This window comes from Crotalus tigris, unplaced genomic scaffold, assembly GCF_016545835.1.
Source record: "Crotalus tigris isolate CLP2741 ecotype Arizona unplaced genomic scaffold, ASM1654583v1 scf7180000018941.1685476, whole genome shotgun sequence".
NCBI classification, from domain to species: domain Eukaryota; kingdom Metazoa; phylum Chordata; class Lepidosauria; order Squamata; family Viperidae; genus Crotalus; species Crotalus tigris.
Window position 1 is genome coordinate 1,237,899 of NW_024097285.1, and position 121,896 is coordinate 1,359,794.

The 121,896-nt window shown below is 41.5% G+C and overlaps 1 protein-coding gene across 4 annotated transcripts; it reads left to right on the top strand.

Annotated features, from left to right (window-relative positions):
- Nucleotides 1-13,246: 13,246 nt before the first annotated feature.
- PPM1B (protein phosphatase, Mg2+/Mn2+ dependent 1B) lies at nt 13,247-114,753 on the top strand. Of its 4 annotated transcripts, none has more exons than XM_039357738.1 (7): nt 13,247-13,374; nt 52,900-53,034; nt 63,025-63,892; nt 68,224-68,341; nt 99,787-99,898; nt 103,324-103,381; nt 108,675-109,680. In XM_039357738.1, exons 3-7 carry the CDS (start codon nt 63,047-63,049, stop codon nt 108,951-108,953), a joined length of 1,413 nt encoding a protein of 470 aa, XP_039213672.1. In that variant the 5' UTR covers nt 13,247-13,374; nt 52,900-53,034; nt 63,025-63,046; the 3' UTR covers nt 108,954-109,680. The 4 variants fall into 4 exon arrangements, with proteins under 4 accessions (XP_039213672.1, XP_039213670.1, XP_039213673.1 ...); XM_039357736.1 differs by lacking the exon at nt 13,247-13,374 and adding an exon at nt 13,427-13,784; XM_039357739.1 differs by lacking the exons at nt 13,247-13,374; nt 108,675-109,680 and adding exons at nt 13,430-13,784; nt 110,268-114,753.
- Nucleotides 114,754-121,896: the final 7,143 nt, after the last annotated feature.

Below are 121,896 nucleotides of genomic sequence, written 5' to 3' on the forward strand. Positions count from 1 at the left end.
AGGAGGGGAGAAGGAAATAGGAAGGTTGGAGGAGAAGAGGTGGGGAGGTGAAGGAAAGAGAAGAGGAGAGGAAGAAGAGGGAAGTAGGGAAGAGAAGAAAGGAAGAAAGAAGGTAGAGAAGAAGGAATGTGGATACAGTAAAAGGGGAAATGGGTGAGCAACACCAAAAGTCATGTGTATGTATTTACTTCATTTTATCAAAAGTATCTTATATATGAATGTAAAAAGAATGTATGTTAACATCTGATAAATATCATGGTATATGTATGGGGGAGAGTTTGGAAAAATAAAAAATTATTAAAAAAAATTCCGCTGCTTTAAGCGGGGTGTCCACTCTGTATCTTTTTGAATCCCAGAAAATTAATATCCCTTCTGGGACTAACCATCTAAAATTCACTCCTTTGTCAAGCAATGTCCTGGTTAAAAACTGGTAATCTCTTCAAGCCTTTCTTATCCTTCTGGAAATATATATATATTAACGGTTGATCTCTTTACTTTTCTCAAAATCTCATCTCGTGTAGATCTTTTAAGAAATCTAACATGAACTTTCCTGGGAACTCTGTTTCTTCTGGCATAGCTTGAATTAACTCTAAACACCTGGTCTAATTCTCCTTCCATTTGGGCTTTTCCCATTCCTAAAAGATCTGCAAGTAGCTCAGTTATCAAGTCTAAAAGATTCTCATCCTTATCTTCTATTATGTTTTGAAATCTTAAGAAGTATGATGCTCTTTCCATCTCTATCACCGCCAGAGTGTCTTCCAGTTCCACATTTGTTTGGGCCAATCTTTGATTCTTATCTTGTAGGCGTTCTAATTTCTGATCGACTCCCACTGATTTGTCTTTTATCTTTTGGATCCTTTATTGATTATCTGTAATTGCCTGTTGGAAGCTTTCAATTTTTTGGTTCATTTTATCAAGATCATTTTTCAAACCTTTAATTTTTAGTCCAGGATGCTGCCTGAACTGCAATTGCCTGTAGTATTGCCTGGGTGTCCTTTTGTTGGGCATCCATTTTTTCTTGCTGTAACACTGTGGTGATTGATTTTTGATAGACTGGACTCACAGAAGTCAAGGCAGGAGCAGAAGATCCTTTTCTCCCAAGTTTAATCAAGTTTGGAGTGCTCATCTTTAAGTTGATGTCTTATATTGTAATCCACCAGGTGGCCCAATGGCCAGCTGTAATCCAGGAAGCTCCTATTGCTAGGAGGGAAAACCACAAAAAAAGTTGAAGAGGAAAAAGTTGTTCCCAAAAAGAAAAAAGGCTAAAAAATGTCGAGAAGGAAAAAGCAAGAGAAAAAGGAACAAAAACAGTAATAGTAAAAAAAAGGGGGGGAAACTCTCCTACTAAAAAGGAACATTCAAGAAAAGGTTCAAAAAAAGAAAAAAAGGAAAGGAAAAAAGGGAATAGGAAAAAAGAAAAAACAAGGGAGGAAGATATCCAATTTATAATCCCCCAGGTTCTGTTCAAAAACATGGAAAAAGAAGGGGGGGGGGAGAAGAAGAAAGTTCCTTGGTATTCAGTTCTTCTTGGCAGGATGTTTATAATCCAAGAAGAGAGATGACTCAAAATATCATGTATCTAAAATGAATAGTCTGTGTTGTATAGCCAAGCCAGAGCAGAAAAAAGCTTCCTTTTTCTTTTTCAACAAGCTTCAGTGTCTTAGATAAGCAGGTCTGGGCATACAGCCAAGCTTCTAGTCTGGATAAGCACCAGACAGAGGAAAAAGAAAAAAGAAAAAGTTTTCAGTGTAACCACCAGGGGATACAATGTATCTGTTCCCAGCACTTAGGTAGAAAAAAAAGAGGTCCAGAGGGGGAAAAAAGTTTGTAGTGTTTTAAAAGTAACAAGTAAGATTGCAGTGGCTTTCCAACTTAAACTGAGAAAAAAGGTGTCCATAAAACAAGCAAACTTCCCAATTTTCTATCAAGTCTCAGACAGCTTTACTGTGTTGAAAGTTTGTTTTTTAAAATGCAAAGTAGCTTAAACCGCCGCTTGTATATGGGGGGGGGGGAGGAAAACTCCACCCCTCCCTAAAGGCTTTGCTCTCAGGCTACAAGCAGACTATTTAGCAAAAAATCCACCTTCACCAGGAAAGAAGAGAGTGTTGTCACCCAGTTCAGCTGCTTGCTGTCAATCTATGCTGCTTTCTCCGTCTCCGACGATCAACTGTTAATGGCAGATCGCATGAAAGCAGTCTGCCTTTCTTCTGCTGATTCCAGGGGCTGCTTTGGCTTCAGCAAGCCAGCTACCCCCGGCCTGTGGTCCTCAAAGTTTTGCCCTTCAGTGGCCACCTCTCCAGGGCAGCATTCGGTCCAAACGGGCCCACCAGCAGATGAAAATCGGACCCAGGGAGCGGAGAGTCTTTCCCCGGATCTAGCTTCAGCGACGTCACTGGAAATCTCCCCACTTCCAACTTTTTTCAATACAAAGGTAATAATACAAGACAACAACCTCAGGTGAATATTCAACATTTAAACTTTTTTAAAATGCTAAGTCAACACTCTAAAAAATAAATATTTGTGCTACATTATTTCCAAATTTTAATCTAATTTATAGTAAATTGTCAAATATAATAGCTATATACGTATGTATATGTATATGTGTGTGTATGCCCCCTAATCACCTTTGTTGCTCATCTCTGCACTCTTTCCAACATCTTTTTTATATTGTGGATGCAATATTCCTTAATAAGGCATTATAAAGCAGTACTAACACTTCACATGATCTTGATTCTATTCCTCTGTTATTGCAGGCTAGGATCACACTGGCTTTTTTGGTGGCTGCAGAATATTGATGGCTCATATTTAAGTGATTGTCCACTAAGGCAGAGGTTCCCCAACCTTTTGGGCACCAGGGACCAGTTAAGTGGAGAGAGGTTTTTCCGTGGATCAGAGGGGGCGGGTTTTGTATGCTGCCTGCATCCCGCAGATGGAGTTTTGTTTCTTTGTGCGGACCTTTGCTGGCATGCCGTGGCCCAGTACCGGTCCACAGACCGGGGGTTGGGGACCCCTGCACTAAGGCTTCAAGATTCTACTCACAGTTACTGCCATTGAACCAGAAACCACTATTTTATACCTGTACATGAGAGAGGGTTTTAGCACAGGATGTCATTTTCTGTAAAATGCAGCACTTCCTCACCATGGATAAAGAACACTAGTTGCTGTTTGTAGAGTATATTCTTTGCTTATGGGCTGTACTGTATTTTAACAAATTAAGTAATTAACATCCATAAAACAGTAGTTTTGTTGAAAGCAGAAACAAGATCTATTTATTTGTACAGAAATACAGTGCCCACATATACTAACACAAACTTAAGTCAGTATGGTTATAGTCACTAATCACATTTGTAAACTTTTGCTTTCATTCTTAATCTATCTCTTCCTGGTGGCCATGCCAAAGGAAAGAGAAATGCTGCAGCTTGTTTATATAACTAATTTGATGTTATGTTGAAATGGTATCAGCTGAGAGTAAGTCTAATTGAATTGAAAGGAACCTCATTTAGAACAGATATGTATAATCTGTGATGCAAATTTCCATTCTTTTGAGAAAATTTACAAGGACATTTTGGTGCAAAAAAGTTCAGTACCCTTTTTTTATGGAGGAATGATATAACAAAGATACTGCTTTATATTTAGAAAAGTAATAATAAACACATCAAAGTGATTGTAGATGAACCACATAAGGTGTTTTCATGTGATACTATGCATCTGAAAGATTTTTCTTTCTTTTTGATTCACTACTCGGTACATTTCTACAATCTGCCCATTGCACCTCAAAAAAAATTGAATTATGACTTCTTATTGGATCTAAAATAGATTGGACTACCACAGGGAGATGTTACGAAATGACATTTAGTAAAAGCTGTTCTCTGTTCCATTGCACAATACCCTGCGGTGTCCTTCATGCTAATTATTGATTAACTTCATTCAATGCAAAAAGCTTCTTTTTGAGCTTGGGATTGAGATGTCATAATCAAGGAAGATCATTGATTAATGAGACAGATGACACAAAACTTCTCCAATAGTATTTTTAGTTACATGGTAATGGCATAACAAATAGAAAAATAGAAGGTAACTTAAATGTGACAAAATCACATAAACAACTTTAATATTTTGTACAGTTACAGAACTCAATAAAATAACTAGACAAAATGTGCTGAACTCAGGAAGACACTTTAAGAGAAAAGTTGGGGATAAAATGACAAATATGCAGTATATTTTGCTATATTTCATGTGAGTAGGAAGTACAACAAAAACTAGTGAGACCAAAGCAAGAAAAGTAGAATATAAGTATTCAACAATGTAATATATTAGCAAATACAATAAAGATATCTCTCTGAACATGGCTAACCAGATATTTTTGGAGGTTTTAAAAATAGGTCCCAAAAGCAGGAAAGTTAGTGCACTCTCATTTATTCTATTGTTATTATTATCAAAACTGTTCAGAATCAAATATATACCAAACAGTCCACACTGGTCATTCTGAATCTAAAAAAGAGCAATTAAAAAGATAAGCTAATGAATTACAGTTTGTAGATATTTAGTTTAAGAAAAAGTTAATATCCAATCTTGGATATTTTTCATCTGCCAATTTTCTTTTTCCTTTTCTTTCAAATAATGAAAAAAATGGATGCTATTTGTAAATGGCATGCACTGAGATTTACCATCAACTGCTCTAAAACACAATAAAATTTGATCCTCAAATTTGTTTATTTTCTTATCATAATCTGTGTGCTACCTATGCATCAGATTCTGGGCACTTGCAAATATTTAACATTAAAACAATATGCAGCATAACTTCAAAATTAAAACTCATTTCCAGGGCATTGAAGGACTTTGCTTTAAATCAGATCATGTTCTTCTCTAGAGTAAAGCACTAGGCCAGTGATGGCGAACCTTTTAGAGACTGAGTGCCCAAACTGCAACCCAAAATCCACTTATGCATCGTCAGGTACTGGGTGGGTGTGGCCCATTGGGTGGGCGTGGCTGCGGTAGTAACAGCAGACTGGGTGGGACTAAAACGTTCAATCAATCAATTCCAACTTTGCAAGATCTTTTTTTTCTCTGCAAGAAGTTGAAATTGACTGATTGAACCTTTTTGTTTTTTGCACATGGTAGTGGAGACCTAAAGCGAAATTTTTTTATAAAACCCAGCTAAAGGCCTAGGACTGGGGCGATGGCGCGCGTGCCCACAGAGAGGGCTCTGAGTGGCACCTCTAGCACCCATGCCATAGGTTTGCCACTACACTAGGCAGTGTTTTTCAAACTTGGCAACTTTAAGATTTGTAGACTTCAATTCCAAAAATTCCCCATCCAGCACAGGTTGCTAAGTTTGAAATACACTGCATTAGGATAGCAGAACGTGGTAGTTTTGAACAGTCATAGCAGCTATGGTAGTGATTTGCTTGCAGTTTCACAGATGAACAGTAGGCTAATGACATGGTTACCGTGGAATACAAGCTAAGGTTTCAAGGAGCAGCTATAAGGTGGCACATTCAGATGCCCTTCAGACCTCCCCCCATTCTTTTCTATCTTGAGAAAGCAAGGAAGGAGGAAATTGGAAAAGATGGTAGCCCACTGACACATGATTGGGGGAACAGTCTATTTCTCCTTCCAGTCCATCATTTGCCTTATAGAAAGTCTGATCAGCATTTCAGAACACAGAGATCATCATAAAGATCAATAAAATCAAACACTTGCCAAGAGGAATGAATTCAGAGGCCAGGCAGAAAATAATGTGTATACCAGGAAACTACAGACCAATCAGCCTGATATAAATACCTGGAAAGATCCTGGAAAAATATTCAAGCAACAGATTGGCAAAAATCTAGAAGCATGCAAAGTTATAACCAGAAGCCAATATGGGTTTGTCAAAAACATATCATGCCAAACAAATCTTATTTTATTCTTTTACAAAGTGATTAAGTAAGTGGACCAGTGAAATACTGTGGACATAGTATACTTGGATTTCAGTATTTGACAAAGTAGACCACAACCCACTTCTGGGTAAGCTAGAAAAATATGGCTGACGAACGGCACTCAACGTGTAGTCCTTAATGGAACCACATCTGCATGGAGGATAGTAAGCAGTTTGATATCCCAAGGTTCTGTTTTAAGTCCAGTACTCTTCAATATCTTCATAAACTATTTAGGTGAGCGAATAGAAGAGGAACTCATTAAATTTGCAGATGACACCAAGCTTGCAGTAAGAGCCAACAACCCAGAAGATAAGCTCAAGATCCAGACGGCTATTGACAGATTTGAACACTGGGCCCTATCTAGCAAAATGAAATTAAATGTAGGGAAAAATAAGGTTTTATGCTTAAGCAAGAAAAATCAAATGTATGGGTACAGATTAGATGAAACTTGCTCAACAACAGTAACTGCAAGAGGAATCTTGGAGTCCTAGTAGACAATCCCTTAAATATGAGCCATCAGTATTCTGCAGCCACCAAAAAGCCAACGCAACCTAGGCTGCATTAATAGAGGGATAGAATCAAGATCATGTGAAATGTTAGTACCATGTTATAAAGCCTTGATAATACCACATTTGCAATACTGCATCCAGTTTTGGTTACCATAATAGAAAAAAGAAGCTGAGACTCTGGAAAGAGTCCAGAGAAAAACAAAAAGGTGATTAAGGGGTTAGACATATGAAGAATAGTTGCAGGAATTGGGTATGTCTAGTCTAGTGAAAAGAAGGACGAGGGGTGACATGATAGCAGTGTTCCAGTATTTGAGGGTTGTCACAAAGAAGAGAGGGTCAACCTATTTTTGAAAGCACCAGAAAGCAGGACAAGAAGCAATGGATTGAAATTAATCAAGAAAAGAAGCAAACTATAACTAAGGAGAAATTTCCTGACAGTGAGAACAATTAACCAGTAGAACAGATTGACGTCAAAGGTTGTGGGTCCTTCATTACTGGATTTAAAAAAAAAAAAAAAAAGATTGGACAGCCATTTGTCTGAAATCGAATAGGGTCTCCTGCTTGGGAAGGCAATTGGACTAGAATGGGGGTCCCCAACACCTGGGTCATGGCCTGGTTGAAACTGAAATGGCAGGAGAAATGGGCAAGCATGTACTCTTGAAACCCTACTCATACAAGTGGTGGGCAAGCACACATATATGCATGAAGGCACTTACACTCACATACGAAGCACCATTCACGCAAGTGGAGGGTGCTTGCACTCATCAGCGAAGGTCCACTTGGGTGAGCACTCACATGGAGTTTCATGCGTGAGGACAAGCACCCTCCACTCAAAAGACTTCCATTTCTACAAGCGGAGCTTCGCATGCGAGCACAAGTACCTGCTCTTGCTCAAGTGAAGCTTCATGCATGAACACAGGACCCCTCCACTCACACAAAGCTTCACTTGTGAGTGGAGGGTGTGGGCTCTGCTCACACAAATGGAGCTATGCGCATGTCCGTGCGCCTATCACTCACATGTCTCTCCCCGCTGGGCCACCAAGCTGAAAAGGTTGGGGACAGCTGGACTAGATTTGCAAAGTCCCTTCCAACTCTGTTTTTCTGTTCTGTTCTTTTAGATTTCTAAAGATGTAAATATTTAGATACTAGCTTTTAACAATTATGGATCTGATTTTTAACACTGGGTCACTATTTTTCACACTATGTTCCCTTTGCATATTTTCAGCATATTAATGACTTAGATTTTATTTGTTAATTCTCCACTGCTTTGGGATTTTTTGAGATTGGGGAACAGTAAACATTTCTTTGTTCACTTTGCCTGTAACATCCAGAGAAGTAATGTTCTTTTTTCAGTGCTTTGAACTGTTTTTATCTTTAATCTGTAAAACTGGGGAGACAGCAGGATAGTGAGGAAAGGCAGATCTAACTGTCAGTCTGACCCATACCATGATCTTGAAATTTTATTAGTTTATAGTATACGATACAAAGAAAATACAAAAGTAAATAGCGGGAAAGATGGGGAAGGGGAAAGGAAATAGAAAAGCGAGGGAAGGGAAGGGAAAAAAGAAAAAAAAAGGCACTGACTTCTGTCTTTCTTTGGTGCAGTAAAATAGAATATCAACATCAAGCCTCAAGTTTTTACATTTACAAAATAGCGTAAACATTTCAATAACAACAAATCTATCTAATTGGTAAAGCCCAAAATCAAAATTCATTTTTTCCCACCTCAGGTCCAAAGTCCAGAAGCAGTTTCCACGTAGCAATAATCAATACAGCCAATTCAGCCATCTCTGCTAGCTCCATCAGTTTTTGCAAACATTCCTCTGTTGTGGGAATCAATGTGGTCTTCCATTTCTGAGCGTAGAGCAATCTTGTTGCTGTCAACATATATAACATCAAGGTTCCGTATTTTTTTCCAAGTCTTTGTCCATTAGTGCCAAAAGAAAGGAAAGGTCTCTCTGGTTTTCTTTCTATATTCACTTTAAGAATTTTCTATATTAACATATGGATTCTACTCCAATATTTTCGCGCTTTATCACATGTCCACCATAAATGGTAAGAAGTCCCCTCTTTACCTTTACATTTGCAACATTCATTTGAAATGCCTTTATACGTTTTTTATAACATCTGGTGTTAAATACCAATGTTACGTCATCTTGTAAAAGTTTTCTTTTAAATTATAGTTTAATGTAAGTTTTAATTCTTTATTCCACACATTCTCCTATTGTTAAAGCATTACATTATACCCAAAATTCCTTGCTCACTGAATCATACAATATTTTACTTGTTCATTTTCCAGATTTATGTTCAAGAATATTTTATAAACTTTAGCAATAATACAAAGCTAAACCCATGATTCTAACCCTAACCCTAACCCATTCCAAATAACTTGTTCACTGACTGCATCTTTTCTTCAGAATGACCACACTACCCAGATGGAAATGTCATTTTCCCTTGCTCTGTATTTAAGCAGGAAGGGAAAGACATGTTTTACTGTTTAACACCGTTTATGCTTTATTGAGGTTTCAAACAAAATAGAAACAATTTTATCAATATATGTTATAAAGCAAATTATGCCAGCAGGTTGCTTCCTCTTCTTCCAGCTGGAGCATAAAGCCCAGGCTTGTCCAAAACAGTAGGGAGCAAGAGCAGCTCATGTAGCCCGTTAAGAAATGTAAGAAGCTGCTTATATACAGTCGTAGCATTCATCCATGTAACTCAGTACAGATGGTCCTGACTGGCAGTAGCTTTACAAATGATGAAGCAGGACTTTTCTCTGCCATACTGAAAGAAGCCAAAGCTTGAACCTGGGATCTCCGCATGCAAAGCAGGTGCACTTCAATACAGCTCTGACCATTATTCAGTGATGCTTATTATCAAGTAACTGTGCATTTCAATTTTACACGTTTAACTACCATAGGACACTGGTTCTCAACCTGTGGTCCATGGCCCCTAGGGGCCCTTGATGTTGTTACAAGGGGTCCGTGAAGACTTGAAAAAATATTATGATTTAAATCTTGAATTAAGTCTTGATAGCCTGTGGCCATGGTCCGTGGCCACAAAAAATATTTAAAGAGGGTCTGTGGTGAAGAAAAGGTTGAGAACCACTGAACTGGAGGTAAACATTACAAGCATTATAGTTATAAATGCTCACCCTGCATCTCATTCTGACCAATGAGATTTATATCCAGCTTAATGTGCAGAGGTTTGCAGCCTTGGAATCAGTGCTAACTTGCTATCTTCACAAATATAGCCTCAGTGAGATGGGTGGCATAGAATTTTAATAATAAAAATCAAATATAGAAATGTACCAAAAATGGATTCTAACTGTTTGCGTCAAATAGGAGGAGGCAACTAGCAGGAAGAGAATGAGCTACTTTCTCTTCCTGGAAAATGGAAAAAGAGAATCTTTAAACTTTTCCTCACTTTCTAGTAGACAAGGTTGTATCATAGTTGGCTTCACATTTTACAGGCATAGCTAGAAGTATTAGTACCCTTCACTTTTCCCCCAAGAATCCCAATTTGCTGTGAAATAAGTTGAATTGACACAGATAAATGGCACTCACATTCATTATTCTATAATCTATAGATTAGACACTTTCCTTTTGATATATGATTTAATCGTTTCAACTTATTTCATGGCAAATGGAGCTTCTTTAGAAAAAAATGGAGGCTACAACTGTACAATGCTTTTATTTTATGTTATACTGAGTGCCCTCTTACAGTATGTCAGGGGAATTCTCCTAGGTTTATTTATTTATTTATTTATGAGACTTATATACCGCTTTAAGTGCAAGCACTCTCTAAGCGGTGTACACCAGTAAGCAATGTATATATATATATATATATATATATATATATATATATATATATATATATATATATATATATATTTACATTGCCCCCAACAATCTGGGTCCTCATTTTACCTACCCCGGAATTACCTCGGAATTATTAGCATTACACCAACCAGAAGAGTCCTGTACCATTGGGATTGTCTTGCTTCGGACAAGAGCACTTCTATTACATCCAACACAAGCACAAGGTACCCTCATTAGTGGAGAGCAGGAATGCATGATGTTAGCCTCAATTCACCCCCAGTCTGAAGCTAATGCAACTTTGCTTTCTGGCTCTGCCTATAAGTAGTTGTATCTGTCCTACTGTCCAGTTCGTGTAATGTGCTTCACTTCCTTCTATAGCAGCGGTTCTCAACCTGTGGGTCACGACCCCATTTCATGGGGGTCGCCAAACAACGCAGTCCGTCATTTTTTTCCCCTTTTCCTTAGCTGGGCTACTCCCTTTTATTCTACTCTCTTGAATAGAGTCTAATTCTATTGGCTTTCAAAAGCCAATAGGAATTGTCCAGGTTGTCTCTGCCCTGCTGAGCCCGCCAAAAGCCCCAGTCTGCAAATGGTGCTGCAAGTTATCTGCAGCAAAGGCGAGCTGTCTGGAAGCTTCCACCCCTCCCTGCTGAGCAACTACTAAAAATGTAAGTAAAGAGGGCCAGGGGTGGGAGGTGGGAGGCCGGCGGGCGCAGGGAGGGTTGCTGGCACGCGTGGGGCCCGGCGGGTGCCTTACCTCCCTTGGACTGGGCCAGCTGGTGGCCCAGCTGGTGGTCGCCCTGCGCTGTTGCTGCCCCTTGCCAGCTATGCCTCGGCCAGCATGGGGGGCGGCACCACGCATGTGCGGCGCTCCCGGGCAGGGAAAGTCCTCGACTTACGACCGGTTGGTTAGTCCTCGACTTACGACTGGTTGGGGTCGCGCATTTAAAAGGTTGAGAACCACTGGTCTATAGCATAAATCTATTTGAGTTGGTTGCTCATGCCTTCAAAACGCAATTCTCTTCCATTACTCTCTTCTGGTAAAGTGGCTTAATTATGACTGGATTATTTTATTGTTTTACGACTGTTTTTAACTTTGTACACCGCCCTGAGTCCTTTGGGATTGGGCGGCATATAAATATTTGTAAATAAATAAATAAATAAATAAATACTGATCCATGTGCACTGCATAGTTACTGTGTCCTAGATACAGGCCTGTATGATTCTGCCCTGGTGCTCCATGTTACTTTCTTTTCATCCTCCCCCCCCCCCCAAACAATGACACAGTTGAGTCTGTCAATTGATTCTTGAGAAGATGCAGTCTTCTTTTTAGTTTCAAGGTAACCTGTACAGAATGAGTCTTTTTAGGAAATTAAGGAACACTTTTCTGTCATGCTCAAACAATGAAACAGCAACCAGCTTTGATGAACATTTTTAATAAATCATCGTCTCAAGATAATCAGTTCACTTATTCCTTAATGCTACTTTGCAATATTGCAGTTTACAATACTAGTTCCATTTCTTCAATTAGTAGTATAAGCTTTATTAGTGCTAGTCAACATTTACCGTAGAATGCAGAGTGAAGGACTTTGGAGATGAGGCACTGTTTGCTTGAAATAACAAAACTCTAGAAACTTCCACTGAAAGTACGTTTAAGTATGAATGTCCAACCATAGGCAGTTTAAACTAGCGATGATGCAGAGATATGAGGGTGCAGCAAGCAGAACTGTTCAGTCAGGACTCATAGCAGCTCAGTCCAAATTAAACATCTTGCCAACACTGCTGCTCAAGTGTACAATCTAGGAATTTATGGGCCAGAAGAAGCTTGATGCTGTGATATAGAATTGCCATCAACTAATACTAGAAAAGCCATTGTTGAGATTGCCTACAATACTTCCAGGTCTCAGTAGCTGCCGAATAATGAAATTATTTTAAAAATTGGAATATGGTAAATAGGAGCTATATTTGTATTGAACAAATTTAAGTCCATTAGAACCTACCAGTAGTACCTTGGATTGTTCTTTTGGGGCCTTTTGGAATTCAGTGTAACTTCTTTTCAAGGAAACATGAAGTGTTTTGAGCAATTTATTAAAAAAACTTTCGAAGATTTCCCAGAGCTGTTTAACTTCTTACTTTTTTATCTTCCACTTTTTTTTAATCTCCCCTTATCCTTCCTCGGGCAGATTGTGCACGTGTACCTTCCAACTGAGGCTAAAATTTCATGCATCTGGTAAAGTGGCTTAATTCAATCCATAGATGCTTGTTTCATGTTAAAGCTCCTAGGCACGCTTCCTGGAGTCTACTTCCCATTTGATTGAACGGGTTTGCTTTTTTTTTTTTAAATTAAGCGTACTCCACTGAAAAGCCCGGACACAAATATCTACCACCTTCAGGCCATTTTGTCATCCAAAGGTAAACGGAGACCGTCGGTGATTTCCTATTGGTTGACGATGATGTAATGCAGCAGAACATACGGGTCTCTCTCTCTCCCCCCCCCCCATTCCTGGTAAGTACTTGAGAGAAGGCCGCTCCAGTGTTTAGCCAATCAAAAAGAAGAGTCCATTATGGCCTTGAGGACTGGAATAGGGAGGGCAACTAGTTCGATTGCTTTTCAAACACCGCCTCATTCTCATTCCCTTCCACCCCGCCTCATTTGCAGCCCTACCCAATCAGGGTGCAATATTGACACTCGCCTCTTCGGCTATTTGAGAAACTCTGTTAAAGGACGCGGAAGCTAGGAAGATGGACATATTTCTTAGCCAATTGAATGACGGAAAAAATAAAGGCGGGCTAGGGGGGGAAATCAGTATATGTTTTGTAAGAAAAAGAAGTAGTAGGAAATGGGGCGGGGTGAATAAGTCAATTGGCACTTGTGTGGCACCAATGAAGCTTCATTCTACATAACCATGTAGCTTTCTAGAAGCACATAGATGGAGGCGGGAACCTGACTTATCGGCCAATTGATATGAAGCTGAAAAAGACTTGTACTCAACGGGCGTTGTTTTATAAATGGCAAGTAAATTAGCCAATCGGTATTTAGAATATGAGATTTGACAGGTGAAAGATCCAATGGAAATGTGGGCGGGGACCAGAGCGTTTGAGTGACCGTCATTGCGACCAGTAAAGGTAAATCTTTTTCTTTCTTTTTTTTTAAATACCTGTTCGGCTCTCACTCCCCCTCCCTCTCTCTGTCTCTCTCTGTCTCTCTCCAAGGCTCTGGTAAGGGAGGGGGCTCTTGTCCCCTCCTCCCACCCGGTGCATTCTGACGTTGCGCGGCAGGGAAGGAGGGAGGGCCTAGTAGCGGCCGCTGGGATACAGGCTTCCAACATGTCTGCGCTGCTGACTGCGCTTGGATTGCGAGGGCAGAGGCCGACGAACGGAGAGGCCACTGCGTGAGGAGGAGAAAGTAGAAGAAGGCGAAGGCGTTCTGTTAGAGCTGTAGCCTGACCCGACCCGAAGCCTAAGTGGGGGAGACGGAGGCTCCTTCCGCGGGCGGGCGCGGAGTTTCTAGTCAAGCCAAGAGGCTGCGGCGCCAGGTACAGGCCCGGGCCGGCTCTTTCGGAGGGAAGGATTGCGGGGCGGGGGCGAAGGCTGACGGGGAGAACGAGGCCTTGTCAGGCGGGAGACGTTGAGCGCGCAGCAAAAAACGACGCAGAGTGGGGGGAAGAGGACGGCCTCGGCCTCCGCTGGCGTTGCGGGCAGCAGCAACCGCGGGGGCTTCTGTGTAACGCGGAGAAAGCGCAATGGCTGAATTTGTATCTGCACTGTAAGGCCAGGGGTGGGGGAAAAGAGTTGGACGTGGTCCTCGGTCGGAACAGCAGGATGGAAGCGGGCGGGCTGTGGGGGTTCTGATCATAGGCCCCTCGTGGCCGATTGCGGCTGCTTTGCGGGGGCCTCCGTGTGGAAGGCGCAGTTTGGGATTGAAGGGAGCGTTTGATGGGGCCAAAAGCTGGGATGTGGGCTGGATGTGCGCGATCTCGCGGTTCCTTGCCTTGGATGGGAGGGAGAGGCCTGGGCGGACGGAGGACCTTTTTCTCCAATACATATTAAGGCTGCGTTATTTGGATGTCGACTACAGGGTGGAATTTTATAGTTAGTCCATTTTTAAAAAAAGGGTCTGGCCTCCCCGGTTTGCTGATTTTGATAGGATACGCAAACATCTGAAATGTAGATTCTCTGCAGAGGCGGTTCTGGGATTAATGCAGGTTGGAACTAATGTTGCCAAAAGAGAACTCTCTTCGTGCTAGCCCTGAAGGACATAGCCCCACGTTGCTTGTAGTTTTGGTGATGGACAGACTACTAGTGAAATCTATACCTTTTGACGGTTGGCTGGAATTCAGATCTTGACGGCTGCTTACGTATTTGCTGACTAATTTACTTTTATTGGTATACATTACAAAGTGATGTTAAACTTTACCTCAATAGAAAACATGCATAATGTAAACTATTTTTATAAATTTATTTGAAAATCTCTATTCCAATCTCATAAGTGATTCTCTGTAGTTTTTGTATTGCTTTCTGTGCCCTCATTTTAAGGGAGTACAAATGGAAGACAAATTTCTAATTTTGCATAATGATTGGAAAAACTAAGATGGTGACTAGAAAGTTGAAGAATAGATTGAAATTAACTTGCAATTGCTTTAGAAAACATCTTGATATTTCATGAGAAAATACTAATATAAATAAAGATGGAGTTGCAGATTTGAACTTATTTGTACCTTGTATTTGATTGTTCAGTGGATGTGTAATTAGTCAAAGAATTTAGCATTGTTAAAGGAAGATGCTATTTGTAGGCTGAATTATTAGATCAATAATAATTGAGAATTTTTATTCAAGTCATATATGGAATAATGAAATTTATGAGGTATGATTTTTAGCAGAATAAGACAATGATATACAGAAAACATAGGTGTTTGCAAAGATGACTATCTTACATAGCTATGTGCACTTGAGATGCTGTTATCCACATATATTAAATAGTGAAGTTAATCTGAGTACAATATAACTTGTTCAATGTGGATTTGCCACAAGACTGAGCTAAGTGCATGTAATTTGTGAAAAAAGTGGGATTAAAAGTATTAAGAATTTACAGAAATGGATCACCCTTGACATTCTGTTACCCTAGTTTCTTACAGCAGATAACTTAGCTGTATTTAAAAAGCATCACTATAGTGGAAACCAATCCCTTTCTATATCATTTATGTAGAACTTGTCTCCTGTATAGTGGTAGTGTTTTGCTTTTTTGATGAAGATCTAAACTTGAATATAGTAATAGGATGGTTTTTTTCTCTAACATAATTTCTTGAAACTTAAGTCCTTAAAAGTTAAGATTAGAATCTCTTGCCATCCATAAAATAAACATTGTGATTTATCACAGCTGATTAGACAGGAGTTTTTTTCTGCCTCCAGTAGGCGTTTTTTATTCTGTCACATTATGTTCTTTTCTGCAGCTCCTAAGATCGTGTTTTCTACTGGTTAAGAGTTGTGAAGACTGTACAGTAGGTCTCATTATAACACAGTGGAGGGAATGGAGACATTGCCTGGGGAAAATAATTAGTTGTGCATGCCACAACTAATCAACCCAATTGTAAGCTGCTCTGTCCATTTATTAAATATGAAATACACAGAGTGTTACACAATCATTTCTGCAATACCACTTTATAATGGCATCTGATTATTGTGGTAATATGAAGCCTATCTCAAATTAGGAATATTGCTACAACAGTAGCTACATAATGGTATAAAACCAAAGATGGGGAACAATGGCCCTTTTTATGATTTGTGGACTTCAACTCCCAGAATTCCTGAGCCAGCCATGCTGGTTCAGGAATTCTGGGAGTTGAAGTCCACAAGTCATAAAGAGGTCATCGTTCCCCACCTCTGCTATAAACTGTTGATGTGGAAATTCTGATACCTTCAAATAATCTATGTATAGCAAAATTTGGATAGGGAAGGAGGATTTTTTGTTACTCTGTACTACAAAAATGATTGGAAATGTTGAATACAAGATAGATTGATTTTTCATATGCTAAAGATAGCTTGGACAATGTTTCAATAAGCTTGGATGGTGCTATAGGCAATATGGCAATATATAAGAGTTAATATGGCCTTTTAATTAAAATGTTAAACCTATAGTATTCTGAAATCTCATCTCTAGCAGCTTAATGCGGGTTTGGTATACTTTTAAAATCAATACAATAGAACAATATTTGGTTTTCCTATGCATTTTATTGTTGTTGTATACTGCAGGAAGCAGGTTTTAAGTATACCAACTGTAATAGAAATAGCATTTAGGCTTATATATCGCCCCATAGTGCTTTATAGATTTACAAGGTAGCAACTATTTACAAGGTAGCAGCATTATTTGCATACTGCCCAGTTATAATTTTCTAATAACTAAAATTGAATAAGAGAAATGATAGCTCACTAAGCTTACCTATATTACCTTGCTGCCAGCTGTTGATTCCATCTTAGTTTTCTAATAGTACTACAGATTTCTAGCTTTAAATGGACAGAAAAGACAATTTTATAAGAAACAGACGTGTAAAAATATTCTAATATTTAATGGTAGTAGAGCATTGTTGAGTTGCTCAGGTGGTCTTAATCAGCAACTTACTAGTTACGTTTATGTGTATGCTGCCTTATTTTTTATCACATAAATTTCTATATTGTTTAAAATTTATCAGTGTACAATCACAAAAGTACTGTATTTCTTAATGGAGGACTTTGGCTATTTAAACTGGCAATAGTAATGAAATATTGCTAGAATTTATTAAAATAGCAATAGGGATAAATAAAGCAATCCTGTAAGTTCCTTGAAGCTTTAGAAAAGAAGGATTGCAATTCATGACTCAAAGGACTGGTCCTTACTATGAAATCCTGAACTACTGTTAGACCCTACGCTAAAGGTACTTAAGCAAATAAAGCGTTCATATTATACAAACTCACAAGAATGTCCAAAGCATGTCAGAAGCATGTTTTTCAGTGGCTGCTTTATAACAATAGAACTTCACTTCTCTGGAGTTCTGCCAAAAACCAAATAGTAGCTTGACCATTTAAAGCACATGAATTGTTTATGTTTAGAAGGAACTGAAATAGCCAAGAAGCCTGTTGTCTTGGCACCAGCTGAATTCTTCCTGAATATTCTCTTATTCCTTAGCTGTGGATTCTACCATATAGTCTCATTGCCTCTCCCCCACTTTTTTCTTTAGTATCCAGTGTTAAAGGTGAAGCTATTTTTAGTTCTTTTTCTAATAAATGTTATGCTTTATTTGAATATCCGAAAAAGGGTACTGCAAATTCTCCAGTGGACACAACTTATACTTTATTGACTTAAATCGTTGAAACTTAATGAAAGCAGTGACTGCATTGCATTCATACCTTATTTCTTTGACTTGCCAGTTGTTTTTAATTAGAAGTGAAATTGCAAAGTACCTTGATACCTAATGTTTCTTGCATTATTAATATGAAAATGTACAATCCAAGAGTACAATAAGGAGGTTCAGAGTCTAAGGAAAAGTTGCTATGTAATAAACATCAAATTTGGTTATGAGCAATGTACCTTTCACCATTAGTTTCACTAGATTTCAATAACTAAGACATGTCTGCAATTACTGGTGCATGAGAACATTTCAGGTTTTGAAATCAGTGTATTTGTGATCTGCTTATCTCATGTTCCAATTTTAAATTCTCTCTTCTGAAGAAACTGCACACAACTAGTTTTTCATGGAATTGAAGATTATGGTTCTATAACAAGTTTTATAATGAGCTGTTATAGAATAAATCAGTAGTAAGATCACTGTTAATATAGTGTATGCCAGAAATGACAATACAGTGAAAAAGTAGGATAGAAAAGTTTAGTTGGCGTGAAAGAAGAGTAAAAAAAGGAATATAATCTGATTTCCTTTCATTCAGGAAGAATCAGGCTACATACCAGATTTTTTTCTAAATCATAAATATTTAGATAGTAGAAAATATTTAGATAGCAGAAATGAATAGCTTTCACTAGATGTTTCATTTGCTACTCAGTTAAGGTTACCAAATCATTCAGTAATGGATACTGTTTTAAAGATTCTTGCTAACTCAGTACAGATGTTACTGCACATAATAGAGCTGCAGTATACTTGCAAATATATGGAAGTATGACTATAGGAATAACTAAATCTTTGTAAGCAGCTTTTAAAATATATGGATAATTTGCCAGCATCTGAGAGCTCAGAAATAATAGCATTTTAAAAAATTGTGTATCTTTTGTAGTTTTTGAGCCCAGCTGAAATGTACAATGGGAAGGAAGGCTCAAGGTAGAAATCTGCAGAAATTAAATTTCATTCTGTTCTTTGCAAAAGTAATCACTTTCCCTGAGTATTGGGCTCTCTTGAACCTGGAGTATTTGTTATAAGAGTTGTTGAGCATCCCAAGCATATTTAAACTCAGTTACTGACGATTGACCCATTACCTCCACTAGACATTGGTTCCAAGTTTCCACTATTTCTGTGAAGTAATAGTATGTAACACTATTTTTTAACTTACCTCCTGCCAGTTTGAGATTATGCCCCCATGTTCTTGATTTTTGTTAAATAGTGTAAAAACTGCCTTCTAGAACCTTATTGACACCCTATATATATATATATACACATACACACACACACACACACACACACATACACATACACACACACTTTTTTTATTCATAATACAATTAAAACAAAAATGGACAAACATGACATTCCAGAATGAATTTTCCTAACAGTTTGTTTCTCATGGTACAAAAACTTAATATATTTGAAGGTTTCAATCATGTCCCTCTTTCCCTTTTGAGTTCCAAGTTATAGATACTCAGTTCATCTAGGCTGATATGTTTTGTCCCTCAGGTGAGGTCTCCAGAACTGGACACTGTATTCTAAATGTGCATCTGTAATGCCTCCTTTAGGGATTAGGGCCTCCTTTTTCCTGCTGGTGATCCTCTAGTGATGCATCCCAGAATTTTGTTTGCCTTCACAGATGCCTGGTCACACACTGTTTCTCATTTTGCAATCATCTGCTATGAGCACACCTAAATCCTTTTCTTTGTTGTTCTGTCTAACACTGTACCTCCATTACTGTACTCTGCCAGAGGATTCTTTTTCCCCAGATGCATGATCTTACATATAAAAACACTGAACTGCAGTTTCCACATTTTTGATCAATTTTCTAGCAATGCCAAATCAACTCCATCACACATTTTTGTGTAATCGGTAGAAAGACAAACCTTACCTGTCCTTCTGTTATGTCACTTACAAGCACATTGAACAAAATAGGTTCTAGGACTAAGCTTTATGGCACATTGCTTATGACTGGTCTCTGTTCAGACAGTGAGTGCCCCACTAATAATCTCACTCTGGAGTCTATACCTGAGCCAACTTCCTATCCACTGGACCACCCAGTGGTTAAGCCCTAGCTTGTACAACTTTTTAATGAGCTCATTATGTGAAACTGTATCAAATGTTTTTCTAAAATCTAGATAGGCTATGCCTAGAGTACTACCTTCGTTCAAAACATTTGTGACATAGTAAAAAAAATCAGATTAGTTTGACATGATCTGCCTTCAGTAAAGCCATGCTGCTTTGGGTCCATCAAGTTGTGCGGTTTTAAATCTTAATCCTTTTTCCCAGGAGTGATTCCATTAACTTTATTATTACAGATGTTAAGTTCATTGGCCCATAGTTTCCAGCTTTTCTCCTTGCCCCTTGTCCTGGGCAACTTCACCTATTAGGAGAGACGGGTTAAACAGATCAATTAATGGTCCAGCAAGCCCACCTAGAAGTTCTCTCAAAACACTGGGATGAATACCATCTGGACCCGTCTGCTACCTCCACCTCTAAAAACCTTGCAAAAGAACCTGCACTGCTATGACTAATATGGCCCTCCATTTTGTTTTTGTTATTGGCATCTACTGTTGAAAAGACTGAGCAGGTACACCCAGGTCTCACTTAACCTAAGACTTGTTTAAATCTTTGATTTTAGTAATTACACGGTTTTTTCACCTTTTGTTGCTAATGTAACTAAAAAGGTTCCCCCCCCTTTTTAATAGATTTAGCTAGTTCCCCTTCTTTCTGCACTTTTTAATTGCACTAATAATTTGTTTGACTTCCCTCTGTAGCTTCTTATATACCACTCAATCAGCTACATTTCTGTTATTTTTATTTTTATATCTCTGCTGATTTTTTCTCCTTTACTATCCTATGTACATCTGCTGTGAACCAGAGTGGGTTTGTCTTTTGTTTTTACTAATGCGCCTCAGGTAGAGACTAGTTGCACCCAGAATGGCAGATTTTATCAGCGTACACTGAGCACTGACTCCTATCACTTTATGCCACCGTTTAAATTTATGTTTTAGAGAATCTTCCATTTTGGTAAAAGTTGTCCGCTTCATGTCTACAAAACTTTAGTTTTAGTGTATGCTATATTAGTTTTAATGTTAAACCAAAGGCCTTGGTGATCACTAGAACCTAATTTTTCTCACACCTCAGCTTCTGGTAACCAATCCCTATTTGTCAAAACTAGTTCTAGAATATGCCTCTTGTTGGGCATTTTACTAATTGTTTTAGAGAAGCACCTTTTAATGTCTCTAACATATTCCTGCTCCTGCTTTTAAGTGCATTTGAAAGATTCCACTTAACATCTGGCATGTTGGTTAAAATCTCTCCTTTCATTGCCATCAAGGTTCTCTCCTCAACCAGAATGCTATCATAATCCTTTGAATGTCCTGGGGGCCTGTATGTGACACCATTTCATGGTTTAATTATCTCAAGTTGTCTTGTGAGGGCTGCACATTATAATGTGATCTAAACTTTTTTGGCTAAATAAAATCATAACATAAATGTATTGTTTTTATCTCAGAGGAAAAAGAAAACTTCCCCCAAAGAAGAGTAAATAGAAAAGGGTTAGAAACACAGACAAAATCATGTGTATATGTAGTCCTCGATTTATCACCATTCATTTAATGACTTTTCAAAAGTACGCCTATTTGGAGAAAGTGAATCTGTCTCAAACAATGTCTGCTATAACTTAGGACAGAAATTTTGGCCCCAATCGTGACTGTAAGTTGAGGACTACCTATACATGTAATCCTTGATTTATGACTGTAATTGAGCTTATAGTCATAAGTTGTTACAGTTGTAAATCGAGCATCATGTGATTAGAGTTGAAGTTACAATCATTTTTAACAATGATTGTTAAGCGAACACTGCAGTTGTTAGTTGAATGCCACATTAAGCAAATCCATTTTCCTCAATGGAGGTTTTTTTGCTGGAAATTGTGGTCATATGACTCTGAGACACTAGAAACAGCAATAAAGGTGAGCTGTTGCCAAGCACCCAAAATGTGATCACATGATTGGAGGAGTGTGTGTAGCCATCATAACTCTGAAAACGGGTTGTAAATAGTTCTGGGGACATCCATCATAACTTTAAATGGCCATTAAGTAATAATTTGAGAACTAACTATAATGCTAAAGTTGTTAAATTCAAAATTGCCAATTTCAGCTGAAAACAATAGAGATGCCCTACTGTCCATCTGTGCAGGTGACCACTTAGTAATATGCATACATAACATGTGCAAATGTTTACCTTAAAAATATTTTTATATAGCACTCTAGTCATATGACTTGGCAATATACACACTGTTAAATATCTATGGTATAGTTCAATAATAATACAAATAGTTAAAATCAATAGTCATAGTTAAGCGATGCAATATATAAAAGCCCCTTTATTAGTATCTATATCCTAATTAGTTAAAAAACCTTGCAGGATAACTTTCTCTTAACCAGTTTCAGAAAAGGCAACTGTGTCTTGATAGTGAGGAATTACATGCATCTCCCCCCCCCCCCCGGTCTGTTCTAGTTGGAAAAGGCAATGACACCTTGATACTTTGGCAGATAGGACTTTAAAGACTAATGCTAACACTTTAAAATACAGCTGGAAGTATACTAGTAGCCTTCACAAGATCTGATCACAAATGTAATGTGCTTGTGACATCTATTGCTAATTAACGCACACAGTCTGCAGCAAAAACAGCAAGAAACATGGGAAGGAAGGAGAAATGCACTGAGGAAAAAAGGAAAATGGGAATAAAAGTGGATGAAAATAGATAAGGGAAAAAGTTAAATGAATTGGGAGGAAAGAGAGAAAATCCTTGTTTAAATATTACAAAGAGTTAAAATCATTTTGCAAACTGTCTCAAGCAGCTATATATTTTCAAAGGCACAGATCTAAAAGCAGAGAGAATTGCAATTTTTATTAACATTATATTTTCAGCAAATGATTCCACATAGATACACCAATATTTGCTAAGAGGACATACTCTTTTTATTGAGTAAATTAGGAGCACCTAATTTATCTAGATTAGAACGTTTTAATTGGCGTGTTTTTATTTTTTATTTCTGTATAGCGATACTTTTTTCCTCATGAAGTCTTATTTTACTCTGAATCCTTACATCTCTTGCCTTTGGTCTGTATTTCTGATGGATAAGCAAACATTATATAAATTCATTATTTTAAGTCCCTGTATTACATTTACAAGTCAATTTACAGTGATACTCCTTCTTAAAATTCTACCATAAAGAATGTGCTGTCTTAATTAAAAATTCCTGATTGTTTATCTTGGCACTATAGTGTCACATTTTGAATATCTGTTAGTGCCATTATCATGTTAGTGCCATTTTATCTTAAAACATTAGTTTCTGTAGACCTGATGCTCCCTTCATGTCCTAGTAGTGCAGTGGTTCTCAACCTTTTTAATGCCGCGACCCCAACCGGTCGTAAGTCGAGGACTACCCAACTGCTCGTAAGTCGAGGACTACCCAACCGCTCATAAGTCGACTTTCCCTGCCCGGGAGTGCTGCACATGCGTGATGCCGCCCCCTGCGCCGGCTGAGGCGTAGCTGGCAAGCGGCAGAGATGGCACAGGCCGACCACCGGCTGGGCCACCAGCTGGCCCAGCCCAAGGGAGGTAAAGCACCCGCCAGGCCCCATGCGCGCCAGCAACCCTCCCTGCGCCCGCCGGCCTCCCACTTCCCACCCCTGGCCTTCTTTTACTTACATTTTTAGTAGTTGCTCAGCAGGGAGGGGTGGAAACTTCCAGACAGCTCGCCTTCCCTGTAGACAACTTGCAGCACCGTTGCAGAATGGGACTTTTGGCGGGCTCAGCAGGGCAGAGATAGCCTGGACAATTCCTATTGGCTTTTGAAAGCCAATAGAATTAGACTCTATTCAAGAGAGTCTATTCTATTGGCTTTCAAAAGCCAATAGAATAAAAGGGAGTAGCACAGCTAAGGAAAAGGGGGAAAAAATGGCGGACTGCGTTGTTTGGCGACCCCCGTGAAATGCTCGTTCGACCCAAAATGGGGTCCCGACCCACAGGTTGAGAACCATTGTAGTAGTGTAACTGTTTGGAATTATCAACCTCAAGAGCTAATAAACTAGGAGCTGTTTTTATTATCATGATCAGTTGATGTATATTTGATCCTGGATGGAGTGGAGACAATGGAGTAGTGAGTTCATGAGAGAATAGAAGCTGCTTGTGGACTTTTTGTGAGTTAAATACAATAATAGATTGTTAACAGAGGTCTCTGAGGTTTAGCTTCATGGTTGGGACTGTCTGTTAACTTTTTTATAGTAGATAAATGGTAGGTCAAACTGGTTGATTGTTAATGGATTTCTACAATTGTGATATTTTTTAATGTTATATAACAATTTTGCAAATATAGATGCAGACATTTATAAATTGGTGACCTGTTTTGCAAGGGGAATGGGAATAATTCTTCTTGCTTAAATATATTTATCGGTGTTCAACCAGAGGGGACATTTTGTCTATAAGCTTGATATTTTGTTTTATACAATTGTTTGTTTCTCTGTTTGTATTGTAATTCTTTTTTTTATTCTGTATTTTAACTTTGGAAATAAATAAAAAAATATAGAACAAAGCTGGATTCTATATAATCCTATTGATAGCGCTTTTAATACATAGTGTTGTATTATAGCTGTACAAATGATACATGAAGCAGAAAGCTTCTTTAAAATTAAATTCAGTAAAAGTGTAAGAAAAGAGAAATGAAGACTTGTCAAGAATACAGCTATCTTAAAGCAAACATGCCTGGTTAATTTTCTGGAACTCAGTTCAATAAAATAGGGTATGATTACTGTGAAGTGAGAGGATTATTATTTTGGATAAATCATGTCCTTAAATAAAAGGTAAAAATCTCTCAGGGTAGAAATTAAATATTTACTCATAATGTTTTTATAGTTTGCTTCCCCCCTCCCTTTTTGGTAGGTGTATCTTTACATAATACTGGCATTTAACTCAGATTAAAAAACATCTCTGAGGGAAATGGGTGGTTTGGTAGATGGATGAATGGATGGATGGATTCTTTAAAATCCTTTTTGTTAAAAATAAAAATGTATTTTTATGTTAATTCCTCCGTAATATATTATGCATTAATTGTATCACTTTGGTTACTTCTTTACTTGTAAGTTTTACTGATCTTTCTTGAAAAAAAATACCCCTCAAGCCAAGCCCAAATCTTATGATACTGTAGATATTATTGTATCATTTTCTTTGGATTAGTATGGAAGTGATTTACTTTTTTGCACATATTTGTTTTTTTATCAGTCTAATTTGAGGAACTTTCTTGGGTTTGTTAAGAGCATATAAGTAAAATTTAATAAATGATAAATGGCATTCTCCAGCATGACGAGTGGAGAATCCACCAATGGGTTTTGCTTGTCTTCTGCCCCTAGACTAAGTCAGCCAATTTTTGCCACGCCTCCCTTCCTGGGCCCTCTTCTTCCCAGTCTCGCCTTAGTCTCTAGCCAAGAAGGACACATTTCCCTTGGCTCCAGGATCAGGTCGTAATTTTTCTTTTATTTCTTGCCTTTTTACAAAGGGGTTTTCAAACAAACGGCCGTTCGTTCGCCTTCCCAGCCAATCACGGAGCAGGCACAGGCTCACCCTAACCACAGCTAAACTTCAGCTGATTGTCGGAGAGGGGATTAGGAGCCGGTTGCCATTTTTGGCACCGTATGTTGTCTCTACGGTGCAGGGACGAATCTCCCCCCCCCAGCAGCTGATTAGCGGAGAGCAAACAGGGCTTCCGCGGCTTCTCCAAAGTCCAGCTGGTCGGCGGAGAACTGCAATTGCTCCACACGGCTTCCCCAAAGGCCAGCTGATCGGCAGAGTGTAATCAGTGGAGACTGAGAGAGTGGCCGGTTGCCATTTTGGCTCCACATGCCTCCAGAGCAGGGAGGAGGAAACTAAGCCTTCAAAATGAACTCTTTTCAAAGCAATTGGTAATGCTTTCAGGAACAACCTCCAATGCAATTATAAATCTCCCCTTCTCCAGGATTGAATAGGACCGGATTGGTTAAACAGTGGGAGGGGGAAGGCAGGAAAGCATGCAAAATGCCTTTTCTCATTGAAATAAGGAATTCCTCCTCCTTCCTAATCACCTACATCCCAGCCTATAGGCGATTTATCACCCCCTTTTAAAGGGAAAGAAGGAGAGTCAGGTCAATTTCTGGCTTCCAAAAGGTGATATACCCCTGTCAGCACAGGGACTGATATAGGAGAGCACAGCGGGTGCCTGTACCATTAACTGACACCCCCACAGGAATTATTTCCAATCACTAACAGATTGCTCTCTGGTCAGGACAGGCCCATTAACAAGCCTCTTAACAGAGATTTTTCTCAGTCTTGCGCAGAGATATCTCTTCTGCCAATGGCAGACACCAACGCTGCCCAGACAGCTCAGGACTCCTCCATCAGTCCCCCTGGACGCAAGAGGCCAAGATCCTCCAACCAGGAGGCAGTGGGCAAGATCAAGGCCAAAGCAATTTCTAGCAAAAGATCCTCCAAGGCAGCGGACAAGGAGGCCAAGCGTCACCACCAGGCTCTTGAGAAACAGTTCTTTAGAGCCCAAAAGAGGCAAAATACAGCAGGAGACGGCCTAGTCCCACCAGCTTACATGGAGGAGGAAATATTTGGCCCACTACAGCCTAGTCAGGAACCTCTGGAAACAGAGGCTGACAGAGAGCAGGCAAACAGATCACCTCTAAGCGAAGGGCCCAAAAGCCTGGGTGCACCAGACGCACACTCAGCAGCAGGGCCTAGTCTTTCAGACAATCAGGGAGCCGTGTCATTGGAACACTTACAATCCCTGATATCTCAGGCCGTTGCTCAGGCCATGGCCTCTTCAAGACATCATAGGTCCAGAGGTGGGTTTGTAGCTTCAAGAGGCCGTTCCTCTCTTTCACAGGAGGAGGCCTCAGCATACCAGGAATCAATTTCCCCTTCTCGTTCCTTAAAAAGTAGGAAGTCTCCCGTGGAGGACTATGAGCAAATGGATCAGGGGCTGTCGGAGGATGAGAATATATCCCCAGATCCTCCACCATTCATGGGCCTTTTCAACCCATCTTTATTCAAATTCTTGCTTCACAAGGCCAGTAGCACTGCAAAGATTAAGAGACTGAGGCTTCCCCAAGAGGGACCCTCAGCATGTCAGGACACAAACAGCAGGGTGTTTTTGCAGCCCACTTACACACAACAATTTATTCCCTGTCCTCCTCTCTTCTTTGACACAATTCAGAATAATTTGGGGGCACCGGGGGCCTTCCTTCCAATGGGGGAGACAGACAAGAAGCTGTTCAACATAGATACGGTCTTATTGGAGGTAATAGAGGTCCCATTAGTAGATGAACCTCTAGCAGCTCTTGTTTCACCATCTACAGTATCCAGGGATGCAGCGGAGGCCTTGAAGTTGGAAGATAAGAAGGCGGAACTCACCTTCTGCAGGACACACCAGGCCTCAGCATGGGCAATCAAAGCAGCCATTTCTAACTCTTTTATTGCTAGGACTTTGCTACTATGGCTGCGCCAACTCCAGGCGAGGATTCCCCCCCCCACAGGAGGAGAGAATCCACCATGACTTAAGGTTAATGGCGGCAATGGAATTCATGGCAGATTCATCGCACGCAGCAAATTACTCTGCCAGGGCAATAGTGTCCAACACCGCAGCACGCAAATTAATGTGGCTCAGACAGTGGCAAGCTGACATTAAGGCGAAGTGGCAGTTGGCGACTGCACCCTACAAGGGCGACCTACTCTTTGGCGAGGCCCTCAATCCTTACCTAATAGAAAACAAGGACAAACGCAAAGTCCTGGCCCACCTATCAAGGAGGACGGAGAGGAGAGTCTCCTCCTACCCTCGCAGAAAGCCTTTTCGGTCAAAAACAGGTCCAGAACCTACCACATTTTCCCATTCCTATCAGCCCAGATCAGACCAACAGGGCGACAGAGCCGGTAACAGGGACAGATTCAGACAACAATTCCAGTCAAAATGGCTCTTCCGAGGAGCAGGGGGGTCGCCCCTTTCGAAAATCCAAGTGATGGTGGGGAGGACTCCCCTATTGGTACACAACGTTCCTTTTCTTGCCCCATCAGTCTAGGTCAGACCGACAGAGAACCTGCAACTGAGAAGGTTCAGACAACAGTTCCAATCAAAGCGGCCCTTTCGGGGAGTGGGAGGTCGCCCCTACTGAAGATCCAAGTGATGGCGGGGAGGACGACTCCATTGGTGGCAGGCTAGCTCTCTTCGCTCACAAATGAATCCCCATGGTCACGTGATCAAAATTCAGATGTTTAGCAATTGACTAATATTTATGATGGTTGCACTGTCCTAGAGTTATGTGATCACCTTTTGCAAACCTTTAACTAGCAAAGCCAATGGGGAAGCTAGATTCACTTAACAAATATGTGTGAACGCTGCTAATATTGGATATTATTGCTTTGAGAAAATATGCAGAACTGTCTGGTATTTTTAGAGTTAATTTAGATGATGCTGGGAGGGGAGGAGAAAGATAAGGAATGCGTGGGATACAGAACGGAAGTGAATCTTTGCCCTTTGGGCTGATTGGAAAATGTGATTTATGACTACAGAATAGGGGAGGGAAATAGCCTGGAATGTTATGTGCAAGGAAGGGAAATTCAGATCTTGGCATCCATCCGTTCAGTGCTGATACTGTTATACAAAATAAAGACTTTTTAGGATAAACAATGCCTGGAAGTTCTTTGAAGTGTTTCATTAGTTGGAACCATGACATCATGCTAAGATCTAAATCCTTTTCAACCAACCTGGGGTCCTGAACTCCCTCAGCTGTCTCTAGGCTTGAGAGAAGCTGGCAAAAATTCAGGAGGAAAATCTATCATGGGAAAAGGGAATTTACTTGAAGACGATAACCCGGCAGCTGCTGATACCCCAGAAGGGGAAGCAACAGACAGCATGCTGTGGGAAGATGAATTTTGGCAGACAAATGGCTGGCAGGCAAATACAGATCGATGGAGAGCTACCAGATCACCTGCCACTGAAGATTTGGGTGAGTCACTGGAAAGATTTGAAAAGCTAGAGGTGAGAAGCAGAAATCAATTCTTGCAGAGAGGAGCCTGCAGCCCTTCCATTGCAGATCAGACAGCCTTCCAGACCCTGTCTTCCCCTGCCAGGGACTCCAGCCCTGAAGAGGGAGGGAATCCCAGTCTGAGGTCTCCGCAGCAATGGGGAGTTTGACATCCCCCGCAGGTAGATGATCAGCATCCTCTGAGCTAATAGAGGCCTTGCAACAGCTTGGGGTGGTACAGAAGCTAGGAGACCAGCAGCTAGTGGGAGGACGACCACAAGGAGATTTGTTACTGCCCCTGAACGTACAGCAATTGCTGAGGGGCCTACAGCTGCAGGGGACGTGGCCCCAGCCCCTGAACATGCAACCCCTGGGCATGCGGCAACTGGGGGTACAACAGCCACAGTGGGGGGCTCCACCTTTCAAAGCAACCTTTGATGGGGACCAGAAAAGCTGATCTTCCTCAATCAAGTGTGCTCTCATTTGAACCACTGGGCCTATCTCTACCCAGACCCAGGCATCATGGTCGATGTGATTGGGTCCAGCCTAGAGGGAGAAATATGCGAATGGCTGAACAAATTTATATAATGAGCAAGCCCCTGAATTGGAGGACCCCCGCCTCTTCCTTCTAGGCTGAGAGAAAGATTTGAGGACCCATCCATAGGCCTCAAAGCAGGAGAACAAATCTACAAAATAAAACAAGCTGGCAGGCCTGCCCTGGAGTACATGCGAGAGTTTCGCAAGATAGCAGGTCGAATATTGGGGTGGCCTGAGCAATCCCTAATTCATCTCTTCATTGAGGGATTAGAGGACCACCTCTCTCAGGCCTGCATCTATTGAGCAGTACCTGATCAGCTGCAAGAATGGTACCAGGCAGCAGTGAAGCTAGACATTCAGCTCGCCTGCTATAAGAAGCCTCCCCCACCTGAATCCCAGCAGCAGCCAGAGCAACCCAAACAGCCATCACCCCCACGGAAACCTCCAACTATTGTGATGGCTGAAAGACCTAGGCCACCTGCAGGCCCGTCAATTAAGTGTTTCCGATGTGGACAGAAGGGACATCAAGCAGCAAACTCTCCATTCCCCTACCTCCAGCAACAGAGCAGACCAGAACCAGCGGCGAGAAAGGAACCTGCCTAGCAGCTGACAAGAGAGAAATCCAACCGGATCACATAGGAACCTGTTGCCCAGGTCACATCCCCCGCACAGGAGGATGCCGGGACTCCAGGTGGACCCGCTCCCTCTCTACCCTCCTTTGACAGCGACGAAGGAGAAAACAACCCAATGGTGAGTTGACATGTCCCACCTTTTTCACTGCCCGCCAAACTTATAATCCCTAAGTTGGGGGCACAAATAGACTTAAACATGCTAATCGCTTCTGGATGCACCCGATGCATTATTAGCCTGCCATTTGCCATGAAAAAGGGCATATGGGCAAAACATATCTCCAAACTTGTGAGGTTTGAGCAAGCTGATGGCTCCCTGATGGGAGGGACTCTAGTCACACAATGAACTGTGTCCCTATGCCTAGAAATAGGTGAGCACTGGGAGTTTATTTGCTTCCTGATGGCCCCAAAAATGACTGAGGCTGTGATCCTAGAATTAGCCTGGTTGGACAAATGGAAGCCATTTATCTGCTGGGAGAAAGTAATGAAAACTGTGAGACTGCCTAGAGGGCCTGAGCCTCCCACTGCGGGACACTTTAGGCCACCCAATGAGTGAGCGCAGATGGCTGCCTCACCGCCACCAGGCAAACCACTCATCCCCAGTGAATACCAGGACTAGCGGAGGGATTTAGTGAAAAAGAATGTGATGCTCTACCCCCTCACAGACTTTATCGAACTGGTGACAGGAGCCAAACTCCCACGACCGAGAATGTATGCTATGTCCCCCCCTCGAAATGGAGGAGATGCAGTGATATGTGAACAAAAACCTAGCGATGGGGTTCATTGAATGGGCCAAATCTACCGTGGGAGCCCATGTGTTCAAAGAAAAAAAAGATGGATCTCTTCATCTCTGCGTAGAAGGGGTCTGAATGCAGTGAGTGTGGAAAACAATACCCCCTCCCTCTCTTAAAGGACTTATTAACCCATCTGGCTAAGGGGAGTGTCTTCACTAAATTAGGCCTGAGAGAGACATATTACCGGGTAAGAATAATGGAGGGAGATGAGTGGAAAACTGCCTTCAACTGTCCTATGGGGAGCTATCAATTCAAAGTCATGCCATTTGGACTACAGGGGGCCCCAGCCATATTCATGCAGTTGATTAATGAGGTCCTACATGATCACTTGTACAAAGGGGTTCTGGTGTATCTTGATGATATTCTGATATACAGCACGAATATGACTGATCACATAAAGCTGGTGAGAGAAGTGTTAAAGATATTATTGAATGCCAAGCTTTATGCTAAATGGTCAAAATGTGAATTTCACCAGACCTGATTAGATTATCTTGGCTACAGAATTTCCAACAAGGGTGTTGAAATGGATCTAGCCAAAGTGAGAACTAGAATTGAGTGGCAGCCCCCAAAGACTTGCAAACGGCTTCAGAGCTTTTTAGGTTTTGCCAACTTCTATCATCAATACATCCCCTCCTTTGCCGAGATTGCCCTACCCCTTGCAACTACTGAAAACAAGCAAAGGAAGAGGAAAACCGCGACCGGGCCAGCCACTTACATGGACTATGAGTTGTCAAACAGCTTTTGAGAATTTAAAGAGACTATTTGCTGCTGAACCGATCCTAAAGCACCCCTGTCCAGGGGAACCCTTTGTAATCCAAGCTGACGCCAGCGACATGGCACTTGGAGCTGTATTACTGCCAAAGAACAAAAGTGGAGTTCTACAACCCTGCGCCTACACCTCTAAAAAATTTACTGAAAGCGAGAGGAGATGGGTAATCTGGGAGAAGGAGGCTTTTGCAATTAGATGGGGTCTGTTAAACTGGCGACACTATCTAGAAGGGAGCAAGGTGCCATTTGAAGTATGGACAGATCATAAAAACCTAGAGGCACTGAAAACTCCCCGCAAATTGTCCCCAAAGCAAGTACAGTGGGCACAGTACTTTAACCGTTTCAACTTCACTCTAAAGTACATACCGGGAAGAAAAAATTTCCTAGCTGATGCGCTATCGAGATTGCCCCAGTACAAAAGTGAACACGAAGAGATTAATGAGGCAATTATCACAAACTGCCGCTAACTCACGTCTCGCAGGGTCCCTAATTCTGATGACCCTGGTGTAAAGAAAATAAAATGAGCTCCTCACTGGTCAATGGTTCAAAGATAATCAAACCTCCCTAACTCGCAGGGATGGTTTGGCTTACAATGGGGAAAAACTATCTGCCTGAAGCCCTCCGTCTTAATGCTCTCAAAGATAGCCATGATGTAAAAGAGGCTGGACACTTTGGATAGTTAAAAACTCTACACCTTACCCGCTGGCAATTTTGGTGGCCAGGGCTGAAACGAGATGTAGAAAATTATGCAAAAAGTTGTACTGTATGTGCCACAATGAAAAGAATCCCATGGAAAACCCCTGGGTTACTGCAGCCGGTGGCAGACCCTTCTCAACCATGGGAAGAAATAGCTATGGACTTTATAGTAGACCTACCTGAAAGTAGAGGAAATACTGTCATATGGACTGTGATAGACCTGTTCTCGAAGCCGGCTCATTTCATCGCCTGCAAAGGACTCCCATCTGCCCAGTGACTGACCAAATATCTACCAGCTGCATGGCGCCCCTAAACGAATAATTTCGGACGGGGATGCAGTTCACAGTGAGGTTTTGGAGGAGTTTTCTTAAATTAATTGGATTATCTCAAGACTTATCATCTGCTTTTCATCCGGCCACCAATGGGGCTTCAAAATCCGTTAACAAAATGGTGGAGCAATATCTCAGATGCTACGATTCCCACCAACAGACAAACTGGACTGACCTCCTCCCTTTCGCAGAGATGGTGTTCAATAATTCTGTTCATAGAAGTACCGTCTACACGCCTTTCAGAGTAGCTACAGGAAAAGAGTTCAGCCCAATACCTGAATATCCTCAGGTGCCCTTCGCCTCTCAGACACTTGATCAGTGGGTGAGGGGGTGGGAAGAAGTTTGGAAAAACATGAAAACTGCGTTATAAAAAAGTCTTCCAAGACCTATAAAAAGCAGGTTGATAAAAAGAGGGCTCACCAAAGAACACTCCAAGTTGGGGAAAAGGTTTATCGTCAACTAAATATTTTTGCCTCAATTTGCCCAGCAAGAAATTGGGACCAAAATTTTGGGGCCTTTCCCCATTGTAAGGATCATCAACCCCATCATAGTAGAATTGAAACTCCCTAGGCTTTTAGGGAGGATTCACCCTGTCTTCTATTGCAGCTTGTTAAAACCTTGTCGGGGCTCCACTTTAAGACTTCCCCCTAAAAAGGCACCCAGGCCCCTTGTAGCAGGTCAGACTCACTATTAAGTGAAACGTATTCTTATCTCTACAATTTTTAAAGGGAAATTGCAGTACCTAGTACAGTGGAAGGGGTACTCGCTGTCCGAAGCTGCTTGGGTGAAATCTAGTGATGTGAAGGCTGACTCATCAAAAAGTTTCATGAGAAAACCCCCAACAAACCAAGAGATAATCCATGACATACAGGATTTACTCTTTTTGTAAGGGGGGGGGCGGATGTCAACGCTGCTAATATTGGGTATTATTGCTTTGACAAAATATGCAGAACTGTCTGGTGTTTTTAGAATTAATTTAGATGATGCTGGGAGGGGAGGAGAAAGATAAGGAATGCGTGGGATACAGAACGGAAGTGAATCTTTGCCCTTCGGACTGATTGAAAAACGTGATTTATGACTGCAAAATAGGGGAGGGGAATAGCCTGGAATGTTATGTGCAAGGAAGGGAAATTCAGATCTTGGCATCCATCTATGCCGTGCTGACACTATGTTATACAAAATAAAGACTTTTTAGGATAAACAATGCCTGGAAGTTCTTTGAAATGTTTCATTAGTCAGAACCATGACAGTATGTTACTACTGTATATGCCGGCGTATAAGACGACTTCCGGAAGCGCTAAACTCGGCGCCAAAGACGGGGGTCGTCTTATACGCCGAGTTTTCTTATATGCCGGAAATACTGGTAGTTTCCGGCGTATTAGACGACGTTCTAGGAAGGCGACTCGGCAATAAAGACGGGGGTCGTCTTATACGCCGGGTCGCCTAATACGCCAGCATATACGGTAACTTAACAACTGCAGTCATTCACTTAACAACAGTGGTAAGAAAAGTAGTAAAATGGGGCAAAACTCAACAAATGTCTCATTTAGCAACAGAAATTTTGGGCTCAATTGTGGTCTTAAGTCATGGATTACTTGTACAGTATTTCGTAACACTGCCATGGGAAAAAGTCTGAGAATTATAGTAATAATTCCTTCCTATGTAATTTTTCTGCTATGGACTAGAAATAGATGATTAACATATTGGTTGAGGTGTACAAAAAAGCATGTACAGATTTAATTTAAACTTTTGAAATTGTTCTCCAGCTGGTCAGAGTTAAAAGTTTGCTAATAGTGTTTTTAGAGATTGTTTTCAAAAGAACGAATTAAAATATCTAAAGAAAGTATTATTAATATTAAAAGCATGCTTATATTAAATCTCTTGTCCTGTCATAAGAATGTCTAATCTGACCCATTGAGGATTGTCTGGATACCTTTTCCTGCAGGGTACTCTTGGATCTTTTTGGATCAAGGTTGCACCTAAACTGGATTAAGTGAAAAAGGACTTTAGGACTTAAATTACTATGAAATGAATGGTAACAGCCATTAACATTAATAGAACAATCAATGCTAGGCATGGGAAGGCAGATTAAGAGGGCTGAAGTGATATATACAAAATAACACAAGACATTCAGGGCAGAGCTTCCATTAACTTTGTTTTAAAATGTAATACTTGCATCTCAGCCAAGTGCGTAGAATCATAAATTTTAAGATTATCTTCTTAGAGGTAAACTTTCTATAATTTTATTAGGGATTTAAGTTTTTTCCTCTATGTGTGCATGCACACCCCCCCCAACAAATTAAGTGTGTTCTCATTTGCATGACTAAAATGTCAAGAACCAATTCTTTCATTCACCAACTCAAAAATTAGTCATATGAAAAGTTGTTAATCCAATACATATGCAGATAAGCTTTCCCAAAGTTCAAATAGAAAGTTTTTATTCATATACTTTTAATTTTAAATTATATTTGGCATCAGAATGCTTCTAAACTATCTGAGGTGTTATACAACTCAAGCATTGCTGATTATGGATTTCAGCTGATCTTGGATGTGTCACATGTTCTTCAATAAAGTTATGATGCTGGAGTTATTTCTCATAGAAAAATGGTTTTGCTTTTTAAAAAAATATTGCAAGAGTTCTATATTAGAATTATTATATTGGCTCAAAATTTGATGAATTAGAAATGTCAGCATCACTAAATTTCAGAATTCAGCTCAGCCTAGAAATGTTTATTGTATACATAGTAGAGTCCTTGATGTTCTCTGAGCTTGATTGTTTATTCACTACCCAACTAGGTAGCACCATCATTCTCGTCTATTGGAACATTGAAATAGCTCTCTGTTTACTCAGAGAGCTTTATCTTAAACAGCAGACACTTGTATCTTTGGGAAGTTCTGCATAACATCTTCATTCTAAATCCTTTTCCAGCATATTTCATTAGAGAGTTATGGCAAATGTTTAATACTAAGGCTAACTGAATATTCACTTTTCTTTTGTAGTTTAAATTGATATAAGAGTTCAGAATTCTGGTATAATTTACTGAAGTCTCTTTACATTTTTAAAATACGAAAATAAATTTGATGATGATTTAAGTCTGCTTTCACCTATTTTCTAACTAGTAGATATATGATCGAAGATGAGTTCAGTAACCATCTAGTTAAAAAGTTTTAAACAGAGAAAAATATATTGCTAAATGCAACAAGTGATTTTCCTATGTCGAAGTAAGGTTGGAGTTAGAAATGGACTTGCAGTTGGAAAACTAAATGTTACTGCTCCTGTCAATTCTGTATGCATTGATATTTAGCATTTTTTAAATTTAGGAGATAAGCATATTTGATATTTATGATCATAACTGTGCTGAATTGTAAGGGATTTCATAGGAGTTTTTCTCTCCAACCCTGACTTCCTATATTGTGAGCTAGATATAGCCCATAAAGCTCTTTTTTTCTTTCACCAATTACTAAAATGAAATCCATTCCAAGTGATAGAGGATCTGTCAGTGTAATATCAATAAATAATTCAGAGCATTTTTAACATTCTGATTTAAATGCACATGAAATTGGCAAATAAACAATATTAAAAACTAAACACATTTCTTACAACTATATAAGATAGACCTTAGGTACTAGCAACCAAAATGCAACAAAATGCCACACTGAATTTATGAAGAAGTGCTTTAAATTCTAAACAGATCTTTTGAGTTCAAAATTCCCCAGTCAAAAAAGATAGGCAGTGAGTCAAGTACTTTTCTGTTAAGATTACACAAACTATATCCAGTATATTTTTTTTTCAGATCTGTAGAATGTTGTTTGAGAATGATAATGTCCCTTATAATAAACTTGGAAATCCAAGAACATCAATGCAAGGAGTAATTTTAATGGTTAGCATCCTCTGTTATTATATTAATGATAGCATTTGTACCATTAAGATAGTAGCATTAAATCTTAATGTGAAAGACTTGAATTCTGGTCCTGTTTTCTCTTTGCAAATTCTATAGAAGTTGGTCCATTGAGGCAGGAATTAAATGTATTGAAATGCACATACATTTAGTATTTAGTATTGAACATGTATTTCATATTTTACTTTGTATAAATAATTAAGGAGATTATAATTTTAAAAGAAACTAAACACAACATCCTAGCTCCAGCCCTAATCAAAGTAATCAAAGCAGTTTCAGTACTATAACCTGGGCAAAATTCCAGTTGAAGTGAGTCCAGACAATCAATTCACCTAGAAAGGCAGATGTGTATATACTCACTCTGATACTTTCTCATAATTACACGTTCTTTACCCTTTCAATCCTCAAAGATCTGCTTCTCAGTCATTTTAAACATGATTACCAATAGGAAACTATTAAGCCTCTAGGTCAGTGGTTCTCAACCTTCCAATGCCGCGACCCCAACCATGTGGTCGTAAGTCGAAGACTACCTGTATTTCCCTGCAGGCGGGGCAGGAGGAGGTGCGCATGCTCCGCCTCCTGCAGCTTCACGTGGGCCGTCGCCCAGCAACCGCCTTGGCCTGGGAGCGCCGCACGTGCGTGGTGCTGCCCCCTGCGCCAGCTGAGGCGTAGCTGGCAAGCAGCAGCAACAGCGCAGGCTGACCACTGGCTGGGCCACCAACTGGCCCAGCCCAAGGGAGGTAAGCCACCTGCCGGGCCCCACGCATGCCAGCAACCCTCCCTGCGCCTGCCGCTGTCCCGCTAGCCTTACCTTGGCCACCGCATGTTCGATGTGGCGGCAGGCAGGCCCAGGTGCTCCTGGGTGGCCATGGCATGCGGCAGCGAGGGCACAGGCTGACCACCAGCTGGGCCACCAGCTGGCTCAGCCCAAGGGAGGTAAGCCACCCACTGGGCCCCATGTGTGCCAGCAACCCTCCCTGCGCCTGCAGCTGCCCCGCTAGCCTTACCTTGGCCATCACACTTTCAGTGCAGCGGCGGCAGGCAGGCCCAGGCGCTCCTGGGCGGCCATGGCATGTGGCAGCGAGGGCGCAGGGCAATCATCGGCTGGGCCAGCAGCTGGCCCAGCCCAAGGGAGGTAAGGCACCCGCCAGGCCCCACGTGCGCCAGCAACCCTCCCTGCACCCGCTGGCTTCCCACCCCTGGCCCTCTTTTGCTTACTTTTAGTAGTTGCTCAGCAGGGAGGGAAGCTTTCCAGAAAGTTTGCCTTGCAGCACTGTTTGCAGACTGGGGCTTTTGGCGGGCTCAGCAGGGCAGAGACAGCCTGGACAGTTCTTATTGGCTTTTGAAAGCCAATAGAATTAGACTAGATCAGGGGTAGGCAACCCAAAACACTCAAAGAGCCACTTGGACCGTTTCCCACCAAAAACAAAACACCGGGAGCCGCAAAACCCTTTTGATATCTAAAATGAAGATAACACTGCATATATCCTTTTTTACCTTTATTATAGGTTGTGTGTGTGTGTGTATACACACACACATTAAAAATAAAAGTAAAAATATGACTCTTGGGAATATCCATACTATTAAAACAATGATCATAAGAGAATGCTTTAAGAGAATAAAATTACATACACACACAGGTAAAAAAAGGATATATGCAGTGTTATCTTCATTTTAGATATCAAAAGGGTCTCTCTCTCTCTCTGTCTCTCCCTCCCTATCTGCCCTTGGTCTGCCACTCCTCTCTCTCTCTCTCTCTCTCTCTCTCTCTCTCTCTCTCTCTCTCTCTCTCTCCCCCCCCCCCTCCTATCTGCTGCTCATCTGGCAAGCTTCAAGCTGTTGTCCAACAAGATCAGGGGTAGGCAACCTTGTCTCTTTTATGACTCATGGACTTCAACTCCCAGAATTCCTGAGTCAGCCTAGCTGGGCTAGCTAGCTCTCTCCTGCCCTTCCTGCTTCCTGCAGAGATGCAGCAAAGGGAGGAGCTCCACCCAGGAAGCTTTTCAGCTCCTCGGAGAACACTGTGAGTGCACTCTCTTTTACACACACACACACACACACGCACAAACAAAAACACAAAGAGAGAGAGAGCAGGGAAGCGCAATTGCCTCTCTCTGTCTCTGTCTCTCTCTGCAAAGGCAGAGGAGGCTCGGAGCCACAGGGGAAGGCTCAAAGAGCCGCAGGTTGCCGACCTGTGGACTAGATTCAAGAGAGTCTATTCTATTGGCTTTTGAAAGCCAATAGATTCTATTGGCTTTCGAACACCAATAGAATAGAGTCTCTTGAATAGAGTCTATTCTATTGGCTTTCAAAAGCCAATAGAATAAGAGGGAGTAGCACAGCTAAAGAAAAGGGAAAAAATGGCGGACAGCCTTGTTTGGCGACCCCCGTGAAATGGTCGTTCGACCCCAAACGGGGTCGCGACCCATAGGTTGAGAACCGCTGCTCTAGGTGATCCATGAAACATTTGCTGGAATATATGTAACAACATCCTAAATGTACCCTGATCATCAGGCTTCCAAAGTGGAAGGGAATAAAAGCCTTATGGCGAATGCCTTTAAGACAGCAATGGATTATCTGTCTTTCTTGTATATGTATATTGTATATACAGTATTCAACCTGAAAATAAGGAGAAATTTTCTGATAGTGAGAACAATTATATGTCTACTCAACTTAACCATTCATTTAGTAACCATTCAAAGTTACAATGGCACTGGAAAAAGTGACTTATGATGATTTTTACCCTTAATATTATTGCAACATCCCCATGGTCATGTGATTAAAATTCAGATGCTTGGCAGCTGGCATATATTTGTGACGATTGCAGTGTCTCACGGTCATATTATCCCCATTTGAGATCTTCTGATAAGTAAATTCAGTGGGGAAGCCAGATTCATTTAACAGCCATGTTATTAACTTAAATGCAGTAATTCACTTAATAAATGAGGCAAGGAAGGTCGTAAAATGTGGCACATCTCATTTAACAACTGTCTTGCTTAGTAACAGAAATTTTTGGCTCAATTGTCATAAGTCAAGACCACCTGTACTCAATAGAACACCTTGCCTCCCAGAGTTGTAGGTGCTTCATTGTTGCAGCTTTTCAAGAAAAGAGTGGGCAACCATTTGTCCATCCTGGCATTGGACTAGGAGACCTCCAAGGTCTCTTCCAGCTCTATGAGTCTATGTTCACTATAAGGTTTCCTGGAAAATAAACCTGTGAATCAGCATATATTTCAGCATTATGAAAGAAGTTAGGAAAGTAAAGAAATCTATCCTCCCCTCAAAAAACCAAGGAAGGTTGTTTATGTGTTCATGTGGATGTAAAAGACACCTGGGAGAACCATTGAAGTAGGAGTCATGCTGAACGTTTTGGGAAATGTAACAGTCGCAAAGCTTTGCTAAGTGATCTTTGATTTTGCACTGTTTTTGTGTTGTATTTTGGGGAGAATATAAGTGTGTGTGTGTGTGTGTGTGTGTGTGTGTGTGTGTGAGGATCAGAAATGAAGGCATCTCACCATGAGATCTTTAATATTTAGTATGAACAGCAGTACACAGTATTTATCTCATTTGCTTCTATGTACTGAAAGGCAACTGTAATAATTAACAAAAGCACACTGAAGTAGAATTAGAAAGGACTAGTTTGCCAGAAAGGCTGTCTTCTGTTCTTTTACTCCCAACCCCCTTTGCAACTAAAAGTCCAGAATAGAAACTTGAGGGAGAAGAGCTACCCTGTATTTTATTGCACATTTAACTTGGCCAGTGCCGTAAGGCATTACTCTGGCTAGCTTCTGTTACTAGGGTTACCTAGGATCTGGATTCTAGTAGCTCTTAGAAAGTATAAAAAGGGAGTTGTTTAATCTGGAAGCATCACTAAGCAGAGACCTTAGAAAAAAATTAAGCTTTTCTGGTGAGTGAATTGCAGATCGGAATACCAATCCTTAGTTTGCCCTTCCCTTCTTAAAGAGGAGAATGGATTGAGATCTCTGTTCCATTCAGGCATTTTAAACAATGAATAAATTAGAATGTTGATATGATAAGGTAGAAAGACCTTAGCCTCCAGATTTGGATAATGGAATAGAGAATGGCACACCTTTCTCTTTAACCATTATGTGTCTTTGCACATTTGCATAAATTACAATTTTTGTTGTGTATTATTTCATTTATTGCTCAAATTGTAATGAGCCAGATCTAAATATTAAAATGGCTGACTCCATCTTGTCATTACTAAACAACTGTACTAGTGCAGCACCATAATTGTGATTCTAAACACTATGTAGCAGTTGTATTCATGGGAACTCTGATCTTTAATTCTTTTAATCTAGAATGAAATAGATTCTATCCAGATATTGTTACATACTTTATAAATAACTTGCTCAGTAGTTCCATGTAGATATTAAACAGGGAGAGCAAGAGGCATCTCATGATCTCAATCTCTCTCAACCATCTCTATTTCTGCTCTACCTGAGCTCAATAACAAGTATAATGAAGTTTATACTATGACTGTCTCAAAGGTGCTTTCAAAAGGCAACTGGACTTTCCTTGAACTGAACTGAAGAAGCTTCTTGGATGAGAAGTGAAGTGTCTTCAAAGAAAAAACAAAGTCCAGTTGCTTTTTGAAAAGCACCTGTGGGATAACCATGACCTGGATGACTGAGAATCTCCACAGACTATACTATGACTGTTCTGAAACCAGACTGAAATGGATCAGATGATCTACTTCTCCCAAGATCCTAAAATTTTGCAATCCAATCATCTCAAAACATTTCCCTAAAGAGGACAAAAAGAGGGGGTGCTGTGTGATGTTCACACAGTTAATTGACTGGTCCATAAGTCCAGGACTAATCTGTAGATTGGGGAAATGCTGTGCAAAAAGCTTTAAAGCATTTTGACAAATATCCTATGACATTCTGCACTCTAAATAAATAAATTGGATAGCAACACTATTTAGTGGATACATTACTAGTTTATTATTTTTACATTTAATTTCTAATTAAATTAAATTTTAATTTATTCAGTTATTGGGTAGAGTATCATAAAAATGGAATGTTTATTTAAAAGTATACTCATTTGAGTGAGAAATGCTTTTTACTCCATCCTGTTTATGGTACCAAAGGCCTCGGAGGATGGAGAGTGATCCTAGATCTCAAAGCCCTAAATTTGTTCTTAGTGTATCACAAATTCAAGATGCAAACTCTGCATTCCATTCTAGGCAGCATTCGACCGGGGGATTTTCTCACATCCATAGATCTGACAGAAGCTTACCTGCACATCCCCATACATCCGGGTCACAGACAGTTCCTCGGATTCAGATATTCCAACCATCACTATCAGTACAAGACCTTGCCGTTCGGCCTATCATCTGCTCCAAGGGTTTTCACCAAAATCCTGGCGGTCCTCGCCACCCACCTCAGGTTGGTACCAGTCCGCGTTCAGTGCTACTTGGACGATATCCTAATCCAGTCATCCTCGGCACTGAATGCCCGATCTGACGTGGCACTGACGATCAGGATGCTCCAGGATCATGGCTTTATGATCAACTTTCAAAAGAGCCATTTGTTCTCCAGCACTGGAGATGGAGAATCCACCAATGGTTTGAGACTCTATTCCTGCCCAATCAGATCAGTCAGCCAAAGTTGCCACGCTCATCCTGGACCACGAGATCCCAGTCTTGACCGATCTCGCCCACTGGACAGACATTGCAAGTTTGGCTCTAGGCAAGTACAATCTCCATGGGTGGATTCCTTCTGTAGCAGAGTTAGACAAATTAATTTTCTCATATTAGATCAACTTACCAAATTCTAAATTGCTAGAGATAGCACAGTTTCCTTTCCATTATTGAGAAGACATCAAGTCTTCGTTCAGGAAGGGTCTTCTTCCTCCCTCCCTCACCCCTTCCACATCTCCCCTCTCTTCATCCAAAACGGGGATTAAGTCCCGAACTTCAAGCAGTCTGGACTAACGGCTGTTAGTCCAGCCAGTTGCCGAACACGTTCGGGGAGCGGAGCATGCGGCTGCAGCTCTGCTGAAGAATTCAGTCACAGGAAAAGTTTTTAAACTTAGTGGCCGCTTTGTGGGCCGCTCCGGACCCACAAAGCGATTCTGGAAGGGTGGTAATCACAGGCGAGGGGTGTGCGCGCAGAGCTTCGTGGAGCAGCCACGGATCAGCTGACGGGCGGCCGCGGGGAAGCCAGAGACCGGGGCTTCCCCGCTCTTTCCCTTAAGTCACTAGCTTCTAAGGGCTCTGAGAGAACACTGCTCTCCACGTGGGCCGCCATCTTAGAGCCGCGTGACGCACACACCTTTGTCCAATGCACGTGGCCTGAATAAGCCCAAAGAGCGCAGGCTCGAACAAGAGAGCCACTGAGCATGCGCGGCCGCCATTTTGTGCATGCGTGGACCATTCTTTCATCGCGTGGCCTACATAGCTCGTCCAATTTTCACCGCGCGGCCTATGTAGACCGACAGGCCTGGCAAGGGAGCCGCACTCCAACCACCCCGGAGGAACAGGACTCTTGGAGTAAGGCCCCAGCAGGTGGCACTGGCCGGCAACATTAGCGGAATTAAAAGTTAAGCAGGTTCGGGCCTGTAATTCCACCGGGGGGAGGCGGCTCCACCTACAGCTAAAATTATAGGGACCAGGCATTGATGATAGATTGATGCCTATCTTCAGAGAAGACCTTAGGCCGCCCTAGCTTCTTTCAATAGCGAGTAGATTGATGACATAGCAACTCTCTGGTACCCCATTTTCAGGCCCTGGTGTCTCCTGAAACCTATCAACACCTTTAAATTGGCTCCATCCGGATTCCAGGCACCCCCTGTAGTGTGCCTGTCCTTATCTGCTTAACAACTGCGTGGATTCCAGGCGCCCCCAGTCGTGTGTCTGTCCTTATCCACAGCTTACTAAGCCGGATTCCAGGCACCCCCAGTAGTGTGTCTGTCCTTATCCATGCACAGCCATTGTGGGATTCAGGCGGCCCCCCAGCAGTGTGCCTATCCTTTACACGTGGAGGCTGTACCTGGGTTCCAGGCATCCCCTGTAGTACGTCTGTCCTTACCCATTGTATTTTCTCCAGATACCAGGGGCCCCCTTCCGTGTCCCGGTACTATCGGAGAATGGAGGAAGCTATCCTTCCCTCGACAGGAGCCTTGCCATCCACATCAGGTTTACCTGGTCTGGAAGGCATTGATAAGACGGCGGCCACTAAGGCCAGGTCTACCAAGAAAACTTCCAGGAAGATAGACAAACAGGCCAGCAGGAGACACCAGGCTCTAGAAAAGGAGTTTGCCAGAGCACAGAAGAGGGCTAGATTGGAAAGAACTCATGCTGGAAGCATAGCTTCCGACTTACCTTTGGGGGCTCCATCTTCTCCCCTGGGAATCTGGTCAACGGGGGAATCTTCAGTCCCCGGCACGGAGCAGGACAGGTGAGTTCTCTTCTCTTTCCCAATCCTCTTCTCCACGGGTGTCTCGTGGCTCCCGAGGCCACATTCACACCCACAGCAGCAGGGCTATGCCCTAGCGAGACAGTCTCCTTACCCTTGGAGGACTGCTTAGCCATGCTGATCGCACAAGCAGTAGATCGGGCCCTTAAGGCTAGAACTCAGGTTCGCAAGCCGGGAACAACCACGTCTTGTCCTGCTCAACAGCAGGGGACAGAGGCCCATCAATATCCCTCTTCTCCATCGGGATCATATGTTTTTGAAGATTCTTATCTCAACCAGGCCACTATAGAACAAAGGTCTAAATGTCCGAGGAGGAGGACATCCCACCTGAAGTCCCTTCATTCAGCGGGCTCTTTAATCCCTCCTTTTTTGTCATCCTACTACGCAAGGCGACATCAACTGCTCATCTCGGATCGGGAACTTCAACAGAACCGGTTCCTACTCTTCCTGATGCAGAGGTGGACCCAAACTTCGTTGAACCGGTAGCGGCCCAGCACCGCATCCCATGTCCTTCGTTATTCCTGAACGTGGTTCGGAAACAGTGGTCCTCCCCGGCTTCCCTTCCTCTCCCAGGTAACTCCAACAAGCAGCTGTATAATGTAGCCAAAGAGCTGGAGGAGACATTGGAGGTACCGACAGTGGATGAGCCCTTGGGGCCTCTAGTATAGTCCACCGCCATATCTGGGGATTTTTCTGAGACCCTCAAGGCCGAGGACCGCATATGCGAGTCCACATACCGCAGAACACACCAAACAACCACATGGGCAATCAGGGCCGCAATATCCGCCTCCTCTTTAGCAGAGCCACACTCTGTTGGCTTTGACAGTTACAAAACCGGGTCCCAGCGGAGGACTTCCGCACACACCAGGACCTCAGCAAGATGGTGGCGGCCATGGAGTACGCGGCAGACGCAACACTCCAGGCTGCCAGATTTTCAGCAAGAGCCATAGCTTCCAGCATCACCGGCCAGCGCATGCTTTGGTTGAAACACTGGCAAGCCGATGCAAAATTCAAATGGAAGTTGGCAGCCGCCCCATACCAGGGAGTCAAGCTATTTGGGGATGCGCTAAACCCTTATCTAACAGAAAACAAGGACAAGCGCAGGGTCCTCAAGCACCTCCTTAAGAGACCGGACAGATGTCCCGGTCACTATTCAGGGAAACAGCCCTTTCCCACAGGAGCTATGTTTGGCTACTCCCAGCCATCACAACCCTTCCAGGCCAGACAAGATAGGCAGGAGAGGCAGGCAGATAGGCAAAACCTCAGGCCCAGACAACAAGCGCAGGGCAAGCAGCCCTCTCGTGGGAGCAGCTGGCCATTCCGCTGGTCCAAATGACTCCTCATCAGCACTTCCCATAGGGGGCAGACTTTCCCTGTTTGCCCACCAGTGGGAAGCCACCACCACAGACGCATGGGTAATCAACACCATCCGCCACGGCCTATCTCTAGAATTCCTCCAAACCCCCAAATCGGTTCCTTTCCTGTCTCTACCCCCAGAACCAAACAAGGAAGAGACTCATGAACGAAGCTGTTCAACATCTACTAAGTATACGGGCCATAGAACTGGTACCGCTGGACCAGAGAAGCCAGGGATTTTACTCCATTCTCTTCGTCATCCCCAAGACATCGGGGGATGGAGAGCCATTTTAGATCTCAAAGGCCTGAATTTCCATCTGGCATATCGCAAATTCAAAATGCAAACGCTCCGCTCCATCTTGGGAAGCGTAAGAAAAGGGGATCTCTTGACATCTACCGACCTCACTGAGGCGTATCTTCATATTCCTATCCCCCTGATCCACTGCCGGTTCCTACGGTTCGCATACAGGGGACGCCACTTCCAATACAGGGCGCTCCCATTTGATCTGTCATCGGCTCCCAGGGTGTTCACCAAAATCAGCAGACTGCTAGTAGACCTGTTCGCATCACCATCTTGCTGAGGTCCTGGCAGCTCACTTAAGGACGATACCAGTCAGAGTCCAATGTTATCTGGACGACATATTAATCCAGTCGTCCACCCGGTCCGCCCTGAAGGACCTAGAACGGGTGGTAAATCTGCTCCAGGATCACGGGTTCTCGTTGAACTTCCCCAGGAGCCACTTGGTACCCACAACAAGACTGTTGCACCTCGGGGCCATCATAGACACAGTGGAGTGCTGGGTTTACCTATTCCAAGAACTCCGGGACAGCATAAGGGAGTCAGTGCTCCAATTATGCCGGTGCCAGTCAGTAACGTGGCCAGTCTTTCCCAATTGCTGGGCAAGATGATCTCGACCATAGCAACTGTCCCATGGTCCAGACTCTACTCCTGAGAGCTGCAATGGTTCATGCTTCCCTTCCAGAGGCAAAACCTCAGTGCTTCCCAACAAAGGGTAAGACTGCCACAACGGGTACGACGTTCCCTCGCGTGGTGGCTGTCTCCAGCCATACTCAGAGGCTCAGACTTTAGAAAGCCAGAGAGGTTAGTCCTCATGACTGACGCAAGTCTGTTCGGTTGGGGAGCACACCTCCGGTCCCAGTGGACGCAGGACCGTTAGTCCACATCGGACCTTCGACACAACGTAAACTAGCTCGAACTACGAGCCATCCACCTAGCCCTACAACACTTCCACGACTCGTTAGCACAGAGGCACATACTAGTCCTCATGGACAATGTGTCCGCCAAGGCCCACATAAATTGTCAAGGGGGCACTCGATCCCGCTCCCTATGGGCTGAGTCCCTCCTGCTGGGATCCTGGGCGGAACAAAACCTGGCCTCACTCAAGGCAGATCATATATCAGGGGAAGCGAACACTCAGGACGACTTACTGAGCAGGACAACAGTCGATCACTCGGAATGGCGTCTCCATCCGAGGGTCTTCAAAGAAATCTGTCATCGCTTCAGCAGACCGCTAGTAGACCTGTTCGCATCACCGCCCAGCTGACTCGCTTCTTTTCCTGGTTCCCATCCGCGGGAGAAGAACAGGCAGATGTGCTCCGGAGTGCATGGCCACAGGGTCTGCTCTACACCTTTCCCCCTTTGCCTCTTCTCCTGGTGGTAATACGCAAACTCCTTCAGGAGCGAGTTGAGATACACCTGGTGGCCCCGTTGGTTCGCCGACCTGAGGAGCCTCTCCACCACAGATCCTTGGCAGATTCCTCCAGACCGGGTCTCACTCAGTCAGTGGGTGATTCTCCATCCGGAACACCAATGGCTAAAATTAGCCGTCTGGCACTTGAGTGCTCGATTTTAACAAGGGAGCTTTATTCACAGGGGGTCATCAGGGTAATTCAGGCTTCTTGCCGCCCTTCCACGAATTGCATATACGAGGTCACTTGGAAAAACTTTCAATCCTGGTGTTTCGGCCGGAACCTGTCCATCAGGGAACTAACGGTCCCCAACATCTTGGATTACTTGTTAGACGGTTAGACGGTCTGGAGAGGGGCTTGGCCCCAAACACACTACGTAGACAGATCGCCGCCTTTCCACGGTTCTCTCTTGTAACTCGGGGAGTCACTGAGCCATCATCCTTTACTCCGTTCCTTTCTTAAAGGGGCCGCAAATATCATGCTCCCCACCATACACAGGTACCCTTCGTGGGACCTACCACGGGTCCTACGGGCGCTTACCAAGGCACTGTTTGAGCCTCTAAAAGAATGTGACATCCGCCACCTGTCCCATAAGGTAGCGTTTTTGGTGGCAATCACGTCGGCATGACATATTTCTGAATTAGCGGCACTCTCGATACGGGATGACCTGTGTTTCTTCCACAGGGACCGAGTAGTCCTGCGACTAGACCCGACTTTCATCCCAAAAGTCAATTCCTTATTTCACAAGTCACAGGAGATAGTGCCACCGGACTTCTGTCCGAACCCAGCGCACGACCTGGAGCGTCAGTGGCATACATTGGATGTCCGTAGGGCTCTTAGGTACTATATATCACAAACAGCGGAATTCCTCAGTTCGGAAGCGCTTTTTGTATCCTTCCACTCCTCTTCCAAGAGTCGGAAGGTTTCTTCCACCATTGGTAGGTGGATCAGAGCATGCATCGCTGGGGCGTATCAGGCGGAGGCATTGCCGATTCCCAGACGGGTCACAGCACACTCCACATGGAGTGCAGCCACCTCCGCGGCATGGGCCACTCAAGCTTCCATCGAGGAAGTTTGCAGAGAGGCCACATGGGCCTCGCCATCACCCTTCATCTGCCACTATAAAATCGATAAATTTTCCTCTGCAGAGGCCTCCTTCAGTGGGAGGGTTTTTCAGTAGGTGGTACACCAAAGTAACACACGGGACCAGTCTACTTCCCACCCTCAGGGACAGTAGGCTTTGGTATGTCCCATTGGTGGATTCTCCATCTCCAGTGCTGGAGAAGGGGCGTTTTCTTACCTTAACGCCTTTTCTCAGCACAGAGATGGAGAATCCACTTCCACCCTCGTAGGTCATATAGGCCTAGGATTAGTTAATTGGTGAGCCACAACGTCTTGCTGTCAGTCAATTGGCTTCGCTTGCGTCAAGACTGGGATCTCGTGGTCCAGGACGAGCGTGGCAATTTTGGCTGACTGATCTGATTGGGCAGGAATACAGTCTCAAACCATTGGTGGATTCCCCATCTCCGTGCTGAGAAAAGGCGTTCAGGTAAGACAATGCCCCATCTCAACAAACCGTTTGCTCCACTTGGGCGCAATAATAGATACCAACTGGTGCAAGGTTTTCCTGTCTCAGGAGCATCAGGTCAGCATATGCACCATGATCACCATGGTGCGCAAGGAAAAACCTGTACTTCTGCTATCACAGCTGCTAGGGAAAGTGATCTCATGTATTGCCATAGTGCCTTGGACCAGGCTTCACACGAGACAACTACAGTGGTTCCTATTCCCCTACCAGAAACGAGGGGTAGCCTTCTTTCCACAGAGGGTGCGAGTCCCAGCACAGACACTCATGTCCCTTATCTGGTGGATATCCCCGGCGTTGTCCAAGGGGTCCCTGTTCCGAGAACCGACTCGAGTAACCTTAACCACAGATGCCAGTCTGTTTGGATGGGAGGCACATTTACATCTTCAATTCGCCCAGGGACGGTGGTCTCAACAGGATCTCAAGAAAAGCATAAATTGGTTAGAACTCAGAGCCATACACCTGGCACTTCACCATTTCCACAGGAAGGTGGCAGGCCGCCACGTGCTGGTTCTGACGGACAACGTGGCGGCAAAGGCCCATGTCAACAGACAGGGTGGCACTCGATCTCGGACCTTAATGTCCGAAGCCCAGCGTCTGAGGTCATGGGCAGAACAGAATCTGTTTTCACTAAAAGCAGAACACATATCAGGGGTGGAGAACCGCCAGGCAGATTTCCTGAGTCGATCTACGATAGATCATTTGGAGTGGCGTCTTTTCCGAGAGATTATTCACCGTTTTGGTCCACCCAGCGTCGACCTGTTTGCATCCCGGTGAATGCCCACCTTCCCCGCTTTCTATCCCGGTACCCATCTCAGGGTTCGGAGGGAGCAGACGCCCTCCGCAGTCCATGGCCGGCAGGCCTCCTATATTTATTCCCGCCTCTTCCTTTGATTCTGGCCGTCATCCGGAAGCTGTTACAAGAACGAGTGGAGCTAATCTTTGTGGTCCCGTATTGGCTGAGGCGTCCATGGTTCACAGATCTTGTGAACCTCGCCGTAGTTCCCCCTTGGCATATACCTCCAGAGAGAATAATTCTAACGCAAGGGGCCATACGGCACCCGTATCTGCAGTGGCTTCAACTAGCTGTCTGGCATCTGAACGCCAGTTCCTGATGCGCAGATCTTACTCTTCAAGAGTGTTATCTATGATCCAAGCTTCTAGACCGCCGGCGACAAACCGGATTTATGATGCCACTTGGAAGAACTTCGTTGACTGGTGTACCCGTAAGGGTTTGTCTTATTTCTTCCATCACTATTCCAGTGATTCTTGAATACCTCATGGATGGAGTGGATAAGGGTTTAGCACCCAACACCCTCCGTAGGCAGGTGGCTGCTCTTTCTACGGTGCTTACCTGTGCCAACTCCATTCCATTGTCCCATCATCCCAGGAGTTCCCAACACCAGACCTCCGGTAGTACACAGGTATCCATCTTGGGAACTACCTCGAGTTCTACAGGCACTCACAAGATCTCCCTTTGAACCTATCAGGTCTTGTCCTCTTCGTATTTTGTCACATAAACTGGCCTTCCTAGTGGCCATTATGTCGGCGAGACGCGTATCAGAGCTGGCTACTCTTTCAGTCAGGGAAGACCTATGTACATTCCATCAGGATAGAGTGATGCTTAGGTTAGATTCCTCGTTCATTCCCAAGGTGAATTCACTGTTTTACTGCACTCAGGAAATTGTACTATTGAACTTTTGTCCCAATCCTTCTCACACACTAGAGAAGCAGTGGCATTCCCTAGACGTACGCAGGGCACTGCGTCAGTATAATAACAGAACAGCTCCTTTTCGCAAATCGGAGGCATTATTTGTATCTTTCCACGCAGTTTCCAAGGGACAGAAGGTTTCATCCTCCACTATAGCCAGGTGGATTAAGGCCTGTATCGCTCAGTCTTACCAGGCTTACTCTTTGCCTGTCCCTAGTCACCTGACAGCACATTCTACTCAAAGCGCTTCCACTTCAGCGGCGTGGCAAACTCAGGCATCCATTGAGGACATTTGTAAGATTTGGCTATGTGGTCATCCCCTTCACCATTCATTCGCCACTACAAGCTCGATAAGTTTGCTTTCGCAGAGGCTGCCTTTGGCCGTCGGGTTTTACAACAAGTGGTCCATTTCCGTCCAACACTTAACCAACCTGCTTCCCACCCGTGGGATCATAGGGGCTTTGGTATGTCCCATTCGTGGATTCTACATTCCTCTACATGCTGGAGAAGGGGTGTTGTCTTACCTGAACACCTTTTCTCAGCATGAGGAATGTAGAATCCACTCCCTCCCTGACTATTATTTGTAGTTAGGTTAGTGTCAGCAATTCGGGAGCCATCACGTCTCACAATCATTAGCTTCACCCTTTTTGAAACTGGGGCATGCTCAGACCCTGCGGGGGCGTGGCAAATTTGATTGTTTGGTCTGAAGACTGAAACAACCCATTCGTGGATTCTACATTCCTCATGCTGAGAAAAGGTGTTCAGGTAAGATAACGCCCCTTTTGTGCTATTTCAGATTGCAGGACATAGAATAGATTTAAGTTATAGAATGGCAGATCCTGATGAAATCTTAGGGTGAAAAAGACTTTCTAACTGTGAAAAGAGTTTGACAATGGACACAATTACCCAGAAACACGTTGGACTCCTGTTCACTGAATGTATTTGTGTGAGGCTAAACAGCCATTTATCATGGATGATTTACTTTGGATTCCTTCAGTCAGCCGGGAGTTAGATGTAATAGCTAAAATGATCTTTCCAACAGACTGATTCTGATAATTTTTTTTAGACAAACTGGAATTTCTGTTTTGTTATATATTGTGTCAAAAAAAGGCTTCATACTGTGCTAAATATGTTTACTATTTTTGTAATTTTAAATTTATCTTAAATTTTATAGACAGAATAGGGGGAAAAGCAGGAAAAGAAATGTATGCATTATTCTCTAGATAACGGCATTGTTTTGATTTATAATGCATTTTGCAAAAAATGCAGAAACTTACAGAAATTTATATTGAATGTATATTTGCAGATCATCAGTTTATGAAAATATTGTGAAACTGTTTTTTTTAGATTAGAAAGCACCATATTTTTTAGTATCAAGAATTGTACTTTGCCTTCAAGTAGTATCTTGGGGCCCCTATAAAAAACTGACAGGAATTTAAATTAAATCTTTAAATTAAAATAAATGAAACCAAATTTGAGTTAGATTAATTAGATATAGGCAGTACAATGAGAGAGAGAGAGAGAGAGAGAGAGAAAATAATTAATAGTCTTTCCTTGTTGAATATATTAATGTTTATCTTTTACCACATACATATTAAAGGGTCTATCCCCTGTTCTCAGTAAAATCCGTAGATCTCTTACTTTCTTCCGTTCAGCATCATACGGAATTAATTTCTGTCAGCCCCAGTTTTTTCAGAGTGCTGATAAATCCTCAATTACCTATTCAGAGGCCAGGAGGTTGGAATAAGAGGGAAGGGTTATTTATGTGGAAAATGAAATCAAAGGAAAGAGGAAATCTTTTTTTTCTTAATAGCAAATTGTTGAGGGTGTGTATGAAGTCTTAGTCATGCTACAGAAATTAACTGGCAAATTATTAGCATTAAGTCTAGAGTAAAAAGGAGCTGCAATGCATAGCAGTGTCAGTAAGCAAAAAAGGGAGGAACAATCTGTAATCTCAGAAAGCAGCAGTAGTACATGGGAAAATGTTTTGCACAGCTTACTGATCTTATTTTCCTATTCCCTGTCACTTTAGTAGTATATCTTCATATAGCCAAAATTTATCAGCAACCTATAGAGATTAGAGTATATCTGTGTTGTTTAAATTAGGATGAATACTACATGGCAGCAAAAAAGTACCAAAACTTTTATTTATCATCTAGATTTTTGCAGCTCAGTACTGTAACCTAATGGTTTATTCACCTCTGTTTTATTTTACACAGGTTGTATAAGTTAGCATTTCCGTTATGAAATTACCACATCTCTTCCAAGCCTTCCTATATCTGCTTTGAAATGGTTGGAGGAAAATAGAGGGACTTTTTTCTTTCAGATATAATATTTATTCTGATTAATACAATATCTAATTATAGAAAATTTTCCCTGTTTGAATTCAGTAATGTTGCCACAGTGAAGCATCCATTTGGGTTATTTATTATTTGCAAATCTTCTAAAGCTTCTGTCCTGAATATTTTAAGGCTAGAAATATATTTTGACTTAGATTGATCCTTTAGTTCATTGAATTTTTTTAAGGGTATTTTAGCCTATCATAGAAGTGAACTGTACCATGAGTAGTCTATTTTTACAGTGACAGGGGCCTACCTGTTCAAATGTATTTGAAAGTTTTGGTGTAATGTTAATAATGACTTATAAAGAAATCTTAACATTGTATGTGTCTGAAACTATAAGGATAGCAAAATGAAATATTTCATACATTCCTAAACTGCAAATTATTTCTGCGGTATTATTTTCTAATTAATATTATCTCTTTTCCTAGGAAATTCCAAGTTACAGCAAGTATTGCATTCTGCATGATTTGAAGGCTTTCAAGTTTAATCTGTTCTATGCCTATTGGCTGAAGGAATGTAAACCATAAGTTTTTAGAACTGAACAAAAATTGGCAGAAGTACAGGTAAATATTTCTTGATAGTTAATTAAATGTAATAGAGTACATAACTGATCTCTATCTAACTCAGTGGTTCTCAACCTGTGGGTCGGGACCCCATTTGGGGTCGAACGACCATTTCACGGGGGTCGCCAAACAAGGCTGTCCGCCATTTTCCCCCCCTTTTCTTTGGCCACGCCCCTGGCACCCAGTGATGTATAAGTCGTTGGGGGTCACCACAACATGGGGAACTGTATTATGGGGTCGTGGCATTAGAAAGGTTGAGAACCACTGATCTAACTGTTGGAACTTAATGTATTAATAGACTATGTTTGGAACAGGCATACGCCGAAGATGTTCTGTTTTCTTACTCTCTGCAATATTTATTATGAATTTTCAGTTTCAGCATCATTTTTATTGAAGTCCATTAGCTTTATATTTACAAAAATATAGATAGTCCTCAATTTACAACTACAATTGGGAGTAGAATTGTTGCTAAGCAAGGCAGTTAAGTGAATCATGCCCAATTTTATGACCTTTTCACCATGGTGGTTAATCAAATCAATGAAGTTAAATGAATCATAGGTTGTTAAGCAAATCCAGCTTCTCTCATTGACTTCGCTTGTCTGAAGCTGGCTGAGAAGATTGCAAATAGCAATCGCCTAACCTTGGGACACTGCAGCTGTTGTAAATACATGCTGTTTGCCAATTACCCAAAATTTGATCATGTGACCATAGGGATGTGATGGTTTGACTGATTACAAATCATTGTTGTCAGTGCTGTTGTAACTTTGGTCACCAAATGAATGGCTACCTGAATAACAGCAGTTTGTAATGTCTGATAGTTAAACTATACTATCTTGTGCACCATATACATTAACCAAGTTTTAGATATTTTTTTTGTCAATCAGGAACAATACTTTCTCCAGTACAGGAGATGGAGAATCCATCAGTGGGTTTTCTCTGTCTACCTGCTCTTGAGACCAAGTAGCCAAACTTGACACGCCCCCTCTTGCTAGGAGATCCAGCCTTAACTTGGTCTCAGCTCTTGAAGACGTATCTGGTTTGGCTCTCAGCAGATAGCAAGTTAGAGAAAGAAATCCATTGGTGAATTCTCCCTATTTTATTGGCAAACTCTAAATTACTACCCTTCTAACAATTTCCCCACAAATACTGGGTGGGGTTGGAGTTTCCCTGCACCATTCCCAGTTCCCTTCCCCAGGGCCCGGGGGGGGGGAACTTCAGCAGGGGCTGCTTACAGCACATTTCTCCCAATTCTCCCCAGTTCTTGTCCCTTGTTTTTGGGGTGACTTGCAGGCTGCAGGTCCAGATTCAGATACTTGAATCCAGACTGTCTGAGCCTTCACGAGCAGCCTAGGGTAGTCGCGGGTGCCATTTTGGCTGCAGTTATTGGCAACAAACTCATTTAACCCTCTATTTGACCGGCCGGTCTGAGGAAGTCCCTCCAAGACAAAATTCAACGCAGCAGCTAGCGCTGCAGTCGCGACTCACCCGGTCTTTAGAAATTCAATCGTAAGGGCTGCGGAGGCGGTTCTCGAAGGAGAACAAACAGTGGCCGCCATTTTGAGACTGACGAGACCACTGGGGAGCCGCGAACAGCCTCCTTTGGGGTTGGCAGTAGTCGGATTCATTCCCAGATTCTGGTGGCTTGGGGGGGCTAGCTCTTGGGAGCAGCTGATCCCAGTTTCACACGGCCGTTTATAGCCATCGAGGCCCATTTATTGCAGTGGCCATTTTGAAGCCTCGTGCTTCTCTAAGCCCAACAAGGCCTATTCGCAGTACGAGCGGCCATTTTGAATTGCACGTGGAGGCCTGCTTAGACCAATGGGGCCTACTCAGTAGTCCAACAGATCTAGGCCACACAATAAGGGGGGGAACCCTCCTATCACACTCCTTCAATAGGGTAGCCGCCAATTGAGTTTTTTGATCTCTTCAGGCCTTTACACCCCCTTTAGGGGTTGTCTTACCTGGTTTTTTTTTCCATTATTGTGCACACTGCCTGGCCACCTAAGGCCTCTGGGCGGAGCCCAGAGAGTGGTTCCAAACGTGCCTTCGGTATCTGATTCAATTACCGTGACCAAAGCCCAGAGAGATTTTTTTGCTGGTCGGGTGGTCAGGGGAGCAGTCTTGTTACTTGTTCCAATCTCGCTTCTGCCAATTACTTGCCTGCTAGAGCTTCTCAGTTTTTCCTGGGATTGCTCAAGCAGGATGGAGGAATCGCCGTTGCCTCAACCCATGAGCACGGCCTCTCTATCCTCCAGTTACGGCTGCCATAAACCTTCTGACCAGAAGGCGGCAGGCAAGTCCAAAGCTAAGACCAAGCATACGCTCAAGAAGCCCTCCAAGTTGGCGGAAAAGCAAGCCAGCCGTAAGCACCAGGCCGTGGAGAAGGAGTTCTCCAGAGCACAGAGGCAGGCCGAATTAGATATGGATCAGTTGGCGGCCCTCGAGGTCGAACTTCCCTTAGGCCCATCAACATCCACTCAGGGCGTATGGTCCATCCCAAGGACACCGGCCACACTAGGTTCACCCCCTACATTGGCTCAACATTCAACAACAGTACCAGACCCAACCCCAGAGCCCACATTTATGCCCACGGCCGCTGGACTCAGGGAACCGGACATCGGAGATATCTTCTTCGACGGTCGCCTTGAGGCCTTGCTAGCCAAGGTCGTGGACCGGGCTTTAGTGCAATGTTTGGTCCATAGCCCCGATCAAGGGGCTTCCACATCAGCCATGCCGCCTTATGATCCTCCTACGGAGTTTCCCATACTCCAGGAGCCAACCTCCCCCGCACAGTCTTCCATGAGCGGTTACTCCTCCCCTCAAGATGAGGAACAACCAGAAAGTAATCTCTCAGAGAATGAGGAACTTCCCCCTGAGCCCTCCCCTTTGGAGGGTCTGTTCAATTCAAATCTTTTTCTCACAATTCTGCGCAAGGCCACATCCACAGCGAACATAGGGTCCGACCAGTTCCCTATTGGACACCAGCCCCAATCCTATATTCTTTGAGAAGGTAGCAACCGAACGTCTCATTTCGTGTTCTTCCATTTTTCTGAAAGGGAACAAGAAACAATGGGCTTCCTCTTCTTCATTTCCTTCAGTAAGTGGGACTGACAAAAGGATCTTTAGCATCTCCACAGACCTCACTGATGCTCTGGAGGTACCTAAGGTGGCTGAAGCCTGGACCCCCCTGGTATCCCAGATGGCAATTGCTGGGGATCTCTCGGAGGCGTTCAAAGCTGACGACAAAAGGTGGGAACAAACATTCCGGAAAACCCATCACTCAGCATGGGCAATCAAGACGGCCACGTGCGTGTCTTTTTTTTGTCCGGACCACTCTTTTATGGTTACGCCAAATCCAGGCCAGGATTCCCACTGAGGACATTAGGACCCACCAGGACCTAGCCAAGATTGTAGCGGCCACTGAGTACGCTGCGGATGCAACGCTTCAATCAGCCGTCTTTTCCTCCAGGTCCATAGCATCCAATATCATTGCCAGGAGGATGTTGTGGTTAAAACACTGGCAGGCTGACACCAAGATCAAACGGCGTCTAGTGGCTGCTCCTTATTTGGGCAACAACTTATTTGGGGAGGCTCTGGCTCCGTACCTTGTAGAAAACAAGGACAAGCGCAAGGTCATGGCTCATTTGAACAAGAAGTCCGACAAGCGCCCCACTCCTTACTTTCGTAGACAGTCCTTTCGTCAGACAATGGGCACAACCACCACTCAGCCCTCCCGACCATACACAATGAGAAGGACAGACCGTATGACCGCCTCTATGCCAGGTTTCCGGTCCAGGCAACAGAGTCAGGCCAAGCGGCCATTTCGAGGGGCAGGTCATCCCTACCGAAAGTCCAAGTGACTCCTTCTCTGATCTTCCCATCGGGGGAAGATTAGCCCACTTCTTCCACCAGTGGGAACTCACCTCCATGGACAACTGGGTTTTACAGACCATCCAGTCCGGGCTGACCCTGGAGTTTTGGTCCAGACCCCCAGACCGATTCACCGTCTGTTCCGTCTCCAGGGACCCACTCAAACAAGGACTCATGCAGGAAGCCATCCAACATCTTTTAGATATTCAGGCCATAGAACCGGTACCACCGGACCTCTGGAGATGGGGGTTCTACTCCATCCTCTGTGGTTCCCAAGACCTCGGGGGGGGGGGTGGAGAGCAATCCTGGACCTCAAACATCTCAATCATTACATCACTTACAAAAAGTTCAAGATGCAATCTCTCCAGTCCATTCTGGGAGGCATCAGACAGGGAGACTTCCTGGCCTCAATAGACCTCACGGAAGCATACCTCCACATCCCCATTCATCCAGCTCACCGGCGGTTCCTAAGGTTCTGTTACAAAGGCAGACATTTCTAGTACAAGGCACTCCCCTTCAGCCTTTCTTCAGCACCCAGGGTGTTCACCAAAATCCTGGCCGTGCTGGCCACCCAGTTGAGGAAGATTTCAATACGCGTCCAGTGCTACCTGGACGACATCCTGATTTAAGCGTCATCCTTCCAGGCAGCTCAGGCGGACGTGAAACACACCATTCAGGTCCTCCAACAACATGGCTTCTCAGTCAACTTTCAAAAAAGCCAGACAATTCCCTCATCCAGGCTTCTGCACCTGGGAGCCGTCATAGACACCTTCAACTGCATGGTCTATCTCCCCCAGGAGTGGGTGGCCAACATCAGGGAGCTGGCTCGCTGGGTATACAAGGAGCACACAGTTCCATTGGTCTTGCTATCCCAATTGTTAGGAAAGATGGTCTCCTGCATAGCCATAGCTGCCTGGGCCAGACTTCACTTGCAGGACCTCCAATGGTTCCTCCTACTATTTCAGCGGGTGAATGCCAGCGCATCCAACTGTCAGGTCAGGGTTCCGGTTCACATTCGTAGGGTGCTTCGCTGGTGGTTCTCGCAAGCAGTGACCAAAGGATCACCCTTCAAGGAACCAGACCGCATCACCATCATGACAGGCGCCAGTCTGTTTGGTTGGGGAGCCCATCTATAGTCTCAGTTTGTGCAGGGATGTTGGTCCCACGCGGACTTGAGACACAACATCAATTGGCTAGAGCTCAGGGCCATTCATCTAGCTCTTCGCCAATTCAGGCACTGGATCAGGGGTCGTCACGTCCTGGTCCTTACGGACAATGTGGCATCCAAGGCACACATCAACCGCCGGGGGCACCAGGTCTAGGTTCCTTATGTCCGAGGCACGACTCCTGTTCTCCTGGGCAGAGTCCAATCTGGCCTCCCTCAAGGCCGAACACATCTCGGGGGTCAACAACCAGCAAGCAGACTTCCTGAGTCGCTCCACCGTGAATCCCTCGGAGTGGGGGTTACATCCGGACCTATTCTCCGAAATCTCTCACAGGTTCGGCCACCTGATCCTCGACCCGTTTGCATCGTCGGCCAATGCCCAGCTCCCCAGGTTCTACTCCCGCTATTTCCTTCCGGGGGCGGAGGGGACGGACGCCTTGTGGACTCAGTGGCCACAAGGCCTTCTTTACGCCTTCCCTCCCCTACCACTCATACCGGCGACCATCCGCAAGCTTCTCCAGGAGCAGGCGGAAGTGATACTCGTGGCCCCGTACTGGCCACAGAGGCCGTTGTTTGCCGACCTGATAAACCTTTCTCAGTCTCCCCCATGGACGATTCCCCCTCATCGAGTGTCGCTACACCAGGGGACTCTCCAGCACCCAGACCCTCAGTGGTTACAATTGACAGTCTGGAGCTTGAGCGCAGTATAATGACCCAAGAATTATTTTCCCTGCGCGCCATTGCCGTGATTCAGGCTTCTCCTCGTCCAGCGACCAAGCACATCTATGATTCTACTTGGAAAAATTTTTGCCATTGGTGTCAAAGGTGACAACTTGATATTTCCAAATTGATCATCCCTCAGATAGTAGATTATCTGTTGGACGGGCTGGACAGGGGACTTGCCCCCACGACTATTCGCAGACAGGTGACGGCCCTGTCCACACTATTCACCTGTGCGGATTCTGTTCCCTTAGCTCACAATCCTAGGATTCATGCCTTTATCAAGGGTGCATGTAACACCAGGCCTCCTGTGGTACACAGGCACCCTTCCTGAGAATTGCCTCGTGTCCTTCGCGCTCTGACAAAACCACCATTTGAACCTTTTGCAACCATTCCGTTGCGGAACCTGTGTCTCAAGGTGGTGTTTTTGATTGCCATCACATCAGCCAGGCGTATCTCTGAGCTGGCTGCCCTGTCGGTTAGGAATGACCTCTGAATCTTTCACAGTGACAGGGTGGTCCTACATCTGGATCCCACCTTTGTTCCGAAGGTAAATTCGCTCTTCCACAGGGCACAGGAAGTTATCTTAACAAATTTTTGCCCAAATCCTTCCCATGACTTGGAGCGGCAGTGGCACACGCTGGACATCCGCAGGGCACTGCGGTATTATATCAAGCGCATGGAGCCATTTCGTCGGTCTGAAGCCCTATTTGTATCTTTCCGCTCAGCTTCTCTGGGTCAGAAAGTTTCCGCCGGCACTATGGGCAAGTGGATCCGGAATTGCATCGCGTAGGCGTACCAGTATTCTTCCCTGCCGGCTCCAAGTCATCTCATTGCCCATTCCACTCGCAGTGCTGCGACTTCTGCGGCATGGGCCACTCAGGCGTCCTTCAAGGAGATTTGCAGGGCCGTGACATGGTCCTCACCTTCCCCGTTTGTACGCCATTACAGAATTGACCGCTTTGCTTCGGCGGAAGCCTCCTTTGGTCGGAGGTACTCCAGCAAGTGGTCTCTGAAGACACTATTCCGGCCTTATCTGTTTCCCACCCATCGGGACAGTGAGGCTTTGGTATGTCCCATTGATGGATTGTCCATCTCCTGTACTGGAGAAGGGGCGTTGTCTTACCTGAACGCCTTTTCTCAGTACGGAGATGGAAAATCCACACCCACCCTTTAGGTCAGTTAGGCCTTATCCAAGGGTTTGAGAGCCAACACCTCGTCCACCTTCAGCCACTTCACCCTTGTTGAGACTGGATCTCCTAGCAAGAGGGTGCGTATCAAGTTTGGCTACTTGGTCTCAAGAGCAGGCAGACAGAGAAAACCCATTGGTGGATTCTCCATCTCCGTACTGAGAAAAGGCTTTCAGGTAAGACAACGCCCCATCTATTTCGTAACTCAGTATATGTAAGTAAACTGATGCTATGAGGAGGCTCATTTGGGATTGATCTTTGATTTCTAAACACCATTGATTCATAGAATATGGTAGATGCCATCTAGTTTATGAAAAAAAATGATGTTCACTATATCCTTCAGAGTTGTTTGATCTATAGATTCTTTTTAAATATGTTGGCTTTGGAGGAAAATATGTACTGTTTTCAGGAATTGTAGACAATATTTGAAAGAAGTACTGCATTTTGCAAAATGTATTGATGTGAAAAAGCAGTTCTCTTCAGAGCATTAAAGCAGCCAAAAGCATGTACATATTTCCTGAGGCACTTGGGGACAGCTTTTAAAGTAGCAGCATAGGCCTTATAAAAGTTGCAACAGTTTTCATTTTTGGAATACCGCTTTGTGATGCTAACATAATTTACAAAGCACCTGTTTCCAATGCTTTGAAGAGCCCTATAATTAAGTTGTTGCAACTTAATTTTTTTAAACTGTACTATAAATAGGAAATTGTCTCAATTTTATATCTAGATGTTTGTCTACTAAATACTATTTTAAATTACCATGAGTACTGTTTTAATCTTTATTCTTATGTATAGATTCACATGGTTGTGTTCTGTTCATAACTCAATTGAATGTTTTAATGCAGTCTGCCTGTTAAGATGACACTGATGACATAAAATTTGTCTATATAACCATTACTGACTATAGCTGGGAAATATGTACAGTGGGGCAAAAAAGTATTTAGTCAGCCATCAATTGTGCAAGTTCTCCCATTTAAAAAGATGAGAGAGATCTGTAATTGTCATCATAGGCAGACCTCAACTATGAGAATCAAAATGAGAAAACAAATCCAGACAATCACATTGTCTGATTTGGAAAGAATTTATTTGCAAATTATGGTGGAAAATAAGTATTTGGTCAATATCAAAAGTTCATCTCAATACTTTGTTATATATCCTTTGTTGGCAATGACAGAGATCAAACGTTTTCTGTAAGTCTTCACAAGGTTGGCACACACTGTTGCTGGTATGTTGGCCCATTCCTCCATGCAGATCTCCTCTAGAGCAGTGATGTTTTGGGGCTGTCGTTGGGCAACACGGACTTTCAATTCCCTCTAAAGGTTTTCTATGGGGTTGAGATCTGGAGACTGGCTAGGCTACTCCAGGACGTTGAAATGCTTCTTAGAAGCCACTCCTTCATTGCCCGGGTGGTGTGTTTGGGATCATTGTCATGCTGAAAGACCCAGTCACGTTTCATCTTCAGTGCCCTTGCTCATGGAAGGAGGTTTGCACTCAAAAATCTCACGATACATGGCCCCATTCAGTCTTTCCTGTACACGGATCAGTCGTCCTGGTCCCTTTGCAGAGAAACAGCCCCAAAGCATGATGTTACCACCCTCATGCTTCACAGTAGGTATGATGTTCTTTGGATGCAACTCAGCACTCTCTCTCCTCCAAACACGACGAGTTGTGTTTCTACCAAACAGTTCTACTTTGGTTTCATCTGACCATAGAACATTCTCCCAATCCTCTTCTGGATCATCCAAATGCTCTCTAGCAAACTTCAGATGGGCCTGGACATGTACTAGCTTAAGCAGGGGGACATGTCTGGCACTGCAGGATCTGAGTCCCTGGCGGCGTAGTGTGTTACTGATGGTTGCCTTTGTTACGTTGGTCCCAGCTCTCTGCAGGTCATTCACTAGGTCCCCCCATGTGGTTCTGGGATTTTTGCTCACTGTTCTTGTGATCATGTTGACCCCACGGGGTGAGATCTTGCGTGGAGCCCCAGATCGAGGGCGATTATCAGTGGTCTTGTATGTCTTCCATTTTTTAATTATTGCTCCCACAGTTGATTTCTTCACACCAAGCTGCTTGCCTATTGCAGATTCAGTCTTCCCAGCCTGGTGCAGGTCTACAATTTTGTTTCTGGTGTCCTTCAACAGCTCTTTGGTCTTCACCATAGTGGAGTTTGGAGTGTGACTGTTTGAGGTTGTGGACAGGTGTCTTTTATTCTGATAACAAGTTCAAACAGGTGCTATTAATACAGGTAATGAGTGGAGGACAGAGGAGCCTCTTAAAGAAGAAGTTACAGTTTCCAAATCAGACAATGTGATTGTCTGGATTTGTTTTCTCATTTTGTCTCTCATAGTTGAGGTCTGCCTATGATGACAATTACAGATCTCTCTCATCTTTTTAAGTGGGAGAACTTGCACAATTGGTGGCTGACTAAATACTTTTTTGCCCCACTGTACATATTTCCCAGCTATAGTCAGTAATGGTTATATAGACAAATTTTATGTCATCAGTGTCATCTGATGGTGGCTGACTAAATACTTTTTTGCCCCACTGTATATGTATCTGCTACTTCATACTTAAAGTAGGAGAACAAGTAAAAGAAATATGCATATTAAAATAGTTACTAATTTACAAATTTAGAGATATGATATGCAAATGTAAGATGGGATTTGTGATTTGTACATTTTTTTATTATTTCATAACAAAAAGATCATTACTACATATATCAAGGTTTGGGCTTATTTATTTTGTCCATTGGACATTCTAGTCAGCGAAAACAAACATTTTACATCCCTTTTGCAAATGTAAAACTAATGTTAATTAAGAAAGACTGGCCAAAAGGCATTTGTTTCTTTAAAGTGGAATGGGTAAGGACTGAATACAAGTCTTGATAGAGTGCATTCTATAAAAAGATTGTATTTCCAAAGTAGTCTGAAATAATTATCATAATTTGACTGTTTTGAATACAGACTTTGTATAGTGGACAAGTATCTTTTCCTTGTTTTGTGCTGTGTTATGATCTTCTACTTAGGATCACATTTTCTTTTGCAGATATCTTTGTAAATTAGGAAACATGGGTGCATTTTTGGATAAACCAAAAACTGAGAAACATAATGCTCACGGGGCAGGAAATGGCCTGCGTTATGGCCTCAGCAGTATGCAAGGCTGGAGAGTTGAAATGGAAGATGCTCACACAGCTGTTGTAGGAATTCCTCATGGTTTGGAGGACTGGTCTTTCTTTGCTGTTTATGATGGTCACGCAGGATCTCGTGTGGCAAATTACTGCTCAAACCACTTATTAGAACATATCACTAACAATGAAGACTTCAGGGGAACAGAACAGCCTGGCTGTGCTCTTGAACCTTCAGTAGAAAATGTTAAGAGTGGAATCAGAACTGGCTTCTTGAAAATTGATGAATATATGCGCAATTTTTCAGACCTCAGAAATGGCATGGACAGGAGTGGCTCAACAGCAGTGGGAGTTATGATTTCACCTGAGCACATTTATTTTATCAACTGTGGAGATTCACGTGCTGTTCTATATAGGAATGGACAGGTCTGTTTTTCAACACAAGATCACAAGCCTTGCAATCCAAGGGAGAAGGAGAGAATTCAGAATGCAGGCGGGAGTGTCATGATTCAGCGTGTTAATGGCTCATTAGCAGTGTCTCGTGCTCTGGGGGACTATGACTACAAATGCGTTGACGGCAAAGGTCCTACAGAACAACTTGTTTCTCCAGAACCAGAGGTTTATGAAATTGTAAGAGCTGAAGAGGATGAATTTATTGTCTTGGCTTGTGATGGAATCTGGGATGTAATGAGCAATGAGGAGCTCTGTGAATTTGTTAAATCTAGGCTTGAAGTATCAGATGATCTGGAAAAAGTGTGCAATTGGGTAGTGGATACCTGTTTACACAAGGTATGTAAACTTTTCAGACTAAAGATTATTTTAGATGTTCCTTTTACCATTAAAACTGAACAAAAATTAATTCTAAAAACAGCATAGATTTGGTATTGATGAGGCTACCATCGTATGATGCCGTCTTACTAATCATTTATCTGCTATTTGTTTGGGCTTGGCAATGTATTTTATACAACCCAAATTATAGCACTTTAAAATTTTTCACAACCTACTTTATATTTACTCTTAAAAATTAATATTTAAAACACTCCAAAGCTAGATTCTTTTCATGAAGTAAAGCAATATTGTTTCTTAAGGAAAAAAATGCGTTGCTTTTCAGTGTTTAAGCTCTTCTCCTCGCCACTCAAATACTCAAACCAGTATTATTACCATTGATTTTTTCCAGGGTTTGCATTTGATAATGAAATGTCACATTACTATTTAAAGTACATTTATAGCTGTTATTGTAAAGCTTTAAAATTTCCAGAATTAATGATACAGAAATTTATATATGTTCAAATTGCTCATTATTTGTAAACAAATAATATCCAGTCTTCAATTTTGTAAAAATGTTAGTTTAAGTAGAATGTAGTGCAGATGTTTTACATTTGATGTTTTTTAAAGCAGAACCTGATTTTCAAAATGTTAATAACTCAAATATTTCAAATATCTAAAATTATTTAAATGAATTTCAGTCTTTCATATATTACAAAATTAAGACTTGAAGAATCATAAAATGCATAAGGGCTCCTATAAATCAATCTAATCCATTCCCTGATAGTGAGAAAATCCACTAAATCATCCCAATAATTAGCTATTTAGCTTCTAGTTGAAAACTTCAATTGATGGGGAGTTTGTCACTACAGGTAATCCTCAATTTACAACCACAATTGGGAATTTCTGTTGCTAGACAATGAAGCCATTATAGCAATCACATGACCAAACCTGATTTTATGGTCATTTTTTATTGCAGTCATTAAACAAATGCAGCTTACCCAATTAATTTTGCTTGTTGGATAGAAACCAGCTGGGAGGGTCACAAACTGCTATCACATGACCCTAAGTCACTGCAGCTGTTGTAAATGCAATCCCCTTAACAAGCTCCTGATTTATGATCATATAACCTCATGGATAGGTCATGAGGCACTTTTTCCAAAGTATCATAATTCTCATTAAACAAGTTGTAAGTCAAGGATTACCTATCACACTGTTTTCTTTGCTTAACATTTATCACTGGGAAAGTGCTATATTCAGCTGGAACCCTTTTAATTTCAACTGGTTGATTCTTGTAAAGAATGTGCAAAGCTTACTGGTATTGGAGGAATCTGAAACAGTCTATATCGGGTAGGCAACCTTGGCTCTTTTATGATTCATGGACTTCAACTCCCAGAGCTGGCTCAGGAATTCTGGGAATTGAAGTTCATGAGTCATAAAAGAGGTTGCCTACCCCTGATCTATATGGATAGATGTTTATGATTGTAAACTGCCCAGAGTTACAAATACATTCCAAGTTTCCTTCCTCTTGCATGTGACAGATAGACAGATACTTTGTAGATCCCTGCCATATTTTCTTCCCTGCCTGCTCTCTTAATAATTCTTCATAGGGCTTGGTTTCAAGATCCCTTATTCTAGCAAGTATCCTGTGAATCCACTCCAGCTTTTCCATGTCTCTTTTAAAGTGTGTTACCTCTTCTCTTTTACTATGCCTATTCTTTAGAACAGTGGTTCTCAACCTTCCTAATGCCGCGACCCCCAACCATGTGGTCGTAAGTCGAGGACTACCTGTATTTCCCTGTGGGCGGGGGCAGGAGGAGGCGCGTATGCTCCGCCTCCTCTCCTGCGGCTGGAGCGCATGCCGGGAAGGCCGAGGGTGCACGCGGGCCGTCGCCCAGCAACCGCCTTGGCCTGGGAGCACCGTGCATGCGTGGTGCCGTCCCCTTCATCATGCGGAGGGCTCGGCTCAGACCGGTCGCCCACACAGCTGAGCCGGCCCGGGGCGGCGTCGGGGGCGCGTTTCAAGTGTCCGGATGTCGGTGGGGAACCAGTGGGGCCACTACACACCGCCCGGCTCCCGACAGCCAGCTGAGAGTCAGCCACAAGTGTGCCAGCTACCCTCCCAGCGCCCACCGCTGCCCCTCTAGCCTACCTTGGCCATTGCCCATTCGCTGCAGCAGCAGGCAGGCCCAGGTGCTCCTGGGCAGCCATGGCAAGCAGCAGCAGGCCGACCACTGGCCCAGGCACTCCTGGGTGGCCCTCTCACTCCTGGCCCTCTTTTACTTACATTTAGTAGTTGCTCAGCAGGGAGGGGTGGAAACTTCCAGAAAGCTTGCCTCAGCTGCAGACAACTTGCAGCAACGTTTGCCCACTGGCAGGCTCAGCAGGGCAGAGACAGCCTGGACAATTCCTATTGGCTTTTGAAAGCCAATAAAATTATACTCTATTCAAGAGAGTCTATTCTGTTGGCTTTCGAATGCCAATAGAATAGACTCTCTTGAATAGAGTCTATTCTATTGGCTTTCAAAAGCCAATAGAATAAGAAGGAGTAGCACAGCTCATGAAAAAGGAGGAAAAAAACAAAAACAAAAAAAATGCCGGACTGCGTTTCATAAGGATTCTATGAGGAAAAACACCAGGACTTTGGCGACCCCCGTGAAATGGTCATTCGACCCCAAATGGGGTCGCGACCCACAGGTTGAGAACCGCTGCTTTAGAACAACATTCCCCTCTGAATTCCACATAGTCCCATTTCCTGTTCTCTCCAGAGTCACTGAGCTAGGATAATGTCTGTATCTGCTATTCATGATGTAATTTAGTAATTGAGAATGTGTTTGCTATCCCAGTGTTGTTGTTTTTTTAAAAATTATTAACTGTTCTTAAACTAATATATGCTGTCCAGAATCACTGATGAGAATGTGGCCTTAAAAATTGAAATTATAAATAAATATAAATTAGTAAACAGGGCACAGTCCCAAGTGTAATCAGTCCATTGCAGAGGAGATGAAAACTCTTTTAGCACCTGATATCCACACACAGTACTTTCTGCATGCTGATATTCAGGTGGTGGTTGACTAGTTCTCTAAGAACCTTTCTATAAGACTGCTGCCAATCCGGATCTCTGCAGTCCTGTATTGATGTACTGTATCTGCAACTTCCTACCCAGATGTAAACCTTTCCAGTTCTCACTGCTGAACCTCACTCTGGAGTTTGGCAATGGCTCAGTCTTAACTAAGTATATATTAAATTATGGTTTTATCTTATGACGTATTAGCTAGTTGCCTTAGTGCAAATTTGTTAAGCATTCCTTTCATTCTCTCTAAATCAGGGGTTCCCAACCAGGGTGCGAGACGATATTCCAGGGGGTGCAAAAACTTGGGTTTTCAAAATTATAGTGTATATAGTGTATAATTCGTTGCTGTTATTTCAAACTTTTGTAAGGGGTGTGAGAATATATTAGAAGCGTTCTAGGGGTGTGGGGTATAGAAAAAGTTGGGAACTGCTGCTCTAAATCATTTATAAAGAGTAACACTGGACTGAGAATGGTGCGCTGTAACCCTACTTGAATTTTTGTTAAGGCTCAACTATGAGCATTATTTGGATATGATTGTGTAATCAGTTATAAATCCACAAGATTGCAATATCCTCTAGCTCATAGACCTCAACTCCCAGAATTCCTGAGCCAGCTTGGCTAGCTCAGGAATTCTGGGAGTTGAAGTCCACGAGTCATAAAAGAGCCAAGGTTGCCTACCCCTGCTCTAGCTCATGTGTCCTTCTTGTCCACAGTTGATAACATTTTGTTTAATTATAGTTATATAGATTATTACTTGCTCCTTGATTTCCTTTTGTAAAAAGATGCAGCTATTCAGACCAAAGTAGAAATGGTGCTTCATGATCATACTGATAACAATTTGAGTAGCTGAACATTGCTGCAAAATGATATAATTATATGAGATATTCTGAATTCATTTATGTGTGGGATAAATCTCCTAAGCACTAAGTTATTTGAGAAAAATTCAAAGTTGGGTGACCAAGTCTACCTACTCAGTTGGACTTTTGTTCAGCCTTGCAGGTCTAACTCTCTCGAGTTCCCTGTCTTCCAGAGAAGATTTTGAAGGCATACAGACAAGAAATGGAAATAGTTTGTCTTTATTTTTTTCATTAAAAACTGTTTAGTCAGTAGAACAGTTTAATGGGAGTTTACCTAATTAAATTTGGAAATTTAAAAATGAATCTGACAAACAGTTACAGAAAGTTTTAAAAATATTTTAACTGAATAAACATGTAGTCTAAGGTTGTGAAAAGGATAAGCATTCATATCAATTATGTAATGTTTTTTTCCTCTCCAAATATAGGGAAGTCGTGATAACATGAGTATTGTTCTAGTTTGCTTTTCAAATGCTCCTAAGGTCTCAGATGAGGCAATGAAAAGAGATGCAGATTTGGATAAGCATTTGGAATCACGAGTGGAAGGTAAGAAGTTGATTTTTGTATTAACTTTTTTTCCCTCTTAGATTATTTTCTTAGAATAGTTGAGGCAGCTTGAAACATAAATGGACGAGCATAGGAAGGGAACAGGAAACAGAATACCATGAAGGTGCACCTGGATCACATGACTCAGAGCAACCTAGAGTAGATGCTGATGCAGTAGTTTGTCTAAAAGCTTGCTGTTTGTTCAGCAGAACAAAATTTCTTATCTTGCAAAATTTTAAACTTATTTAAGTTATATTGCTAGTTCATTGCTGATGGGAATAGTTTCTTATATAATAGCAGAGAAAAATTATTTCTGAACAGCAGGAAATGTGAATAGTTAGCTGACAAATATAAGAAACTTTTGTTAAAACCTAATAATATCAGCTGCAGAATGTGATAAATTATAGAATTATTGTGTATCTACTAAACTTGAAGTCAACATTAGAAATGCCAGTTGTTTGGGGAGAATTTTCAGGTTAATAATGATGTTTTGTGAACCCAATAACTGCATGGAGACCATTTTGAAGTTTTTTGCCAATAGCCAGAAGTGGTTGGCCATTTGGTTCTGGAATTCTCTGTGTCCACACCCCTCCACCACTGCAGTTGGCCCATCCTTGGCAATTGATGGACCTGTTAAATTCAAGGAGCGTGGGGATTTTCCAGAAGCTCTGGATCAGAATTTGGTCAATTGTGGTCCAAGTTTGGAATGAGCATAAAATGAGGGCCTTGGAATTGGATTGTCCCTGTCTAGACTCTCTGCTTGTGAATCCCAGAGAGCACCGTGGCTTACCAAAGAGTTGTGGGAGATCAAACAACACAAGGGACGCTTAGAAACTTGTTGGCAAAAGATGAAGAGCAAGACCACAGGTGATAGCCTTTATTAGGACTCACCTTGTGGCAATAAGAGCAATGAAGTGAGTTTACTTCTCTGCTCTTACTGTGTCGGCAGATAATCAGTTGATGATTCTGTTTAGGATGACCAAATCTCTTCTGGGTAAGAAGGGACTGGGGTAGCCCATGTTTGGCTGCTTTGAAGAATGTTCTTGGCATCTGTCAAATAAAGATACTCAACTTTGCATAGAGTTAGCTATTGGCTGGGAAGTCCTATGGAAGTGGTGTTGGCATTTCTGAGCTCTACTATATGGGAAGAATCTGAGCTAGTTACTCCTAAGGAAATGGATAGTAGAATCATCCTGGTTGATTAAGGGCCCCTGGAAATAGTATGCAGTTGGGTTCATGTGATTAAAGCCTCATTGACAGAGTGGAGGCACCTTCCTTGAAGGAGGCAGTGGTCACACACTTCTTAAGAGGTCTTGGATTCAATTCTGTTAAGACAGCTTTTGCCCAATTCCCAGCCTATCCTTTTAGGGAAGGTTGTTAAAAAGATAGTGGATGCACAACTTTAGAGGCCACAAATTATCTGAAATAGCAGAACCTTTTCCAGCAAGGATCAGGCAAGGTTACGGCACTGAGACAGCATTGGTCATGCAAGTGGTTTGTCTCTGGAGGGCTTGGGAAGGCAGCAATGCATCCTCCTTGGCCCTCCTGGATCTCTCAGCAGCATTCAATATCACTGATCTTGGTATGTTTCTGGACTGTCTCTGGGAATTGAAAGGGGCTTGTTTTAGTTGACCGTAGAGACTGCCTTTAACAGGAGTGTCTTGAGCGTTGGATCAAAGAGGCCAGAGCTCACCGTCTGCTCAGGCACGGTGCCCTCATCCTCCGAAAGGGGCATGTTTGACATGTCCAGGTCTAATGAGTCCCCTTCTCCTATCTGAGAGGAAGTCTCAGAAATGTTAGTAGGGGGGGTCCTAATTCGTCCCTTATGGGGTGTGTGAAAGGCCCCTTGTCCCCTGGAAGCCATGAACTGGGAAAATGCATCCTGCATGAATGCCTGAAATTGTGCCGACCATATGTCCCCCTGTACTCTGTCACTGGACGCGGCTGCAGTGGGAGTATGGTCAGGTATAGATGCAGGTGAAGAGGGATTGGAGGAATCCAACTGTTCAGTTTCCCCAGGAGGAGACCAGGTTTTGAGAAGTTCCTGGGCAGTAGGTTCTGTCGTGGGTGCCACCAATGGGACAGGGGAAACCATGCTTGTCACATTGGAATTGGACCTCTGTGCCCTGGCAAATTGTCGTTCTAGAGCCAAATGTCTCCTCGAGGCCTCTCGCTCAGCTGTTTTAGATTGTCCCTTCTGAGTTAGATGCTTTGTTTTAGCCTTCTTCTTCCCCCCCACCTCAGGCTCAGAGGATCTGCGTTTTTGTTGTTGTTGTGGGGGGGACAATTGAGGGACCTGCATGGCTGAATACGAGACATTGTCTGCCATTGTGCCAGGTACCCCGAGTAGGCAATACCTGGAGTGGGGAAATAAGGTACGCAGATCAGTTGCAGATAATTGGGACTCAAAGTCCTCTTCTGCACAGACAAACAATGGCCGGACAGACAGGTTCCCTTGAACAGGAAGGATCCTGTAAGGCAGTGACTAAAGGTCACACTATGAACAGTTAGTTAGAATTTATTCCTCCTCACCTCCTTCACCAAGGTCGATGGATGGGTCCAGACCTGATGGAATCACAATTGTAGGTTTGGTAAGCTTTTTCCCCAATCTGTGGCTGTGAAAACAGACCACGATTAAAAATGAGGCAGTTCGTCTTTCTTTCCCTCTCTTTCCCCTTCTTTATTATAATGGATTGCAGGTAATATCAGTCAGCAATTTCTACAATTTTTGTCTCTTTGCAATCAAGGGAAAAGCTCCGGATGGTAGGCGCACCGAAAAAGATTTCGCGGTTAACCCAAACCAGTCAACAATGGCGATCGGGAGGAAGCCACGCCTCCCCAGCAACTGCTGGGAAGCCACGAGGCTCAAAATGGCGGATCTCAAACTGCCGAGCTGACTTGCTTAGCAGAGAAGCTCCTTACGCCAGCATCCCCTCCCTGGGTCCCCGCTAGGATTGTCCGTGAAGGGAGATCTGCGCCTTTAACTATCCTCCCTGTAGCGCCGGTAGGAAGAAAGGAGGGCCGATTAAGCTCTTTTAGGCTTCAGAGGCTTGCGCCTCTCCGCTGATGGGGCGAGCGGCGCCGCGGCTCTGTTGGCCGATCAGGCTGTAAAACCCCCGCCGATCAGCTGTTTAGCACTCCAGAGACCGGCGAGCGCTCGTGCATAAACGGCCCGAATCCCCTTGCTAGAAGCCCTAGCCCCTGGGGATACTCTCACCACTCCAACGATCCGTCCGGGAAGGGATCTGGTCCGAATCCCCTTGCTAGAAACCTTAGACCTTGGGGATACTCTCACCCCTCCGACGATCGTCCGGGAAGTGGCGATTTGGCATTGGCTCGGAGCCCCGAGCCAGAAACTAGGTTGATTCTCTGTTTGCCAATTTAGGAAATCCAGGGAAGGAGAGAATTTGTCTTTTTGGGTTGAATTTTTTAAGAGCTGGTTCTCGCACTGCTACTGGGCTTCGAGACTGAGTCAAAACTGGGGTCACGCCCAGAGGAAGGGTGTGGCCAAAGTTTTTACCCAGTCTGCCGGGCAGGAAGGCTGTCATAGAACCCATCCATTGGACTCTACAGCCATCCTGCTGAGAAAAGGCGTTCAGGTAAGACAACGCCCCTTTTGTGGTGCTTATCCTTCTGTGGCAGTTAAGTTAGTGTTAGTGGTGGTAGGAGATGGCAAGCCCAAGGCCCCCCATGTTGTGGAGTGCCTCCAAACTTAACTCTTTTTTTTTCATCCTTTTTAAAATCAACATGATACTGCTAGGAGAGGTTATCAGACACCATGGAGTATGGTATCACCGGTATGCTGCTGATATCCAGTTGCACATCTTCTGCTACCCCTGGCTGACTAAGTAGCATTGCCCAGAGTTGTCTCAGTTCCTGGAGATCATAAGTATTTCGGTGGAGAAGAACTGTCTTTGACTTAACCATAGCGTGACAGAATGGCTATGGGTTTTTGGTTCCCCCTTTATGTTCAAGAATCATCATCTATAGTTGCACTCTCACAGGTAGAGCTGATGTGCTGTTTGTGGGTATTGCTGGACTTGTTGCTCCTGCAACAAGGTGGAGGAGCAGCTGGCAGCTATGTTCCTCTTAGTTTCACTTTGACCCATTACTGAATTAGGACACCTTGCTCATGCCCTAGCCATTTCCTGGTTGGATTACTGTAATGCACTCTACATGGGCTGTCCTTGGAAGACCCATCCAGAATTTACAACTGATCCAGAATGCAGCGGTACATGAAGCTCTGGATATCCTATGGTTTGCCCATGTTGCACAATTTCCATTTTTTTCTGGGTGCCATTCATGGTGTTGATTACCTTTAAAGCCCTGAATGACCATGTTATTTATGGGGTTGCCTTTCTCTGAGGATATCTAACCACTCTATCAGGTATCATGAGGTGACTATATGCCAGGTCTCATCCCTTAGATGTTGCCATGTAGCAGGCCCTAGAAGTACAGCATGCTGCCTTAATTGCAGCCTTTGCCTTGGAATACCCTTTGCCCTGACATCAAGCAGAACCTCTTTGACTTCTGAAAGGACCTGAAGACCTGGCTTTTCCGACCAGTGTTGGGGAAATGTATGACTGGAAAGTTATTTTTGGATGTGACGGTTGTATTATTTTGTTGGGGCACTAGGTGTTTTACAACAGTATTATGCTTTCTATTATCATTTTAAACCCCCCTCCCAGGTTTATGATGCATAAGATGGACAGCTATATGCTTAAGGGAACGCATAGTGTCCTCATTTCTAATCCAGCATTTAGTGAGCATAACAAAGTTGGCCCTTTATCTTAATGTAATAGGATGAATTTGGGACCTAGTATACATATATACGATCCATATACGGTCTCTTTTGTGGATGCTTTTTATCAAGTGGAATCCATTCTATGACAGCCTGCACACTGATTGAAAACTTCTCTTCAGGCATAGGGGGAGGTTGTTCTTGATCCTCTCTTCTTCCGGTGGCATGCATTTTTCCACACTGGGCAAATACAATTCTTGTTATGTTAATATATATATAATTAAATATAGACATCTTCATCGCATTTTTCTGGTATTATACATATTATTGATAGTGTCAGTTTATAATATCTTTTCTAGCCAGAACATATCTCAGTTGCATTTGCACTTAAAATCCATTTGTTCAATCAATATCCTATTTTTCCTGCTTTTTAATTTTTTTTAATTTCCCATCAATGTTCAAAATATCTCTATCACTTATAATTTTCTCATAATAAATTATATTTGGGTAACCAAAAGATTCCCTTATTCAAACCCTTTTAGAATTTTCGTGTTTCCCATCTCATAGCAAAGTATAATATTCTAGTTACAAATCCTATTCTAATTAAAATAATACTTTTATTTCTATTAGTTATCTATTTTCTTAGCCATATTCAATCATCTATTTAATAGTATAATATCCCATCTAATAGGTCAAAACCTTGATTTTCTTCAATCTTACTCTAGCTTTCTTCCTTTGCCAAATAACTTTCTAAGTCAGTGCATTTGAATCATCAAGTAATTTGTCCCCCGTTTTTGTATATATTGTTTGGAATGAGGAAGAAAATTTGATTAAAGTATTTTTGGAAGAACGCTCAACCCATTTATATTCATTAAACAGCCTCCATTCTTCTCCTTCAGTTTTTCTTTTCATTTCTTGTTTGTCAGTATTCAGCATTTCAGCTTTATCATCCGTTCGATCAACTCTTCCTTAACCTCAAATGTGTTCTGAGATGTTGACAAGTAAGATGTCTTTTCCATTTCTGGTGTTATCACCGCATCTTCTAATTTTTCTTTTGTTTGTTAATTCCTTATTTAGGTCCTCCATATTTAGACCATTTCTTCTAATTTTCCTTCTGTTTTCTGGGTTACTAGTTCTTTCTTTGTAGTCATTGTCTGGATTTGTAAGTTTAGGTTGAAAAGTGTTCTTTTATCTCATTTGCATTTTTTTAAATCTCACCATGAAATAAAACAATTGTCTCTTGATTGATTTCAACATAGAAAGAATTTCTTTCTCAGAGTCATTAACATTTTCTTGTTGGTATATCAAGCTGGGGGCTTTGGAGACAAGTGTTAAAGATGTTTTTTTTACCATTTGAGGCTAAGTATGAAACACCCATTTTGTTTTGTATGTAGTCTTTATAGTCCAATAGGGTCTCAAACACAGATAAGCAGCCCAAGAGTTTTTTTTCCCTTTTTCCCAGCTGCAGTCTGCAAAAGTAAAAGTTTCCAGGAACAACAAAATATCTTATCTAAGTCCGGGCTTCAAGCCAAGTTTCCTTTAAGCATAGCAAATTGTAGTGCCGTGATTTGCCACTAGATGTCATTGACACCATCTTCTAGTTCAGGAATTTTCAACCAGTGGTATGGGTACCACCTGTGGTACATTGACACCTGGCAGATGATGCTCGAGCATCCTAGAAAAGTAGCGGGGGAGGGGAATGAGCTGAACCAGTGGCAGCACCACACAAGCCTGAGCGAGAGATGGCTGGAGCTGCAGGGCTGTCAGGGCTCAGCAGAACCGCCAGGATTGACACTTCTTTGGGACTGTCAGGGCTCAGTGAAAGCCCCAGGATCAGTGCCAGGCTCCAGCTGGAGCTCTGCGCTGATCCTGGTGCTTCTGCTGAGCTCTGAAGAAGCACCAATCAGCTGGAATGTTGCAGCATTTCCAGAGTCTTGTGATTTACATTCAGATGCTTGGCAAGTGATTCATATTTTTTGACGGTCACAGTGTCCCAGGGTCATGTGAAGTGAGCAAAACCTGCTGCAACCACCCAGCAGATGGGGGGAATAAAAACCAAACACCCCTTCATCCCAACCCCTGCTGCCAATCCTCAACTGAAATGCTCACAACAATGAAAACCTTGGATAGGAAGAAGAGCACCGCCGGGTGGGCAGGCAGGTGTCTTGCTCGGCTGTGGCTTGGGGGGCACTTTTTTCAGTGCCATTGTAACTTCGAACAGTCACTAAGCAAACTCTTATAAGTCAAGGACTGCCTCTACTTTATCACTTTTTTCCTTTTTTTTTTTGGTCATCAAGTTTTTGAAACCTTGCTAGATGACTGGTGGTACTCGGATATTGCCATATCCTAAAAGTGGTACAATGGGTGAAAAGGTTGAAAAGCCCTGTTCTAGCTTTCCAAATCCAAACCTATTTTACAGACTTTCAAATATCTTTTCTAAAAAAAAGTCTCAAAGGTACTTTTACTCCCCAAATTTCAAAGCTATATATCTGTATTAATTCCAAATTGATCTTGTAGTTTTCTCTATTTTCTCCCAAAGCAATTAATTCACCACTTTTCTTTTCCTGAGGGAGCGGGTCAAAACTTCCTTCTCTCATCAGGGAGGTTTCTTTTCTTTGGGCAGTAGTATTAAAGTCATAAAAAGAGGATAAAGTCTCACCCAGTTCCATCCACTTTGCTCAAAAATTGCTAGTTAGTGCTTATCTTCCATTTTCAACAGCTTCTGACTGGCCACATGAATGTAGCCAGTCTTTCCTCTGCCGGTTTAGAGGGTTTCCTCAGATCCAGCAGAAGAGGTGCCATCCCTCTGCAATCGATGAGGGTCTCCTCCTTTGTTGCCTCTCCAGGGCGACTTTTGACCCTTTTTAGGGTCCCCAGTGGGGCCAAATCGAACGTGGAAGACGGAGCCCCTCTGAACAGAATTTTCCAATTATTTCTAACATTTCCTGCTAGTTCTACACACAGAGCCATCTTCATGTTTTAATACAGAAACCTTCTTTCCTATATTTATTATAAACTTGCATTTTTCTCTATTAAACCCTTTGTTTTCTTCAGTTGCCTTTTTCACAAGCTTCATGTTAAACCGATGTGTTCCTTCTTGGCTTCATTTTCTTATGATTTTGCAAAATTCAATGTATTCCAGTTTATTAGTGAAACTTCCGGTATTCTTCATTGTCTGTCATTTTTTCATTAAATCAGTAGTTTCATCAGAGATTTTTGACTGTACCAAGTGTTTCTCTAGCATGACGAGTGGAGAATCCACCAATGGGTTTTCTTCGTCTTCTGCCCATAGACTAGTTGTCCAATTTTGCTCCGCCACTCCTCCTGGGACCTCCCTTCCCCAGTCTTGACTAGTCTTGAGCCCGATTAGACTGAATTCTTGACTCCTGAAATGAGTCGTCTTTAAGGTCGTATATTTCTGATATTTTGGTCAGTCCGGGGGGGGGGGGGCTGCAAAGAACAAACGCTGCTCGTTTGAGCTCTTTCTGCTGCCGGATCGCAGCTCAACCATGAGGCTGGCCAGAGCCCAGCCGATCGCCGGACAAACAAGGAACCGGATGCCATTTTCCGATCACCAGGTGTGACCCTGAACAAAGGGAGAGACAATCTCCTTTCCTGCCCCCAATCTAATCCTCCCACAGGGCTAGCCAGGATAGCCGAAGCAAATTCGGAATCCATTAGCACAGCTGATCAGCGGGCAATTTAAACCTCCCGCGGATCATACGGAAGCCAGAGCCGCTTGGGAACAATAGGATGTGCGCAAACTCAGCTGATCCACAGGCGCCCCTTTTAAATGTTTCTGGAATATCACAGCTCTCGAAAGCTCTTACCCTAAATCAACTAAAGACCTCGAAGGCTCCTGTTGTTTTCCATTGACTGAAGCCGGGGATTAGTTGATCGGCGGAGGGCTGTTAGACTCCGCAGCTCCCTCCCAGAGTTTCCCTGCAGCTCCGCGGCTTCTTTGTAGCTCACGCTGACCGTATTCGGCTGAATACAAGTACAGTTTTTTTGGGGGGGCAATCTCCAAAAAATCCAGCTGAGGGACGCACAAGAGAGATTGAGTTCGGCCAATTACAACCTCAACTCCACCCAAGCTCAGTCCTTCTTCCTATCCACATAGGAATAATAATAAATAAATAAAAATAAAAATAAAATAATATTAATAATAATAGTAATAATTGAAAAGAACAAGACATGCATCAGCTCACAATTACCCTGAACCAGACCGGAATTGAAAGTTATTCCAGTTAAGAATGGCAGATAGCAGCACAGTTCAACCAGCGCAGGAACCTGCCACCACCAGCCCTTCTGCTCGTAAAAGACAGAGATCATCCAAGCTGGAGGTGCCTGGAAAGATCAAGGCCAAGGCAATATCTGCCAAAAGGCCTTCTAAAGCAGCGGATAGGGAGGCTAAGCAACGTCACCAGGCTCTAGAGAAACAATTCTTCCGAGCCGAAAGGCAAAACTCCACTGAAGACGAATTAGAGCCACCCATTTACAGGGAGGAGGAAATTTTTGGCACAAGGAAGCCCAGCCAGGAACCTCTGGAAACAGAGGCCGATACAGAACAGGGGAACGGCTCTCCTCTAAGCTAGGGGCCTGGAGATTTGGGTTCAGAAGCAGGCACCTGTCGCTCAGATAATCATGGAGCAATGTCTTCAGAACACCTTCAATCCCTGATATGTCAGGCTGTCACACAGGCCATGGCCTCCTCAAGACACCATTGTTCCAGAACAAGGTCTGTGGCCTCTAGTGGCGGCTCCCACTTTTCTCAAGAAAAGGCCTCTGTGTACCAAGACTCTATTTCCTCCTCTAGGTCCTCCAGAGGCAGGAGGTCTCCTGCGGAGGATCATGAGCTGACAGATCAGAGATTGCCCGACGAAGAGGATGTATCTCCAGATCCTCCTCTGTTTGTAGGCCGGTTTAATCCGTCCTTATTCAAGACGCTGCTACATAAGGCCAGCGGCACTGCAGATATCGAGATGCCCCCGATTCCTTAGAAAGGGACCTTCACCAATCCCTCAACTAGTAAGGTCACAAACAACGAAGTGTTTTCACAGCCCACTTATACCCAACACTTTGTCCCCTGTCCACCTCTCTTCTTTGATTCTGTTCAGAACAACATGAGGGCACTGGGTTCCTTTCTCCCAACGGGGGGGAGGGAGACAAGAAAATGTTCAACATAGATCCGGCACTATCAGAGATAATAGAAGTGCCGGCAATAGATGAACCCATTGCAACCCTCTTTTCTCCACCCCTGATAGCTGGGGATGCAGCGGAGGTCCTGAAATTAGAAGACAAGAAGATGGACCTCATCTTCCGCAGGACACACCAGGCCTCGGCGTGGACAATCAAGGCAGGCATCACTACATCCTTTTTCGCCAGGACATCTCTTTGGCTGCGCCAACTCCAATCAAGTATTCCCCCACTGGAGGAGAAAACTCACCAGAATTTAAGAAGGTTAGTGGCGGCAGCGGAGCTCATGTCGGATTCCTCCTTACACTCAACCAATTTCTCTGCCAGAGCAATAGCGTACAATACTGGTGCACCAGATTGCTGAGGCTCAAGCATTGGAAAGCTGACATGAAGGCTAAGTGGCATTTAGTGGCGGCACCCTATAAGGGCGGCCGGCTCTTTGGCGAGGCGCTTGACCCTTATCTAATTGAAAATAAGGACAAACGCAAGATCCTGGCCCACCTGACAAAAAGGACAGACAGGAGAGCTCCCTCCTATTCCTGCAGACCGTCCTTCCGACCTGATGTAGGATAGGATCAGGGGGCCTTTTCCTGTCCCTATCAGCCCAGATCGGACCGCCAAGGTGAGAAAAACAATAACAGGGACAGGTTCAGACAACAGGTCCAAGCAAGGCGGCCCTTTTGAAGAGCCGGGAGGCGCCCCTACCGCAGATCCAAGTGACAGCCCAGGGCTCCCCCATTGGTGGCCGGCTAGCCCTTTTTGCTCACAAATGGCAAGCCACCGCCACGGACCTCTGGGTCCTAAATACCATCAGATTCGGCGTATGTCTAGAATTCCTCTCAACACCCCCGAACCGTTTCATTCCTTGCCCATCTCCAAAAGATCTGATCAAGAAGAACCTCACCAAGGAGGCCATCCAACACCTGGACATTCAGACTATAGAACCGGTAGAAAAAGATCAGTGGGGACAAGGATTCTGTTCCATCCTATTCATAGTCCCAAAGAGTTTGGGGGGGGAGAGAGCAATACTAGACCTAAAGAGTCTGAACAGATACTTGGAGTACAGAAAATTCAAAATGCAAACTCTTCACTTGATATTAGCAAGCATCAGGAAGAGGGACCTTCTGACATCTGTAGATCTGACGGAGGCCTACCTTCACATTCCCATACTTCTGGACCACCGGAGGTTTCTCAGATTCTACCACACGGGTCAACACTTCCAATACAGGGCCCTACCTTTTGGACTTTCTTCAGCTCCCAGGGTGTTCATAAAGGTATTGGCAACAATCGCCACGCACTTGAGAACAATCCCGCTGCGTATCCAATGCTGTCTGGACGACATTCTCATCCAATCCTCATCGGTCCAGACAGCACAGTCAGACCTGGCACTGACTCTGAAAACCCTTCAAGACCACGGGTTCTCAGTAAATTTTCAAAAGAGTCAGACCGTTCCCTCAAACTGTCATCTGATAGTGGTCATAGAGACGCAAAAATGCACGGTCCATCTCTCTCAGGACCGTCAATGCAGCATTCGAACCCTGGTCAGGCTCGTCTGAAGGAAGTGATCCTCAATGCTGGCTATACTCTCACAGTTACTAGGAAAGATGGTGTCATGCCTCGCAATCGTACCTTGGGCAAGGCTACACTCCAGAGAGTTCCAGTGGTTCCTAACTTCCGTTTCAAAGAGTGGGGATAGGCTCCTCAAACCAAGAGTGAAGGTGCCACCAAAGGTCCTGAGGTCGCTCCAGTGGTGGTCCTCCCCAGCTATGGGGAAGGGACACTTGTTCAGGGAAGCCAACCGAGTCACCCTTACAATGGATGCCAGCCTATTCGGCTGGGGAGCGCACCTGCAATCACAGCTAGCACAGGGTCAATGGTCAAAGAAAGACCTAAAGCACAACATAAACTGGCTAGAACTCAGAGCCATACACCTGGCCCTCCATCACTTCCGCAGCACAATGGCGCATCGACACGTGCTCATACTCACGGACAACGTGGCGGCCAAAGCGCATGTCAACCGACAAGGAGGCACGCGATCCAGGGCCCTCATGACCAAAGCACAAGCGCTGGGAACCTGGGCAGAAAACAACCTAGCCTCTATCAAGGCTGAGCACATCTCAGGAGAAGCCAATCGCCAGGCAGACTTCCTGAGCAGGACAACGATAGACCACTCAGAGTGGAGCCTGCATCCTGCTCTCTTCAGAAAGGCAGCAGAGAGATTTGGACATCCAGTGTTTGCCAGTCGAAAGAATACTCGCTTCCGAGATTCCTCTCTCGTTTTCCGACAACAAGAGCAGAGAGAGCGGATGCACTCTGAGGCCACTGGCCGAAAGGACTGCTGTATGCATTCCCACCTCTTCCTCTGATACAAGCAACCATCAAGAAGATATTGCAGGAACAAGCGGAGGTGATACTCATCGCACCGCACTGGCCAAGATGGCTGTGGTTTGCCGATCTTGTAAACCTATCTACATCTCCACCGTGGAGGATTCCATGTGACCAAATCTCCCTCAACCAGGGGTCCCTGCTACATCCAGACCCCCAGTGCCTCCAATTGACCGCCTGGCACTTGAGTGGAGTCTCCTAGAGAAAGACAACTTCTCACAAAGAGTCATTAAGACTCTCCAGGCCTCTAAAAGGCCTACAACTAACAGGATCTATGATTCCACTTGGAAAAATTATTGCAGTTGGTGCAACAGGCAACAACTAGAGCCATGCAACGTCTCTATCCCAGATATATTAGACTACCTAGTGAGAGGTCTGGATAGGGGGTTAGCACCCAACACAATTCGAAGACAGGTGGCCACCCTATCAACCATTCTTACCTACGACAACTCCGAAACTAGCCAGACAGTAGGCCATCTATGGTACACCAATATCCCTCCTGGGATCTACCTAAGGTCCTACAGGCCATCACCTTACCACCATTTGAGCCTGTCCGGACCTGTGACCTACAGTACCTGACCCTTTAGGTCGCCTTCTTAGTCGTTGTTACCTCAGCAAGACACATCTCAGAACTAGCAGCCCTGTCAGTGAGGGAGGACCTTTGTACCTTCTACATGGACAGGGTGGTGTTATGTTTGGACCCCTCTTTCGTTCCAAAGGTCAATTCCCTATTCCACAGAGCACAGGAGGTGGTGCTACCAAACTTTTGTCCCGAACCGTCCCATGAACTGGAGTGCAAGTGGCACACCTTAGATGTTCGCAGAGTTTTAAAGCATTACATCAAGTGAACGGCACCTTTTTATAAATTGGAAGCACTGTTTGTCTCCTTCCATTCTCACACAAGAGGTCGGAGGGTCACTGCATCCACAATCGGTAGATAGATTAGAAGTTGAGGCCAGTCAGGTCCTGTGAGGGGAGAGGATGGAGTCAACACAAGAAAACATAGCCAAACAGCTTTCGCCTCATCGAGACTGGGGAAGGGAGGTCCCAGGAGGAGAGGTGGAGCAAAATTGGATGACTAGTCTACGGGCAGAAGAAGAAGAAAACCCATTGGTGGATTCTCCATCGTCAAGCTGAGAAAAGGCGTTCAGGTAAGACCAACACCCCTTTTCCGGCAGTGCTATAGATGTAGCAGATTCAAGGATTAACTATTCGTTCATTTTGGTCCGTAAGGTTCATCTCTTCCAAATCTTGCAATAGAGCAAAGCAATTTGAGAGATTAATCTCAAAATCGCTGTTCTCCTCTAAAAGCCTAATACTCTTCTATTTTTGTTTTTTGTGATGTCTTTATCATTTTCATAGGTTCTTTTTCACAGTTTATCTTCACTTTAGCTCATACTATTCTCTTGGTCACTTCCAATGTTAAAACAATTGAATTGCACAGTACAGTTGCAGAATATAGTTTTATCACTTGACATGATACAGTCGATTTTGCTTGTGTACCCAGATGGACTCTTCCATGTCCATTTTCTGCTAGCTTTTTTCTTATAAAATTAGTTCATGATATAAAGTTATTGTCTTTCAGCAAAATCTACTAGTCTGTTGCCTCTATTATCTTATTCATCACTTCCATACGGGCCAGTCACTTTCTTCCTACCCTTGCATAAGTCACCGTTAGTGTTTGTATTGGGATTATTCTTTGTCTTGAAGGTGGGCCACATTGTCGTAAAACTCTTCGGCTCATCATTACTATAGCTTATTTTGGTGTGTAAACTTGGATGATTTGAAGCTTGTATTGTTTATTCAATTGGATGATGCATTGGGCTACTCTGTCTGATATATTTTCAAATTTTATTACAGGGTCTTTCAGTTTTTGGTTGATGAGAAAAACAACTCCGCCACATTGTCCATCTTTGGTACTTCTAGTTGTAGAGTAAATGCCCAGTCCTATCAAGTTCAGCTAAAATGTCATCTTTTTGTTGTGTTTCACATAATCCAGTGATATCCCAATGCATATTGTTGAGTTCAATCTGCAGCTCTTCTAGTCAAGCATCCATTTTCATTGTTTGAATGTTGACCATTTTCATTGTTTGAATGTTGACCATTCCTATGTCCAAAGTCCAGAGGCAGCTTGACTTAAGCTGGTGACTCTTAGCACCCTCTGCCTTTGGGCAAGTCTTCCCGCTGCCGTTGGTAGATGCCCGATGTCCTCCAGGGAGTGAGGGCTGTTTTTGAGGTCGTATTGGCACGTGGAAGAAATAGACCATAATCTGCCATACTAGACCAATGTGGGTTGGCATCTGTGATCAGTGTTAGTCTGGGGTATCCATTATGGCCTGTTCAATTTGAGAGACCCTTCTGGACATAAACATGTCTGACAACTTAGCCCTCAGTTTCATTTTCTCATCAATGCCCTGAACATAGAATATAAGTAGATAGCTATGTATGTATGTGTGTATGTATGTATGTATGTATGTATGTAATATATATGTGTATACACATACACACACAATTGCCATTCATTTTGGGAGATGTATTTTTAGAGATGACTTGTTTGTTTTCCTATCATATGTTTCAGCACAGGTAACAATTATTACCAGTTAGCTGGGAGAAATGTTTTTAATGACCTATGAGGGCAATTCAGAAGTAAGCCTTCTTTTAATTATCAACGGCAAACACTTGCAGATACAGAACTTTTATTAAACACTTTAGAAAACTACAGCATTACATTACTTTTCGACATAATTGCCATTTAAATTGATGCACTTGTACGTCTTACAAGGTTTGAAATTCCTTTGTAGTAGTTGCTCAGTGCCATATGTGGGCTGATCAAAAACATCCCAACAAAACTGCTTCAAAAGTTCTTGGATGCATCTAGTGGTGTGCGGGCAAGTATTATTGTGGACCAGCACCACACTGGAAGTCAGCATGCTCCGACGCTTGTTATGGATGGCTCATCTGAGTTTTCGTAATGTTTCACAGTAGACTTCTGAATTGATGGTTGAACCACACTCCATGAACTTCACTAGCAGTACTCCTTTGACATCTTCACATTTGGCAGGATTTTCAATGACAGGGTTCATTTTCAATTGATCTAGCAGATGAGTCAACTGCAATAAAACCTTCTTCCACTCCTCACTGCCTACTGAACTACGCACGGTGCCATAGGACAGGCATCACTATCCCCACCTATTTCGCACACATGCTCAAACTGAGGTTTATTTCTGAATTGCCCTTGTTATAGTTGACTTTCCTAAAGTTTTAGTTGGATAAATGTAATACTAGCAGTGATATGACTGAAAAAAATGAAAGTAATTCTGAATATTTGACACAGTGTGTGAATTAGCAGAATGTACATAGAAGCTTGGAGGAATCCATCATTCTGAAACTTATTTTAATTTAAGAAAACATAATATGTTTTAGATTTTATTTATAATGTTGGCCTGCAACTATTATGACAGTATGAATTTCCATAAAAGTTTACCTGAAGGGAGTTTGTAAAAAAGATAATCCCATAAATCCTAGCCAGTACCACATTCTGCCCCATAGTATCTGTAGTGATTATGTTTTCTGCATGATGTGTTTTGAAATGTTATAGGTTACCTTCTAAAAAAAAAGAATGGCTAATGCATACTGGTGGCAGGTAGAATGGTAAGTTGATGTGATAGTAATGTATTTTTTTCAACTGACGATATTTGCCTATTGATATGAGTGTTTTAGTTCAGATAGAACTAAAACTAGAACTCTGAGGGAGGTGGGCTGTTCAAAAATGTGAAAAGTAAACTAAGTAATAAATAAATAAATAGACTTTTGCAATTATTTGTTCAAAATGGAAACAGAACTATATTAAAATTACATTAAAGTAAACTACTGGTGAAACAGCAATTGCTTAGAATATAAACAGAATAATACAGAGTAAACAGAACAGCTGCTGTAATCTTAAAAGTAACAAATTTTCTGTCTTCACACACAAAATAATTACTGATGAAATGTATAAAACAGTGGTTCTCAACCTGTGGGTCGGGACCCCAGTTGGAGTCGAACGACCATTTCACGGGGGTCGCCAAACAACGCAGTCTGCCATTTTTTCCCCTTTTCCTTAGCTGTGCTACTCCCTTTTATTCTATTGGCTTTTGAAAGCCAATAGAATAGACTCTCTTGAATAGAGTCTAATTCTATTGGCTTTCAAAAGCCAATAGGAATTGTCCAGGCTGTCTCTGCCCTTCTGAGCCCGCCAAAAGTCCCATTCTGCAAACGGTGCTGCTGCACCAGTTGAGTAGTCCTTGACTTACGACCGGTTGAGTAGTCCTTGACTTACGACCGGTTGGGGGTCGCAGCATTAAAACCACTGGTATAAAATGATACGCTAATAAGAATGCAGATATTGAAAAAATTATCAGATCTTTCGTCTCATATATTTGTTGATTTTAATGCTGCACTTTTCAGAGCTAATGGTATGGTGGTTCTTAATCACACACTTCACATATCATTAAGTAACCTTTTTCATATTCTAAGGCAAGTGCTGAAAGAATAAGAGATGTTTAAGGAGTCAAACCCTATTTTTCTTCTGTTGAACCAGTTATTACATTGTATTTTATAATACAATATGTTTGACAATTTGGTCTATTTAAGTGTTTTATTTAAATTTTCTAATGTTTCAGTATTTCCTTTACAATGTCCTTGGCATTGTCTGACTTAATGGTCTATTGTAAACTCTGTTTTATTAGCTTATAGAGTTTATTTTCCAAATTCTCATTGAGAAGAAAATAACGCATTATTTTCATGTGTTATTTTTAGTTCTGTGGCACAAAGCTTTTTTTTCCTTATAAGAGGAATTAATAATGTTATTACGGAATTATTATTTTTTCATGGTATTATTTCTTTTTTAGTTAATTGGGAGATTCCTGGTGGTGTTAGAACTGTGCATATACAACTTAAACTAAGGAATTTTGGTGTTACATTTGTCTCTGAAACATGTTTTTGAAGAGAATATTACATTCATCTCCAGGCAAAAATATTAATAAGTCATGCTATTAATAGAACAACAGTTTCATGTTTATACTGTGTATAGAAAGATGCTGGAATTGTAAACCACTTCATATTATAAACAATATTGGGTAATAGCTCAACCCTTTTTTGATAGATATTAACTTTTTAAAAATAGTATTTTGTGCTGTTTAATTTCTGTAGACATTATTTATTAAATTCGCAGTACAAATGCACCAAAAAAGTAATTTAACTAAGATTTTTTATTTGTAATGTAATTTTCTGGTGGTATGGAAGTACTACTACTCTTCCAAATGAGGAAGCATTCTCTAAAAGAAGCTTGTAGAAATGTGAATTTCCAATTTAAGCTCCAGAGTAATATCACATTGAAATCACTTCCTTTATTCTCCAGCATGACGAGTGGAGAATCCATCAGTGGGTTCTGCTTGTCTTCTGCCCGTAGATTAAGTCAGCCAAATTTTTGCTCCGCCTCTCCTCCTGAGACACCCCTTTCCCAGTTTTGACTTAGTCTCAAACCCGGACAGACAGGTTTTTCTTGACTCCAGACTTAAAGGACTTTAAATCAGGTCGTATTCTTCTATTAATTTCACCCAAAGGGGGGAGGGGGGAGAGTGAAGGACAATTGGAGATTCGCCCCTCACTGCCTTTTTCATTGTGGCAAATTCATTGTGGCAAATTACAGTGCAGCCACGAGGCTGCCTTTAGGACAGCCGATCCCGGAGGGCGAACAAAGAGCCGGATGCCATTTTGGCTCTGTGTGAGCTCCAGGACCAAGGGAGGATTCCCCCCACCATCACCATTCCCCATTCCCCCTCCACACCTCCAATCTACAGGGATCGCCTTATTTCCCCTCCTAGAACAGCAAGGATTTCAAAATCTAAGCAGCCCCAGGGACCGGGATTCCATGGGGATTGCCCGAAGCCCAGGTGATCCGCGGAAGCCCAGCTGGCCCATGGACAACGAACTGGTCCCCGAAGCCTACCGAAGCTCATATCTCCTGCAGCTCTACTTTTTAGTCCAGTTGATCTGCGTTGAGCGCTAGGGCTCCCGCGGCTTCCATCGATAGCTCTCTCTCTCTGAAGCTCAAGCCGGTCGGCAGGGAGCTTTAAATTGCCGCGTGCCTTTCTTTTGTTTTCCTGGAACTCAGTCAGCAGGCGGAACACAAGGAGGCTTCTAGGTTTTTTTTTCCTGGAGCTCAGCCAGGCAGAGAGCAAGGAGGCTTCTAACGAGCTCGGGGGACTCAGCCGAGCTGAGGAAATCTATTCAAGGGCAGAATCTTCCTCCGCTATCCCTAGTCTCCATCCAATAATATTAAACAATAATAATAATAATAATAATAATAATAATAATAATAATAATAATAATAATAATCAAATAAAATAACTGCAAGGCTCAGTCCAGATCATCCCAGGATTACAATTCACAAGGCTTCTCTCTCAGACTTGCATTGGGATATATCCCATTGACAAATGGCAGACACAAACGCTATCCAGTCAGAGCAGGAAACCTCCATTAGCCCCCCTGATTGTAAGAGGCAAAAATCAAGCAGGAGGTGGCTGGCAGGATCAAAGCCAGGGCAATATCTGGTAAAAGACCTTCTAAGACAGTGGTTAGGGAGGCCAAACATTGTCACCAGGCTCTGGAAAAACAGTTTTCTAGAGAAACTGTTTTCTGAGAAGAGGCAAAGCTCAGTGGAGGAGGGACTAGAACCACCTAGTTACAAGGAGGAGGAAATATTTGGCCCGAGAAGGCCTAGTCAGGAACCTTTAGAAGCAGAGGCTGACACGGAGCAGGGGACCAGATCTCCCCTATGTGAGGAGCCTGGAGGTCCGGGGACAGAAACAGGCACCTATATTTCAGACAATCATGGAGCAGTGTCATCAGAATACTTACAATCCCTGATATCTCAGGCCATGGCCTCTTCAAGACACCATCGCTCCCGCCTTCCCCAAGAGGAAGCCTCTGTGTATCAGGACTCATTTTCCCCCTCCCGGTCCTTCAGAAGCAGGAGGTCTCCTGCGGAGGACCATGAGCTGACAGATCAGGGGCTGTCAGAGGAAGAGGATATATCCCCAGATCCTCCACCATTCGTGGGCCTCTTTAACCCGTCTCTATTCAAACCCCTGCTTCACAAGGCCAGCAGCACCACAAAGATCGAGAGACCTTTGCTTCCTCAGAAGGGACCCTCAACTAGTCAGGTAACAAACAACGAGGTGTTTTCACAGCTCATTTACACACAACAATTTATCCCCTGCCCCCCTCTCTTCTTTGATTCAGTTCAGAATAACATGGGGGCACCGGGGTCTTTCCTCCCAATGGGGGGGACAGACAAGAAAATGTTCAACATAGATCCGGCACTGTCGGAGGTAATAGAATTTCCGACAATAGATGAACCCATAGCTGCTCTTTTTTTCCATCCACAATACCCGGGGATGCGGCGGAGGCCCTGAAATCAGACGATAAGAAGATGGACCTCACCTTCCGCAGGGCACACCAAGCCTCGGCATGGACAATCAAGGCAGCCATCTCTACATCCTTTTTTGCTAGGACTTCACTACTCTGGCTGCACCAACTCCAGGCGAGTATCTCACCGGAGGAGGAGAGAACCCTCCAGAATTTAAGAAGGTTAGTGGCAGCAGCGGAGTTCATGTCAGATTCATCTTTGCACGCATCAAACTATTCTGCTAAAGCAATAGCGTACAACATTGGAACACACAGATTGCTGTGGCTCAAACAATGGAGAGATGACATGAAGGCAAAGTGGCGGCTGGCGGCAGCACCCTACAAGGGCAGCCGTCTTTTTGGTGAGGCCCTTGATCCTTATCTGATAGAGAACAAGGATAAATGTAAGATTATGGCACACCTGACAAAGAGAACGGAGAGGAGAGTCTCCTCCTACCCCCGCAGACCGTCCTTTCGATCTGACAGGCACACAACAAGGTTCCTTTTCTCCCCCCATCAGCCTATGTCAGACCGACAGTGAGAGAACCGGCAACAGAGACAGGTTCAGACAACAGTTCCAATCAAAGTGGCCCTTTCGGGGAGTGGGAGTTCGCCCCTACTGAAGATCCAAGAGATGGCGGGGAGGACTCCCCTATTGGTGGCAGGCTAGGTCTCTTTGCTCACAAATGGCAAGCCACCACTATGGACCTTTGGGTCCTAAATACTGTCAGATTCAGCCTATCACTGGAATTCATCTCAACACCCCCGAACCGCTTCATTCCTTGTCCATCTCCAAAGGATCCAACCGAAAGGAACCTTATAAAGGAGGCCATCCAGCATCTACTGGACATCCAGGCCATAGAACCGGTAGAGAAGGACCAGCGGGGACAGGGATTCTATTCCATCTTGTTCATAGTCCCAAAGAGTTTGGGGGGGGGGGTGGAGAGCAATCCTAGACTTAAAAAGCCTCAACAGACACGTGGCTTACAGAAAGTTCAAAATGCAAACCCTACAGTCAATATTAGCAAGCATCAGAAAGGGAGACCTCCTGACGTCCATAGATCTGATGGAGGCCTATTTTCACATTCCCATACTTTCGGAATACAGGAGGTTTCTCAGATTCTACCACACAGGGTAGCATTTTCAATACAGGGCCCTGCCCTTTGGACTTTCTTCAGCTCCCAGAGTATTCACAAAGGTACTGGCAACACTCGCGGCACATCTGCGAACAATTCCTGTGCGCATTCAATGTTATCTGGACAACATTCTCATCTAATCTTCGTCAGTTCAGACAGCACAGTCAGACCTAGCACTGACCCTAACAACCCTTCAGAAACACGTTTTCTCAGTAAATTTCCAAAAGAGTCAGACGGTCCCATCGACCCGTCTTTTACATCTGGGAGCTGTGATAGACACACTACAGTGCAGGGTCTACCTCTCTTGAGATCGCCAAGACAGCATTCGAACCATGGTCAAATTGGTTCAAAAGAAGCGAAACACAACACTGGCCACACTCTCCCAATTACTAGGAAAGATGATTTCATGCCTTGCAATCGTGCCCTGGGCACGACTACACTCCAGAGATCTGCAGTGGTTCCTACTCCCATTCCAAAAGAGGAGAATGAGCTCATCCAACCAAAGAGTAAGGATACCACCAGGGGTCCTGAAGTCCCTCCAGTGGTGAGCTTCTCCAGCGCTCAGAAAGGAATACATGTTCAAGGAGACCAACCAGGTCACTCTGACCACGGACGCCAGTCTGTTCGGCTGGGGAGCACACCTACAATCACAGCTGACAAGGGCCAATGGTCAAGGTAGGACCTAAAATACAACATAAACTGGTTAGAGCTCAGAGCCATTCACCTGGCCCTTCGCCATTTTCACAACACAGTAGCGGATTAGCAAGTCCTGGTTCTCACGGACAACGTGGCAGCCAAAGCCCACATCAATCGACGGGGGCACGCGATCCAGGGCTCTCATGACCAAAGCTCAGGCGTTGGGAACCTGGGCAGAAAGCAACCTAGCCTCCCTCAAGGCCGAGCACATATCAGGAGAAGCAAATCATCAGGCGGACTTCCTAAGCAGGGCGATGATAGACCACTCAGAGTGGAGTCTGCACCCTGCTCTCTTCAGGGAAGCATCAGAGAGATTCGGCCACCCACTGCTGGACCTATTTGCCAGCCCCAAGAATGTTCAGCTCCCGCTTTCCGTCACCAGGGGCAGAGAGAGCAGATGCACTTCGAGGTCATTGGCCGGAGGGCCTGCTATACGCGTTCCCACCACTTGATACAAGCAACCATCAGAAAGGTATTGCAGGAACAAGCAGAGGTAATTCTCATTGCACCACATTGGCCAAGACGGCCGTGGTTTGCAGACCTTATAAGTCTCTCTACATCCCCACCGTGGAGGATTCCACACGATCAAATCTTCCTCAACCAGGGGCCTGTACTTCATCCAGAGCCACAATGGCTCCAATTAGCTGCCTGGCACTTGAACGGAGCATCCTAGAGGAGGGGACCTTTTCACAAAGAGTCATCAGGACAATCCAAGCCTCTAGAAGGCCTACAACTAACAGAAACTATGACTCCACATGGAGAAATTATTGCAGCTGGTACACAAAGCAGTAGCTAGACCCCTTTAGTATTTTGATTCCGAGGATTTTAGACTACCTAGCAGAGGGCCTGGATAGGGGACCAGCGCCCAACACAATTTGCAGACAGGTGGCCGCTTTATCTACCATTCTTACATATGGCAACTCTGAACCACTGGTCAGGGATCCAGTGGTACGATCCTTCATTAAGGGCGCAGCAAACGACAGTCCACCCACGGTCCACAGATATCCCTCCTGGGATCTGTCTAAGGTCCTACAGGCAATTACCTTACCCCCATTTGAACCGGTTCGGACCTGCGCCTTACAATACTTGACCCTTAAGGTCGCCTTTCTGGTTGCTGTTACCTCAGCTAGATGCATTTCAGAGTTGGCGGCACTATCAGTTAGAGAGGATCTGTGTATCTTCCACTCAGACAGGGTGGTCCTACGTTTGGACCCTTCCTTCATCCCCAAGGTCAATTCCCTGTTTCACAGAACACAGGAGATAGTGCTACCAGATTTTTGCCCCGAGCCCTCCCATGAATTGGAGCGCAAGAGGCACACCTTGGACATTCGGAGGGCTTTAAGACAATACAATAAACAGACGGCACACTTCTGCAAGTCAGAAGCCCTGTTCATGTCCTTCCACTCTCAAACAAGAGGTCAAAGGGTCACAGCTTCCACAATCGGAAGATGGATTAGGAGGTGCATAGCAGAGGCATACAGGGGACAGTCGTTAACAGTCCCTAGACAAATCACTGCACACTTCACTCGCAGCACTGCCACCTCAGCAGCCTGGGTGTCTCAGACACCGATTGAGGAGATATGCAGGGCGGCTACATGGGCATCACCTTCCCCCTTTATAAGACACTACAAGTTAGATAGATTCGCATCTCCAGAGGCCTCCTTCGGCAGGAGGGTCCTCCAGAGTGTAGTTTCAAAGAGTGGGACACAGACCCAGACTGACCCCTGTCCATAGAGACAGGGAGGCTTTGGTATGTCCCATTGGTGGATTCTCCACTCATCATGCTGGAGAAGGGGCGTTGTCTTACCTGAACGCCTTTTCTCAGCAGGACGATGGAGAATCCACTCCTACTCTTAGGGCCAGTCAGGTCCTGTGCTGGGAGAGGATTGAGCCAACACAAGATTACATAGCCAACAGCTTTCGCCTCAGTCAAGACTGGGAAAGGGGTGTCTCAGGAGGAGAGGCAGAGCAAAAATTTGGCTGACTTAGTCTACGGGCAGAAGACAAGCAGAACCCATTGGTGGATTCTCCATCGTCTTGCTGAGAAAAGGCGTTCAGGTAAGACAACACCCCTTTTCTTTGCAACATTGTCAGTTTCCATAGCAAATGATGTAGAGAAAGAACTACAATTGAGATTCAAGAGAAATTGTATATATGAAATTGTATCTGTAAATTAGAAATCATATCTGTAAACTCATCCATATATTGGGTTTCATCCTTATTTGAGAAATTCACAGTTGGGAAATTAAGCAAATTGGCAGCACTTGACATTTACTGAATGATTTAAAAGTGTCATATTTCTTCGTTACATATTTTTTTACTTTGAAGTTTTAATTTCATTGAATTAATGTGATTAGTTATATCTGTTAGGAAAGCATTTTATTAAAAAATGAAAAAGTACAAAATTAGCAAGACAAAGGCCCCACTTGTTTCTTATTAGAAGTAACCAGTGTCCTCTTTTAGGCAGAGTTCAGTGTATTTTGCAGACTCAGCCATTTAACTTGAGAAGTTTGCCATACTTGCTGTACCTACTTGCTAGAAGAGAAGTAAACTGATCTGTGATTCAGTCCTTGCACATCAATAAAATTAATAGTTGGTATGTCTAGGATGCAAAGAAGAGTGGATGGCATTTCTGGAAGAGATCCTAAGAGTAATGTCCTTTGCAAAAAAAAAAAAAAAAAAGGTTCAATCGATCAGTCAATTTCAACTTCTCGCAGGAAAAAAAAGATCTTGCAAAGTTGGAATTGATTTACTGAACTTTCTAGTCCCACCCAGTCTGCCGTTACTACCACAGCCACGCCCACCCAGTGGGCCACACCCACTCAATGGACCACATCCAGCCAATGAGCCACACCCACCCGTCACCCGACGATGCATAAGTGGGTTTTGGGTTGCAGTTTGGGACTTGGTCTCTAAAAGGTTCGCCATCACTGCCATAATCCTTATTGAAATGCTAAGAAGTCAAGAATAGCAAGGAGGGATGTACCATCCCTGCCTTGCTCTTGTTAGACATCATCCAATAATGCAATCAATGCTGTTTTGGTCCCACCAGGCCTGAACCCTGACTGTAAAGGGTCCATATAATCCACAATTAATCCTTATGGTGCCTTGTAGCTGTGTTTCAGCAAGAGTTTCTCTCCTTGTCTACTTGAAATAATACTGTGATATGAGAACTCATTCCCTTACTTCTGGTGAAGGTACATATAAGAATCTCACTTCTTCCACATATGCCCCAATTATTTTTATCAATAATCTAGTCCTGCTTCCCGTACTTAATTGCAGTGGCACAAATCTTTTGAGACATCCCAGAATTCATGCCACAGTTTAGGAAGCTCTGATGTGGATGGGGATAATGTGAGCACAAGAATGAAGGTGGCATGCAGGTGACATGAGCCCCACCCTTCGGAAAGTTCTGATTTACTTAGAAGGCTGCATGTGGATCTTTGCCACAACTTTGATCATTTTAATATAGATGAATGCAGGGGTTTTGGGATCATAGCTTCTTCTGAACAGATCATTGTGTTCAGTATATAAATGTCGGGATGGGAACAGAAACATAGTCTGTTATGCTTATAGAAACTTCTTTGTGCTATTGATGTACAAAGAGAGCAAAAAGTGGTCATACCAGCGGAGATTGGTACAAGACAGGACAGATTCTTATAAGACTCAGTCACAATTTGGTGTTTTATATATTTTACAGCATTTCTAGGCTTCCTCTCACTCAACAGACTAGTGTGATATTGCAGCTCTTTGTTGTCATTCCATATTGCATTTCACTTACTTTAATTCATGCTCATTGTAAAGCTTTTCTTAAGCATAGCCTATTCCCTTCAACTTTTCTGTCTTATGCCATCTCATTTTTTTAGTTTAAGTGGATGCTTGTTATCTTCTCAGTTCTGCCCTTTTTGTTTATTTCATCTCACTTGACTCTAATTCCCAGTGTAATATTTGGTCCTTCATGATCAAGAAGATTAATGACTAGAGAGCTCTGTCTTTGATCTTCCCCATAGTATGGGGTATTTGAGACTTAAACAAGCTCTTATCTAACTTAGTGTCCTTCAGGAGTGTTGGACTACAACCATCTACCACTGGCAGTACTAAGAGATGGTGAGTGCTATAGTATAGTATACTTGAGGACATCAGGGGAAAACCTGCCATAGAAACTGTTCTCTGTATGAATTGATCTTTCACGCATACTATATTAGGGAGACAGTGTGCCTTTTTAGGTGTTCATTAATTTCACTTCATCATGACTCTACTTCTTACATGTACTGTAACTTATATTAGCAATTTAACTTGTAACAGTTGTTTTAATTTAAAATGAGGAATGCTGTGGAAGGAAATAATTAACTGCTTCTCAGCTTTGGATATAATTAAAAGTCATATATATATATATATATTAGTGGAATCTCATTTGAATGTTTTTGAGTCATCCTCTCAAAAATTATCCACCCTTAATTCCCAAACTGCTTTTTTAATTTACCATATTCAAGCATATTCAGATAGTCCTCAGTTAACAATGGCAATTGGGACCAGAATTTCCATCATTAAGCAATGTGTTCATAAAGCATAACATCTCAACACCATGTTGCTTAGTTGTGGCACTTCCGGCACTTCCTTGTTGTCATCATTAAACAAATCACCATGCGTCATTAAACAAGGACATTGCATAGTTGCCATTTGTGACCTGCAGGCTTTCCCATTGACTTTGCTTAAAGGACGCTGGCAAAGAAAGCTGCAAATGGTAACTAAATGACTATGGGATGCTACAATATTGTAATCATAAGCTTCATCTCCTCCCCCACCTGTCTTGTGTTGTGACGGCAGCAGTGAGATGTACCGCATGGCCTCCTGCCCCATTGTGGCAGCCAGGTGGGACGGAGTGGGCGGGGTCCTAATTAGGCTTATTTTTGGAGTAGGGCTTATTAGGCCCATCCCCCAAAATCAGGGTAAGTCTTTCTTGGGGTGGGGTTTATTTTCAGGGAAACATGGTATTTATGATAATTGCAGTATCCTGGAGTCACATGATCACCATTTGTAAGCTTCACAGTTGGCTTCGGACAAGCAAAGTCAATAAAGAAGCCAGTGAAATTGCAGATCATGATCACATGATGTCTTACTTAACCACTGTGGGTGACTTAAAGCCACAGCAAAACTGATGTTAGTCTGGCATAGTTACATGTTTCATTTAGCAACTGCATCACTTAGCCACAGAACTGCTGATCCCAATTGTGGTTAAATGAAAACTACTTGCACTTTATCAGACTATTATATGTTTGCTTATTATACTCTGCCTTCCCGCCATAAAATACTAAAGGTGCATTTACCAGTTTACAGCATTGTGTGTGTACACGTGCACACATGCATGCGTGCACACACAAATGCATGTCTCTCTAAATTATAACTTGAATAATTGATATATTGGTCCGGTTGGATTGAGTCTACCATAATGTGCTGTATGTAATCTCTATTTGAATAAAGGAGCTTCTATTCTACTCATGGCGCCTGAGTTTTTTGTAGCCTGTAGTTCTTTAAAATCACAAGTATACCCTCTTGAATATTAAGTAACTGAATGTAATGTTGGAGTTCATTAGGTAGTCATATGCCTAACCTTGGTCTTTGAGTGACATATCAAAGATTGCTCTCCAAAATTTAAATTAAAATTTAAATTAAATTTTATTGACTTCAATTATAATAAATACCTTTCTATTACATTAAGCATTGCAGATGCAATAACTTTAGAGAGACTCTGGAGACGCTATAGACATTTGGGGAGCTGGAAGCTGTGCATTTGTGTACTACACTAGTAAACTTTCCTAGAGAAACCACTTTCATGATCCCTCAGTGCCAGTTTAGATGGATCTGTTCTATTGGGCTCAGAACAATAAACTGTTTAAAGATTTCACAAGATTTAAATGTTGCACATGCTGTGTTAGAATCAGAAGTTTTTGTCTCAGGAACTTAACAGAACTTGTAATGTTAATTTAAAAAGATTGCTTAGGCATTTCAATAACTATCCATTTGATCCTTTGGTTTTTTTTTTACCTTGGAATAAACTCTAGTAATTTTAAGAGATAGGGTGTTCAAAATATACCCAGAATTATATGCAGTAACTAATAAAAAACAAATTCTGTATGCAGTTTCATGAATAAAGTTAAACCAAAGTATTCAACAAAATAAGTTACCCATCTTTTTTCAAAACCATGTGTGCTGCTTTTGATTTTTTTCCCCACAGGAATTGCCCAAGTCATTCAATGTCCTGTACGTTGGATGAACTGTAACAACTTTAAGTGACTTATACTTGACAAGAAATGAGAGTTAGAATATTGAAGGAATATTTATTTCAAGAATAGAAGAATATAAAGAAAACTGAAGAGAATACAGAAGAACACAAGTCTTATTTTTCCTTTCTCCTTTCTTTCATTTTCACATTTCTCCTGATACTAATAAATATCCAAACTGTGCCCTTTGACAAAGTCTGTGGTTTTCTTAATTATGCAACTTAAAATTTGATTAAATGAAACGGCACCTTGCCATTTTACATCAGCTATGGAGCATTAGAAATAAAATTATGGAGTAGTTATCTAAACCTTTTTGTGAAACATAATAATCGAAACTGTATTTCCATTAGTAAATTTGCAAAGTCAATTTTTGGACATTAGAACATATTTTATGAGTTCTTGCACAATTGTACACTTAACCAGATGAAAGAACAAAGAAAATATTCCTTTATTTTGCACTGAAAATAAATACTTGTTTTCAAGAATAAGCAAGAATATTGAATACATTTTTGGGGGGTTGTGGAAGTTTCTCTATCTGATCCACTTTTAACTTAAGTTTTATGTATTCTTTTCACATTGTAAAGTTTTGTTTACCTGGTTTTTAAATTGGAGGATGAGAATGACAGAGTGATTAAAAAATCAACATTCGCTTTTGTCTTTAAAAAAATTGACTTTTTGATAAAGTAGTTTCTTCTGGTTATCTTTGTTTCCAGTGTGTGAGGCTTTTTAAGGTTCATATAGTTGAGATGGATTGGTAATGGGATGTCATGTTACATTTAGAAAGACTATAGAAGCCTTTTGTATGACATAAATTGGAAAAAGATCTTCAAAGCACATATACAATAAAAAAAACTTCCAAAAACCTAGAAACCATTTTCTTTTTCCGTTTAATATTCTTTCAACCCCTGGCCATCTAACTTAGTTATAAGTAAGATTATATTAGTTTATCTTAAAGTAGTTTGTGCAAAGGTAATAAAGAAAGATACTCTTTGGGAAGGTAGAAAGGGATTATGTAGATATAAAGGAGAATTATAAAGTATACATCTGTTACTATAACTTGACTTTGTCCTTGTCCTTCAGTTCTCTGTACTGCCCTGGAGGAGAGTTCTCCTGAACATATATCCTAAATGTATGAGGGCTTGTAAATGGGGAGAGAGTTCTGAGGGTCTTATTTGGTTAGTGGAAATTGCTGCTTAACTCTACTCCTTACTGGCAGAGCTGGGCACCTAAGACAGACAGGAGGAAGGAAGGAAGGAAGGAAGGAAGGAAGGAAGGAAGGAAGGAAGGAAGGAAGGAAGGAAGGAAGGAAGGAAGGAGAAATGTTGAAGAATGTTTGAAGGGAAAAGGGAGAAGAAATTCATTATCAAAAGGATTGTAAATTGTAGAGCAGCATTTTTATATAAACTGCACTTCTGTTTAAGATATAAATTTTGATAGATCAAAAATCCAGGCATGATAGCATTTGCAAAAAAATACCTAGTCCTGAAGGTATAAGTATAAGATATAAGTATAAGTCATCTGTTACAGGCTACTGATAAAAAGCAAAAACTGGAACTCAAAAATTTAAAGATTGAGTATTTGAAAACAATTCCGTATAGCTTCTTTTTAGGATCATAAACTGTTTGGAGCAGCTGGGATAAATTCATGTCTTTAATAGTTGAAGTAAGCTCTGCTGAACAGTAGGATTTAACTTCTGAGTAGTGTATAAATGTTAGTCCAATAGTAATTTTCTGTTTGGAGACTAAATAATAAAATAAGTTAAATCAAAACAGTTTGGAGACTAAATAATAAAATAAGTTAAATCAAAATGACTTCTATCATTTTATTTTTCAAAAACAAGATCTCTATGGTACATTAAAACATTTTTTCACTGCATATATTTTATTGCTACAGTTAAGAAAGAGATCATGATTCCATTGTAATCAAATGTATTGAATTTTGGTGAAGCATAAGATTTGAGAAAATCCTGACATTCATTTGAGATCATTCAGATTGTGAAAACAGGCCTTTTTCAGTCTTGAAAAATTATATGGACTTTTTTTTCCTAGTGTAAACCATGAAATAGTAATATATATATATATATATATATATATATATATATATATATATATATATATATATATATATATATATAGGTTTTTGCTAACAAAGAATAAAGAGAGAATGGTATAGCTATTTCGGGTTCCTTTAACCCTCATCAGCCAAACTTACTCTTCTGAGATTCGAACCTGGGCTATCTGCATTCAAGGCAAATATATATATAATATATATATATATATATATATATATATATATATATATATATATATATATATATATATATATATATATATATATATATATATAGTGAAGATATAAAATGAACACCAGGGTAATAAAAACTGTAAAAGTTTTTAATAATGTAAAACTATAAAAGTTTTAAAAAGCGCCTTTTTAAAACTTTTATAGTTTTAATTTATTAAAAACTTTTACAGTTTTTATTACCCTGGTGTGCATTTTATATCTTCACTATGAATATTCCCAGGGTTCATATTTTTAACCTTTTTAATCGTGTATGTATGTGTATATATATATATATATATATATATATATATATATATATATATATATATATATATATATATATATATATAGGTTTTCGCGGGTGTTTGTATGTAGGTCTTTGGTTGTTCGGGTTTTCTCCCGCGTAAAATTGGAAGTGTCTTGGCGATGTTTCGACGAAGTCCCATTCATCATCTTCATGCTGGTGTTTTCAGCTTCGTGCTTCGAGCAGCTGAAGCACGAAGCTGAAAACACCAGCCTGAAGATGACGAATGGGACTTCGTCGAAACGTCGCCAAGACACTTCCAATTTTACACGGGAGAAAACCCGAACAACCAAAGACCTACATATAAATACCCATGAAAACCTCAGAAAACATATATATATATATATATATATATATATATATATATGAAAAGAGGAAATTATATATATATATATTAAAAGAGGAAAGCTGGATTAGTCTATGGTAGCAAAAAAAAAAAAAACAGGACTCTGATAACAACTTTTCTGTCTAACCAATTTTTATTAAAAGGCTTAAGGTTTTTAATACTCTTCCTGGGTAGTAGCAGAAGTTTAGCAGTCATTTTATTCTTTTTTTATTTTGAGTTGCTCTGGGATAAATTCATGTCTTTATTAAATGTACCAGGAGTTGGTTCCAAGTAGTAAAACAAAAACAAATACTTTCTCACTTTAGAGATAATATATTGCAGTCATCTTGTGATCTCTATAGTTTGGTTCAAAATCAACATTAAAGAGACTGATGCTAACATTTAAAAACTCTCTGTTGTTTTTGCTTTTTATTTTTTAAATAAAATCTCCCTCCTCTCTCTCTCTCTCTCTCTCTCTCTCTCTCTCTCTCTCTCTCTCTCTCTCTCTCTCTCTCTCTCTCTCTGTGTAAATTATATCATCAGTATATCTGTCCTGAATTGTGTTTATGCTGGATATTTTTATGATCAAATGTGTGATTTATTGGATATGCTTTTTGTTTTAATAAGTTAATAATTTTCTTTTAACTAGAAATTATGGAGAAGTCGGGTGAAGAAGGAATGCCTGACCTTGCTCAAGTTATGCGCATTTTGTCTGCAGAGAATATCCCAAACTTGCCACCAGGAGGTGGTCTAGCTGGCAAGTAAGTAAAAATACACAAAACTCTTTGAGTATATAGAACAGAAATAAATTTGTGGGGTTTTTTGCAGGCATATATATTATTGAGTTTAAATATTAGTATGATCATGATAACTTGATGTAGATTTAAATGTAGTCTTTCTTGCCTCAGTTACTGTTTACAATTAACAAATATTTTTCTCTGATTTTTTTTCTCCAAGACCAACATCACTTTTTATTAGTTCTGCAGCTCAGTGAAATAATCTGCTAAACCTACCCAGAGACCTTCAGGATAAATCTGGTCATTCAGTAGAAATAGCTGAAATTCTACAAATTGTATTTCAGAATGACAAATATGTAACTACATTACTGAATGCTCTCCCTGTGTTTTTGCATATAGTATAATACATTGGGAAGAAGATGACAAGAGTTACTAACTTTATGTAAAGTTTTGCTGTCTGGAACTGTTCAGTTTTAACCATTTTTTCAGTTGCATCCTAAAATGTTTCAGGCTAGATAATTCTATGAATTTGCTTTAGAGATAGTGCTAGCTTAATGATAATTTGTTTGGTCATTCAAAGTTTCAGCAGCATCAAATGAATGGCATTAAAGTTGCATGATAAAAATTTGAGTGCTTGGCAACCCACCTACTTAACAATTCTCCCACCTGCCTGTGTCCCTCTCTTTCTGCCCTTTTGGTTGCCACACACAGCAACACTTGGCATCGGCAGCAGCATAGGGGCTGATGTAGAAGCCCAAGGTCTTTTGTTTCAGCCAATTGCACCTGGCCCCTATTTCAGTCCCAGCCCCACTGCCACTGAGGAGTGCCACCACAAGCCCTGCACCATGACCAGCCCCAATTATGCCATAGTACAAAGCCCTGGTACATCTAGCTGACCATCGCCATCTTCTGCTGCTGATGCATACTCAACCTGGCCCTATGTGAGGCAGCTGCTGGCTGAACCAGGCCTTATTCCTGAGGCTACTTCTGTCATTCTCCAAAATAGCATGTACTTTCTCCAAGTAGTGAATGCCATTCTTGTGATGCTTCAGAAGACTTCTGAGGCCTTCTGAAACTGCACGAGAAGGCCATATCCATCGTCCTCCAAATTGCATGCCTTGTTTTGTAATGCTTTGGAAGATCTCAGAAACTTTCCGAAAGTTTTCCAAAGTATTATGAGCACAGCGTGTGCTATGTGGAGAATGATGCAAGTTGCCTTTGGAAGAAGGCCTGCAACAGCCAACAGCTACCTGGCATAGGGCCAGGCCAGGTGCACCTTCTAAGCAGCGGGATGAAAATGACAAAAGTCAACTGGCATGGCAGAGCCTGCAGATTGCAGGGTGGTGGGAGTGGCTCATGCTTTGTGTTGGGATGGCTGGCCAGAATATGTGGCTTGAGGTGGCACTCAGTGGTGGGTAGCACCAGGGCTGAAATACCATCTTTCTGTTTCAACCTCAGAGCTGCCACCATCACTGAAGAGTACAACTGTACAGGATGACCAAAAGGGCAGAGATTGGAGGTGGGGGTGGGAATAGGCAGGTTGAGGGGAGTTGAAGAGGAAAGTAGTTCCTTACCTTACTGAGACTCAGAGCTAGGAGAAACCAAACTGGAATGGCTTGGATCAGTGGGATTCAGTTAATGGTAACATTGCTAAGCAATGCAACCATATGATGTCATGCTTTATGATCACAGTGCTTAGTAACAGAAATTGTGGTCCCAATTATTGCCATAACTGGAGGAGTACTTGCACTGGAGGAGTACTTGCATTTTAATGTATTTTCATGACGTACTTAACACTTGAAGAGTCTTTGGAGACTAAAAATATAGGAAAACACTGAAACGTGATAAAGATATGTTAAGATTTAATTAAAAATGCTACACATCCTTTAGTAATAATGTTTGACTCCGGACAGAATGGCTTGTGAATAATTTAATTTTTGCAGGTTTTTTTTGTTTGTTTGTTCACAGTTCATGTATTATAGCTTGAATTTTTATTCAGTTAGTTTGGTCAGTCCCAACTTTTTGAATGTGTTAAAATATAATCTCAACAGGACTTTCCCCATTAATTGTTATTTTTATGCAAGTAGATACAAAATATTTTAGGTTTTTTTTAAATTAACAAAATGCATACTCTAAAAAAGTGGTGGCCAGAGTAAATTATCTTTACTTTGGGTGGAGTTGATATAGTCCTGGACCACAGAGTTCTGCATTATCTCAATTTTCTAACAAAATTTTGCTAGGATGCACTTTAGTATACAAAAGACTTTGATGTAAATTGTACTTTTTTGATTTGTTCAATCCTTTGCACAAGGATTGAAATCCAAGGTATTTTTCGTTTGTCCATAATGCTTGCCAGAATAACATATTGCACATTTTCCCAGCAATACTTATAGAGAAATTTAATAACTAATGCTTCTGCCAAAACGTCTCATTCATTTTTATTTCTTTAGTCTCCATAAACTATATAAAACAGCTGGCTATTTTTAGAATGTTTTTGCCTTGGTCATATCACATGTGAAAATTAGCACTAAAATAAGAGTGCATAATATCTATATACTCTATGTAATATCATAGTTATTTAAGCATTAAAATGAGAACATAAGCACATCTCCAGACTACCATCTACCATACCGTTTAAGGATATTTCTTATGCCCACATAACACCTCTACTCCACAAGTTGCACTGATCATCATCAATAGGCTTCTTGATGCAATTCAGTATGCTGATTATCCTCTATAAAGCCTTACACAGCTTTGATACAGGAATGGATTATTTATGGGGCTGTCTGCTCTCAAGAATGTTTGCCCATCCCATAAGTTCTAACAAGAAAGGTACACTCCAGATCCCTTCATTGAAAAAATACCATTGTATGAGACCCAGGAGGTTTGTCTTCTCGGGCGACCTCTGCTGTTTGGAATGATCCTCCCCAGGACATACGATTGCCCCCAATCCTACAGGCTTCTAGGAAGGTGGGTAAAGTCCTGGCTGTTCTTCCAGGTTTTGGGGTCAGGTTGAGCAGAGTCACAGTGGTGAGTTGTTAAAGTTTTCAATTCTATTTATTATGTTATTGTTTACTATGTTTTAATGCATTATGGCATTTTAATGCGTGATGCTTCTTTGTCTATTGTGTGCTGCCTGGAGTCTCATAGTTTGAGTTAAATAGCCATATAAATGGCTAAGTAAAGTAAAGTAAAATAAAATACCAAGATCTGTAAAATAATATTCTGCTTCCTGCTGTGGTAACCAAGATATTTTTGGGGATCCTGCAAGGAGGGGCAGCCTTGCAATAATACTCCTGCTGCTGCTCTTCATCATCTGATATTATAGGATGTATTTCCTCTGAATTGTGGGGGTTTCATACAGTCATGTAGCCAACTAGTTTGTTAAGAAAATATTTGTTTTATGTAAGCTATTCAAAATCTAACTTTAAAATGTTGTCTTTGTATAGGAGAAATATTATTGAAGCTGTTTATAACAGGCTGAACCCACACAGAGAGAATGAGGGGGTAAGTACTTCATCTCTGATTGCTAAATTTCCCTGATGCAGTTAAAATGTAATCTTTCTTTATGGGGAATGTTTTATATTTGAGTTTACAAGTACTTCAATATGCTAATGAAATTCCTTAAAGGTAAAAGTTGACCATAAATGATTTGTACCGTATTTTCTGGCGTATAAAACGACTTTCTAAAGCATGGAAATCGGCGCCGAAGTCGGGGGTTGTCTTATACGCCGAGTCATCTTATACGCCGGAAATTACAGTAGTTTCCGGCGTATAAGATGACTTTCTAGGCATGGAAATCAGTACCGAAGTCGGGGATCATCTTATATGCCGAGTCGTCCTATATGCCGGAAAATACGGTACTTCAGATATTTTAATATAAATGTTGTAGCATCATTCAGACCACAAGACAGCCATATAACATTTCTTTAGGACTTTATTTCATTTTTGTAATGTATTTGTGATACATATAACGTAACCCTAATATTAAGGGCTACTAAATAAGTATTTAATCTTCTTTGTCTTCATTCTAGATGCTAATTAATTTTTTCAATGAGAATGAGGGGGGAGGATAATTATTGAGGGCACATTTATTAAACTGTGAAACTCTGGTTTCTGTTTGGGAATAATAAGGGAGGGAATGCAGACCAGGCTTGATACTGTGCTTGATCTGTAAATATTAACTAGATCATTCAGTCTTGGATGATTTGTTTATCTTTGAAACCTAGCTAGCCTCTGCTAAGTAGAACCATCTACAACTGTAATGACTTAAGTTCAAAATAATCCTTCTGAATGTTCTGGATAGTATAGCTACAGTCCCATCTTTAGTGAAATACAAATTATATGCTCTACTGCTTCCCAAACATTGTCAAACTATCTGAAACAAAGGGAGAGGTTTACATTAAAATTATAGCATCAGTATGGATCTAGCAGAAACCTTCTGGGTTCTATTGTAGTTTATAGTGTCTTGCAGTATTGCAGACCTTTAATCTTAAGATTCTGTATATAATTTGTTCTGAACACTTGAATTTCTTGCTTCAGGTTTGGGCCCAGTCAGTCTCCGTTTATAATTCCTTTCAAAGTTCAGCAAGCTCCCCTTATATTGTTCACTTATTTAATATTTAACATTTCTAACTGATAGGGAGTTTTGTTTTGAGCCATTTGATGTTTAAAGCTTCAGCAAAATAATCTGAACGCAAAGAGAACTTGGAGTGTTATGTACGTATGTGTGATTTTGGTTGCTACCATCAGCCTTTTCTGTAGATACTGTTTTCCAGCAGTGAGAACTTCAGGTGTGTGGATTTCCAGTGACCAGAATTCCCATCTAGTGCCATCATTATTGAGAATTTGGGAAATTGAAGACTACATGTTTAGAAGTTGCCAGAATTGGAGATATTACTAAATACTCCGCTAAATCCTTACATTCAACAAAATATTATATGTAAATTTGAAATCATTTAATAAGTAGATTACTAAAGGGGTAAAACAGCATAGTGAAGTATATATTTTTTAAAGTCTTGTAAAAAGCTATTAGACGGAACAGCTTAATTAAAATGAGCCATGAGTGGAGGAGTTTTGTTGCTGAACTCAGCAAAATTAAAATGTAAAAGTTTTTTAATATTCAATCAGTCATTTGTTATATAAGTGGAACAACATCCTAAGAGAATGTGTTTAGGATGTCTACTTTCATGTAGAAATGTGCAGAGGCTTTTTTTCTTCTCTATAGCACACCAGAACAAACGGTAGGTTCACAATAACCTATAAATATAAGTTATTTAGATCTATTTAGTATAACATACGAAGCCAACTATAGCATTATATGAGTCAAACCATTGTGGCTTGTGCTACATACTATAAACCAGTTAGTTGAATGTGTAAATCAAAACTATATGTACTGTTTCATATATCTAATACTTGAAATGCACATGAATATATAGGTGGCCACATTAGTATATCTAGTACAGATTTTGTCTATATTAATTAGCAATGACTCTCCAAGGTTATAGGTAAACTTGTTAGAGGTGCTTGAAATTGAATCTGAAATTTGTTTTCTCCCATAAGTTTAAAAATCAGCAATAGAGATTTCTTTCTTGTAATTTAACTTCTCATCTATATGATATTATTTTGGGCTCATTTGGTAGTTTCTGAATCTGCTTTTATGTGTTGTCAAACAGTAGTGGTTTGAAGAAAAGCCTTTTGAATTTTCCTGTGTTCTGTTTCTTGTAAATTGCCACAGTTGAAGAAGTAGTGCTGAACCAATGAAAATTGGAAAGAATTGCAGGTTTCTCAGTTAAATTTAGTCTCTGTGTGCATTTTAACCCACACTTAAATAATATAGTGTCCCTATCTAAAATTGCTTTCTTGAGTATTAAAAGTTTGCCTTTGTTGCTAAATTGACCTAAAGTTTACTTTCATTTCTGTATAGAATGAAGATTGGTATCAATTTGTAAAGCAAACATTTTATAAATATTTCTATATTGCTAAATATTCCCCCATAACAATTAATATATTTTCTCTAGTAATACCAAGTCAAGTCCTCAAATTGTGTTTTATTCAGTTATTCTAGTTGATACAAAATAGTACTCATATCTTAGAAATCTTGTTTTTGTTAGCTTGTTTCTATGGTCTTGTTTCTATGAATTCTAATTCTCCTAAGTTGCTGCTATATATCAATATTGTGCAACTTTGTGAAATTTTGGAGCTTACCTTACAGGTGAGTATTGCAATACTAAACATCACATCAGATGTAAAATACAAATTATTCATGTCCTGAAGAACAGCCTGGGTCTTGGTAATTGTGCTGTCAGTATTGCATGTAAGAAGAAAACAGGTCCGCTTTAGTTAGTTCAGTTTTAATGAAAGAAGATTGGCCTTCTATTTTTACTTATTTTACATACCATGTTTCTGCAGTTTATTTCATTTTTTTTTCTAGCAGGGATCATAGGCCCCACCTTTATATCAAATCTGGTAATTGACTGCATGGCAGCAGTCATTCAAATTTTGCATAAAAGTATCTTTCCTAGTATTTCCCGGACTTTCCATGTATTGAATCTGAGACCTTATGTACACAGTTTTTCTAATGCTGTATCAAGTGGACACTTTGAAATAAGTATTAAAAACATTGGTACAGACATGCATGTATTGAAAAACAATAAACTAGACAGCAGGAAGGAAAATAGTAGAAATAAAATCAATTTTAACATTGCATGGTAGCATCAGTGTGGGATAACAGTAAAAGTCTTTATGAATTGAGAGTAAAATAATAACATCCTAGACATACCTTTCTAGGGAGTACTTTTCAGTTGGAAACCACCACTGAGAAAACCTGTACTTTGTCACTCATGGTACTGTTTGATTTTGTGGGGCCACCAGAGCTGTGATCTCTCTTCTGGTGGTCTTGGCTCTCCTAGGCAAAAGTAGCTTTGGTCACATTAAATATGTCCATCAAATGTACCTTCTGAAATTATACATTTATATTTTAATGTTCTGTGTTTAAAATTTTACTGGTACATCAGTACTGAGTGCTTTTGAAGTTTGATGTTAATGGCATTATTTAGAATCGGGATGTGAAATGATGCAGTTGACATGCTGGAGAAAGTTGGCTGCTCCAGATAAGTATTGTAAATAAGAGGATTGTGTAGGCAAGAACTGCAAACTTTCTTCCTAGTTTTTCTTCTAAACTTTTTCTAGTCAGTACCTGTCAGGTATAAAAGAATATTTCATTGAGCTTGGTAGAAACTTTAGGATGAGGCTGGGTAGCAGGAAGTTCTGTATTCCTTAGGAATACTTCTTTTTTTGTTTTTACAATAGTCCTTGTACTTTCTATGTGATTTATGATACTTCCATTTTTATATAATAAAAGCTACTGCTACAGTGTCTTGCTTGGTTAGAATCTGAGTATAGCTTAAGTAAAGATGACAGAATGAATTTCAAAGAAAAAAATCATTTATATCCCAGTACCTAAACTATTATCAGTTTCTCAGGACTGGGCAAATTTGAAGAATATATTTTAAAAGGAGGATATAGTAATACAGAAACACAGCTTATTACAACACCCTTTTTACATAATTCACTTGGGATTTCTTTTATTCCTTTAAAGTTTCTTACAAGATAATTTGCTTTTTGGTATATGTATTAATACATATTCTTGATAATCTGCAAAAGGACCTTAGATTAGGACAAAAGTATATCGATATGCTCTTTTGCATGCAGCTATATGTCTTTGGAAATCTACAAGTAGGACACGAGGGAAGCAGTCCTCTCTAACTATTTCTCTCCCCACTCCCCAAATATCTGATATATAAAGACATAATGCTTTTGATTGTTTGATTTGAATAAGAAGTTGGCTAGACCGGTGGTTCGCAACCTGCGGTCTGGGGGGGGGGCATGATGTCATCACAGGGAGTCCGTGAAGGCTTGAAGAAATGTTATGATTTAAATCTTGAGTTAAGTCTTGGTAGTGTGTGGCCATGATCCATAGCCATAAAAGTATTTAAACGGGGTCCATGATAAACACTGGACCAGACTCTTTGAAAAGTTATCTTAGATTACATTAGTATACCACATGACATAATTCCATATTTTATGTGTTGTGTGAAGACTTGGTGGGTTTTGGAGGTGGGGGCTAGCCCTAAATTATATGTACCTAGTTGTATTGGACAAAGCTGAGTTAACATTGTGAGAGAAAACTCAGACCTTAAAAGCATACAGAACCATGCTTGGAACTACTTAGGATTTTTCTTTTATATTTGGCTCTTGAATTTGTTTGGAGATAAGCCCATTTGTTCATGCTGGTGGTATGAGTTTGCTTAGAATATACTTAGAAAGTAGTACATAATATTCTAATCAGTGTAGGTGGCAGCAAACTTTCCATTCGCAGTTTTAAATCGATTGGCGAAAACTTAAAAGGTAATTCATTTTACTTAAGCTGTTCACAAATTGTTGAGTATACTTATATGTCTTAAAACATAATATATAACTTACGTATTATAAGTATTTATATATTACTTATATATAGGACAATAAAAATATAAGTTATACATTAATGTCTTTATTTTGAACATCTAAATTATAAATTTTGTCCTGTCATCTAATTTCATATCTATTGGTGAACTTAATATGAAAATACTTTTTTTAAATCCTAACTCTCAAACAACTTTTTGCAAAGGAAGACTAAGTTTGTTTGAAAGTTGGCTTACTAGAAACCACTTATAATTTTTAATAGTTTGTCAAATATATTAAAGATTTTAGAAATATCCTAGTTTAACTACTGATTCTGGGGTATTCAATCTTAAATAAGGACCATGAAAAAGCTGCAGAAAGTGCAACACAAGGAAAATTGGCAGATGCTCTCAGGCAAGTGAGAATTACTCATAGGGGAAACTACCGCCACCTTCTGGAAGACGTGCTCATTAGTTACAGGCTAGCTAAAATTCAGAGAGAAGAATCAGCTGAATCAGCTACAACCTCAACTTCAGATGGATCAAATAATCAAGAGACAGACTCTAAAGCAAAATGTGAGCACCAGCTTGCTGAAACGCAGAGCCCCAATGAAGATTCAGAAATGAGTGATGAATAATATGATGAAATGATACAATGCCTTCATTTTCCTCACAGTTGCTCATTGTTTAGTTCTTATAATGTCTTGCTTTCTCCATATTTGTTACGTCTTAGAAAGTTAGATTTTTAAACTTTTGTATGTACTGGCTACATGCATAAGAGGCATTCTGTGTATGTAGGGAATTCTTTCTGGGAACGTTAGCTATTATAAAATATAGTTTTAATAACACTGTCACTGCTTGCCTTCTGCCTATGTGGAAAAGAGCACATCTGTGTTCTTAGTGTAATGGTCAAGAGATTTGATGAATTTAAATATCAGTGGTGTTGGATTAGAGTTTGATATCTAAAAGGAATATCACCTCGGCCATTATGCTAGGAGGAGACCTTACTTAAAATTTTGAAGAAGCCTAAAATTGCTATATTTAGCCATCATTTATAGTTTGTTGATTATAATTCACTTTCCATGATTGACAATGATGTAGATATTGCACGTTTGTATTTGACTTGTGGATAATTCATGTCAAAGACACATTTGCCTGTTTAAGTTAAGACATGTTAATTTTAGTCATTTAAGTTGTCCTGTGTTATACTAGACTGTAGTATGGACATTATAATTGTACCCAGTTTTCTTAATGTATCCAGGATGCACTTAATAGCACTATGTATCTAATGCCTAAAATGTACTGATAATTAGTGTTTATTAGTTATTGTTTACAATCAAATAAAAACATGTGGAATAATCTGAATGCATATTGACTTTCTTTAAGTAATCATGGTACTTTAATAACCTTTATTGCTATTTTGTCCTAATATAGTAAATTCTATAAATAGAATCAATAAACAAATTTTTCCACAAATTTAGTGAATACTTTCTATCTTAGGTTTTTTTATTTCCTTATATTATGTACATGAACTGAAAAATATAGAAATAATAATAACTACCAAAATGTGAATTGATTTTTAATTAACTTTATGAATGTAATCTACCTTCATTGTCATTTTTAAAATGTTCATTTGTGGTAAAACAATTTCACCCCTCCTTCTGCAGTTTATTTTAACCAGCAAGCTAGCAGAAAACTCAGACAAACTTGATTGGTCATAAGGATTACAGTGGTTTAGTTTTTTTCCTTGACAGTATAATCTTTTGATCCTGCCATTAAAATTACAAGTAGAGAGAGTAGAAAAATAATGACTGAGTCTCTGAAGATAGAATCTAGTATGACTACTTGCTCATCTGTGCATGCTTTCTCTGTGTAATAACTCAGAATAATATGGATATTAGTTTTTTTAAGGTCAATATAGCACTAACAGTTTCTCTCTTCTTTTCCTGTAGGGTGCTGGCGATCTAGAAGATCCATGGTAGCCTTACAGATCTACTAAAATGCTTTTGAATCTGAAAAAAGGGGGAAAAACTTTTAATCAGTTTTCTTCAATACAAGGGAAAAATTCTGGTGAATTTCCAACATTTTGTGAAATGGGCAGAAAGAAATTATTAGGATTTTCCATCATTTGTTCATATTTGTGTTTTCTGATATTGCCACTCTTAGCATTGCCTATACTACAGTATTTTTACCAGCCTTGGGCATATTGATTACATCAATGTGGAGCCAGAGCCCTAAAAACCAAGGAATAATGCTTGGAGCACTTCACTAAATGTACATAAAGTACCATGGGATTGTAGTTGTATCCTGAAGACACTGTGTTTAACAAAACTTACAATACCTGCACACCTGAGTGCAAATAATTGTAACAAGACACTTATTTCACCATACCAAGATGGAAAACTTTTACAGCTCTGGGCTTTGGAAGTCATTCAGTTGGGCAATATGCTATAGGATGTGTATTTTTTTTTTTTTAATTTTTCCAGTTTTACCTGTATTACCAGACTGTTAGGCTTTCCCTACAGTGTCCAAATTGTGATATGTTGCCTATTGCTTGCTTGAGATAAAGTGTATTTGGCAATAATATAAGGAGATTTTAGGCATCTAAACAAATACAAATTTTACGCATGTGTATAACACATCTTTAAACTCTTGCTACATCTTTTTAAACCAAACAACTTAATTTATGGTTAGTTGTAATTTGCTTTGTCATCTCACTCATTGCTAGGAGTTTTTTTAAATGCTGAATATTTGCCTTTATTATAATGTAAATTGTGATTTTGTTCTAAATGTGGTTTTCTATAGTTTTTTTTCCTTTGATTTCTCTCAGCTTAAAAGAGAGGTCTTGTGTAATATGGGTATAATTTTTAATTGTTTGCATTATTTACAAAGTTCAAATTATCACTTTGAGATTACTATAAATACAGCTAAAATTATCTATTTTAAATCTAAGAAAATATTAGAGATATTTTCATGGGTTCAGTGACCTTTCATTTTATAAGCAATGGGCATGGTACAGAGTGGCCGTCATGTAAGGTACTTGAAGATTCTTAGTTTAATTCTATTTTTGCAATAACCTTATTTTTTTTCCTTAATTCTTTTGAGTTGTGCATGTATTGAGTCCAGTTAATGCTGAAAGTGGAGAAGAGTATTTATCTAAAAATAAATAAATAAAAGCTATTGGGGAGGGGAAATAATGAATGTATCCATCTGTACATGACTTACATGCTGTGGATGCCTTGTAAACATTTTCCTATTTGTTTAAACTGTGTTTCAAACAAGGATGTAATTGCCCTTCTGTGTAGTTTAAGCTAATGACAGTCATCAACTGGTTTTGTGTGAAATAAAATTCATGGTATTTTTCTGTAACCCTCCTCCCCCTCCCCTTACCTACACTTGGGTGTAAATCCTTGTACACTCTTATAACCTGGTTATATGGCCAGGTTCCCCAAACATTTGGTTATGTTTTTATTTTGTTTTATTAAGTTTTTTTTGGCAGTGGGGTGGTCTAGAAAGGATTATTGCCACAATATATTTTATTTATTCATTAGATTTTAGTCTCGTAAGTTAAAAGGTGTTTTAAATGATGATGTTAACAGGTATTTGTCCCTATTGTTTTTTTGTTTCATTTTCCTTTGGGGGTTGTTAAAAGCTAGGGAACGAAGAATGCAACATGGTTTATTGTTCAGACTGTCTGCTCTGGTCTAATCCTGTACTGATAGTACCTTCCCAGTATGATATTGTGATGTTTCATACAATACAGTGAACATAACCAACTTGTTATCTTCAATAAAGGATTGCTAAAATGGTGAGAGGCCCTATTTTGTGGGAAAATAAAGAAAAAAATATTCAGTTCTGTAATAGGAAATTCCACATTGTACGTGTATTGTGATCATGAACTATAAGAAGTAATGAACTTGGGCTTTTATTGCAATGCTTGGATTCAAATAGCAATCATGCATCAGTAATGTACAGGTTGATAAACAAGACCAGTAATGTGCAAATAGATGTAATCCACAAATTAAAATCTGTACATTGAAACAAAAACAGTGCAAAAGAATTTAATATGGATTGAATGTTCAGAAGATAACAGGTCTCTTTATAACACATTGATGGAATAACTCAAACTCATACTAATAACAGTTCTACTGAGCAGTTCTCAAAAATGTGATATTCAAATTATTGAGTTAACCATATTTCTAATAATAATAGGACTGAAGAGTTTCTAATAATGAAACAATCAATAGAGAACTAAATTATCACTATTTCAGTGCATTACCCTTAGAAGCGGTATGGTTGACCAGATACTATTAACTAAGCTAGATCCATTTTCATTTTCATCAACATGCAGCTTAAGATTTTTTATTGCATGTCAGAACCAGTCTTTTATACCTATTGATTATCATAGAAACCAGAGTTTACACTGCCATATCTAAGCATGTAAACTTGTTCCTTTTCCAGTTAAAATTTTCAAAAGTATAGAATAATAATGAGTGTGCTGTAAGTATTCATACCGGAATGAGAAATCTAGATTACTAGTCATGCTCCCATTTTTGAGGGGTCAGGTAATGCTTCAAAATATAAAGGGAGATAATGCCAACGGCTATAAGAAATGGGAATTAGGAACCTTCCCTCTCTCCAGTAGGAATTTTTGCTAAATCTAGTCATTTCCATGAGTGGGAAGAGCCTTTCCATTCACTAAAGAAATGCTACAGATCCAAACCAGTAGATATGGACGGGTGATGCCACTAAAATACAGTTAATCTATTCACTAAGATGTCCTACTTCAAATAGTCACTCTTGTTTGTGTAAGCTTTATTGCCAGAATCTTGTAGATCAAGACAATGAGGAAATGTGTAAGATGAAGTGCAACCAAAACTATTTAGTAAAAGCAGTTACTATAACAATAATTTGATGCTGTTTGCAATTTAATGTAGGAATTAAATCTGTCAAATATATTTATAATAGGCTCATACTTATTGCCCTGAAACTCCATATGGCAACACTGTTTAAATTAATAGCTACTTTGCTATTTCCTGTAAAGTACTGGATTACTTGAAATATGTGCTACAAGAGGCTTTGACTCAAGTTTGATACATTAGATGAATAAAGCTGGGCTTCATTTTATGGCAGTAGTCCCAGTTGACTTGTCTCTATAGAACAAACTGCTGCCAACCATAGTGGGATGTGTTCATCTTACTTGTAGACCACAGGTGTCAAAGTCGATCACGTCACGTGACATATCACGATTTTTTTTGCCTTTGAGGAGCCAGGGTGGGCGTGGCCTGTGCTTGACTCATCTGGTCACCAGTTTGACACCCCTGTGATAGACTGTCAGTTCTACTGAAAGTTGATCTTAAGCTACATCTTAGCTTATTTCTAAATTAAGCCTTTCTACAATGCTGTTACTACCGCTGCCAGCTGAAGTGGTTGATTATGTAGTCTACTATTGTACATATTTTATTTAAAAGTTAACAAAAAAGCCTTAGAATATCAAATTTGGTTTTCATGCTAAATAAAGGTAATTCTGATGAACCTGCAGCTGTGCAAACCCACTTAAAAATTCAGATGATCTATGCAGAAAAGGTTGTGTGCAACATCTCATGGTGTGAGATTGGTGGGTTTGTTCCTCCAATACCAGTGTAAGTAGTTTCCTTTTGTTTATATTCATAAAAACCACAAAGATTTCTTTGATGAACTGTTGTAGATTTCAAATAGTCATTATTTAGTACTGGATAAAGTGAAACATTTGCCATTCTAGCTGTTAGGTTCTGGCTTACCTCTTGTGTGATTTGTTTTAGATTTTGATATTGATGGAAAAAAAACAAATCTGATCTACAATTATTTGGGTTCTTTAATTTTAAAATTACCATATAACTTTTATACTGAAGTCTTGTAAGAGAGATCATAGAGGGAGATTGAAGCTAGATCAACTTTATATTCAATCGAGTTAACACAATAAGATTTTTTATGGATTCTAAATTGGTGAGATCTGTAAATGGCAGATTTATGTAAGGTTTTGACTGAATAGGATTCATTTTGGCATTGTAAAGAACTTAATCTGTTACCAACATTACTCTCTGGCACTATAGCTTCCTCATGTTTTACAGCTGCTTTCTTGTGCTCTTTATGGTCTGTAAATAATCACTTTAACATCAGTCCAGCTTTGTCCAAGCAATCAACTTTTGGATGTGTTTGATTACAATTCCTTCCCCATCAGCCAAAACAACCATTATAATGTTGTGAACTTAGTCCAAAACATTCAGGCAATTCCAATTGGGGAAGACTGATCTTTTAAAGATCCTGTTTACATAGAAAACCATGTAACCTCCATTTGATGAAGCTGTAACATTCTTTGATGCCTGGGGTGTCTGTAAATGTGTGAATCTGGTGCATGTCAATCTGTTCATAAGTATAAACATACTGTTTGTATCATAATTGTTCTTGTTTTTTATTTGTGGTGTTGAATTTTACACTCCGAATATTTTAACAAATCAATTCTAAAAATAGAATGGAATATTCATTCCATTTAATGTTGTATTTGAATCCTTGTCAAAGGAACAGAAGCTCCAATATTTCTTTTAATATTGTTGTTAGTGGCATAGATGATGACACTGCATGAATCCCAAGTGCCTACTAAACATATAGCAAGTTAGTGGCTCTGAAAAATAACATGATACTGAAATCTGTTTTTCTGTAATACAAATGATAATACTTTCATATTCTTCTTGCTGGCAACCATTATTTCTTCCTTTATCAATTCACAAAATGTCCATGAAAATGATTACTAAATTGATGAAGTTAGCTTATCAGAGCACAGATAATTAAGCAGTTGCAAACAAGATCCTTTAACTAATTCATATTCTGAGCAGCTGAAATGTCTAGAGACTTTGCAAACACTTAACTAAAACAGCAGCTCATCAATAGCTCATTCCTATCCAGTAACTATACTCAAAGGTTATTCCAAGTACTTAGTCTAATGGTCGGGATTGGAAGTGAGAGTCATTTGCATACATAACACAAACTTCAAAAAAGAAAAGGGCAACCCTTTTGGTCTGAAGCCAAATTGGTGGCCAAGGTGGAAAGAAATTCTACTGAGGGGGGCAAAATCTTGAGGCAGCCAAACTCAGCCTGAGGTGGCTCCAAGAAACATTCCATCAGAAGAAGCTTGAAGGTGTGGGAATAATCCAAGTCCAAATCAAAAGCAGAGGAAAGCATTCTGCAGTAGCTGTTCCAGTTACAGGGGTGGCAAAATCTGGTTAAGTGACACCTGTTTACTAGGAAAATTCTTAATAGGAATGGTAACCAAACCTATGGTATCTAAGTACAGTTAATTTTTTCCAGTTCAGTATTAAAGAATATTCCTTAATAGCCACTGGTTCCCACTATAAATAGAGGTCATCTTTAACAACAGCCAGAGTTTACATTGATGACAGTCATTTAAGTATGTCGAGGAATTATACTTGCATCGCCCGTGTGTCTCAGTAGAATGGTGCTTAATGTGGTTTGCTTGTTCAGTTATTTGATTTATATAGGCACCATTTCTAACAACTCAAGATGGCTTTCAAATAATAAGGCACAAAAACTCATTACAATAAGCCACTCCATTCACCCAAAAACCCGAAAACACAATGAAAAGTATGAAACTGCATTGGAAGATGTTCCAAAGACGAAACTCACAAACTTAAGGTGAAGAAATCATGCAGCTTCTGGATCCAGTTCTACCAGCAACAGCCAGAGGACTTTGTATGTGCCCTGGAAAGCCCAGGATGGGCTGTGTATATGATACTCAAACCTACCTTAAAGCATCCCCCTCTATTAACAATTGGCCCTGTTCTCTTCAGGTTATCTAGAACAGCCCTCTTCAGACAAGTTCTAATATTTTTTGTCTGTTGGGAAGTAGAAAAAGAGTTAATGTTCGTTCGTTCATTCATTCATTCATTCATAGGAGTTAACCATACATTTTACTTTGTATATTTCTTCCACCATTCCATAATTTTATTTCTGGAAACCTGGATGTAACTCACCAAGTCTGTTAACTCTTTGCATTTTAGCTGCAGAATGGCCCTTTGCATTTTAAAGCAAAACAGGTGAAACTAAAGCCAGTTTTGTGTTGTGGTTAAGGCATCAGGCTAGTAACCAGGAGTTACAGTCCCACCTTAGGCACAAAGCCAGCTGAGTGACCTTAGGCCAGTCACTTTCTGTCAAAACTGCGGGACTTGTCCAGGCAGTCTCCAAAAATCAGATAAAAACAAATAGAAGAAAAAAAGGAAAAAAAACTTGTTTTATTCAGGATGCTGTTCCCTGCTTGTCAAGAAAGCATTAAAGCCTATGATCCGTACCTGCAGCCTGAAATAATACAACCCATTTTGCAATCTCTTCTACTATCACAAATATAAATCAGATTTTAGTCCATCCTACTGTAGGACTTGCAGAGAAAACCATATAGGAATCACAACCAGATGAGCTAATTCTATTTTATAGTAAAGTCTGAAAGTCAATTTTAGTCCATCCTACTGTAGGACTTGCAGAGAAAACCATATAGGAATCACAACCAGATGAGCTAATTCTATTTTATAGTAAAGTCAAAGTCAATTCTTGGCTGTTGTCTCCTTTACAACCTGAGAAATTAGAAAGAGTCTTTTCTGGGCCTCTTGTTCCACCCACTATTCAACTGCCAGCTATGCTTTCTCTTCTCTTAATAGTTTCCTTGACAGTATCTCCTGGCCCAGTCTTCTAATGACTTTCTCATGTACCATTACACCTACAAAAGTGCATATGTCAAGAAAAGTCTAACCTGTGACTCACTTCGAAAGTAAATGCTGGTTTACTTTCTAAATGAGTCACAGTCGAGTTTTCAGCCTGATTCTACAGTTATTGAAATTCATTTTTTTCTCATTAATCTACACTCAATACCCCATAATGACAAAGTGAAAACAGAGATTTAGAAATGTCTGTAATGTTATTAAAAAGATAAAAAAAATGAAATAATCACATTGGCATAAGTATTCAGGCCCTTTGCAACAACACTTGAAATTTAGCTTGGGTGCTTCCCACTTCTCTTGATCGTTGCTGACATGTTTCTACACCTTGATTGGAGTCGACCTGTAGTAAATTAAATTGGATATGATTTGGAAAGGCACACACCTATATAGGAGGCTTCATAGCTGACAATGCATACTGTAGCAGAGCAAAAGCCATGAGGTCAATGGAATTGCCTGCAGAGCTCAGAAACTGGATTATTGCAAGGCACAGATCTGGGAAAGGATACAATAAAATTTCTGCTGCACTGAAGGTTCCTAAGATCACAGTGGCCTCCATAATTCTCAAATGGAAGACGGCACAACCAAGACTCTTCCAACAGCTGGTCACCTGGTCAAACTGAGCAATCACAGGGCTTAATAAGAAAGGTGGCCAAGAACCTTATGGTCACCCTGACTGAGCTCCAGAGATCCTGTGTGGAAATGAGACAGAGTTCCAGAAGGACAACCAGCAGTGCAGCCCTCCATCAATCTGGGCTTTATGTAGACTTTATGTGGCTAGATGGAAGCCTCTCCTCAGTGCAAAACACATGAAAGCTCGCTTGGAGTTTGGAAAAAAGCACCTGAAGGGCTCTCAGACTATGAGGAACAAGGTTCTCTGTTCTGATGAAATCAAGATCAAACTGTTTGGCCACAATTCTAAACATGTCTGGAGGAAACCAGGCACTGCTTATCACCTGCCCGATAACATCCCAACAGTGAAGCATAGTGGTGACAGCATCATTCTGTGGGAGTGTTTTTCAGGAGCAGGAACTGGGAGACTGGTTAGGGTTGAGAGAAAGCTGAACAGAGCAAAGTACAGGGATATCCTCAATGAAAACTTGTTCCACAGCACTCGGGACCTCAGACTGGCCCAAAGGTTCATTTTCCAATATGACAATGATCCTAAGCAGATAGCCAAGACAACATAGGCGTGGCTTAGAGACAAATGTAATGTCCTAGAGTGGCCCAGCCAGAGCCCCAACTTGAACCCTATTGAACATCTCTGAAGGGACCTGAAAATGGTGTCCACCGACGGTCAACATCCAACCTGACTGAGCTTGAGGGGATTTGTAAGGAAGAATGGCAGAAAATCCCCCAATCCAGGTATACAAAACGTATCATACCCCAAAAGACTTGAGGCTGTAATTGCTGCCAAAGATTCTTCAAGAAAGTACTGAGTGAAGGGTTTGAATATTTATGCCAATGTGATATTTCAGTTTTTTTCTTTTTAATAAATTTATAGACATTTCTAAAATTCTGTTTTCACTTTGTCATTATGGGTACTGAGTGTAGATTAATGAGAAAAAAATGAATTTCAACAACTGTAAAATCAGGCTGCAGCATAACAAAATTGACAAAAGTGAAGGGGATCTGAATACTTTCTGAAAGCACTTTATATTAAACATATAAGCCCCCTAGGCAATATCGTAAGTAGGAAAAACTAGAGAATCTTCCAACAAATTATGTCAAGGTTGCTAATATAGTTCTGAACTTCAAATACTGCATTCACTTTTTAATATACTGCGCTACAACAGAAGTTCCCGCATGAAATATATTAGCACACAAGCCCCAGACTAGGCCACTTTCTGAATGTCTTACCAATTTAAGACATTTAGGAGTACAAGTAGTCCTCACCTTATGACCACAATTGGGAAAGGAATTTCCATCGGTAAGTGATAGAGTCATAAAATATGACATCATTGATTACATTGCTTAATAAAGGCAATCCCATCAACCAAGAATCACAGGTTCTTAAGTGAATAACCTACCCTAATCCAAGCCATCCTGGTCCCTGAGCCTCACTAAGGGCTACCTCCAACTACCCCTATTCATCCCCCCCATCTCTGCCCTTTGGCTGTCCTGCATCATGTCTTGCAGGGTGAGGTGACAAGCGATCCCAGGGGCTGCTTTAATGCCCTGGGAAGTCACAACTACCCCAGTCCTATCTCAGCTTTAGTTGCTCTCACTACCCTGCACACTGCTGCCCCAGCTGATCTTTGCCTTCTTGCTCCCATTGCTGACCAGGCATACCAACCCATCTGCTGGGCTGTTGGAGGATGCTACATCAAAAAAGAAAAGAAAAAAAAAAAGCCTTAAGCCACACTGTGTCAGAATGCCCATTTGCATTGAGCTCCTGAGCCAGGCTGGGCACGCCATGCTCCAAGACGTTTTTCCAAAAGGGCATTTTGGCACACTGCAGCTCTGGGGCGGCTTTTGGCTTTCTTTCTCTTGTTTTGCAGCTGAAGCCCAGCTGCAAAAAGCTAGGCACACCTCTTCAGCAGCAAGAGCAAGAAGACAGTGAAGGTCAGCTGGGTCAGCAGAGTGCAGGCTGGCAGGGAGCCAAAAGGGCATAGATAAGGTGAGACAGGTGAAGGGAGAGATGAACCTCCCCTGTGGTCATAAGTGTGTGCAGGCTGATAAGCCCTGGAATTTTGACCATGTGACTTCAAAGGTGTTGCAACAGCCATAACTTCAGGTATATCCCTTTATTCAGTATGATCGTAACTTTGAATGGTTGCTAAATGAATGGTCAGAAGTCAAGGACTACCTGTATATTATTTTCACAAAATAACATCAAGGGAATAGGTGTAGCTTCCAATCAGTCCATCTATCAGAGTTACTATCGAACTAAAAACCAAACTGTATTTCAGCTTGTCAACCTGTTTAGTTAGTTTACGGTTCAGGACGTCGGTGTGAATCTAAGAAATTGTATTAAATAATTATGGATAAGTTAACTAAGGGCAAACATGTAAGCTATTTGGCTATTGGCTATTTGGCAGCAGCTGTCTGGAATGCTAGGCAAAGCTCTTCAAGCCTTGCTACAATGATCTTTCCAATTGTAGGTGTCAGGTATCTCCTCCTGCTGTAAAATTAAGCTAGTCCTTGGTGCTCTTTGAGCTTAATTGTTTTCTTGCAGGCATTTCATTACCCAAATCAGCTAGAATCCTTGTCACAAATGTCCAAACCAGTGGCTCTTGAATCCTGTTTTATGGAAGTCTGGCCAAACCGGGGTGCAAAAAAGAAGACCTTTGCTGCATCAGACCTACTTAGTTGGGTTTCTTCTTTAGCTCCAAGAAATCTGTATGTTCAACATGAGAGCAAAAGCCCTTCATGTCTGGCGATTTTGCTTTTGTTACACATGACAAGTAAGTTTTAAGGGATTAAGGAAGGAATACAGTGAAGCTCAAAATCAAAAATGAAATCAAAACTCCATTTTTCTTATTTAACAGTTATTTTTATATAAAACATGGACATTTTCAAAATTATGGCTATCTTCTGAAATGTAGGAAAACTTATGGACACTCTGGTTGGAAGCTAAGATCTGTTTGGTTTACTTCTCCTTGAAAAGTGAACGGAGGAGAACTGGAGCCAAGGGACAGGTTTTCCCTTACCCTCCCAGCTGTGTGGAATCATCTCCCCCAAGAAATTAGACCTGCTTGTTCAGTTATGGCATTCCAGAAAATGTTAGATTATTTAATATATAATTGTCACCATTGTTTTACTTTGGATTCTTATTTATTGATGTTATTATTCTTGTTTGGATTATGTTGGGGATTGATGACTGTTACAGCTGGAATAGTTTATTTTAAACATCAACTTATTTTTACTGTAGACATTTTAATTTTTTATATTTGTTATTATAGATGGTGGGGTTTTTTTACTATTATAATATGGCAGGAGTCCTTAGTTGATTTCTCTATTTATAAATGTGATTCATAAATGAAGATTCAGAAAATCCTAAATGATACTTATATACACATACAAACCCAAATACAATAACCAAAACCAGCATAAAATACGGTTGTCTCCATTTTTAGTGATTGTAATAATACTTCTTGCAGATTTACATCTTAAAGGTGTAAGCCAAGTGAGCCACTCAACCAAATCTAGAGCAAGTGGACAAGCTCCTGGAAGAAAACATCATTTCATAGGGAGAGACAACTTGGAGGAGAAAAAAGTAAAGACAAATCTTGTATACAATGGACCCACTTTGGGTAAATCAAGTACTGTAGCCACAATGGAGTTAGTTGCTATATGTATCCAACAGTGTCAATTTAACAGACATATTGCAGGGTAACCAAGTCAAATGAACTGATATCTCTGCCCCAGGTATGGCAGATTTCTGAATATACAAAAGTTTGATGCATATCAATATGGCGTTACAGATATAGGTGTCAGAATCCAATTATATTTCATTTCTAGTTATCGACTATGGAAAACCCCATTTCTGCCCTCTCTGGATTCTGTCATACTATGAAGGGGAAGGGGGATGAGCAAAGGGGTTTTATAGCTCTCACTTCCTTCATTAAAACTTCAAAGGGACTGAATGTGGATCTCACCAAGAGGACTGACCATAACAATATGGCCATCAACTTTCATCTACTACTCCCTGAAGTCTCCCTTCTGCTGGTCAAGAGGAAAAGGGGGTGGAAATGTAATGCCTGGGGTGCCTGGGATTGTCGCTGGAAGGACAGTGGGGTGGGGGCTGCTTGGGAACACTTAAAACCTTGAATGGTAGGAGTTGCCCCTCAGGTCCTGTCTAGAATGCCTGCAACCA

Coding starts and splice junctions, on each gene's coding strand:
- PPM1B (XM_039357738.1), top strand. CDS start 63,047: ATGGGTGCATTTTTGGATAAACCAAAAACTGAGAAACATAATGCTCAC. Junction 68,342..99,786: donor TTTGGAATCACGAGTGGAAG/GTAAGAAGTTGA, acceptor TCTTTTAACTAG/AAATTATGGAGAAGTCGGGT. Junction 103,382..108,674: donor CACACAGAGAGAATGAGGGG/GTAAGTACTTCA, acceptor ATCTTAAATAAG/GACCATGAAAAAGCTGCAGA.